Below are 109,000 nucleotides of genomic sequence, written 5' to 3'. Positions count from 1 at the left end.
AGACCTCGTGCATCTTTAGCGAGTGTGGCAACGTCATACTCCTGACCCTGGCAACATATAATGCCTGATATGCACGCATGTCGCGCAGGTCGCTTCGCTCACTAAACGATCATGACCTATCACCCTCGAGATAACGCGGCAGCTTACTTCGTGGTAGCTTGAAACAGAAGGCACCGGCGATTGTACTGCCTCGGCCATTGAATGGAAAAAAAAATGTTTTTCTGAGCTGATTTGAAACAGTATTGCTGATTGTCATGGTATGAGCGTTGCTAGCAGTAGGAGCTAGGTAGAAAATCGCGCTTATAGTTCCATAACTTCGGAGTGCAGTTCCGTGATGGTATGGAGCACGGCTGTGGCGCTGTCAGGTAGAAAGTCTGAATATTATGTACTGGTTCCAGCACTCAGGCTAGTGAGAGTCACCGCAAAAAAGTATGAACGCAGTTCATTGGTGGCTCATATGTTGGCAGAGTACTAGAACCGCAATGTAGGCCATGGGAATCATGAACGGTATTTCCAAAAGACAGGAGCCCGTGCGGCTCTCTGTCGTTAACAAATGGCATGGTGGTCATTATCTTGTGCCCTGGAACAGCAGGGGAGGCATGGGCGCCATCCACTGATAGTCTGACGGGCAGCTGAAGCAGCGTTTGGGTCGGTGACTGACGCGTCAAGGAAGCGTGGTTAGCCTTCCTGAATGAAGAGGCCCCCGCTGCAAATGACTCGCAAGGACACGTACAGGTGGTTTCAGCCGTAAGGCTAAAAATCATCGTACGGAACCTTTGTGAAGAATCGGACAAGAAACAACGCCCGTACTCTAGGTAAGCTGTACTTCATATGCCGTTCTTCTATTTCGCTCTAAGTGGCCGTGCTTCGTGCTCGGCCACCAGTCTCACTCTTCGTCATCATAACAAATAGGTTGGGTTTAAGTAAACGCTCCTTTATTATTTCTCCTTTGCGCGAAGGGCATGCGTTGGGCATGCTCTAAACTTTTTCGGCGAATCCATTGCAATGCGTTGCAGGACAAAATGCACCTCTATGCTTAGAATACAGATTGCGCTAATGTAGTGTTCTGTTTTGCAATGAGTTTTCGCGTGCTGCTGTCGTTGTGCTGTGTTTACAGGCTCCTGTCACAAAGCTACGAGCCGTTTCCTCGGTAATAATATAAACGTAGATGGGACAGAATAATAAACGTAGACGAGGACAGTAAGAAGAAGCGGCCTATCGATGATAGGTCAACCGTAGAAATGGCGGACTTCGCCATCGACCATTATGCTGGAACGTGGTGCTCGGATATTGGTGGCACACGATGTATGGTGGCGTACGGTGGATGCAGGGGTGCCGGAAATGCTGCAGAGCAAAACGGCTCTATATCGTCTGAATCATTCTAAAAAGCTGGCACAAAAATAACTGTATAGAAAGTGCTGCAGAAAGCATCCCTAAAAAAGATGCAATTATGATTCAAACGAGCCACCTTTGAATTTTAAGCCGAGCTTTTAACCACAACGTCATGCTTATTTTTTACTTTATTACCTGTATTTGATCTACAACTTATAGTACATTAAACCTTCTCATAAGACCATTCAGTGTAGCGAGTGCATTTGGTCACTAAGTAATCAACCAGCGTCATGCTAGTGTCATCATATTGTTACGGTTAAAGTCGAAGGGTGTTCATTAGCAGCGCGAAGTTGATGGTTCGGTAGTAATGACGTCGGTATCTGCACCAGTTCACGTCTTCCTCCTCTTCTCCTCTCTCGGCTCATACCCGTTGCATTTCCCGGCTCCCAGACGAAGCCCGCTGGGCAAGTACGAATCATTCAGAATGTTGAGGGTGAAACCGTTTTAGGCGGGCGACATGTACCAGCTGGGGCCAGTTTGACCGACGGCCAGCTAATGTCAGCCACGCTACTACGTATGTCAAATCGCTCAAGTGATCAACAATGACGAAAGGGCCACTTTACTGAGGTAAAAACTTCGCATAGGCCCCGTTTACGTTGTGGCATCCACAACCACTCAAAGTCTCCTTTGCAGTATGCTCCAGACTGATGGCGGCTGTCATAGCTTTCCTTTGATCGGCATTGCGATGCCATAGTATGAAGACGAGCAATACGCCGGGCTTCTTCGGCAAGGCAGAGTGTCTTGGAGACAGAGTAGTCGCTATGGAAGTCAAACGTTAGAATAGTATCGTTGCAGCTTAACTGTATACGTGCGTGAAGGCGGTAAAAAGGACTGTAATTAGTTGTCTCATGTTTGGCCTTGTTATACGCGTAAGCAATGAAGGGGAAGACGTCGTCCAGTCTTTGTGGTCAGACGATAAGTACATGGCCAACATGTTAGTCATACATTCACACAGCATGTTAGTCGTACGTTCTACCAGCCCATTCACCTGAAGGTGATACGGGGATGAATGGCGGAACTGCGAATTGCACAGACGAACTAGTTCTTCGACGGCGTCCACAACGAACTGACGACCACGATCACTAATGATGACTATGGGAGGGCCATGCCGAGGAATGATGAATCTAACCAAAAACATGAACACGCACGCCGCTGTCGAGGACGGTATCACTGCAGTTTCTGCGTAACGAGTCAGATGGTCGAAACACACTATCACCCATCAATTGATATTAGCCGAGCGTGGAAGTGGGCCCAAAAGGTCAATACTAACTCGATCAAACAGTAGATGAGAAGGTGGCAGCAGATGTAGAAGACCTGGCGGAGGAGTCGTAGGCCACTTGTAGCGTTAGCATTGTTCGCAACTTGCAACCTAATGCTTGACTGTGTCCCGCATTCTGAGCCAGTAAAAGCGCTCTTGTGTCCTATCAAAGTTCTGATGAACCCCAAATGACCAGCTGTTGCATTGTCGTGGATAACCTTCAGTATGTCAAATTGTAGGCTCTGTGGTACGACTAGAAGGAAGCGTGCGCCTTTAGCCAAATAATTTGTCTTGTACAGAAGGCCGTCACGGACACAAAAGCGGCCGTTGGCTTGGAGACGCAATGCCGCGGCTGTAATGGCTCCAAGCTAATATCAGCCTCTTGTTCTTTCTTGAAAGTACTAAAGTCAAAGAATGTGAAACAAATGGAGACAAAACAGTCGTCAAAACTATCTTCTTGACACTCATTCGTCTTCAGGGGAAGGCGGGAGAGACAACAAAAATTATGGTGAGGCCGTGATAAAAGAACATAAAATAAAGTGCCTCTGCCCGTGCCACCGTGGTATAACAGGTTTGAATCAATTAAAAATTAACGAATAGGGCTTCCGCCAAAAGAAAAAAATTATAAAAAAGAAACAAGAAAAAAATGTAAATCTACCATCTAGAGTCACCCCAGCCACGGAAGCGGACCCAGACAGCGAGTGTTTATTTGTATGCTTGGTACAATCTCGATACATGGTTACTTTGCTTTCTTGCTTCACATTGTTGATGCCTGATTTCTGCTCTCACGGCTCTTGCTCCGCCGCACCTCCTGCACGGCCTTTTCCTCCATCCGCTCTCTGGGTCTCTGCTATTTGCTCGCAGTCTTCGTGCCTGAATTCTCGTTCTCGTCGCTTGCTCCGCCGTATTCTGCGTGTCCTTCGCCCGGATTTTTTCTCAGGCTGCTCCCTGAGTATCTGTTGTCTCCTGCATTCTCAAGAAGGCTTTTATTACCACGAGCCGAGGCAGCGGGCGCTGCCTCCGCTTTATCCCCCTCTCCCCCTCCCTGTTTACCACTGGAGCTCACCCTGCCCTTCCCTATGTCCCCCTTGAAGCTGTAGCCCTCACCTATTATTCATCTGCTTACCCTCCCATCCCACCCTTTGCTCCTAATGTGGTGTCGTTGTTGACCGAATGTGTGTTGTCATGCTATCCTAGTTTAGGTGGTGATTTCTAGCTGTGTGTGAGTAAGGTGCTCTTACCTGTTAAGGTAGCTCTAGAGGGTGTTAAGTTTGGCCTGTAAATTCATCTGGGCAGACGCCATGGTGCGTGAGCCGGTCCACTGGAGAGGCTCTCAATCCCTTCGGCACGCAGTCTGCCAGACGCTGTCGAAGATTTGAGTAATTACCCGGACCATGTGACAAGCGAAGGCGAGTTCCTGACATTCAACTACGGACCCTTTTGTCGTCTCTTCGAGCAGAAGCGGTGACTGATGCCCTCGGTGACTCATCGGGCGACAGGTAAGCTGGCGTGACCGGCGCCAGAGCTGACGGGGGAGCAGCGCTCTTTCAATCCTCAATCAAGTAGCCGACCGGCCGACTGCCTATGCCCGCCAGGCATTTTCCCTGCTCGCCAGAGGATGAGACGTCATGTCGCCACGACATCGTAAACAGTTCCAGAGAGGACAACAAACAAAGCATCTTTCTGGAAGAGACCGTGGCGGCCGCCACAAATCGCCCCGCTAATTAAGCGAACAAATCGGCGGACCCTTTGATGTATGCTGTCAGGATCGTGGGAACTCTCGACTAGCGGCACACACACGACGAGGAAGAGCCCTGCTGGCGCCACCTTGCAGTGTTCACAACTCAATATTAGACGTTCACGTGGACCGTGCATGCTCGTCCCCCTCACCTGTTGTGTGTGTGTGATTGGTGTTCCACTCAGAGAGGAGGAGCCCGACAGGGCATAAAACGACGCCGCAGAGTGCTGGACGTCGCTCTGAACCATGTAACGGTTCAACCACCACGCTCGTGGTTTTGTGAAACCACTATTCTTTCTTCGCTGTAAATATGTGTAAATAGTGCCATAAACCTGTTTTGTTTTTCACATCCCCCAGCGACCTTCCTTCCGACCCTTAACAACTGGTGGCAGCGGTGGGATGCCATCAGTGACCTTCCTTCCGACCCTTAACAACTGGTTGGCAGCGGTGAGATGGACTTCGCGACCTGGTGCTGTGCTGTGGTGAGTGCTTGGTCTTTGCTATAACTTTCCAGGCTTCATTTCTTGAGTGCGAGTTGGTTGGAAGCTGTATTGTGTGTGAGTTAGAGAGATCACCTATTTGTGTGTTAGAGGGATCCCCTACATTTGTGTCAGATGCAGGACCAAAGTACAACGGCAATCATGAAAATGAGGACACTGCTCAAAGATGGTCTTTTGTACATTTGTAAAGACTTGGGTACTAGGGTAAGGAAGGAATGGGCAGGTCAGAAATTTTAGAGGTAATTTTGGAAAGTGCCAGTGAGGAGGATATTGGGTACGCGTTGAAAGCTTTAAAAAGGTTGGAGGAGCGAGAAAATGAAAGAAGAGATAGAAAAGAGCGTGATCGAGCACGCGCCTTGGGGCTCGAACAATTGTAAGAGAAAAACGAGGCAATGCGGTGGAATATTCAGCCACTCGCAAGTGTAGCGCACGAGAAGTGCGATGATCAAATAAGTGAGGTGCAGCCCAGAGCTTTAGAGAAGGCTAGCACGTTTAATGACAGCAGCAGGTTCGACGATGAACCAAATCTGAGTGCTGAGAAAGAAGCTGCGTTGCGTAGAGAGACCAACAAAGGCCAGAGCGAGTGTGACGAGGTGCTGTGGCACCTAAATGCTAGTGAAACAGCTAGGATAGCTGTAGAAAAACTGGTACAGACCTCAACTGTGTTTGTCGCGACGGTGGATCTTGTAACCAATGTGGAAGTGATCAAGAACACCGGAGAAAGCTCAGTAGCAGCGAATGCAGAGAGTGAAGAAAACAGTACGGTTGTCGACTACTCACATCAATGCGAGCTAGGGTGTTTGAAGGAAAACAGCCGCACTGTTCCTAAAAGCGTCGAGCTGTACTCCAGTCTTGAGTGTGAAATATGTGATTTTTTCGAAAATCATTTAGACGGCGCGGCGTCGACAGCTAACGAGTGCAGTGAGAGTGTTAGCGACCTTGAGCTGCGAGCGGTAGGCTCAGAGACGAGTTGCAAGAAGCGGACCAGACGAAAGAGACGTCGCAAAGCCGCGAGAAAGATGAACAGTACTACGCGTGTAAAAGAAGGTACAAAACCTGTCAGCGTAGGAAATAAGAGCTCTCAGCAGCGTCAAAACTGCGTTGCATGCGTCCGAGCCGCCGGACGAAACGTAAAAAGAAAGCGGATTCGCAAACGGTATCTCGTGTAAAGCGCCGGTCTTGCGATTCCGTCCACAACAAGTTTCATGGTGCGCCCTTCAGCTGTAATACCATCGATGACTCAACCCGCGACAAATTACAAAGCAGTGCGGGACAGGTCAGTAGCAAACGTCACTGTGAAAGAGGTAGCAAACAGCCAGGCGAAAGAAAAAAGGGTAGGTCAGCGGCCCGTACAACGAAAGGTCCTTTGTGGCGTACAGAAAGACGCCAGCGGCCAAGCGGTAGGCCACAACGAAAGTCCTCGCGACGGAATTAGCGGCAGAGGTTAAAATCTTTCCGCGGACAAGAGTGTCGAAGAAGTCCTAGGAAAAGGGCCACACTTACGAAGCACCACGCGGGTGCAAGCCCATAGAGGGCATCCTCACTCTTTTTTGCGGATCGCCGGTGTCCCCTCCGCGAACCTGATCAGGGCAGGCTGAAATCGTGTATGAGGCGTGACAACACTGTTCAGGTTGTAGGACGTGCTATGGCGTCGGGCGTTCTGAAAATCCACCAGGACCGCGACCGCCACGTGTACGACTGAAGAGGGAGAGACAGCTGTAGGCTGCAGAGTCGGACACAGGAGTTTTTTTTGAAACATATTTGTTTGTTTATATTTGGTTTAAAAGTAATATTCCTTTGTCATTTCCACGGCTACGTTTTTTCTCTTCTAGATTTTTTCAAAGCATTGTAAGTGTTTTTAGTTGAGTTACAGGGAAATGACCTATGATTATGTGTGTGCTGGTATACTATCGTTCTTTGGATGCGAGTAAGATGTCGTGCTAGAGCGCACAGCAAAGTCATGTGCGTTCTTTAAAAACATGGGCTGACATAAAACTACATCCAGGAAATGAGCATGTTAGTACACAAGGTTTACTTCATTCTGTTGTTTAGTGATTGTTCATAAGGATAATATGATCACTTGAGCTGAGAGCATTGCGCACACCAAAGTTTTGAGATTAGAAATGCGTTTTAAGGATTTACACAGTTCGATATATCGAGAGAATGAAGAATGCGCCCAGATACCTTGTGTATAGGGTCTGACAGAATTCGTGTGAAACCTTTGTATTTTGTTGTGTTTCATGAAATTATTCATGAAGTTAAATGTAAGTTACAACTTAGTAGTGAGGATGGTGGGAGAAAGCCAGTATTGTAAAAATGAGATTACGGATATATGGGGCCAAATAGTATTTGGTTCTGTGTGCTTTTCTCGCACGGCAATTTGTTCCATCTTTGGTAGGCATCTCCACGTCCAGGATTGTTGTAACGTGGGCGGCACAAAATTGTCTCAAAGTTTTAGCGTACAGGTTTTCCTTTTTGTGTTGAGAAGCCTGGAGGGTTTTAAGCGGGTTCAATGTGCTTGATTGCAGCATGGTATTGTGTTGTGTGGTTCGCCTTGCTGTTTTCAATCATTGTGAGCTGGTTTGGGAGTTGGTTTCGAGTACGCAGCTGGAGGGAGAAAGCCAGGCCATCGTCCTCGTCACCAACCATTCTCTTCGTGCCCAGCGGTTGGGAGGGCTGGCCAGCCGAGATTTTCCGGGCGGCGGAGGAGCTGTTAAGTTTCCCCTGAAAATTCATCTGGGCAGACGCCATGGTGCGTGAGCCGGTCCACTGGAGAGGCTCTCAATCCCTTCGGCACGCAGTCTGCCAGACGCTGTCGAAGTTTTGAGTAACTACCCAGACCATGTGACAAGCGAAGGCGAGTTCCTGACTTTCAACTACGGACCCTTTTGTCATCTCTTCGAGCAGAAGCGGTGACTGATGCCCTCGGCGACTCATCGGGCGACAGGGAAGCTGGCGTGACTGGCGCCAGAGCTGACGGGGGAGCGGCGCTCTTTTAATCCTCAATCAAGTAGCCAACCGGCTGACTGCCTATGCCCGCCAGGCATTGTCCCTGCTCGCCAGAGGATGAGACGTGTCGCCACGACATCGTAAACAGTTCCAGAGAGGACAACAAAGAAAGCATCTTTCTGGAAGAGACCATGGCGGCCGCCACAAATCGCCCCGCTAAATAAGCGAACAAATCGGCGGACCCTTTGATGTATGCTGTCAGGATCGTGGGAACTCTCGACTAGCGGCACACACACGACGAGGAAGAGCTCTGCTGGTGCCACCTTGCAGTGTTCACAACTCAATATTGGACGTTCACGTGGACCGTGCATGCTCGTCCCCCTCACCTGTTGTGTGTGTGTGATTGGTGTTCCACTCGGAGAGGAGGAGCCCGACAGGGCATAAAACGACGCCGCAGAGTGCTGGACGTCGCTATGAACCATGTAACGGTTCAACCACCACGCTCGTGGTTTTGTGAAACCACTATCCTTTCTTTGCTGTAAATATGTGTAAATAGTGCCATAAACCTGTTTAGTTTTTCGAATCCTGAAGCGACCTTCCTTCCGACCCTTAACAGGGGAGACAGTTATGATTAGAGGGCTGGCGGAACCTGTTTCGTTACCTCTTTTGTGTGAGTTTTGTTTGTTGTATTCCTGCTATGTATGTTGGTTTGCTTGCCAGCCAATCAGTTCTGTTACTCCAACTTGGTTGATGTTCTATAATCTTGCTTCAGTGTTCAGTGTTTATTTGTGCTCTTCCGTCTTTTTCTTTATTGTTTGTTCATGTTCCTGCTCTTTTCCTCTTTCCTTTCCTTATTTCTCTCTGGTTTCGTTCATCCTGCACTAGCGGCAAACTCTTATAATGTCGAATTTTGTGTGGCGTTCTGTTGCGCGGCTGCGCTATCTTTTAATGGTGTCGCCCTTTCGTATTCACATGGTTTTTCTCTTCGCCCTACTCTCTGTTGGCCTCAGAATTCCTGAAGTGGTTCTTTGTGTTTGACTGTGGTGCTCACTGGTAAAAAGAAATGTTTATGGTTGAATGAGGGTAATTTAAATAATTGGTATTTCAGTGCCTCTGTGGAAGACGAAGAAGTGTGTTTTGAATAGGAGCTACTTCTGCTAACAAAAGATGGTTTGACCGCTTGCTCAGCACACATTTTTGTTTTTCTGGTAGTATTATTTTACGCTACTTTTTCAGATTGGCTTCATTTTTAGTTTAGTTTCATTTAAGTATCCTGCCGCCCGGTTCTTGGCCCACCCCCCTTTGTGGGTACGCGCCATCCATCAGAGGTCATCAGCATCAGCATCAACTCCGGCGTATTTCAGTTGTAATTTAGGTCTGTTGATCAGTTTCCGCTGCTCCCTTGGAGGGGATGGAAGAAGACCACCCCGGGCGCCTGCCGGCACCAGCGGCGTCAGCGGCGACCGCCTCCAGGAAGCGGATGGGACAAGCGAGCGACAGCGACAGTGAAGATACTCATGCTTACTATCTCAGCAGTGAGGACTTCTCAGATGACGGTTTCCAACCTGTGCTGAGCCGCAAGGCGAAGAGAAGGAACATGAGGAGATCCTCATCCTCAACTATTCAAACTGTAAGTGAAACGCCAAAATTGAACACTTGTACCATCCTGTTTCTGCCTGCACTTCCTACCGTCAGCATGAAACGCCTTAACAGACAGTCTGTGTCAAGGTCTCTGGAAACGCTCGTGCCAAATGAGATCACGGACATAAGAGCGAACGCCAGAAAGAATATACTGGCTGTGGATGTTTTGCACGCAAGTGCGTTGGGCGTTCTGCGCAGTGTAACTGACTTGAACGGCAACCAGATGCGCTCTCATGTTCCCTTGGGATGTGATGTAGTAACTGGCGTGATCTACGACATTGATGTCGCTATTTCCAATAAGGACTTACAACTTCTTGTCAAGTCAACAACTGATACTCCAATTGTTGATGTCACCCGGCTAGGCAAGTCTCGCTGTGTGAAGATTGCGTTTAAGAGCACATCATTCCCCTCTCATGTGAAGGTGGGGTACTTCAAACATGTTGTGCGGCCCTTCATTCCGAAGCCTCTCCAGTGCCGTAAATGCATGAAACTTGGACATGTGAGCAGCGTCTGCGAGAATTCGGTGGTATGCCACCGCTGCGCCGAGCACCATGAAGCGGATAAGTGCGTAGCAACTGTCAAGAAATGCTCTAATTGCAATGGATCCCATGAAGCCACATCGAAGGACTGCCCGCGGATTCAGAAGGAAATTGCCATCTTGAAGGAGATGGTGCGCGATCACTCATCTCATCGAGAAGCCGCAGCTAAAGTCAGAAGGCGTCGTTCACGTCGACGTCGGTCTTCGAGGACGCCCACTACCTCCTCGACACGTTTGCGTGATCCCTCATCAGTACCACCTCCTTTGCCTCCCAGACCACATGCCGTGGGAAAGACTGTAAAAGACAAAGCCAGTGAGCATACCCTAACTGCGACAGAGTGGCCTGCACTTCAAAGGGAAGCAGCATCAAGCGAACCGAAGGAGCTTCATGACGGCCAGTCCGCGCTCCCGGTTCAAGACCTTTCCAACCAAGGCAGGCAAGTGGCTGCAATCGTGCAATCATTAATTGCCACGATTCGCACGCTACTGAGCAGCATACAATCTCCGTCTGCTAAGAGTGCACTGCAAATACTGGATGCACTGAATCCAGTTCTTGCTAACTTCGTATAAGCTCAATGGCTCAACAAAATCTCATCTTCCGCACTGAAGTTAAAAGTGCGTCGATTTTTCAGTGGAATGCCAGAGGCATGAAGTCCCGTATCTCGGACTTTCGCCAATTTGTTTGGGCCAATCAATTCCCTATACTTGTCATATGTGAACTAAACGTATCAACGCCTTATAGATTGTCCGATTATGAAGCTTTTTGTTCAGCCGCTTGCGAAGAACGAAGTAAAAGAATTGTTTACATTCGCACAGACTTGACTTATCTTTCGCACCCAATAAGTTCAAATGACGACAATCAGTACGTGTGTCTTCGCGTGAAGAAGAATGCAGTTTCGTTCACGCTTATTGGTGGATATATATCTCCGTCATCGCGATTTGACTGCGACAGATTAAAAGACATCCTAATGCGAACCGATGGGCCTTGGACCATCACCGGTGACTTCAACGCCCATCACATGCTCCGGGGGAGCACTAGGGTGAATGCCAGAGGCCGGAACATTGTTACATTCGCTTCCGATTACGACCTTTCCATCTTAAACGATGGTACTCCCACATATCTGCGGGGTCTCACGTATGGCAGTTGCCTTGACCTGACATTGGTGTCACGGTGCTTCTCTCTCAAAGTTGAGTGGTTTTGCGATATTGAGACTCATGGGAGTGATCACATACCCACCTACGTGACGATCGATGGTATCATAAAAAATTTCTCTTCCGGTGTTGCAATTGGCACTGACTGGTCGATGTTTGCATCGCGTGTTGAGAACGCTTGCCAAGAAGGCCTCGCCTGCAGCCTGGAAAATACCATGGTGGAAGCTATGCAAGCGTCCAAATGTAAATTACCATTTTCGTTCAAAGTAACACAGTTTGACATCGAACTGGAAAAATTACGAGCTATAAGAAGGCGTGCTGAACGACGATACAGACGCACAAGATCACTTTACGATCTGAGGGAAGCAAGGCGGCTCCAGAAAAAGATTCAGCGACGCATTTACAAACTGGAGAGCGAACGCTGGAAAGCATTCTGCGAATCTATAGACCCTCATAAATCGCTGTCATATATCTGGAGAACAGTTCGTGGTCTTCGCTCCTCTCCACAACAACGGCACCCTTTTAAAGCTTTGGCACTCCATCATGGAAAAACAGAACTCGAGGTGGCTGAAGAATTTTGCACGAGAGTTGCCGGGAATATTATGAACGAGAGCATCGACGCCGTGATCGTTCCTGAGACGCGATTACCAGAAATGGACACTCCGTTCACCATGGAAGAACTGGAAGGTGCGTTTGTTGCTTCTAAGCGCATGTGGTCGCCAGGTCCTTATGGTATTACTTATAGTGCGTTGGGACTCCTTGGACAAAAAGCTAGAAAAGAACTTTTAACATGCTTCAACAACTCCTGGCTCAGCGGCAGTGTTCCCCGAGAATGTAAAATAAGTCGAATAATACCACTTTTGAAATCGGGAAAATCACCATTGGACTTGACAGCGTATCGCCCTATTGCCCTCGCAAGCTGCCTCGGAAAAGTGATGGAAAGAATGGTTCTATTTCGTCTCGAGTGGTACTTGGAACAATACACCAAATACCCTTCTTGCATGGCAGGCTTTCGTCGGGGCCGCTCCTCCATTGACTGTGTCCTTGATTTATCGACATTTGTTCAACAAGAAAAAAGTCGCAAGCGCATATCAGTGGCACTCTTTCTTGACGTGAAGGGTGCATATGATAATGTAGCTCACGATGCCATCCTCACTTCTCTCGCCGCAATGGGCATTGGTGGACGAATGTTTCAATGGATAAAAGATTATATAACTGGCAGGGGTTTCTTTGTACAAACATATGAGGGTACAACTGCCCAACATTACACCTACTGCGGAGTGTTTTAAGGGAGGTGTTTTAAGCCCCACATTGTTCAATGTGGCCCTCATTGGTCTGGTGAAGGTTCTGCCAAAGTCGGTGTGCCTATCCATATACGCCGATGATATTTGCCTCTGGAGTGCTGCAGTTACTCGCCCTCAGGTGCGTGCACGAATACAGCGGGCAGCAACCCTCACAACAGCCTACCTTCAGAAACAAGGCCTAAATATATAAACTGTGAAGTGCGCGTTGATGGCGTTTACACGCAAACCAATGACGCCATACCCTGTTTACATCAATGGGCAGAGTGTCAAATATGCACGGACGCATCGTTTCCTGGGCATAATAATCGACAGAAGTCTTTCGTGGAGCCCACATTGTGCCTACTTGAAGAAGAGACTGCTATCTATTGTGCATATCATGAAATTCTTGTGCGGTAAAGCATGGGGAACGTCTGTGGCCTCCGTGCTACAGCTGTACAGGGCCCTATTTCTGGGTCTATTGCGCTACAGCTTGCCGGTACTGACTAACACTTGCAAATCGAATGCTCATTCATTGGAGAGTTTGCAGGGTCAGGCACTGCGTATCTGCCTAGGACTGCCCCGATGCGCTTCTACTTATGCCACAATCATGCTTGCCAAAGACCATCCGGTCAGGACATATATAGTTGTGGATTGCCTCAGAGCGCACATTCGACATGCTAGCCGTGTCCCCGACCACCACTTGGCCCTTCTACCTTCCGGAAGACCACGTGCTACGTTTTCAGACGTCATAGCCAAGCACCTAAACAGCATTCCATCAGGACATACGCCAGCTGCGAGAACGGCATGCCCTTTGTGGTGCCTCGACCAGCCGCAAGTACGTCTAGAAATTCCGGGAATCAAAAAGAAAAGCAGTCACTCCAGAGTAGCATTGAAGCAAGCAACACTGCTATTATTACATGAGTTGTACTTAGACCGAACGCAGATATACACTGATGGGTCCGTCTCATCCAGCAGCTCATCAGGTGCCGCTGTAATTCCGGCTGCAGGAATGACAATCAAGTTTAAGTTGTCGCATATGACTACATCTACGGCATCAGAGCTTGCTGCTATAAGGGCTGCTTTACAATATCTCGTTCAAGAACGTCCACGAAAATTGGTCATATTCTGTGATTCGAAGGCAGCGCTTCAGAGTTTGCAGTCTGCCATGCGTAGGAGGAGCCATGACCAACTGGTACAAGAAATAAGACATTGCCATCATGAAGCTCCAGCACGAGGGCATGATATTATATATCAATGGCTGCCTGGACATATCGGTATTACCGGAAATGAATTAGCCGATGATGCAGCCCGCTCAGCCCATGAAGAAACCCGTGTAGTCCCGATTCCTCTATCAAGGAATGATGCAGCAAGACAACTTTACCTGCTGGCTCGAGATCTCACACGCACGTTCTGGTCGTCTACCAGCTTCCAAAGGTGTCAATTTTATGAACTGAATCCTTCGCTCAAGCTAAAGCTACCATCACAACTTTCCCGCTCCGACGCGACACTGTTATGCCACCTTTGGTTGGGTGTTGCATTCACAAAGGCGTACTCCTTTCGCATTGGTATGGCAGACACTCCTACATGTGACTACTGCGGAGATGAAGAGACCATCGAACACGTCCTGTGCAGCTGCGCTTGCTACGACACACAGCGATGCCTGCTACGGATGGTTTTGAATCGACTTGACTCCGGACCATTTTGTGTGCAGAAGATACTAGGACCTTGGGCATCTGCCTCAGTTGCGCAGAAAGCAACTAAAGCACTGCTACTTTACCTTAAGTCAACAAACCTGAGCGACCGCCTGTAAACTTTGTGTGCTCCCCGAGTGTGCTCGTGATTGTGTGTACCTTCTCATCTTTCGGCAACCTCTTTTCTCCCCTTTATCCCCTCCCCAGTGCAGGGTAGCAAACCGGATGTGCGTCTGGTTAACCTCGCTGCCTTTCCTTGCATCTTTATCTCTCTCTCTCTCTCTCTCAGTGCCTCCGTGGCCCAAACATGCCAGCCGGGGTGAGTGCAGTCGCCATCTGCGTGGCGGTGTCCAGACTTGAACGAGATCACGAGGTCGTACTCCTGAAGTTGAATAGCCCAACGTGCGAATCGGCCATTCGGGTCACGGAGGTTCACCAGCCAGCATGAAGCGTGATGGTCGGTAACGATACTGAATGGACGTCCATATATATAAGGTTGAAATTTGTGTAATGCAAAAACATCTGCCAAGCATTCTTGTTCTGTTACGGTGCAGTTGCGTTCCGTTTTGTTGAAAGAGCGACTGGCATAGGCCACTACGTGCTCAGCTCCTTGATGACGCTGCACAAGTACAGCACCGATGCCAATGCCACTAGCATCAGCGTGCACTTCCGTAGGCAAGGACGCGTCGAAGTGACGCAGTATAGGCCCCGACGTTAGTAGAAACTTTAGCTGGCGGAACGCATCGTCGCAAGCTGAAGTCCAGTTGAAAGGGACGTCCTTTTGAAGAAGACGTGTTAGGAGATGCTCCACGTCAGTGACCCTCCGAACGAAACGACGAAAATATGACCATAGGCGCAAGAAGCTCCTCAATTCTCGCACCGATTTTGGTGGTTCGAAAGAGTTGACGGCCTCGATTTTTCGTGGGTCTGGCCTTACTCAATTTTTGTCAACAATATGTTCAAGTACTAGTGTTTCCGTTTCACTAAAACGACATTTATTAGAGTTTAGGATCAAGCCGGCCTTTTGTATGCAACTCAAAACAAGACTGACACGTCTGTTATGCTCGTTCAGTGTGCTGCCAAAAATCACCACATCATAAAGGTAGCACAAAAAATTTCCCATTTAAGTCCTCGAAGTATTGTGTCCATAAATCGTTCGAATGTTTCTGGTACATTACATAGACCTAACGGCATAATATTAAATTCATAAAGGCCGTCAGGTGTCACAAAGTTCGTTTTCTCTTTGTCGTTTTGGTGCATGGATATTTGCCAAAACCCTGATCGCAAATCCAGTGACGAAAAGTAGGCAGCAAAATGCAGGCAACCAATGACGTCAACAATTCTAGGAAGCGGATACACATCTTTTTTGGTGACCACATTTAGTTTTCTATAGTTAACGCAAAAGCGCCATGATCCACCCTTCTTCCTTACTAAAATTACAGGCGCTGCCCACGGACTAGATGACTCTTAGACAACACCTTTCCGCACCAAATCGGTTACCTGTTCAGCTATCACTGCCCTCTCTGTCGACGACACGCGGTAAGGTTTTTGACGAACGGCGTGTGCAGATCCAGTGTCAATTCTGTGGTGAGCACGAGAACGCGGTAGTAAAGTCTCCGTGTCACCTTGTGTGAAATCGAACACCGAAAGATGTGTCATAAGGACACGTGCAAGAGCGTGGCGTTCATGTGAAGGTAGTGACTTGCTGATCATTCTTAAGATCTCATTCTTCAGAACTGCTTCTCTGGGGTTCGCTTGTTTCAGAGTGCTGCTCTTCGCTTAAAACGGTGATAGTGTCGTACGTTATATCGTCGAACTCGGCAAGCTTCATATCACGTGGAAGAACAGCGGGCACCGAAGAACAATTGAAAGCCCACAAACTTGAGGCGCCGTTCACAACTGTCACGAGAGAACGAGGCACAAGTACAATTTTCTTCACGCAACCCATCGCAAGTGGTTGAATTTGCGCGTCAAACGATGAAAGGTTGGCCAAAGCAAGATTAACAGGAGCACGTGATAAAGACCACGGCGCTAAAAGAGAATCATTCGACACGACGAAACAGTGTTGCTCCGGTAAAGATGTCTGAGCAAGCGTAGAGAAAAGCACGTTATTCACCGTAATTTCGCCTGTGCCACAATTAACGGAAGCACCACAATTCTGAAGAAAGTCGATCCCAAGAATTACATCATGAGTGCACCGCGGTATTACCAATAATCATCGTTGATGCCTTCATAGTTAGGCCAAGGCGGTGGTGGGCCATACTTCGTCTGCTGGCGACGGCGACAAAAACGAGAGATGTGTCCTGTGGCACCGCAGCTGGAGCAAACAGGTGAAGGGTGACCGAAAATGTAGACTTCGGGATAAGCCGCCCTCGGACGCTGCGAGTAGTAGATACGATCTTCCAAGTGCCGATTCGTCGTCGTTCCCCGATAAGCGCGTTGGTCATGCGTCATGTCGTCAGGAAACGTATGGTGGTACTGTTCTAAGGAAACGGTTCGACTGTCTGCTACGCCTGGCATGGCTGACAGCGAAGAAACTACCGGTGCAGCTTCGAGAGGATAATTAAAAACGCAACCGAGCTGCTCGGCCTTCACGGAGTTCAATGATTTGCTGTGTCACTCGAGTTCCTCACGGACGACTTGCCTCACAATGGTAGCAAGGTCCCAATGAATACTGCAGCTGTTCTCAATGCTTACAACCGTCTCAACATTCGCCAACCTGCCGAACTTTGGCGTGATACGGTGTAGCTTCAAGGTCTCAAACATGCGGCAATGATGGATCACGTCAGCTACGAAATTGAGGCTCTTCTTGCCAATCAAAAGTGTATACACGTTTTCGGCAATACCTTTCAGAAGATGCTCGACTTTCTTTTCTTCAGACATACGAGGATTCGGCGTCTTACACAGCTTCAGGATCGTCTCAATTGACGTGGTACAAGTCTCACCTGGCACTTGAGCACGCTGAAGTAATGTCTGCTCGGCTCGCTTTCTTTTCGCAGTGGAATCCCCAAAGCACTCAGAGTTGTATAGCGAGGTGATCCCAAGTTTTTAGTGACTCTTCGTGGTTCTTGAACTACACAAGAGCAGTGTCTGTCAGGAAGAGAGCAACATACTCCAGCTGAGCCGCAGCATCCCAGTCATTGCACTTGCTCACGCGTTTGTAGTGTGTCAGCCATTCTTCCACGTCTTCACCAGGTTTCCCTGAGAGAGGGCGTGGCTCCAAGTGACGCATCCTGGCACCGGGTGTCCGCGCCGGAGGAGATGAAGATGACTGTAGATCACCGCTGTTCGACATCGCGAGTTCCAGTAGTGTTGGGGGCAGTTGCGCGAGGCGTCGGCTTCGGCGAGCACCTAGCGGCAGTGCCTTCGTCGTCTTGGGCGAGTACCCAGAACCTCCACCACAAAATTGTTACGGTTAAAGTCGAAGGGTGTTTATTAGCGGGGCGAAGTTGATGGTTCGGAAGTAATGGCGTCGATACCTGCACCAGTACACGTCTTCCTTCTCTTCTCCTCACTCGGCTCATACCCGTTGCAAAATTAGTATTCCCGTAATGTTACCAGCGGCTCTACTTTTGAGGGTCACACGAGTGGCTCTGGGGCTGCTTCATCAATTTCTACAAAACAATTTCTGCGAAAAATTGTATACTTTTTCTACAGTAGGTTAGTGCAGGCCGTGCAATTTTATCGAAGTGGTAGTATGCCATTCTCAATTGCCAAAAAGAGCGGAGGCCCATCAGCATGAGGGCGTCTAGAATAACCCCTACTTTATTATTGTCATTCAAGAAGCGAATGCCTTATGGGTCCACAGGTAGCTGTTTCTTCAGGGCTCTTTGTACGAGCTATCCATAAATTCAATCGTTTACCAACAGTGCAAGAAAAAACACGATCTATTGTTTCTTGCAACTTATAAATTAAACAGTGCGCACCTCAAGGCAAAAAGCTTACCTTCTTCCACAAAAATGTTTCTTAATGTGTTCCAGAATGGTTCTTAACAAAGAAATTTTTTGTTCCCAGGGTGATAAAGCACTCTTTTCACTCTCTTCAAAACATCGGCACCTACACTGATAATGCTCTATATAGTGGCCCAGACAGGGCCTCACAAAAAGCAAAATATAGTTCTTGCGCTTGAAGTAGTATAGTACTCTACACAACACCATGAGGCAAGAAATATAATGCTACACACCACTTATTAATGTAAGCAGTAATCTCTCAAAAAGAATCTCGGGTTTTGACATGCAGAAATATGGCCTTTCCTTTGTAGAATGACTACAGCCAACACGATAATTCACCGTCTAGCTTCAGTTTTGTATACCTCGTACTCGATAGAGACTCGATATGTATATCCTTCTAAATTTTCATAGTTAATAAACAGAAACTGCTGCCCGTAATAATTGGTACCGCAATTATGGCAAAAGCACTAACTTTTTGCTGGGATTCACAATTCGAAAATATAAATAAACAGAGCGGAATGGGGAGCCTGTACACTTTACCGGCGGCTACTGCCCAATTGGATACCTGTTTCTCACTCATTCCGAATGGAAACATGTGCAGAGGCTTCATGACGCCTCTAAGCGCATTCGATAAATGTGCACGTGTAATCAATACAGTATTGCATTTTTTGCGTGAAGTACAGCCCAGTCGTGCGAGCGAACTGTTCTGTAGCCCTACCGTTAGCGAAAACTACAAAGCGCTTTGGCCAAAAATGAATTCAGTGCTTCGGAAAAGAAATTAGAGGCCCCTAAAGCTTCCTCTATAAGAGTTCGAGGAGATTGCGAGCTTCTATTTCTAGTGTGTACTTCAGACATTTAGTGCATAAAATATTTTTGAATCGGCTATGCATCCACTACGCGGCCTCAAGAAAACAGGCGTTGTAGCTTGTGTGCATTTTCAAGTAGCCTACTTTCTTTAAGCCACGAAGTCCTTATGAAAACAAGTTCTCCCACCCAATGGCAATGGGCACTTGTACGACGTGTTACTACGGCAATATTTGATGATGTATTGTGAAGCATGCAAACAGTACGCGTGTTTCTAAAGCATATCTCACTTTCACTGCATTTGCAAGCAGGTCAAGGTATTTTGCATGTTTTCGCAGACATACGCATGGTCATGGGCTTTAAGATCCGCTTGCATGCTAAAGCTCCGGGTTCGATCCCCACTCTGACACAGGGTCAGTTATTATTTATTTATTTATTTTACATCGTACTCAGTATTTCTGTCACGCATCAGATGATTTTTCTGTCACAACCAATGACGACAACGCCAGCATTACGGCGAAATGAGCGATGCCTTAGAGCAGTTTATTAAAACATCAAACAAATTCAGGCTGTAGAACATATTTCTTCCAAATTACTATTATCGAAATTGCTTTATTTATTCATATATTTACTCTTGTTACTGAAATTATCGGCTTCATTTTCTGCATCCGCTGTTTCTTCGGGTCAATTTTTTATATTTACTTTTTCTCTTGATCTTTCTCATTAGTTTGAAAAACGTGAGCTATTAAATTAGCAGTATTTTGTCCGAACTATTTGGTTTTGTTCAATTCCCCATTGCGCGTGTGTGCCACAGATTTTAGACTCTTCCTTGTATTCCTCCTGCCTTACGCTATCACGTTAAAATATGCTATCATATTTATTCAGTAAGGCATACGAATCGCAAAGCCTGTGTTCTCGCATAAGAGTCATAGCAGTGTCGGCGAGTGTTACGGGTGACTTTCGGTGTCTGGAGGTGAATGTATTTGCCAAAAGCGCATCGCATTTCTTGTGCGGGCACTGTACGCAAGAATAAATGGTTCGTTTAGGGTAACTGATGCCAGTGACGTGCTGCATTTATACTCGTCAGCATTGTGTATTCTGGTACCCAGAAGCGCCAATAACCCATAGAAAAGCTTGGTCGCTAGGCCTGGGCTTTGGCGGAAGCCATGGTAGTAGAATAAAATAGTGGAAGTAATACTTCCTGGGGCTCCTCTTGACGCAAGTCGAAGGTGATTGTTGGTGCATTTTACCGTCGCATCCACATGCACTGTTTATTTATTTATTTATTTATTTATTAGAATACCCTCAGGGCCCGTAGGGCATTACAGAGGGGGTGGGTACAACATTTTACAACACACAAAGGAATAAAGACAAGAAAAAAAGACAACGAAAAGAAACAAGTGTCAGATGCGCAAATCACGAAGGCAACATAAATCAACTAAAAATGTATAAGTAAGAATTCAAGCACATACAAGACAAAGATAGATAATGAAAACTGCGTATAGTTACAAACATTGCTGAGAAATTGCAGTCTTCAATAACAAAGGATCTGTTATTGTTACAACGGAAGAGGGAAGGTGGTTCCAATCGGCGGCTGTTTTCGGTAAGAAGGCTGCTGAAAAGAGTTTGGTGCGGCAAAACGGAATGGCAACCTTATGCTGGTGATCAATGCGCGATGAGTGGTATGACGGTTGTGAAATGAGGTCTCGCTTCATTGATGGATTGTGAAAAAATATCTTATGAAAAAAATGCAGTCGCACCAGTTTCCTCCGGACAGTTAAATTGGGCAGGTCAAGGTTAGATTTCATTTCTGATATGCTAGCAGTACGGGAATAATTAGAACAAATGAACCGAGCTGAGTGGTTCTGAACAGATTCTAACGCGTTGTTACCTTAATGTACGCCTCCGGTAATCGAATGTGCGAGAATTTGCATAGTTGCGTGTCTAGCGTGCCCACGCTAGGTGCCAGCTGTATTCTGTTCTACCGTAAAAGGGGCAGGTGCGAAGCAGAGCTCATTCATTTCTCGACAACTGCGCTGCAACTTTACACGTTTATGTAAACATGAATGTGCTAATTTGAACATGAATGTAAACCTAAATGTACACATCATCGCGGCAGGATTCTGCGCTCCACAAAATTATAGGCGGTGTTCATGGCACACAAATAAAAAAAAACGTGCTACAAAACTTAGTGTAGGTCGTTGTTTTTTTTTTTTGACCGTAAACATACTTCCCTGCGCCTTCGAGATGGAAGAACGCTTGAAATAAGGGGTTTCACATGCTGCCAAGCACTTTATCATAATGTCATCTTCATCCTCCTAACTTAATTCCATAACGCCCCCGTCATGCACCTTGTTTACCAAGCCCACCATCAAACATATTTTGCATCGCCATCACCATCCAGTATAATCCTGTCACCTTCATTGCCCGTCCACCCCCAACACCCCCACTCAAATTATCTCCACCACCGTATGCCACAATTTTTTCCCAATCTTGCCATCAGCAAATTATGAGCACTGCAATTTCTAGCATTCCCTCTAATACTTCCACTACATCCGTTATTCTTTGCCCCAGCACAAGAAAGCAACACCAATCATTCCAGCATGATTTGAGCTTCCACCAACCCACGATAATAAATGAGGGCACAGTCTTGTCGAAAGATCAGGCCTAACAACGTCAACTTGTAAAATTCTCCGCAATGTGCACAGCTTCAAACTTTATGACCATGCAGGCGCAGCCGTAAATTTTCAAGAAACCATGGCCACTACCAACGCGATACCACCACGATAACCGCAAAAGACAGCGGAAGGCAAAATGTTCAAGCCATCTGTCAAGCCTAAGAGCTCTGTAGTCACTATCATAGCAATACTTTAGTGTAGTGCGGCAAAGCGTACCGAGGTTCATTCTTATTGTCATCGTTTTCGTCAGCATGACGACGCGCATTACAGCTCGAAGGTCTCTCCCATGTGCGGCCAATCAACCCGGTCCCGTGCAACTCGGTCCCGTGCAAGTATAATGTGCCACGTTATACCTGCGAACTACTTATTCTGATCTGCAGCCCCCCTTCCTAACTTTACATCTCCCTCTCATGTGTTAGCTCTCTCTTAAATTTCAGTCACCTACCATTGATGAAGAGCAGTTACCCTGCCTACGCACAGCCTGCCCGGCCCATGTTTATTTCTTTTTGTTAGTTATCCTTAACATGTATTCGCTCCCTGACCCCTTCTACTCTCTTTCCGTCTTTTAAGGTTACGCTTATCATTTTTCTTTCCATCGCTCGCTTCTTCCTCCTCAATCAAAGTACCATTACAAATATTTGCAACAGGCTAGTAGCTGTTGTAGGTGACAACCCATTTGGTTCATTATGTATACGCGCACGCACGGACCACATATTTACAAGTGAAACTATGATCCTTGACGCATCAAAACTTTACTGGCAGTCATACGGATATGTTTGTGGCATTTCTATGACACTGAGAAATGAATAATGAAAGCGTACGCGAGTTTTTTTTATTTTCCTGCATGCTGATTTGTTGTGACTTCTGTTGATATGAATTTCGCATTATACAAATCTTTTCAGAACACCCCGTAATTATCCTGTAACCAAGGTTTCAGAATGCTTCAATGTAAGTCTCTAAGAAGGGGTCTCTTAGGTCATATCATAAACTGATGCCCCAATTTTCGTATGCTGGTCCCACCTCCCTAACGTGGCATTCTCAGCTATCAGCCTCTCTTCATCTAGCGGTCTGGAGTCTTGATACTCAGTCCCGCAAGTACCCCCCCCCCAAGAAAGAAGGTTGAGGGGGAGAGGAAAAATAACTGCATGAGCTGTCACGTCAACGAGGACCATTCGAATACATCTTCGAAGAGCCGTTCCTTGCCAGCCGTGGCAGAATCTACACGTGGATAGGGCCTACCGCGCATCATCTTCGGGCACCTTGACGTCAGCCGAGAAAACCAGCATACCTGGTTGTTGGATTTAAAAGAAGCAGTGACAGTGACGGTCTTCGGTGGACACGGTGACTCGGCCGTGACAACGATGGCTTACGCCTCTTTGTATATGCAAGTTCAGACAGACAGACATGGAATTTATTGAGGCCCTGAGGAACACTACCTCAAGGCGGTCAAGCAGCGGGCCGCTCCCACGTCGGAACGGGTAGGCCGAGCCTCACCGCTGCGTCTTGGGCCCTCTGCACAGCTCAGAGTTGATGTGCAAGTTCTGAGTTCCTGAGTGCAAAGCTCCATTCCTCTTCGGTCATGTGCCGAGAATCGCGTGATGAGGGCCACTGCCAGAGCGTGTGTTCTAACGTGGATGCGGCGCCACACTCTGGGCATGTTGTATTATAGCTTTCAACAAACTGGCTGTGGGAACGAAGACTGGGGTACGACCTGGTTTGAAGCATGCGGAGGGTAGATGCCATGGCCCTAAAGAGTTGCATATGAGGAAGGGGGAAAATCCTACTGTCCAGCTGGTAATGTTCGGTCACCTCATTAAAAGTGAGGAGAACATCTCTAAAGAAGATTAGATTGGAGTCTGAAGGTCCCGCAGGCTGCCCAGCACGCTGAGTAAGTTGGCGTGCTCGGGCATGGGCGATCTCGTTTAGATTTGCCATGGAGGCCAGATCAGATTCGAGGTGAGTCGGAAACCAACTTTTGGCGTGTTCTGAAATATGCCTTTTACCTAAGATGCGAGCTACTTCAGCCGATACCAATCCAGATGCAATGGCTTGCACTGCCGCTCGTTAGTCCGCATAAATGTGTTGCTCAGAGTCGTCAAAGAGAGCGAGAGCTATGGCCCCTGTTCAGCTTTAGCGGGAGTGGTGTTGCTGATAGACGCGGAGTGAATAACACAACCTGCGTGGTCAACTACAACGACCGAGAAGTTGGCTGTTCGACCGAATTCGCGCCACGTCTACGAAGCATGCAGACTCCGAGTTTGCACGAACACTTGAGCAGTGCTTCCCCCCTGGCCTTCCGCCTGGTTGCGTTGCGCTGCGGATGTACGTTGTGGGGGAACGGAGCGACCATAATGTTGGCCCTTCGCTTCTTAGTGAGAGATTGACTACGTTCCTCTTCTACAGCACTATACACTAGGATTGTCAGGATGCTCTTTCTTGCAGCCGAGGAGGAGAGCCTGGCCATCTGAGCCGTATTGTGTGTCTCGATGATCTCTTCAAACGTGTTGTGTATACCCAACTGCAAGAGGCCTTCCGTACAGGTACCCGAAGGGACCCCTAGCACTCTTTTGATGCTCTTGCCGTTTATGAGATTATACTTGGCCTTTTTATGACTTTGCCAACAGGGCGTGGCAGCAACGTTAGTAATGTGGCTTATTAAGAAAGCGTGGAATAGCCTTAGTAAATTGTCCTCTCTCAAGCCACCTCTAGAGTTGGAGACCCTAAGGATAGACCAAATCATGCTTGCTGTTTCAGCTGTGAGCTTGTTTATGGTCTGTCCATTTGTGCCATTCGCCTGTATAAGCGTTCCAAGTACTCTGATTACCTCTACCTTAGACATAATTTTTCCAGAGCTGGTACGAAGTACTATATTGATATTTGGAAGGGGAACCCAGCCTCGAGGATTTACACCTCTTCTATTAGGTCTGTAAAGCAAAAGTTGCGACTTGGTTGGAGAGAGTTGTGGTCCAGTGCCACTAAGAAAAGGTTCGGTGTATTCTACAGTGTGTTGGGGTGCCTCTTTTACTGTGCCCTCACTGCCACATGTGCACCAGACAGTGATGTCATCGGCGTAAAAGGTTTGACATATGCCTTGTATTTGCGAGAGCCTCTTGGAAGGCTCACAGATAGCGATATTGAACAGAAGTGGCGAGAGCACTGAACTCTGTGGCATACCTTTGGAGCCAAGAACGAAGAGTTCTGATTTCAGATCTCCTATCTTAATCATGGCTTTTATGCTTTTGAGAAAACAGCAGATGAATTCGTGGAATCTATGCCCCAAGCCGAAAATAGAGATGGAGTTGAGAATATAAGTATGGGAGAGATTGTCCAAAGCTTTCTCTACATCTAGTCCCAAGATTACTCTGACATCTCTCGTTTGAATGTCGATAATCTGGTGTTTAATCAACTTCATGGCATCTTGGGTCGATAATCACGGTCGGAAGCCAATCGTGTTGTACGGAACTTAGCCATGGTCTTCAATGTGTCCAGTAATGTGGCTAATAATGACGTGTTCGGCCACCTTTCTTATGCAGGATGTAAGCGATATGGGCCTTGAAGAACAAAGGTTCAGTGGAGGTCCCGGTTTTAAGATAAAGATGACTGACGCCAGCTTCCACAATCCCGGGGCAGTCCGTGAGTATTTGTATGGAAGCATCGTCGAGGTTAGGCAGAATTCGATTTGAGATACCGTCAAGGCCTGGGGCTGATCGACTATTCAGTTTCATGAAAACCTCCCTCACATCAGTCGTGCTGAAAGGTTCGCCTAAAGACCCCACGTGCGGACCTTCGTAAGGTAGATAGTTGGCCTCTCACGAGAAATTAACTGGCAGATAACTATTTGATAGGCGTTCGAAAAGTTTTTTTTGGAGTGTTTTAGTTTGCCCTTATGGAGGATTTTGTCTATTGCACTCCTCTGGTTAGATTTCGAGTTTGATTCTTTTGACTGGTGCTTCAGCAAGTTCCACCTGCCCCCTGTGCGCATCTGGCCATTGACTGAGTTAAAGCTTCATCCCATTGTTGTCTAGAGAGCGTCTGACAATGTTCCTCAATCCGGTGATTCAGCTCAGCGATTTTTTTTCCACAACCTACAATTCAGTTTCTGTCCCTTTCATCTGCGAAGAAGGGCGTTTTTAGCTTCGAGCAAATGCGCTAGACCGCTCTGTATTCTGTCAATCCTGAGATCAGTAGCTATGAGCTTGGTAGCTGCAGCTACATCCTCCTTGAGCTGTGCCATTCAGTGGTCGAAATAATCTGGTGACTCCCGGTTCTCACTTTTCTGCGCCCTGATTTCACGGAAACGATCCCAATCCATGAACTGAAATTCCCTTGGGAAGTCTGCTCTGTATTTCCATCGAAGTGACGAGAAACTAATGATCACTGCTGAGACTTTTGTTGAGATTCTGCCAGGTTACCGACCCCGAGTTTGTCACGAAGGTTAGTTCCGGGGTAATGTCCCTGGAGCATGAATTTCAAATTTTAGTAGGGATTAAAGTATCCGTAAGTAGAATTATATTGTAGTCTGAAGCAGCCTGCCAGAGATCTCTATCCTTAGCGTTAGTGCGGTGATATCGCTACTTCTGCTGTGGGGCATTGAAGTCCCCGGCAATAATGAGTGGGGCCCCAGCTGCCTTTCCTACTGCCCTGGATATTAGCGTCGTGAAGCTCTGTCTGATGTCCCTTGGAGTACTGTAAATGTTCAGGATGAAGAGGCTGTTTTGAAGCTGCCCACTTGGTATAACCTCGACAAACAAGTGCTCAGTCTTACTATAGCTCATAAAACGATTGTGAACTACAGTGGTAAACTTCGTCGAGACACGAGTGCAGATACCCCTTGTATTTTGCCCGAAATAGTAGTGGGCCTATAGCGCGATAGCGTAAATGAGTCCGTAAATGTTTCTTGGAGAAAGACTATCTCCGGCTTGTTAGTGTCAGACCGAATGAATTGCTGAAGGACCGCCTTCTTACGCAGGGATTCGCAACAGTTCCACTGCCAAACTACGATGTTACTGTTACTAGTCGGACCCGCCATGATTACAACTTTAGTTTGATTTGCCTTGCGGCACATTACGTATAGGGGCCTGCTTTCCACTTTTTAGAGTGACCCAAGCTTTGAAGATTTCCAGTAAAAATGAAGGACTTGTCACTGTCGAACTTGATCACGCACTTTTACTCGTGGATTCGAGTGTTGCAAAACTCATGCTTAATGTTGAGAACGCTTTGCTAAGGGACTTGAGCGCGTTTCTCAATTTGGCCTGAAATTCTTTCATGTCGTTTTTAAACTCGTTAATCTAAGATTTAAGAACTTCTAGCCCCTCATCTCGCAAAGGCTGCGGGAGAGCTCTTTTGTTTGTGGGACGTTAATCTGCAGGTCAGTGAAAAAAATTACGGCATTCGTAGCGGTTACCTTTGTCTTGTCGTGCTGCTGAGTCCACATATCATTATGAAATGTATCAGCGAATGTTTTTTAGGGACGAAGCTTCTTAAAGCGGCACCCGTTCGTCCTTTGTAGTGTGTAACAAGTATAACATTTTGACCTCCAAGGTGGTTCCGGTGAGAGACTTCTTCTCTGCGTTGTTGAACAATAAAAAATAGTGCTCAATGTACATGTCAATGGCTGCTAATGGGGAATGAGAGACAGGAGCATTCGGCTTTTAGTTAACGCGTAGGCTGCGATTACCATTAGCAGCCATTGGCATGTACATTGAGCACTATCTGACAAGAAAGCGTTGCTACGTTATACTCGCTGGGTGTAAGCTCCATAGCTTTAGAAAGGTTTAGCGAGCGTTGAGCCGCAGTGCCATGAATACAATGTACTTGTATATACCATGAATGAACTCGAGGTGGTTAAAAATGGGAAGTAGATACGAAGCGCAAGCTGTAAGAAAGTAAAAGCCGAATTCTCCTCCTCTCATTTCCCATTAGCAGCCATTGGCATGTACATTGAGCACTATCTGACTGAAAAAGCTTGCTACGCCGTACTCGCTGGGCGTAACCTCCTTGGTTTTCGAAAGGTTTAGCGAGTGTTCGGTCGCAGTGTCATGAATACAGTGAACTAGTATATACCCTGAACTCGAGGTGGTTAAAGGTGGCAAGTGGACCCGAAGCGCAAGCCGTAAGAAAGTGTGCGTGTGCCACCTCCCGTTTAGTCCTTGGAATGTCCGCTGGACGCGGTGCTTCTATATGGGTAATATATGATGAAAAGATGCGAAATGGTGGTACTTGGAGTGTTGAATAGATGGACGAACAGACACATAGACAGATGCATGGATGGACACATGAATGGATGCAGGGGCGGCTGCATGGACGAACGCAGGGACGGACGCACGAACAGACGCACGCATGGACGGGCTGATGGACGCATGGACGGTCACACTGACGGACGCATGGACAGACGGAAGCAAGAACGAATGAACGGACGAATTCTTCGCCCCACTCTCCATCATTCACTCCGTGGATATGCTGCCATTTTTTTGGTAGAAATGTTGTTATCATTATCGGGAGACATTGAAAAAAATCCCGGGCCTTTTATTGCGGAAACTATTAAGGAACTTATTGAGACACGGAAGGTAATCTTGAGCAAACTTTCTGAAATTCAGGAGAAACAGGCTTTTTCTGAAGCAAGATTCGTTCAAATGAATATTAGAATATCAACCATAGAAAAAATATTAAGGAAATTGAAGCTGTAAAGAACAGACTAACCAACATTGAGGGCACTCTAAATGAAACAGACAGGAATATAAAATCGCTCAGCCGCAAGGTAAACGACCTAGAAAATATATCGAGGAAAAATAACCTAATAATAGAAGGCATTAGAGAGGAGGTTCGTGAAACTCATAAAATTTTGATGAAAAAGGTGAATGATGAGGTGTTTATTGGCATTCTTAAACTCAAAATAAAATCAATTGAAAAAAATACATCACCTTGGTAAAAGAACTGAAGGTATAGACCGTACCACAATCATCAGTTTAGCTTAATTCCGAGATAAAACTGGAAACTTGGATCAATGTTCCATCTTTAGAAGGTCAAACATAAGCGTCAGCGAGGATTTTTCCAAGAGGATTGTTGAAATGCGAAAAATTCTTTGGGCGTCTTCGCAGGATGAGCGGTCAAAGGGAGCAAAGTTTAAACTAATACGCGATAAAAATAAAATCAACAATCTCCTTTACGCACGGAATGAAGACACGAAAAAACGCTACGAGTGTCGTGCTCGTAAACAGAGTAATTGCGCCTGAAGTTTCGAAAAAGAATGTTTCAGACTATTGATTGTGAATGCTAGAAGCATTGTTGAGGATGTTGAAGCGCTAATTTTAGGGGCGAAGCTCTTTATAGCGGCACCCGTTCCTCCCTGATAGCCATTGTATTTTGTAACAAGCAAAACATTTTGACCTCCTAGGTGGTGCTGGTGAGAGATTTCTTCTGTGCGTTTTTGAACAACAAAAGATAGTTCTCAATGTACATGCCAATGGCTGCTGAGGGGAAACAAGAGACAGGAGAATTCGGCTTTTAGTTAACGCCCACGCTGCGAATTTTTTATTGTTCAAGAACGCACTGAAGACAAGAAATGGTTGCTACGTTATACTCGCTGTGCGTAAGCTCCTAGGTTTTAGAAAGGTTTAGCGACCATTGGGCCGCAGTGCCATGAATACAGTGAACTAGTATATACCATGAACTCGAGGTGGTTAAAGGTGGGAAGTAGACATGAAGCGCAAGCCGTAAGAAAGTGTGCGTGTGCCTCCTCTCGTTCAGTCCTTGGAATGTCCGCTGGATGGCGGTGCTTCTATATGAAGAATATACGATGAAAAGATGCGAGATGGTGGTACTTGGAGTGTTGAATAGGTGCACGAACGGACACACAGACAGATGCATGGACGCACGCATGGGTGGCTGCACGGACGGATGGAGGCATGGACGGACGCAGGAGCGGATGCATAAACGAAAGCAGGGACGGACGCACAGATGAACGCGCAGACGCACGAAGAGACGTACGCACCGACGGGTGGATGGACACACGGGCGGCCACACAGGCGCACGCATGGATAGACGGAAGCAAGAACGAATGGACGGACGGGTGCTTCGCCCCACTATCCATCATTCACTCCGTGGATATGCTGCCATTTTTTGAACATGAACCGGACATTATGATGATTACGGAGACATGGCTTCATAAAGACGTAATAGACAGTGAGATAACTCTCAAATTTTATAATATAGTTAGGAAAGACCGAAATAGTAGAGGTGGGAGGGTTGTATTTCTGATTCACGACAATATCGAGTTTACTGTTCTTCTTGATCTTTATGACGTAGAGGCAGTGTGGATTAAGGCGGTTTTTAAAAACCACGTAATCTACATAGGTGATTCATATAGGCCAGCAAATTCACCAGTCCAAGTTCTTTCGAGTCCCCGGTGCTTTATGGACAGCAATATGCAACCGAATGATAATATTATACTTTTGGGTTACTTCAACTTGCCAGGCATAAACTGGAAGGACTACTCTTCCGGAGCACCAGAAATTTAAAATAGTGAAGCACTCCTTCAACTGGCTTTCTGCTTTGGTTTAAGCCAGGTAGTGAACGACTATACAAGAGTCAGTGCGCGTAGCTCATCGATCGTTGACCTTGTTTTAGTGTTTATTCTTTTGTTAGTCACACTTCGGGACTGCAAAATTTGTGATGGTATCTCTGATCACGAACTGGTAGTGCTGTCTTTGGCTGTTTCTCCAACAGCTGTCAATCATTCTTCAAAATATGTTTTTAACTTCATTATAACAGAGGATGTTAGGTACTGGAATTGTTTGAAGGCTCCTATGAGGGTTTTTGTGAGTACTATAAGCATAATCAGAGCCCAGATTATCTCAGGAAATACTTTTCTAATTCTATAATGTCTTGTATTGAACGCTTTATACCGATGCGACTTGAGAAGACTAGTGAAAGAAGTCCGTGGATAACAAGAGAACTAATTCACTTAAAAAGGCAATTGAAATGAAAACGTATCAACAATAAAATCAATTTTAGTGTACTAAACCAATCAGCCCTTCTTATTCTTGACAAGGATCCTAAATTACTTTAAAAAACCTGAACAAAGCTTTTTTGGCAGCACACTTCCAAAATTCTTTGGGGAGGCACTTGATAAATTTTGGAGATATGTTAACTAATTTACGAAAGCTTGCTCAATGACTCAGGTTGCGCAGTTCCCCACTGCTGTGAATACTTTACTTCAGTGTTTACTGATGATAGTGGCATTCTGCTGAACATTGTTTCAGCATTTGACAGGCCCCCTATAACTGACTTAGTAATTACCGAACAGGTGTCTTCAACCTCTTGCTCAATTTGAACTTGAAGAAACCCCTGTGTTCTATGCTATCCCTAATGAATTTCTGTCCAGATACGCTGAATGGAATTCCAAATATCTCGCATTAGTTTTTAAGTCTTCACTTCTCCTGGTTTCTTTACGCAAAGAGAGGAAAATAGCTAAAGTGATCCCGAGTCCTAAAAGCGGTAGTTCTGACAATTTAGCAAAATATTGGCGTATTTTAATTATCAGTACTCGCTCAATACTGCTTGAACATATCATTTCAAAACATCTATTAAACTATATAAGTGGACATAATATTTTTTTCCAACTGCCAATATGGGTTTTGACAGGGTTTGTCTACAACATCTCAGTCATCGAATTAGTTCATGACCTTTAGAAGGATAATAACTCACATACACAGAAGGATATGATTTTCATAGACTTCGCGAAAGCTTTCGACAAAGTGTCTCACAGTAAATTACATAAAAAATAAATTTAAGTTCCATAATATTACCATCACAAAGTGGTTTTCAGCCTATTTTCAATCTCGTCAGCAATATCTGGAAATCAATGGCACCAAGTCTCCTGTTTCAGCTGTCAAGTCGGGAGTACCCCAAGGCAGTGTGCTGGGCCCACTTCTGTTCCTTTTATTTATAAATGACCTTCCGAATGAAATTCGCGTTTCTATTAGGCTGTTTGCAGACGATTGCATCATATACAATAAATTCGACACAATAAGTGACCAGATAAAATTACTCAAACATTCATAGAAAACAAAAATGATGTAATGTTAGGCAAATGGTTCTGAACCCCTAAAAGCAGTGGGTATGACAGTCACTAGGAAGAAAAAGTACTTAAATAATACTTATTACATTGGTAATCATGAAATAAAGAGTTCAACAACATACTAATCTTGTTTTGAATTTTGCAAGTGATATTCGCTGGAATAATCAGATAGATTATGTGTCCGCCAAAGCCACTAAGGCCTTATAGAGTCTTAGGTGTCATTTGCCTGTTTGCGACACAAGGAACTAAATTTTTAGCTTATAAAACACTTATTATACATATAATTGAATACGCTAAAATTTTCTGGGATCCATTCATCACTACAAACATATAAAAAATTGAAAAAAATCAGCGTTTAGCAGTCCCATTTATATTTATTAAATATTGATGGACAGATTCCCCATCTCAACTGCGTCCACTAGCGGAGCTACCCACCATTCAAGCTAGGTCAAAACACGAAAGGCTTAAGTGTCTTTACCTCATCAATAATAACCATGTTCATATAAGGTATGCTGAATATTTCGATATTTGACGTACTAAAACTTCTAGACATCGCTATTCAATGTTTATTCCTGCACCTGCTGTTTCAACCGATTGTTTTAAGTATAGCGTTTTCCCAAGAGCTATCAATGAATTGAATTCGGTGAACGATGAAGCCGTTTCAAGCTCATCTATAGATATGTTTTTCAAACACCTAACAGATATCCTCGTTTGTAATTTATAATGATCTAGTTGTTTCTGCATGCTCTAGAGCATTCAATGATTAAGTTCTTGGTTGCGTTATTGGTTGCGTTTTTTATGACTTCATTCTTATCCTTTAAATTGTTACTTCTGTATATATTTGGTAACTATGTTCTGTTCTCGGAAGGATCGCTATTTTTTCATGCATTTTTTCTACTCCTGTCATTGCTCTGTATAAGGGCTGGCAGTATCCATAGATAAAAATAAATAAAATGAATAGATTCTCAAATGGGTAACTTCTCAAGGTCATTTATTGTCAGAATTCGAGCAACGTAATAATAGTAATTTTCAGAACGAAGAGCTTCTAGACATACCGGTGCTGAAATTGTTTTCTTCGATGGATACGGTTCAGCACATAGTATCCGCTTGTGGTGCTTATGAAAAACAAAGTCACAGCCTTGCCGCGAAGGCGAAGCAATGAGTGCGATAGCAACAATTTGAATGGTCACGCGCAGAAATAAAAGCAAATCGGAGCGTACCCCACGTTTATCCCGCACAAATTACGCAGGAAACGTAGTCACAGGTACGGATGCACGTGAATAAGCATCTCATTTGTTACTTCGCTGAGTCTGAAAAGCACGCGTTTTTCGCGAACGGAGACTGGAATGATTGCAGTGACCTTTGTGCGCCAGTTAACTACAGCAGAGTCGTTCTTCGTAAAGTTCGAGTCCAGCCGAGACGTACGTTCTTCCCCTACTCGCCACCGCGAAATAAGGGCGCACGAGGAAGTGTCGCTCCCCTTCTCATAGCCGGGTGAAGTACGCGTAGGAGATTGCGGTGGGCACCACTGCGCAATGTGGCGACGTGCGCTCATTGCGTCATATTCTTGGTAAGGGTGGAAATACAACAGCGATAAGTGGTAGATATAAATAGCTTGCCGTTTGAACGGGGAAAACCATTCTCCGGTTTGGCTCAGTGGTTGACGCCTCGGTTTCACGACTCAGAGGTTCCACGATCGATTCCGCGCACCGGAGTGCTTTCTTTGTGGATTTTTTTTCCTTTCTTGCGTTTTCATATATATATAGATGCGTATACATATACGGTGCATGACATCGACGCTGACGCCAGCGGCAAAATCCAGTTGAGATTGTTCATATAATTGCTATCACAATACAAATACCTGAAGCCCGTGGGGCCTTACCATCTTACCAAAATAAATCGTGCATAGTCAATCGTAACAGGGCAGGGAATAGTGAGGCTAACATTTATCTAAGCCAAAAAATTAATTCCACGTGAAGTATTCAATAACGTATAAATTTCAAATTACGTTGTAGCATGCATCAACGTAAGCTACAAGGAAAGATGAAACGCCCACATTCAGTTTTGAGCGGAGGCTATCACTAAAGTCTTCCAAAGCTGTTTACTTTCGACCGAGCTTATCCAACATGGACATAGAGAACAGGTGCTCACACAAGTAGGTGCTTCGGAACGTGGCGGTGAACCTAATTGTGTGTCGACCCAGTGCTGAGTCATCGCGGGCCGCTAGAGGAAAGTCCGTTTGCCCTTGCGAACCACACACCAAATTTTCGAGACCATGCACTCGGGTATTCTTTATATCCCCCTCTTGAATAAATTGTTAGGACTGAGAAGCAAGCGAATTTCAAAACTGCGACGTTTAGGAACATGGTGATGAACCTAATTGTGCGTCCACCCAGTGCTGGGTCATCGCGGGCCGCTAGAGAAAGCTCCGCTTGCCCATGAGGACCACACACCAAATTTTCGAGACCATGCACTCAGGCATTCTTCATCTCTACCTCTTGAATAAAATGTTTGTACTGAGAAGCAAGCGCATATCAAAACTGCGACATTGTACCTGCCGGAATGGTGAACCAGTCATGAATCATCAAGTAATCGCTTTGATGTAACTCCCGATTGCATCGTTCAAAGGAGTGCCAACATCGCTAAGGTGCATAAAATGAACAAAAGGCCCAACTCGGTTCAACAATGTTTAGGACAGCGTAAAAACAGTACAACCACTCTCAACGTTCGCATATGGCCTATATAAGTATCTCAAGTGAATGTCGCCGCCTTTAAGGGCCACCTGCAGTGAACCACCAAATGACAACATGGTGCGTCCACAGTCGCAATACGCGCGTGTTTTGTTCAGCAGAAGCTGTGGATATAGCATCTTACCAATACGTTGACCAGACTAAGGAAATGATTACGGCTAACGCGAGTCATCACAGGAGCCACAGGTATAGTACAATAACGTACGTGGTGGTTCACTGTACAGTGTATGCAATCGAAACACACCACGAGGAAGTGGTCCTTTTCTTAAGGATGGTTTATATACTATGAGGCTATGATTCCCGCAGAAAAGTTTTCTCATTACATTTTGATGCTGTCTTTTAAACGGGCCAAGAAGGAAACATCACGAGAACGAAAATGCACTGTTCAAGATCCAACATTAAGAAATGTCGGGAAAAGTAAAATCACAGTGTAAATCGCCTTCCATGTTATTTTGTACTATAGAGATTGGGAAATCACATGATACAGTCGTACAGAATACTTTCTCCTAAAGTTAAGCTTATTGGAAAGAAAAAATTTGTTAGCTTCAATTTTAGCTCTATGCTGGTAATGCTAATAAACATTCAAGCATTTTGATACTTATAAATAACAGATGGAAGTTTTTTGTGGAGTATTTGTTCCTTTACTTGAATAAGCGTATAGACGTAGCTTACCTTTCAGTTCGAAGATGCGTCGAATGTTCTCCACTGCGGCACTTGAATTTCGCAAATGCAGCCTCTTCAAACTTATTTGGTTAGAAAGACTACTAAATACGTCAGTAATTAATTTTATTATCTTCAATACTTGAGATATTTTTGCAGTCATGTGAGACCTAAGAATTTTTTCGTGCAGTTTTTCATCCTGTCTTTTGATCCGGCCTTCTCCGTGTGCGAAGTGAATTTTTTGATACACTCCGAGTGCGTATTTGTCAAATTCTTGGCACGGAGTTCATAGTCATTCCCTAAAAAATAAAACACTTATTACAGCCAGGGTTGAGCTTCAACTTACAAGTTTCTGAAAGGTCAAGCTGCATAGAAGCCAGGCAACTATCTAAAGTGTTATATATAATTTTTTCGGGATAACGCGACTCCTCACATGACATTTTGCTTATTAGCACTCCTTGACATGTCTGTACCCTGAAAGTGCTAAAATAAATCAATACACACACGCGTCACTCAAAAAATGAATTGAAGCTTCCTCATGGCCAATGAGTCATCACCTAATGACAAATATGCTGTGTATTGCTGTCACTGAAAGGTTTGTGAATGATACCACGTTCTTCAACGGGTAAGTCGACATGATCCAATCCGGCACCTTTATCAAAACTTTTGTTTACTTTTTTTGCCCACAACGAGAAGAACCACAGAACAAGCTGCACACGTCTTCTCAACCTTCCCATATAAGAATGAAAGGTGGCTTACTAAGATGTCTTTAAATAATAAAGTTCGTGCCATTTACAATTGCAAACCGAAATTCTCAAAAAGAAGCACAATTATTCAAGCCAGTTTCTATGCAATCAAGCTTTAGCATACTAAACATATTGTTTGTGAAACAACAAGTGACACATATGCAGACATTCTACAATTATTCCCGCCAAGAGGCGAAAAATATTGCTCGAATGCAACTTTCTTCACCTAAACCAGATTTCTGATCGTCACCGTCAAATTAGATTCTATGCATTCAGACGTTAGCTCATGCAGTACGGCTTAACGTCGTTATTAACATGATAGCGTAAAGAGCTAGTTTTGCAGAAATTGTGATGCCGGCGGCGTTAGTGATGAGTTAAATATTGTCATACTGCCTATCACCAAAAAATCGAGAAGAATGTAAATAAAAGAAACGCTACAAATTTTGTCGTCCACGTGAGGATCAAACCCGGAAAGTCTGCGTGGCAAGCAGCTGCTCCACCACACAGCCGCGTATCTGCTTGAAGATGCAGTAAAAAAGAAGACCTTCTGTAAGAAATATGCCAAATCAAAATGTTATCATAAAATATTATGGGATTTTTCCCTTTAAGCCTAAATTTCAATCCCACAGGGTCCTAAATAGTCGTTTGCAAGATCACTTTGCACACGTTTATACAAATATAGTAATATCCACTGATGCTTCAGTAATAAATGAAAGGGCAGGAGCAGGTGTTTACTCTTCTTCACTTGACTGGTCACTTTCAGTAAGACTACCAGGCTTCACACATATCTTTGAAGCTAAACTTTTGGCAGTTGTTCTAGCACAACTAAAACTACCTTTGGACACCCCCACTGCTATAATAATTACAGACTCCCTGTCCGTATATACGTCACAGACATCTTCATCTTAATCAGATGCCTTAAGGGCACTGTTTACGCTAATGCCGCCACCAATGAAACTCTTGAAATAATTATGGGTACCTGGACATTGCTGCTTAGAGTTAAATGAAATGGCGGACTCTTTAGTTTGAATGGCAGTAATGGCCCAATACTCTTTGTGCTTCCGGTAATGTCCACAATAACGGCGATAAGATATAAAAAATTGTCACTCAGGGCTGATTCCATAGAATCTTTAACACCATGCATTGTATTTAGACATTTGCTATATCAATTGAACTCCGACTGGCGTCATACTAGACAACTGGAAGTCATTCTAATAAGACTCCAATGTCGTATGCCCCCTTTAAATCTATATTCACTCAAGGCTGGTCTGGGAATATCTCTTCTATGCAGGTTTTGTACAGATCTGGAATCAATAGACCATCCTTTTTCGTCATGTCGCCGTTACAGTCCATTAAACACATCTCCTTGTCATCCTGTCTGCTAACCTTGGGCTGCCCTTCTCCATTGAGAATATACTCTCCTTTGGTGCTTCGGTTCTGCGCTACAGCCACAGGAATGCCTTTGATGCCGTTTGCAGTTATCTTCATGAAAAAAAAAACGAACGCGCCTCAAAATTCCTATTTGTATATATGTAATTATAATATTATTAAGCAAATTGTAAACATCAATTTTCGACGTTTTCGAAATTACTGATTCATATGTGGGGTTTAACGTCCCAAAACCACTATATGATTATGAGAGACGCATTTTTCCGAAATTACTGCAATTCCAATTGAAGATAAATATAATTCTGTCCGGTCAAAATGGCAAAAAAGTATTGCACTTTTTCTGAAGAGACGTGTGCTTTATCCTCCTTTTGTTAGGATTAGTATCACTTGGAAAGGCCTTAAATTTCATATCCTCATTTCTTGGCGAATCCCCCTCCCCCTGAGTGAACAAGAGCCACAATTAAGGCATCATCATCATCAAATTCAGTGAAACTATCTTTGAAAACAAAGGCTTCCTGCGTAAAGTCTTCAGAATAAAGTATGTGATATCGCAGTAATATTGTGCAGTACAAGCGTACATAGCAATGGGGCGTTAAACATGTGATTAAGATAATCGTGGTTTAACGCCCGGCGCCCATTACAAACGGCACACACGTTACTGCGCTCATTCCCGTAAGACCACGTAGTGGGTGCCCAGCAAATTCATAAATATTTTACGCGTATAATTGTGGTTGATATGAAGCATGCTACCCAATAGATAGAACTCAGTCGTTTGTGAAAGCTCCGTGGAAATAGGCTCTTCTAGTTTAATGAACTAAATTGTAGTAATTCACTGATGGTTTTCTAAAGTAACATCGTACAATAAAAAGTATGCACTAAGTGGTTGAGTAAGCACTAGGAACAAAATATTACTACTGCGTTCAAGACCTAAAGGCGAAGCTTAGGGGTCCTCAATTTTTTCATAACTTCCTGCGTCGAATCTGTCTGTCTTAAACACCTTGTGTACATTGAGCCCACGAACATGTGTGTCACATGCATTAGACATCACTTTTTTAGGTACGTGATGCAGATGCGTTCACGCTTTATAGCCGATCTGTGCAGTAACTTGCGCCAAGTCTACACGGACCAACAAACTGGACAACCTGTACGTGGTTATTTCACGAGTGCCAATGACAAAAAAAAAGACTGATGCACCCTTAGCAAATATGTGCATCTGCTCTGGAAGATGCAAGCTTCTTCATAAGCAAAAGAAAGATTCAAAGCTTGCTTTTCCTAAATATAGCGCAGAAGTAGCTATGTTTCGGAAATTGGAAACTGACAAACGTCAGTGTCCAATTCACGCTGCTGCTGACATGTTCGGTCGATCAAGAAGCTGAAATACACCTCGTGGTGCTGTGCTTTTCAGGATATTAAGGCGGCTTCACACTCGAAGGGTCAACACGGAAGGAAGCGCAACGCTGGAAATGATTATGATGATGATGATGATGATGATGATGATGTTTCTGGGGTGATTGACACCTGCCTATATAGGGAGACTGGATAAACGTCAGATTAATCACACAGATTATATTTATAAGTGATGTTTTCAGTGCTAATAGAGGTTACAGATGCAATTGAAATAAAACGTTAATTATGATTTATCACGATGTTATTTTACACTTTTTTTCATAGACTCCCAACGACCCAAGATCTTTTAGCTCGCCTGACATAATGTTGAATTCTTAGAGATTGATTCCACAAGCAAATCTATTTAAGTTGCATACGAACTCTTTGATAGCATAGATTATATCTTAATTCCAGTTTCCAAGTGCAGATGCTCCAAAACCTAATGGAAAGGCCGACGTAACTGGTTGACCGTGGTCTCGCAATATAATTATGATACCAGGTTTACGACAGAGAAATTATGTCGGGAGCTCAGCAAGAAGTGCTGTATATTTTCGATCTCATTGCGAAACGAACATCAAGGAGAGCTCGTCAGGCCCACTCTGTGGATGTCAAATTAACATTTGTCACTTTACATTGCCATCTCGTTATTACAACAATGGTTCGTCTTGTTTCACCTCATTGTTTGCTCCAAGAGACTGAAGGTGCAGGAATCGCGTTGATGATAAAGCAGCAATAAGGTATACTTTGTGCGTCTTGCCGCAGTGACAAACACCCTATCTGAAAGCAGAGGAAGAACTACACCTTCCCGAGGTTTGTCAGTGTGTCTAAAAGTTCATTCAGTACTTCAAATGGGTTCTTCGAAGACCCGGAAGGTGGCAGAATGGTTAATAAAGAGGAAACAGACAACCATTCGTTTGTGGAACGAAGCCACAAGGACATTCGTACGGATTTCTTATACCCGGCGACAACTTTCTGTGGCAGCACGGCCAAGGCTACGTGGGCGGAGCCTATGCACATGTGCTACTGCGCCAAGTAGTCCGACCGCTTCGACGGGTGTTTCGGTTTTGATTTCACCAGCGCAGTCCGCGTCTCAGCGCAGTCCGCAGTCCGCGGCTCGCGTTTGCTCGCGTTTCGCTGCAGGAAACGCGAGTCGCATCTTTGGGAACTCGAGAGCAATTTTTAATGATATTGTGACGTGATTTACTGACGCGTGAACCCAGGTTGCTGGGTGAATGATACATTCAATTATTCATGTAATGGTTACACAACTCATCATGCACGTACCGTTTTTGAGCGCGAAGTTGTCGGATGGTACGCAGGTACCGCCGTCGCCACGTGATGATGTCGTCTCTTTCCAAAAGCTCACAGTTTCTCTTCCGTTTGCGAAAGGAAAAGCCGATATCGTTAAGCAGCCTTTGCATCGTTCGCACGCTCATTTTAGGCATGTTCATGTCACTGTCACTGGTTACATCTTGAGCCAGTTTTGCAGCTGTTGGGAGTTCATTCCTCAGAAAGTATTGATGCACTTTTCTTCGTCGAGCTGCGAGGGAGAAGCTGTCGTGAAGCTCCAGTCTTGTCTTCCCGGTTTTCACACGGTCATCCATGGCGGGGAGGCGCAGGCGCTTGCGCTTCGGTGACTTCAGGGTTCCACTGTTAACGTCGAGCTAAATCCGGAAGACACTGCGCTCGCTAACACCAGTGAGCTCGCTGATTTTCCGACATGCGGCTCTCACAGACAGCTGCGGGTCGCTTTTCCTTACTTGCGCGTTAACGTTGTACGCCACCTTCTTGGCCTGTACGGACAGCTTTTGATTTGACAACGCCTGGTACGGCTGCGCAGCTGGTGGACTCGCGGCACGCGGTGGTGTTTCCTCCGTAAGCGACGTTGACGAGCTGTAACCGGCGGACGCCATCTTTGACAGTGAAGAATGCGGTGAGGTAAAAAGGCGACGGAAGCCAAAAAACCCCAAAAAAACCTGAGAGAGCGTGAAACGAAATTTTTTCTACTGCGCATTGTTTTTATTCACCAATTAAAAAATAAATCCGCGAAAATTGTAAGTGACGAATGGCAAAATCTTGGTTACCCAGAACAGTATACAAACGTTTTCGTTGAGGGACTACATGCTGTGGCGCAGTAAGACAAGCGTGCTTCGGCTCCGTAGCCTTAGCTGTGCTGCCACAGAAAGTTGTCGCAGGGTATAGAAAGAAACGGCTCTTAGTGGCCGAGAAATTTGTCCTTGTCCGGGAATCACACATGGGACCAACACCTTTCTGCGGTGGTCATTCTGTCAAATGAGCAAACCAGGAAGCTGCCAACTGGCAGCGCCAGGGTGAATTTATCGACCACTTCGTCGATGTTCTTCAAGTTGTTGATGAAAGTGCCCTCCTGCTACCATTTCCAGCTTCTTGATTGGCTCAATTGGTAAAGCGACCGCTCCGGAATGGTGTTGCTCTCGGATTAAATTCCCGGATCAGGACAAATTTTTCAGAGACTCAGAGGCTTTTCTTACTGAGAATTTTGAATGAATGCTCTTGTGGCTTCGTGCCATAAATAGATGGTTGTCTATTTTCTTGTTCTTCATTAAGTGCTATTCCATCTGACCCGGCACCCAAATTAACCGCAGGTTTCGCAAATGATGAGGAAAGAGTAATCTGAGTGACCTTAAAATATATCATTCTGTAGGAGTAGTTAGAGCTCATCACAGTGATAAAGAATCTGTAACGATAGCCACAGAAGTTATGGATAAGAATAGCTTTTGTGGGGCTAAAATAACAGGTAAGAATTAAGGCAGAGATATTTGCATATAATCAAGAAGTCTAAAAGAAAGCGGCCAGTCTCGCATTTTAGATAAAGTCTCATCTTGGCTTCTTCTTCACACAATTAGGTACCAATTGTATTAACAACCATCGACGCAATCTGATTTAGGTGATCCTAAAGAAAGTCCATTCAATAGATAACATAACATATTATGACAGTATCAGTTAACTCAACCTGTCACTAATAAGCACTATATTGTTAAGCCTTATCTGTATTAGACCCAATAGCTCTTGGATGAAGATTACCTGAAGGGTAGAAAAGCGAGGCCACCAGATTATCAGTCAGCCAGACCTGCTTTTTTAATCTGGTGGCCTCGATTTCCTACCTTTAAGGTAATCTTTACCCAAGAATGATTCAGTCCAACAAAGATAAGGCTTAACAATAAAGTGCTTATAGGTTACAGGTTGAGTTAACTGATAATATCATATTATTGATTGATTGATGGATATGTGGGGTGTAACGTCCCAAAACCACTAAATCATTATGAGAGACGCCGTAGTGGAGCGCTTCGGAAATTTTGACCACCTGGGGTTCTTTAACGTGCATTCAAATCTGAGCACACGGAATATCATATTATGTTATGTTATGTAGTGAATTGAATTTTTTAGGATCACCTAAATCACCTTTCTTTAAATACATACTCGTCTTATTTACTTTTCATATTCTTAAAAATGTCTACACTGATAATAAACATAATCTAAGAGGCAAAAAAGAGATCGCTTTTTAGTTTGTTTGTTTGTTTGTTCATTTGAGCCTAACAAATTGTCATATACCTATCTGGGGAGATTTTGTAGTATTTCGTAGTTAAAAAGGCAGTACATAACTTGAACAATGTCGCACAATAAATATTTAAACATATCGAAAGAAAATACCAGGTAATACATCAAATTTAATTTATTTGCACTGCGTGACTCCGCTAATGAATGTGCTATTACTGCTGCTACTAGCTGTTCCCCAAGCTTTATTGTTTCTCTTCGACTTTCTTTTTTTATTGTTATTTATATCTTTCTCATTTCTCCGTTTTGCTTTTGTTGCTTCTATGTTATTAGTTTTATATAATAAACGTGAAGCATTTCATCGCTACCGCAAGCACATTTGGCATCTATCTATCTATCTATCTACCTATCTATCTATCTGTCTACCTATCTATCTATCTGTCTATCTATCTATCTACCTATCTATCTAGACGCCTACGTCATGATAACCAGCTGAACTTGGGGTAAACTAAAGTTAGTAGGTAACGCAAGAATTTTCGACGAATACAACTCCATGGCCATAACATCAATTAGGTCATGATCCCATCGCGTCCTTCGTCGCGCGATTCCCAATTAAAAGTTGCACATACGCATTGGCAGGTATGTACCACTCGTATGTGGGGATGTGCCACCAGCGATTGGACACTTCAAATCTACCCAGGAATGACGAGAACACATATCGGCGGTTTTCACGTGTATCATTGAAAAAGTACTGATATTAGCTTAGTTAACCAGCGGTATTTTAAGAAAATGTGCCATGGTTCTATCAAGAATTGAACCACAGCATTCTTCGTGGCAATCAATTGTTCTGTCCCAAAGCCACGCCAGGTCTCGCAACTGATTTTCAAATTGAGAGAAACGTTCGTGAAGCGTCAATTGGGGATGCAGCGATAGCTTTTAAAATTTGAGTTAGCTATATGTTAGCTTTACTGTCCCGAAATTGCCTTATAATTAGGAGAGACGCTGTTGTAAAGGGCTCCGAAAGCACGAAAGGACAACCAAAATCCCTAAAGTTGCGCATGGGCACAAGTGTCTATTTGTGTGCGTGTTCGTTTATTAACCTCGTGTGCGCTTCAGGCCGTATGTCCTAATCACTCACGAACTAGCTGCCAAGTATGTTTTTAGACAAGCTTGAATGGCTTCAATTTTTCTTCTTGCCTCAGATATTCCAGTGGGCAGTGGGTTTCATGATGTGGGTAACACGAGTGGAAGTATTGCGTCATTTTCCATGATTAGTGTTTATATCTGGCGATATTACTGTGTCGCTATATCAGTGACCCTCAGTTTTGTCGCTCATTGATTCTCTCCATCCTAATGCTCCCGCATGGAAATAATAACTAAGGCACCGTTTTCTTGCTTGGCCCCGATTTCCCGTAATCAAAAGGGCGCATGTGTCGAATATGTGCATACGGGTTTTCATAATAATGCGCAAGAACTCGCGTCAGACGCAATAACGAAAGCATGCTACTTTTTGAGCGCACACACAAACACACACACACACACACACACACACACACACATATATATATATATATATTCATATATATATATATATATATATATATATATATATATATATATATATATATATATATATATATATATATATATACGTCTTGAACGTGTTCCTGGATTCGGTCGGGTTTTAACTCATCAGATGAAGCGGAGGAGAGGAGCAAACGAAAAACGACAATGCTTCATTTCCAACCTTACGGCGCGGGACCGGCCTTCATCAGGGCATACGTGCACGTCAGGGCACACATGCACACATGCACACATGTCCTGACGAAGGCTGGTCTCCGGCCGTGAGGTTGGCAATAAAGCATCGGTTCACTTCATCTGATGACATATATATATATATATATATATATATATATATATATATATATATATATATATATATCGTTAACAAGGTGATTCTATGGGAAGCCGACGAAGACGAAGTGCGCGTGCATTAGCATAAACGCATGGCATGTGAACCACGACGTGTGTCTATTTTGTAGCGTCACACAAGTCAACAGGATCGACCTCATCAACATGCCATGGCTAGGCCAAAGTCTCCGCTCAATACACAGAAGTTTAAGGGAACACCAGAAGACGTCTCCATCGACAAGTGGCTTCTTCTTTTCGACATGAAGGCAGCCAAGGCGTCATAGACTCACCGCAATCAGGTCAGTCACTTCAGCGAATACATTGAAGGGGAAGCATTCAAGTGGTACCTGATAGAGATTTTCGGCAACGCCGAGACCACTTGGGACAATATCAAGCGTGACATGCAAGCCCGCTTTGCTACAACTGACGGAGATGCCTTCCGTCTCTTCATTCTCTACCGGCTGCAAGGAGGGCAGATCATCAAGGACTACTACGACGAGAAAAAGCGACTGGGTTCCTTGGCTGACCTGAAAGAATGCCACATAATTTCTGGACTAACTGATAGTGTTCCTCCTGATGTGGAACTGGTGCTCCCCGGACTGTCTTTCAACTCGTCATTAGAGTGGCTCACGGCTGCTGAACGGGTCGAGACATCTTTAAAACGGGTGAGAGGAGCTTCCTTTACTCGTAACGCTAGAATCACATCAATAACTCCACATCTCTTCAGCAGACCGCAGCAGCCAGCAATAACTCCTCAACCGCGTGCCCCGCAAAACGAATGTAGATACTGCTCCGCTGCTGGCTTCCCATGACAGTTTCACTGACACAACGAATGTCCGTGCCATGGCAATGTGTCCGCTATTGACATTGAACGGGGAAACGAGGAGGGTGACCCAGAGTTTTATTATTACACTTCAGTGCTCTCACCAACGGAAAGCCAGTAAATGCGATTCTTGATACAGGAGCAAATATTACTTGTATCAGCGAGGATGTGTACAAACAGATAAAACTTCAGTTGATGAGAGACTACAGCATCATGGTCCAGCAAGTTGCATCAAGCATTCAAGCTTTGGGTCGCGTAAACATTTATTTAAAAATTAGGAACTTCATAAAGAAACTTTATGCATATGTGCTGCGAGGCATGAGAACGCTAATAATTCTTGGCCTAGACAGCGCTTCGTACTTCAATCTTTCTGTAAACCTGGAAAGCAAGTCAGTGACACAAGCACGTGAGAATATGAACCTTCCACATCACAATGAAAAGAAAACCATTCAAGCCCCGCTGATACAAACCCTGACTTCAGAAAACTTATGAGAGCATGAGTCTGCAGTGTTCGACTCTCTTTTAAGCAAATATGACGAGATATTTTCAAAATCTCAGACAGATATTGGGTGCATCACTACTGAGAAACATAGGATCAAACTTACCAATGCTGTCCCTATTCGTCGAGCACCATACCAATGTTCACAAGCAGACAAAGTGGAGATCAACAAACAATTTGACGCTCTCCTCAAGCAAAGTGTTGTGAGGCCTTCATTATCGCCCTACGCCGCAACTGTCATTTTAGCAGAAAATAAAGGTTAGGGACGCACTCGTATATGTATTGACTACCGGAAACTCAATGCCATAATGGTACCCGACGTTCAAACAATTCCACGTATAGATGATATTCTTGACCACTTGGGAGAGGCGGAGTATTTCACTACGTTGGACGTAACGTCGGGATACTGGCATGCCCAAATGCATCCTGGCGATGTTCAGAAATCTACATTTGTCGCGCCTGATGGTCATTTTGAAAGGTTGGTAATGCCGTTTGAGTTGAAGAACGTTCCGGCTATATTTGACAGAGCCATGAAATCAATAATAGCAAAACATCAGCTCACCAATGTTAGTAATTACTTTGACGATGTGGTCGTATACTCAGAGACATTTATTGATCATATACGACACTTTGAGGCGCTATTCATAGCTCTCAAAATGGAGAGCGCAAAAGTCCATCGAAAAAAGTGCCAATTTGCACGCTGCAGCATTGAATACCTGAACCACAAAATTTCACAAGGAACAGTGACACCTAAGCAAATAAATGTGGTGCCATACTCAAATTTACGAGACCAAAACGAGAAAAAGATCTCCAGCGTTTTCTGGACACTGTAAACACCTCCCGTCAGTACATCCTCCACTTCAGCGATATCGCTCTTCCACTCACAAAACTACTTTACAAGGGCAGCAAGTTGGTGTGAACAGAAGCATGCGAGCAAGCCTTTCGTAAACTTAAGGAGCAGATAGCTGAAGAACCGGTGCTTCACATATACGACCCTTCGAGATCATGTACTGTGTACTGTGACGCATCTGGCGAAGGCATCGGTGCAGTGCTGAGACAACCTGATAACAAAAGCACAGAACATCCTGTTGCCTACTATTCCCGCAAACTACTTAAGCACGAGGTGAACTATGCTATTACAGAAAGAGAATGTCTTGCCATTGTAGATGTCATCGATAACTAGCATTACTACCTTCGTGGAAAGTCATTCACTGTTGTAACAGATCACTCAGCACTCCAGTGGCTGAAGAATGTGAAAAATTTTCAAGGTCGTTTCTTCCAGGGGCATTTGAAAGTGTCAATGTATGATGTGAACATCAAACATCAAAGGGGCGCAAGTAATGTCGAAGCAGATGCGCTCTCCAGAGCCTCAATAGTTAATCTTCGGTCACACGACGACCTTCAGCGAAGAACAATGAGCGTCCAAAAGGAACGCATTCATTAGAAAATGGCATCATCATCGTCAAAAGAAAAGGACTACGGAAAATATACGTGCCCAATGAACTACGCCCAACTATTAGGAAGAATGCACATCAACATTTTGGGCATGTCGGAGTGAAGAAGACGCCATCAATCCTGTCTCCGCAATATTATTGGCCGCATATGGTAACCGATTTTTCCACTTACAATCGGCATTGTGATACATGCCAAAGATGCAAGAAGACAAAAACAAAAAAAGTTTGGGACGCTTGAATCACTGCTTCCAGCTGAAGAGCCTTTGGACCTCTTTGCAATAGACACCGTTAGAGGATTTTCTGGATATGGCTCGTCAAAAAGGCTTACACACTTGGGTATTGATCATTCGACTAGCTACATATGGGCGTTTGCTCATAAATGTGAAAACAGTGACGCCTACAATTCATGCTTAAAAACAATTTTTTCTTCTGGAAAACCACAGGAGCGCGCTTCAGACCGTGGAACAGGATTTACTGAAGAAAAGTTCAAGCAGTTTTAAAACATAATCGTATACAACAACTATTCACCTCATCTCATCATCCACAATGCAACGGTATGAACGAGCAGACAAACCAGACTATCGTAACGAGACTTGAATGTAAGATCAATGACAAACCACAGAAGTCTTGAACTAAGCTACTTCCGGAGATAATTGACGAATACACAGAACACCCCACGAAGCTACCGGCTACGCACCTTCCTTCCTGATGTATGGAAGAAAGGAAGGTGCTTATCCTACTGTACTGAGACAACGAGAATAAACTGTCGAAGAAGCGCTAAAACAGCAGTTGCCTATTCTCTCGCCTACCACAATAGAAAATAATTCATTTATGATAGAAAATTTCTACCGATTGAGTTCCAAGTGGGTGACTTTGTCCTTTACGAGACACCATGGCATCCCAACAACGGCAAACTGAGTTCTGTCATGAAAAAACCTTACAATATTCTACGCAAGGTCTCAAGAGAGAACTGTGAGATCGACCGCTCCGTGCTATCCTTAGGTAGAAACTAGAAACGCATTAACAGGTGATGTATAAACGCATTAACAAGGTGCTTCTAGGAGAATCCGACGAAGAGGAAGCGCGCGTGCATTAGTATAAACGCGTGGCATTTGAACCACGACGCGTCTCCATTTTGTAGCGTCACACATACACACACACACACATATATATATACATATACATATATATATATATATATATATATATATATATTTATATATATATATATATATATATATATATATATATATATATATGTATATATATTGTGGGCGTTTATTATATATATTGTGGGCAATCTTCGAATAAAGAATAAAGTATACCAATCTTCTTCATCTTTACATTATCATCATTATCATGTGTTGCTCATGCATCCTCATCGTTGTCACGCATCATCATCATCTTGGTCCGTTCATCTCAGCTGTCGGCTGCCGGTTACACGGGCCTAATAAAGGTCTTCAAAACCAAGACTTCATACGTGGTGGAGCGTGCTGTTAGATCCCTCGTCATCCTCTCGACCACTCTACCCCCTAGAAGTTTCATCAGGGGCCCCTGAACCAGTTCTAAATGTGCCTGCGGACGTTGGATATGACCATGTAGCTGCGATGACACCGCAAGTGCCAAGGCCACGCAACTATTCTACATGGCGTCCTGAGCGCCGCATCTTCTTCTACTGTGGCATAAGGGCTCATAGATCTCGTATATATATATATATATATATATATATATATATATATATATATATATATATATATATATGGCACAACGGGAGCGTTGTCAACAAGGATAAATATATTTATTTCCCAACAGTTTCGGGAGCGGACCTCCCTTCATCAGGGGATGAGTTATACTAACATGAGTTTCCAAACTTCCTTGCTGCCGCGTCCCTCTCGCCTTGAAAGACGTTTGCGAGAGTGAGAGGGAACTGGAAGAAGGGAAAAAAAAGGAGAAAAAAGACGAAAAAAGAAAGAAAAGAAAGAAAGTAAAAAAGAGGAAGAACCACTGTCAACACTGAGAACGAAGCCAACTGTCCGTCTACATCCACCTACGGTTCATATCACGTGCTGTTCAGTTCTTGGCGTGTGTCGGGCCACCCAAGATTGTCGCCGCGGTGCCGGGAGGGTCCGGGACAGCGTGCCTAAAGAAAGGGGTTTCCCCGTAATTGGTCGTTCGGCGGGCGGCGGGCGGTGTGTGTAAATTCAAATTTTCTTTATTTCTGCCTTGTAGGGGTACAGACAGTGGAGGCGCAGAAAAAGCTGTCAGAGACAGCTTGACAAAGCCGCGACACCCTTTTGCTTAGCAGCAGCTTCACAGCAATGTTCATTAAACAACAGTATTAACATAGTGTAATGGCAAATAAACAATAATCGACAAATACAAAAGAGACTCTAAAAGATATTATAAAATAGAGTAAAAAAAAAAAAAAAACTAAGCTTACATATTAACGTACATGGCACGCAAAGTATTCTTTGACGAACTGAAGAGATCAAAACCACTATGTAAATATGAATTTAGAAGGGAAGGAAGAGTAAATTGCAGGCGTTGTCGACCTAAGTTTATTCTGGGTGTCGGCACAACCCAAGACTCTCCATGCCTTGTCATAAATGTCATTTTTCGTGCATGCAAATCGGCAAGGTATCGTAGATGGTTTATATTTTTTAGAGTTTCGAGTTGAAACCTGACACTCAAACGGAATTTGTACAAGTTCTCGATCTTTATTACATTACTTTGCAAAAAGAGATCTGCACTGGGCGAGTGCCAAGGTACATTATGAACATGACGAAGGAATCTCTTTTGCAGAATGTAGATACGCTGAAGACAGCCAGGAGTAGTCGTGCCCCAGACTAAGTGGCAATAGTTTAAATAAGAGTAAAAAAGGGAATTGTACAATAGTAGTTTTATTGGTTTTGGGAGAACGTATTTGAGCCTGCCTACGATCCCAGTTATTTGAGCCAGTTTCGTTGAAATGTGATCCACATGCTGTTCCCAAGACATGGAGGAGGAAAAAACCACTCCGAGGCACTTAAATTGTTCAACCACATCTATACATCGTGAGTTCAGTTTAATGCCGAAGGAAAAAGGAACTGGTTTATTTTTAGGGCGGAATACGACAGCTTGTGTTTTCTTCTCATTGATACGCATGCACTTGGATTCTGACCATTTTTGTAGCTCACTCATGGTATCATTGCAATCCCGAACAAGGATATCAAGATTATTTCCAGTAAAAAAGATGCTAGTATCATCAGCATAGATGATAAATTTAGCAGTGGTGTTGATATTGCAAATGTCGTTAAGATACATATTAAAAAGCAATGGTCCTAATATACTGCCCTGTGGAACGCCACAGGTAACAGACTTTAGTTCAGATTTTATGTTGTCAATGCAAACAGCCTGTTTTCTATGCGATAGATATGATTTCAGGAGCAACTGCGCCTGTCCACGAATACCATAACATTCTAAGTTTTGCAGGAGTATAGTGTGATTGACAAGATCAAACGCCTTCGAGAAATCTACGAAGATACCAATAACGAAGGCTTTCTTTTCAAACTGTGTTAATATATATTCCTTTTGTTCGAGTAGTGCTAGTTCAGCAGATTTATTTTTACAAAACCCAAATTGATTTGGTGATAGTAGGCTATGTTTATTAATAAAATTATACAACCTAGTATATAACACTTTCTCAAAAACTTTCGAAAATATTGGAAGTATGGATACTGGTCTATAATTACCTAAATCATTGCGATCTCCTTTCTTATATAGAACCGTTACTTTAGCAACTTGCATTTGTTTAGGAAATGTACCGGTATCTAAACATAGGTTAAATATGTCTGCAAGAGTAGGCGCAATGACGGCGGCAACATGTTTCACAGGTCTCACTTGAATGCCATCTATGTCACAGCTATGACTGTTTTTAAGGTTTTGTAACACTGCTATAACTTCTTCTGTTGTAACAGGGCTCAGGAATATTGTATCATTATTAAAAGAATTAATGTATTTATTAGAATCATCGGACGGACTGTTATGGGCGAGAGTTGTAAAAAAGTTGTTGAAAACTTCCGCCAGTTCTACTCCAGATATATCTTTATCATTTAGCTTTAACATACGTAGGGAAGCCTGTGGTTGCTCCCGTCTAAGTAAGAGATTTAATCTTGACCACAGCAAATCATGGCGACCGTTTTTAACTTCAAGTAAGGTAGAGTAGTATTCCGCTCGTGCCTTACGCAATTTTTTTGTTAGCCTATTCCTGTATTTCTTAAATACCTTGAGGTCATCAGCTGAACGCGTATTTAAGAATACTTTGAACAGCTTATCTTTCGTTTTAATTTCTTCGCGTAATTCAATAATTACCCAAGGTTTGCGCGTTTTGCGTTTTAATCCGCGCACTTTTAGTGGGAAGCAGGAATGATAAAGCTGCTTGAATACGTAGAGAAACTTATCGTAGGCCTCATTTGCATCATTTGAAAGGCCGGTGCCATCCCACTGAACTTGTGTTATTGAGTTGTAAAATAAACTCAGGGTTTGGTTTGTTATACGCTGATATGCAGCTTTTTCTTGCCAGTACTTTACCGCTGGAATCTTATTTATACTTAAGAACACCGGAAGGTGGTCGCTGATTGCGCATGTTATTACACCTGTTGCAGCTATTGGTTGAGATGAGTTCGTAATAAGCAGATCAAGAAGAGACGCACCCTCTGGTGTAACCCTTGTTGGAATTTTTATAAGGTTAACGAATCCGTTCGAAGCCAGAGTTGTGTTAAAATTCATAGCAAAATAATTATCCTTCAACAAATCAATATTAAAATCCCCACCAGCTATTAATGTGTATTTACTGTCCGTTATAAATGAAAGGAAATTATCGTAAAACTGGAAAAACTTGAGCGCATTTCCCTTAGGGGGACGATAGCACACCGAAAACACGAACTGACCAGTACAGACTGATATGATTTCAAAATCATCAGTAATCAGAGAGTACGAGTCCAGCTTATCGCATTCTATATTGTTAGACACCAGCAAAGCAACTCCACCTCCTCGCTGGCTGGAGCGGTTCAGAGAATAAGTTTTATAGTGAGTCATCGTAAAGGTGTCAGAATCATTGGTGCTCCAAGTTTCAGTGAGCATGACCAAAGAAAAAGTAAATGAAAATTCACCGAAAAATTCCTCCAAACACATGGTCTTGTTTTTTACAGAGCGTACATTTAAGTGAATGGCTTTAAACGATGTTGGCTTAGTAGTACATGAAGTAATTTTATTAAGATCACTCGGAAGAAAATAACTCATGTGCTCCATCGTGATTACATTTCAAAAGAAAACAAAGCATTCAACGTGAAGCACTATAGGTGCTCTAAGTCGCTCTTTCCCTTCACATGCACAGCATTCACTCCCTCGCTTTTCCGAACGAGAACTTTTCCGTTGAGATACCAAACAAACTTGTAGCCTTTATCTTTGGCGCATTCTTTCGTTGCTTGGAGCAGTTCTCTATTGCGGCGTGTCAGATTTTCTTGCATGAAAATTGGTGGGTGGCTATCCTTAAGGTTCTTTTTATTCCTGATCCACTGGTCCCTTATCGCTTGCTTTGTAAAGCGGACAATGATGCCTGGCACCTTGCCATGTTTTGCAGGAATTCGATGAACATTCGCAACATCCGATTCCATTAAGTGAGGCACTTGAAGTTTGTCAGCTACGTCATTTAATGTGACCATAAGATTCTCATTTGCTACTTCTCTAATACCATGCAGTTCCAAGTTTAGCTGCCTGCTTCTAAATTCAAGGTCATGCATCTCTTTTTCAAGTTGGGCACAGGTTACTTGATTTAGGTCATCTTTTTTTTCAAGCTCAGACACCTTTTTTTTTATGTCTTTTAAATCGGCTTCTTGATGGCAGAACTTTTGCTCAAATTCATCGAACTTTGTAGATATGAAGGTAAGAGACTCTTCAATGCTTTCAACTTTTTTTGTCAGGGGCATCAGCCGTTCTAACTTCTGGTTAATTGACATGAGGGCAAGCTTAATTTCTGTTTCAGAATCATTACTGTCTTTACTGCACATGTTGCCACCACTAGCACTTCTACACGACGGACACTGCCATGATTTCTTTGCGGCCTCGTTCTTTGCCTTGAACGACTTTTCTGTTAGGCCAGCGCATTTTCCAAAGTGATAACCGTTCTCGCACTTACAACATTCCACAAAGGGCTCGTCAGGAGAGATGAGCAGATTACATGTGTTACAAGAAAGAGACATTGTTTCAAGTGTAGCTATGCAACCACAATACGGTGCCCAGCGGTACACAAGCAAAACCAATAGCAGCAGCAGCGACAGCAGCAGCAGTAGAAATACTATTGCAACTGAATATTATTGAACACAGTAACACTAACCTGCAAAAAGAGCAGTTTTTGAGACGATGTTCACGGCTTGCTGCCGCTGCTGCTAAGTGGTGGGCGGGTCACCGTGCTCCGCTTTTCTTGTGCCGAGCTGGCTAGATGCGCATGTGCAGAGACGACTTGCGGGTGAATCCTCGTCCCAAGGGCAGATCCACGTGAAATTCGCAGAAGCGGTCCGGCGAAACACTTCTTGCACTCCGTTCACTGCGGGTCCGGACGTAGACGACACTGCAAAAAGAGCAGTTTTTGAGACGATGTTCACGGCTTGCTGCCGCTGCTGCTAAGTGGTGGGCGGGTCACCGTGCTCCGCTTTTCTTGTGCCGAGCTGGCTAGATGCGCATGTGCAGAGACGACTTGCGGGTGAATCCTCGTCCCAAGGGCAGATCCACGTGAAATTCGCAGAAGCGGTCCGGCGAAACACTTCTTGCACTCCGTTCACTGCGGGTCCGGACGTAGACGACACTGCAAAAAGAGCAGTTTTTGAGACGATGTTCACGGCTTGCTGCCGCTGCTGCTAAGTGGTGGGCGGGTCACCGTCAAAGGAAAGGTTTCTCGTTAATGGGTCGGTCGGCTGTTTACCTTTAATCTTCGTCCGTTTCCCTTCAACGGTCATGAAGTGGTAGACGAACGTAAACACTTTGTATGTGCATGTGGAAAAAAAAAGACAGTGTACACGTACGAGTCAGTCAGAAAAAAGCATGGTCTCCAGCTATCAATCTTTGTCACCAATTTTCTCCTGGCTTACTTCTCGGAGGCAGTTGAGTTTTCCGGGGTCCTCGTTAATACCGGCTACTAATGTACGAAATTTGAAAATAAAATATGCCTCACGCTGTTCGCGCTCGCGTCTGTTTGAAAAACCGGACTGCAAAAGAGTTACGCTAATATTTTCAAAACTGTGGTTTGGCAGGCGCAGACGTCTAGATAATGGTAGCTTCGGCAGTGAAGTGGCGTGGTACCGGTGATTATTGAACCGCAGCCGAAATGGCGTGTCTGTTTGGCCGATATATTGTTGTCCGCAGATGTTGCAATGTAGCATGTATATTACGTTACTGGAGTCACAATTAAGGCTTTCAGTTATGCAGAATTTGAAATCCGAGAAGTTCGCTTTGGATTCACGTGTTGTGAGCATCTGTGGGCATACCTTGCATCGAGATTTTCCGCAGGGATGGCACCCTGATTGAATTTTGGGGGTGTTTGTTTTTGCCCTGACAAGAATGTCCTTCAGATTTTTATCCCGGCGGTACACCACGTGAGGTGGCTTCGCGAAAATAGAAGTTAGTCGTTTGCTTTGCCTGATTATGTTGAAATGGCGGGAAAGTATGTTGTTGATTCGTGGCGCTGATGAGGAGTAAGTTAGTACAAGGTTCGTTTGGGAAGTCGTTTTAGGTACTTTGTTTGGTCCCTTAATTATATCATTCCTGTTCACGTTGCGAGCACGTAGTATGGCATCGTCAATAATGTCTTCCGGATAATTTTGTTTCAATAAGGAATGCTTTAGGTGTTCCGCGTGTCTGTCAAATTCCCGCATATCGGTGCATATTCTTCGGTACCGGTAGGCCTGAGAATATGGAAGACCCGTTTTGCAATGCTTTGGGTGGCTGCTGTTGAAATATAGGTACATTTGACGGTCTGTAGGCTTTTTGTAAAGGTTTGTTGACAAGCGGTCATTTTCGACCGTGACAGTAACGTCCAAAAAGTTAATGCTAGTTTTGGAAATTTTGTGCGTGAATTTTATTGACGGGTGGCATTTGTTAAAATCCTCTATGAAGCGGAAAAGACTTCCCACATCATGGTTCTATATCATAAAAATATCGTCTAAGTATCTTCTGTAGTAGAAAGGTTTCAAGGTGCGTCCCTCAATGAATGGGATTTCAAGTGAAGCCATAAAGGTGCTCGCGAAGTTTGGGGCCTATTTCGTGCCCATTGCAGTGCCACTGACCTGAAGGAAATGCTTGCCGTTGAACTCAAAATGGTTATAATTTAGTACAAGTTCAAGAAGTGTGAACAGTACCTCGCCACTTACACTAGTTGATGAGTCAGATTTTACATATTCAGAAACCATAGCCGCTATTCCGTCATGGTGGGGTGTGTTGGTGTACAGTGAGCAGACGTCCATGGTCACCAGAAAACTGCCGCCTGGGATGTCGAGACTTGAAGTTTCGCAGATGAAGTGGTTTGTGTCCTTTAGGTAATAGGGAAAATTTGGGGGGATGTTTTTTATTAAGGAATTGATGAATTCTGATATATTTTCTGTTGATGTGCTGTTACTGGATACTATCGGACGTCCCGGATTACCTGCCTTGTGTATTTTGGGGAGCAAATAGAATCGACCGGGAACAGAGTGGGCCGGTAACATTGCTTTTAACATTTTGCCGGTAATTTTCTCGTCCCGGCGGAGATTGTTTAGGGTTACTTTTATCTCCCTTTCAAATTCGGGAGTCGGGTCCGTTGGAAGTTCTTTGTAGAATTTTGTGTCTGATAGCTGTCGTTCCCCTTCCTTTAAGTAGTCCGACGTATTTAGAATTACTATGCAGCCTCCTTTATCAGCCGGTTTGATAGTAATTCCAGTGTTTTTTCGTAGTTCATCGAGTGCCCTTCGTTCTGACTTTGATATGTTGTTTCGAAATGGCCAATTTTTTCCATACGCTCTGATGATATCTTTTTGAACTGCTGATATATACATATCGAGGTGTTTGTCCCTCTGCTCACCCGGACACCATGATCTGTCTCCACCAATCACTCTATTCTCGTTCGTACAGTCCTTGCGATCATGAAAGTATTCACGGAGGCGGAGATTACGCGCAAAGTTATCGAGGTCTTGGTACAGTTCAAATTCATTGAATTTACCGGATGATGGACAAAAGGTCAAGCCTCTCGACAAAAGTTGAAGCTGAGCGGGTGTGAGTGTTGTGTTTGACAGATTGAGGACATTTTCCTCATAAGTTTTCGGCTGCTCTTGGCTATCACGTGGCACGGGAATTTCAGCGTCATATTCGAGAGTAAGGATGTTTTGATTAGGATTGCACTGTGGTTCTGAGTTCTCATTTTTCTCCTCAAAGTTAGGTTGAGGTACGGGTGGTCCCTGGTGTTCTTGTACGGCCTCATTCCTATTTTCCTGTTGCAGAGCAGTGGAGCTAGTGCAATCCCGCTTGAATTTTCTATCTTTTACTACTGAAATTTCGCCTCTCTTCTTTAGTTCATATCTTTCCAGTTCTCTTGCCTCATGCTCTCCGAGATTAGATACCAATTTCTGCGTGGCCTCCGTGACACTGTGTTCGGCGGCCTTACGCTCACAATGGTCCGCAATGACCCGAGTCAGTTGCAAGGACGCTTCTAGTAATATTTTTTCCCACTTCCCCCTTTATGCTTCACTTAGTGTAGACATTAAGGGGTTGCAGGCTAGGCGGAGACCCTTAGGTGCAATTTCGTGAGATAGATATTTGTTTAGTTGTTCTGCGTGTTTTTCGTATTGCACCCGCTTTTCAATGATTTTCCTGATCGATAGAAATGAGTGGGACCATGCGTGTTTAGGACTGCCCGTACCTTTTGTTTCCCCGTGTCATTTGGAAGCCGCCGCCTTGGTCTTCGCCGCATTCGTCCGCCTGGTGTTGTAAGGCCTCGCTGGTGGGAGTGGCGACGTCGTCACTGCTGGGACCCTGGATGGCTCTTTGTGTCCCTCGGCTCCTGGTGGGACCCGCTGGCTCGCTGGCTTCGCTGGTGGTAGTGGCGACATCGTCACTGCTGGTGCCCTGGATGGCTCTGTGTGTCGCTCGGCTTCTTGTTGTTGAGGGGGCTTGGCACTGGAGTTGTCCGTGCAAGCGATTGCCGCCGATCTCCATGCCGCCGACGTCCATCGCAGCTGCACCCTCGTGTGCTGTGCCAGCAGCGCGACCCCCTCGAAGCTTGCATGTAAGCCGTCAGCAGCCAGGAAGCGGCGCAGCGGGAGTGTTGAGAAACCATGTTCGACGTAATATACGCCTGCTCCCAACAACCCGTAGTGGCAGAGACGGCGGGCCTCTCTGCTGAATCGCTGTACCTCCATATTAAACTGATTCATTGATCGCCAGTTCGAGTCCCGCCGTCGGCGATTGGGTGCGCGAGGTAGTGGCAGACTAAGATGCAGTGTCTTGATGTTCGGGCGCATCTGCCTCATTCGCTTCAATGCCTCCCTCAACGAATCCAGTGATCTTGAAGAGCTCGTCTTCAGGATGTCCGTGGTGCCCACATGCAGAAACAACGTGTCCACCCGGTGAGGTAGGTACTCCAGTAGCGCCGGAATGTCCGAAAACATAGCACCACCATAGGAGATGAAGCACGGCGTCGACGAGTCGTTCGCGCTGAAGTGCGTGTGGACGTACCGCATGATTGAGTCCCCGATGACGGCACACTTCGTAGGGTAATTTGGATATCTCCGCGACAAACGCTCCGTTCATGATGTACTGGCAGCCATGGTTCAGGTCAGTGGGAGTAATAATTCAATGGGCCAGTTAGTCTTCGTGAAGGTATGGGATATGGCACAACGGGAGCGTTGTCAACAAGGATAAATATATTTATTTCCCAACAGTTTCGGGAGGGGACCTCCCTTCATCAGGGGATGAGTTATACTAACATGAGTTTCCAAACTTCCTTGCTGCCGCGTCCCTCTCGCCTTGAAAGACGTTTGCGAGAGTGAGAGGGAACTGGAAGAAGGGAAAAAAGGAGTAAAAAGACGAAAAAAGAAAGAAAAGAAAGAAAGTAAAAAAGAGGAAGAACCACTGTCAACACTGAGAACGAAGCCAACTGTCTGTCTACATCCACCTACGGTTCATATCACGTGCTGTTCAGTTCTTGGCGTGTGTCGGGCCACCCAAGATTGTCGCCGCGGTGCCGGGAGGGTCCGGGACAGCGTGCCTAAAGAAAGGGGTTTCCCCGTAATTGGTCGTTCGGCGGGCGGCGGGCGGTGTGTGTAAAGGAAAGGTTTCTTGTTAATGGGTCGGTCGGCTATTTACCTTTAATCTTCGTCCGTTTCCCTTCAACGGTCATGAAGTGGTAGACGAACGTAAACACTTTGTATGTGCATGTGGAAAAAAAAAGACAGTGTACACGTACGAGTCAGTCAGAAAAAAGCATGGTCTCCAGCTATCAATCTTTGTCACCAATTTTCTCCTGGCTTACTTCTCGGAGGCAGTTAAGTTTTCCGGGGTCCTCGTTAATACCGGCTACTAATGTACGAAATTTGAAAATAAAATATGCCTCACGCTGTTCGCGCTCGCGTCTGTTTGAAAAACCGGACTGCAAAAGAGTTACGCTAATATTTTCAATATTTTTTAATATTTTCCGCCCGAACGACTCGTCGACGCCGTGCTTCATCTCCTATGGTGGTGCTATGTTTTCGGACATTCCGGCGCTACTTGAGTACCTACCTCACCGGGTGGACACGTTGTTTCTGCATGTGGGCACCACGGACATCCTGAAGACGAGCTCTTCAAGATCACTGGATTCGTTGAGGGAGGCATTGAAGCGAATGAGGCAGATGCGCCCGAACATCAAGACACTGCATCTTAGTCTGCCACTACCTCGCGCACCCAATCGCCGACGGCGGGACTCGAACTGGCGATCAATGAATCAGTTTAATATGGAGGTACAGCGATTCAGCAGAGAGGCCCGCCGTCTCTGCCACTACGGGTTGTTGGGAGCAGGCGTATATTACGTCGAACATGGTTTCTCAACACTCCCGCTGCGCCGCTTCCTGGCTGCTGACGGCTTACATGCAAGCTTCGAGGGGGTCGCGCTACTGGCACAGCACACGAGGGTGCAGCTGCGATGGACGTCGGCGGCATGGAGATCGGCGGCAATCGCTTGCACGGACAACTCCAGTGCCAAGCCCCCTCAACAACAAGAAGCCGAGCGACACACAGAGCCATCCAGGGCACCAGCAGTGACGATGTCGCCACTACCACCAGCGAAGCCAGCGAGCCAGCGGGTCCCACCAGGAGCCGAGGGACACAAAGAGCCATCCAGGGTCCCAGCAGTGACGACGTCGCCACTCCCACCAGCGAGGCCTTACAACACCAGGCGGACGAATGCGGCGAAGACCAAGGCGCGGCTTCCAAATGACACGGGGAAACAAAAGGTACGGGCAGTCTTAAACACGCATGGTCCCAATCATTTCTATCGATCAGGAAAATCATTGAAAAGCGGGTGCAATACGAAAAACACGCAGAACAACTAAACAAATATTTATCTCACGAAATTGCACCTAAGGGTCTCCGCCTAGCCTGCAACCCCTCAATGTCTACACTAAGTGAAGCAGAAAGGGGGAAGTGGGAAAAAATATTACTAGAAGCGTCCTTGCAACTGACTCGGGTCATTGCGGACCATTGTGAGCGTAAGGCCGCCGAACACAGTGTCACGGAGGCCACGCAGAAATTGGTATCTAATCTCGGAGAGCATGAGGCAAGAGAACCTGAAAGATATGAACTAAAGAAGAGAGGCGAAATTTCAGTAGTAAAAGATAGAAAATTCAAGCGGGATTGCAGTAGCTCCACTGCTCTGCAACAGGAAAATAGGAATGAGGCCGTACAAGAACACCTGGGACCACCCGTACCTCAACCTAACTTTGAGGAGAAAAATGAGAACTCAGAACCACAGTGCAATCCTAATCAAAACATCCTTACTCTCGAATATGACGCTGAAATTCCCGTGCCACGTGATAGCCAAGAGCAGCCGAAAACTTATGAGGAAAATGTCCTCAATCTGTCAAACACAACACTCACACCCGCTCAGCTTCAACTTTTGTCGAGAGGCTTGACCTTTTGTCCATCATCCGGTAAATTCAATGAATTTGAACTGTACCAAGACCTCGATAACTTTGCGCGTAATCTCCGCCTCCGTGAATACTTTCATGATCGCAAGGACTGTACGAACGAGAATAGAGTGATTGGTGGAGACAGATCAAGGTGTCCGGGTGAGCAGAGGGACAAACACCTCGATATGTATATATCAGCAGTTCAAAAAGATATCATCAGAGCGTATGGAAAAAATCGGCCATTTCGAAACAACATATCAAAGTCAGAACGAAGGGCACTCGATGAACTACGAAAAAACACTGGAATTACTATCAAACCGGCTGATAAAGGAGGCTGCATAGTAATTCTAAATACGTCGGACTACTTAAAGGAAGGGGAACGACAGCTATCAGACACAAAATTCTACAAAAAACTTCCAACGGACCCGACTCCCGAATTTGAAAGGGAGATAAAAGTAACCCTAAACAATCTCCGCCGGGACGAGAAAATTACCGGCAAAATGTTAAAAGCAATGTTACCGGCCCACTCTGTTCCCGGTCGATTCTATTTGCTCCCCAAAATACACAAGGCAGGTAATCCGGGACGTCCGATAGTATCCAGTAACAGCACATCAACAGAAAATATATCAGAATTCATCAATTCCTTAATGAAAAACATCCCCCCAAATTTTCCCTATTACCTAAAGGACACAAACCACTTCATCTGCGAAACTTCAAGTCTCGACATCCCAGGCGGCAGTTTTCTGGTGACCATGGACGTCTGCTCACTGTACACCAACATACCCCGCCATGACGGAATAGCGGCTATGGTTTCTGAATATGTAAAATCTGACTCATCAACTAGTGTAAGTGGCGAGGTACTGTTCACACTTCTTGAACTTGTACTAAATTATAACCATTTTGAGTTCAACGGCAAGCATTTCCTTCAGGTCAGTGGCACTGCAATGGGCACGAAAATGGCCCCAAACTTCGCGAGCACCTTTATGGCTTCACTTGAAATCCCATTCATTGAGGGACGCACCTTGAAACCTTTCTACTACAGAAGATACTTAGACGATATTTTTATGACATGGAACCATGATGAGGGAAGTCTTTTCCGCTTCATAGAGGATTTTAACAAATGCCACCCGTCAATAAAATTCACGCACAAAATTTCCAAAACTAGCATTAACTTTTTGGACGTTACTGTCACGGTCAAAAATGACCGCTTGTCAACAAACTTTTACAAAAAGCCTACAGACCGTCAAATGTACCTACATTTCAACAGCAGCCACCCAAAGCATTGCAAAACGGGTATTCCATATTCTCAGGCCTACCGGTACCGAAGAATATGCACCGATATGCGGGAATTCGACAGACACGCGGAACACCTAAAGCAGTCCTTATTGAAACAAAATTATCCGGAAGACATTATTGACGATGCCATACTACGTGCTCGCAACGTGAACAGGAATGATATAATTAAGGGACCAAACAAAGTACCTAAAACGACTTCCCAAACGAACCTTGTACAAACTTACTCCTCATCAGCGCAACGAATCAACAACATACTTTCCCGCCATTTCAACATAATGAGGCAAAGCAAACGACTAACTTCTATTTTCGCGAAGCCACCTCACGTGGTGTACCGCCGGGATAAAAATCTGAAGGACATTCTTGTCAGGGCAAAAAACAAACACCCCCAAAATTCAATCAGGGTGCCATCCCTGCGGAAAATCTCGATGCAAGGTATGCCCACAGATGCTCACAACACGTGAATCCAAAGCGAACTTCTCGGATTTCAAATTCTGCATAACTGAAAGCCTTAATTGTGACTCCAGTAACGTAATATACATGCTACATTGCAACATCTGCGGACAAGAATATATCGGCCAAACAGACACGCCATTTCGGCTGCGGTTCAATAATCACCGGTACCACGCCACTTCACTGCCGAAGCTACCTTTATCTAGACATCTGCGCCTGCCAAACCACAGTTTTGAAAATATTAGCGTAACTCTTTTGCAGTCCGGTTTTTCAAACAGACGCGAGCGCGAACAGCGTGAGGCATATTTTATTTTCAAATTTCGTACATTAGTAGCCGGTATTAACGAGGACCCCGGAAAACTCAACTGCCTCCGAGAAGTAAGCCAGGAGAAAATTGGTGACAAAGATTGATAGCTGGAGACCATGCTTTTTTCTGACTGACTCGTACGTGTACACTGTCTTTTTTTTTCCACATGCACATACAAAGTTTTTACGTTCGTCTACCACTTCATGACCGTTGAAGGGAAACGGACGAAGATTAAAGGTAAATAGCCGACCGACCCATTAACAAGAAACCTTTCCTTTACACACACCGCCCGCCGCCCGCCGAACGACCAATTACGGGGAAACCCCTTTCTTTAGGCACGCTGTCCCGGACCCTCCCGGCACCGCGGCGACAATCTTGGGTGGCCCGATTCACGCCAAGAACTGAACAGCACGTGATATGAACCGTAGGTGGATGTAGACGGACAGTTGGCTTCGTTCTCAGTGTTGACAGTGGTTCTTCCTCTTTTTTACTTTCTTTCTTTTCTTTCTTTTTTCGTCTTTTTTCTCCTTTTTTTCCCTTCTTCCAGTTCCCTCTCACTCTCGCAAACGTCTTTCAAGGCGAGAGGGACGCGGCAGCAAGGAAGTTTGGAAACTCATGTTAGTATAACTCATCCCCTGATGAAGGGAGGTCCCCTCCCGAAACTGTTGGGAAATAAATATATTTATCCTTGTTGACAACGCTCCCGTTGTGCCATATCCCATACCTTCACGAAGACTAACTGGCCCATTGAATTATTACACCCACTATATATATATATATATATATATATATATATATATATATATATATATATATATATATATATATATATATATATATATAGTCCAGTAGATCAGTCCAGTATATATATATATATATATATATATATATATATATATAGGGGGGCATGTACTAGATCTCCTATCTCCATCGCATGTGAGGCAGTGCCATGCCTGCACAGCCTTACATGAGAACAGCACAAAAAAGCGTCTAAACCACAAAAGTACGACATAAATGGCTAATGACAACGCAAATGATGAGTCGATGACCAAAAAAAACCACCCCCCACTCTTTTAACGGGACTGTTAAGTGCAACAAAACAGTGCAGACGTGCCACTCACAGAAGTGTCCTTATTTCAGCACAACGTTATTGCGGAGGAGCCACAAGAAAGCACTTACAAGTTATTCTTTCATGCCATTGCACTATTCACACCACCGGAATAGCATTAAAATATATCAGCTTACCTCTTCTACCCCAACCAGCTACGAAGAAGATGCCGCAGTCTCCATCCCCATAAGTAAATAACAGGTCTTCAAATGAGTAGTAATTACCTACAGATGAAATAAAATGGCAACTGAATATGAGGAATAGTGAGTATTCTGTAAACTATCTTACAATGATCATTCAGGTAAATACAGCCAGTCAAACTGTCAGACGATGCTCAATATGCACGAAATCTTCTGAACTCAATAATTCATGTCATTACACCGAACGCTTCGTAAATTTTCGACTGCTTAATTGGCCTTATTCCCTTTATTCACTTGGTGTTCCAAGCAAAAATAGCAAAACACTAGCCACGACACAAGTGTATGTCATTTAACTTGAACGTGGTACTTTTTGGCTGCTCCTATTCGATTTATAATCACTGATGACTAAATAAAGAATGAAATAAATTGAAACCACAGCACACGTTTACACGCCACAAACGTCAAATTCAGGATGCTAGTAAGAAAGAATCCTAGTATGAAATAATGATACCTGTTCTCCAACCAAGAGCAAGATCAAATATAACTGACAAAGAATTTCCACGTTTGCGCATATCTAAGCAGCCACAGACAATGCTATAGAAACGACAAACATGAACTACACATTGTGGGATGAATTAAGAAAATGATTTACATTAAAAAAATATTTCATTCAGCAGTGAATGCTAACTGCCTTTTTAGACTTTTCGGAGCGTTACAACAATCACAATATCTGTTAAAAGTAAGTCTTTTCTTCCATTTTGTATTATCTTTGTCTCAAAATGCATTTCACACTCACTAAAAAAAAGAGCCGTAATCTTTTTTGAACGTAATCACAATAACACTAAAAAAGGAACATGTTGATATACACTAGGAGGAATTACAAAGATGGTTTTGGGTGCGAGAAACTACGCTATTGATATAAGTCAAGAAGATGCAGAGGCCTGCCTAAATTTCAAACCTGCGGTGCTCTTCCACCGACACTGATATCGGAAGGCACGGTGGCCTCTAGCATTTCGTCTTAATCAAAATGCGACCGCCACGCTCCAGGTCAAACCCTAGACTTTCTGGTCAGCCGCCGAGCACCACGAACATTGCGCCGGATAGGGTAATTCTGGGCGTTACTAAACGCCAGTAAATACTTTCGCAAGACGCTAACAGCACAGTGCGGTTACAACAAATGCACAATATGAGTTGTTGAGTGTTATCTTTGGAAACACAGGGCCTGATAAGGCAGACTCGAAAATGAGCCATAACTTTTCAACAATATTACCACCACTCCAATATTGTATACCGTGTGATTTCTATAGTAGCATTTATTCGCGACTAGCCAAAAACTTGTGTCAAAAAGCTATTCCGATGCCTTCACTAGTACTTGGAGTAGAAAGCGTGGTAGTTTCTTGCAATCGAAATACTCAAGTGTAAGAAAATTTTAGAGTTCAAGTTTAGTAAGAAGTGGAAGCCTTCCGAAGTTGACAAAGTATGATTTGACTGACCGTCATTTAAAATATTACTCAGAGTATACCCGCGAATTGAACGCCTCATTAGTGTTATGGATTCGGCAAATGCATGTTCTGCAGTTTTAGAATTGCAGCGACATTAGTGCCATTTTTTATTCTATAAAGTTGCAGAAGATGTAGCTAAATGTTCTCTCTTTCCATTGATTTTTTTTAATGTTAAGATCTACATTCCAATATTGATGCTTTCCCTATAAAAGGCATGTACTGCATCAAAATACTTGCGGACCAACTCAACTTTTTTTTATTTTACCAGAAAAGAAGTCACTAATTTTATACATTGTTCATATTGAACCCGACTAAAACGCAACTTTCACCAATGAAACAGCCAATTCATGCTTTCAGCGAAAGGCAATATGTAAATTTTGTCATCATGCAGATTCTTTCAACACATTTTTCGTTTTAGGGAGAACAAGGAAACATTTTGCTTATTCGGGCAAAATTATAGAAGCAGCAAAGCAAGCCATAATATTTGATGGAATTTAACGTCCCAAACCACGATATGAATATGACAGACGCCGCAGTGGAAGGCTCCGGAAATTTGGACCACTCGGAGTTCTTTAACGTGCACCTAAATCTTAGCACATTGGCCTCGACCATTTCTCTCTACGTCAAAAAAGCTTGCGACCGGCATTCATTCCCGCGACCTGCGGTACAGCAACTGAATTCCTTAGTCATTAGATAACTATGGCGGCTCTGTGAAGCCAGTCAATCCAAGCATATATAGAGCTATGTTTTGTTCCCAAAAACCTAGATAAATCTAACAGCAAGCAAGGAGAGGCGCAGAAAAGCCTGGCATAATGTGTTCCTTTTGTGTCTCCTCACATGGGTGTCATAATAGTAACCACACATTGTCCGTCTCCTCCGCACCACATATCTCTGTCTGTCTGGGAGAAGCGGTGAGCCAGCAGCGAGCCGGCAGGCGTGTCAGGATCGAGCACAGCACCTCTGTCACAAGACGCCAGCAGTTACAACGTGGGAAGCGTGTCACCTTTTGCCGCGTAGAGGATTCAATAAGCATGAGGCATCTGCAGCATGCCTTCCGTTAGTGGGCCTGTGCATATTCGTTGCGGTTTCTTTGGCGACAGTTCAACGGTGGCTACTTCTACACAAAGCTGCGTCATTGCTAACGGCCCTCTCGTCATCCGCTTTCGCTGTTAAAGCAAATTTTGTTGAAGGTCGTCATTGATGACTATTTTTCCGTTTGGTCCTACGGTGGCTTCTTCATTGATCTTGCCCTTCGCCGCGAATAGGAAACTTACAAATATAATTCCTTTGTTAATATTGTTGCGGATTTATTTACTTCTTTGGAGTACAAAAATAGTCCAGCAGTCAAGATGTCAACTGTTGTATTTTTTGAACACCAACACGTCGTCCTCCTCCTCTTCACACAACCCTGCATAAAGGTAGCCACAACCTCATAACATCGCGCTCCGATGGCTAAAGCGCAACCAGGCACTTGATAGCAGGTGTTGGACGAGAGAGACGGATTCAGGCGAGTGACGTGGATAATGTCGGAAGATGTGGAGAGCATCGAAGGGTTAGAGAGGCTCATAGGTAGCACCAGTTACCTGCCGTAGCACACTGTGAGGCCCGGAGTACCTCGGTAGCTTTTTGCCCAGGCCAACATGCCGCGAGGGAATCCACAGAAGAACAAAGTCACCCGGATTAAAAGTGGATGTTCCGGTGGTTGCTGTAATAGCTGTTTTTGGCGGAGCTGCGAGTTCTAGAGGCATCTATGGGCAATCTGACGAGCCTTCTTGGCTCTGCTAAAAGCGCAGCGAGCAAATTCTGTGGACAGGTGGGCAGTATAGGGTACAAGCGTGTCAAGTACCATTGTTGGGTCTCATCCATAGAAAACGTAAAAGAAGGAATATCCAGCACTGTTATGGCGCGAGCTATTATAAGCGAAAGTGACAAAGGGTAGTGCAATGTCCCACTCAGGAATATCAGTCGAGACGTGCAGGTCGAGCACGTCAGTGAGCGTACACTTTAAACGTTTTGCGCGGCCCTTCGTTTTGGCATGATAGGCCGTCGTAAGCTTGTGCTTGGTTGCGAAAGAACGAAGTAGGTCGTCGAATACATTAAATCAAAAATAGTGACCATGGTCGGTGACCAGTCGACGAGAAGCACCGTGATTTAAGATGATGTCTTGGATAAAAATGTCAGTGATGTCTGTAGCGCAGCTGCTTGGGAGAAATCTCGTAACGGCAAAACAGGCCTAATTATCTGTATCGACGGCGCCCTACCTGTTACCGTCAGTAGAAACAGGCAGAGGGCCCAACAGAGAGACGCCAACACAATATAAAATCTCGGGAGGTAGGTCGATCGCTTGAAGGAGCCCGGTGGGGTGTACAGCTGGCCTTTTGTGGCCAGCTCTACACCCCGGTACACGCTGTACCGGCCAATACATAACGCTGTAATGACCGGTAGATTCCAGGCCAGAAAAAGCGTCGCGGACATGGTCGTACGTGCCGGCTACACGAAGGTGGCCAGCCACTAGTACATCATGTAGTTGCTGGAGCGCGGTCGAGCGCATATGAGTGGGTACTACGAGTAGTCATCCCTGTCCTACGGGGTGCATGTTGCAGCGGTACAAGATGCCCTCCATCACGACGAACATTCGAACCAAACTGTCCGTCAAGCCAATATCCAGGTGGTTGACTAGATCTCGTTGAGATACGTCACGCCGTTGCTCACCGCCCTTGTTGCCGGAAATGGAGAGCGAGAAAATACTCATGAACGCATCCTCTGTTCCGAAATCTGGAGCGTCTACGGGGTACCGAGAGAGGCAGTCGGCGTCTTGGTGTAAACGGCTGGACTTGTAATTCACTGTGTACGTTGATTCCTGGAGGTACATAGTTCAACGAACAAGACGCCCTTCCGGGTCCTTGAGGGCTGAAAGCCTGCATAGAGTGTGATAATTTGTGCTAACAATGACAGGCCGATGAAATTTACTAACTGCTCATGCAAGCGCCAAGCACTCACACTCCATACAAGAGTAGTTGCCTTCGGCAGGAGAAAAAAGCCGGCTGGCATGCGCAAGAACTCGATCATGACCCAATTTGACGCTGGGCTAATACTACGCCAATACTGTAGCCACTATAGTGGCATTGGTGGTATACCATCAGTTCGTACCCTGGTTTGAGCGGACGGGTCGAAGTGGGCGAGAATCGGTGGCATGATCAAACGTGTTATGAGCCGGCAAAAAGCCGTAGCTTGATCAGAATTACACTCCAATGACACATGTTTTTTCAGAAGACCAATGAGGGTCGTACGACCTCTGCAATGTTTCCGATGAATTGTCAAAAATATGAGCATAACCCCACGAAAATTCGAACGTCCTTGGCACAAGTTGGTATGGCTAAATTGAGGACAGCGCAAACCTTGTCGGGATCGGGACAGATGCAGGATAAGTCAACGAGATGCCCTAGAATAGAAAATCGGCGATGCCCAACATGGCATTTTGAAGAATGAATTCGGAACCGAGCCACACGAAACACTCAATGACTGAAGGAAGGTTACTCGAGGTGAGAATAAAATGTAAGGGCAAACACTATCATGTCGTCCAGATAACCCAGGCACATTGACCACATAAAGTGGCGCAAAAGCGTGTTTGTCATCCGCTCAAACGTGGTCAGAACGCTGCACAAGCCGAATGGCTTTACTCTGACTTGTAGAGACCGTCAGGCGTTACAAAGGTGGTGTTATCCCAATCGAGGTCGTCCACGGCAATTTTTCAGTGATTGGAGCGTAGGTCTATCAAAGAGAAATAGGTTGCATCGTAAAGGCAGTCTAATCATCAAGACGAAGAAGCGGATATGCATCCTTTTTGGTGACCTTATTTAAAAGCTGATACTTCACACAAAAACGCCAGGTTTTTTTCTTTAAATAAGACTACAAGAGACGCCCACGGACTCGAAGAAGGCTATATGGTTCCTTTTTTGAGCATCTTATTGACCTCCTAATCAATAATATGCCGCTCTAGTGCTGACACTCAATATAAAAGCCTGTGGATTGAAGCTACATCACCGGTATCTATGCGGTGTTTGTTTTGTGAGGTTCCTCCTAAGGCCTTACCGTCTAAGTCAAATACGTGCTCGGAGGTCTTAAGGAGATCCATGAGGTCTTTGACCTGCAATGGCAGCAGGTCTGAGGCACTTATCTTGGTTACATTTTTGTGCAATGTAGAAGATGTGACTACGTCATACTATGCGGGTTCGGTGGGATCACTGCGGCCTGTTCAGGTGACATTGATGAGATCTGGCACTCACGCAATGGTGAGAGAGTGGCAACAACATTGCCTTGTGGTTGGAGTTGAGGGCTCAGTCTCAAGTTCACAAGAGGAAGGCACGTCTCATTCGCTGTAACAGTAAAACAGTGTACAGAGAGGAGACATTGCAGGCAGATAAAACAGCAGCAGAGGGAGAGACAACGTAATCTCCCTACGACACACTGAGATTCGCTTCAACAGTGACACATGTTAAGACTTGTGGTGGGAGGTGAACAAATTCAGCACACAAAAGCTTATTCTGGATCATCTTCGACGCGTCGGGGGTTGCAGGCAAGTGAAGTTTCACAACGCTGGCTGAGAAGTCAATTACAGCAGAGTGGTCACACAAGAAATGAAGTCTGAATTTGTAATGAAGAAAATGAGCGAGAACGTGAAATAGAACGGACGTTTGGCAGTCAGTGAACCTCACACGTGCGGTGCACATTTCGAGCACAGCCGGAGTCGCTGCACTAGCGACACATACGAATGGGAGCTCGGTTGGCGTAGGGACGTTATTAAACCGTGCACGGAGAGAAGAGTTGCGAGTTGAAATATGTGCGGCGGTGTCAAGGAGAGCAGTACTAGCAAGGCAATCTACTTCTAGAGTAACCAGTTCTGGCCCGTAGTAAGAGACAGCAGAGAGTTTTCAGGTCAGGAATCTAATGAAGCGTCACCTCCAGGAGCTGCATAGCTCAGTTTTACAAAAAAGGACGTTCAGTAGGTTGTGGCGACGAATAGTGGCGGTGCTGGGGTGACCTGGAGAACGGTCATGCTGGGACGACGAACGGGTAGAACGTCAGGCTGGTGTGGCAGGAGCGCAGTTGCACGGTCCACCACCACGAGCGCCAAACTGCAGTGACTTGTGGTTGTCGTCACTTCGATAGCCAGAAAACGACCAAGGTAGATAGGTGCGAGAACAACAGTAGCGAGAAATATGTTCTACACCATGGCAATGAAAACAGATCAGCTTGTCGTCCTGCGTTTCAACTGAGCAGAATCACGATAGCAGCGAACTTTTCCGGTGCAGGAGAACGTGTTATGGTACTGACAGAAGGTACCGTCAACGAACATACGGGATGCAGTCCCACGTTTTCCAGCCTCTCCCTCACAACCTGCTAGATCAATGGATCGTTTTCATTTATCAGATGGGCGCGTTAGAGAATATGGTGGAGACGCTGTCTCAATTTCTCGAGGCACGATGTGAACTACGCTCTCGTTGGTATAGGCGGTTGACTGCATAGCGGCTGATGTCCTCGAAATATGAAGTAACGGCTGTGTTTAGAAGCCGCAAGAATATCTTGGTGACGCAGCGACTCTTTCACTCTTCGAATCAGCGGCACTCTTTGATTAGGTCATTGGTTGAACTATCCTTAGACACGGGTAAGTTGAAAGCAATATTCGCGATCCCTTTGAGCAAAAGATTTACTTTGTCTTCTTTTTTCACGTTGGGGTCGACATGAGGGCAAAGGTTGAGGACGTCAAGAATGTAGCTGACATTCGATTCGGTCGCAGTTTGTGTCCGACAAGAGGGTTCTTAAAAACAAGGCGCTGGTGTCTGATGGAATTACCGAATAGGTATCGAAGCTTCTGTTTGCAGGAATCTCCTCCGGTTACGTTCGCTTCTTGAGCCTCAAGCCACGTGCCTGTTGATTTGAAGAAATTGAAGCTAGTAGACTGTTGCAAACCACTGAAAATTTGGAATCCGTCTTCGACATCAACGTGGTCGGTTCGCAGAAGTTGCCAGGATCGCGTGGTTGCGTCAATACGACTGGCTGTACAGGATGTACCGTAGTCGTAGCTGAAGCAGGAGCAGCAGAATTAATTTCAGTTGACATGGTGGGGCTGTCCAAAACGCGTCCGCTGGGAAGATTGATCTTTCCTCTTCTCCATCGCCAATATATTGTATCGTGTGGCGAACGCGCCGCCCAGAGCACACAGGGCACGACGCTGAAGCGCCGGCCGACACAAGGTACGCCACAGCCGGTAGCTAAGCAGGAACTCTATATACACAAGCACCGCTATGTATACATATGTAAAACGCCTGCTTGGGAGAAATCTCGTAAGGGCAAAACAGGCCTAATTATCTGTATCGACGGCGCCCTACCTGTTACCGTCAGTAGAAACAGGCAGAGGGCCCAGCAGAGAGATGCCAACACAATATGAAATCTCGGGAGGTAGGTCGATCGCTTGAAGGAGCCCGGTGGGGTGTACAGCTTGACTTTTGTGGCCAACTGTACACCACGGTAGACGCTGTACCGGTCATTACATAACGCTGTAACGACCGGTAGAGTCCAGGCCAGAAAAAGCGTCGCGGACATGGTCGTACGTGCCGGCTACACGAAGGTGGCCAGCGTATAGTACATCATGTTGTTGCTGGAGCATGGTCGAGCGCATATGAGTGGGTACTACGAGTAGTCATCCCTGACCCACGGGGTGCATGTTGCAGCGGTACAAGGTGCCCTCCATCACGACGATCATTCGAACCAAACTGTCCGTCAAGCCAATATCCAGGTGGTTGACTAGATCTCGTTGAGATGCGTCACGCCGTTGCTCACCGCCCTTGTTGCCGGAAATGAAGAGCGAGAGAATACACATGAACGCATCGTCTGTTCCGAAATCTGGAGCGTCGACGGGGTACCGAGAGAGGCAGTCGGCGTCTTGGTGTAAACGGCCGGACTTGTAATTCACTGTGTACGTTGATTCCTGGAGGTACATAGTTCAACGAAGAACACGCCCTTCTGGGTCCTTGGGGGCTGAAAGCCTGCATAGAGTGTGATAATTTGTGCTAACAATGACAGCCGATGAAATTTACTAACTGCTCATGCAAGCGCCAAGCACTCGCACTCCATACAAGAGTAGTTGCCTTCGGCCGGAGAAAAAAGCCGGCTGGCACGCGCAAGAACTCGATCATGACCCAATTTGACGCTGGGCTAATACTACGCCAATACTGTAGCCACTATAGTGGCATTGGTGGTATACCATCAGTTCGTACCCTGGTTTGGGCAGACGGGTCGAAGTGGGCGAAAATTGGTGGCATGATCAAACGTGTTATGAGCCGGCAAAAAGCCGTAGCTTGATCAGGATTACACTCCAATGACACATGTTTCTTCAGAAGACCAATGAGGGCCGTGCGACCTCTGCAATGTTTCTGATAAATTGTCAAAAATATGAGCACAACCCCACAAAAATTCGAACGTCCTTGGCACAAGTAGGTATGGCTAAATTGAGGACAGCGCAAACCTTTTTGGGATCGGGACGGGTGCAGGATAAGTCAACGAGATGACCTAGAATAGTAAATCGGCGATGCCCAACATGGCATTTCGCAGAATGAATTCGGAACCCAGCCACACGAAACACTTAATGACTGAAGGAAGGTTACTCGAGGTGAGAATAAAATGTAAAGGCAAACACGATCATGTAGTCCAGATAACCCAGGCATATTGACCACATAAAGTGGCGCAAAAGCGTGTTTGTCATCCGCTCAAACGTGGCCAGAACGCTGCACAAGCCGAATGGCTTTACCCTGATTTGTGGAGACCGTCAGGCGTTACAAAAATGGTCTTCTCCCAATCGAGGTCATCCACGGCAATTTTCGCGTCCAAAACGCGTCCGCTGGGAATATTGATCTTTCGTCTTCTCCATCGCCAATGTGTTGTATCGTGCGGCGGACGCGCCGCCCAGAGCACACAGGGCACGACGCTGAAGCGCCGGCCGACACAAGGTACGCCACAGCCGGTAGCTAAGCAGGAACTCTATATACACAAGCACCGCTATGTATACTTATGTAAAACGCCTCCTAGAGGCCAGCCAACCTGTTCCAAAACCGGAACCGTAACCACGACACCACATCACCCCCCCCCCTTTGAAATGAAGATGTGGGGTCCTCAACGCAACCAATGCACAATAATACAATAAACAGTATACGCCAAACAGTGAGAAAATGGACGACATAACAGCTTGAAGAATTACACAGCAAACACACGAAAATACAAAGGTAATCCACACTTGAGCACGAATAACAAGCACGTAGCACAACGAATGAAGAAATAAAAAATGTAAAGCATGCAGACCAACAATACAACAGCAAGGCACAATGCTAAATAACTACCACATCATCCGCTTTCCCGAGAGAGGATGTCTGCATAGTCATTGTCGTGTTTCAGTCTATGGCGTCGACGCCTGTAGTGGTGCCATTTCCACGACAGATATTGTCGCCGCCCTCGGCAGTCCGGTGCATACGTAGGAATCTGCCCACGTACTCTCCTTCCAGTGCACTTTGGCACAGTAGGGGCCGCAACAATCATGTGATGACGCTCCAATGGGGCTTGGCTCGGCGGCATCGATGCAGGGGCCGTGCAGAGAACAAGACCGGGCCTGACTGGCGTAGACGTGACCGGTCGAAGCACATCCACCGCACGCAGAACAGGGACCGCCCCAGGAATTTTGGTCGGCACGCTCGGCGGATGAATCTTCGGTGGACCGGGAACAGAACCAGCATCCCGGAGACCACCACCAGCTGAAAGAAGCACCACCAGGGTGGCAGCAGCAGCAGACAGAACGGGAGTAGCAGGAGCATGGATGGCTGAGACGCGAACTGGTAAAGCATGGTCAGCAGCGGCACACCTGACCGTAACAGTCATCCTAGCAGTAGAAGTAATCCCACTTGAAGCAGGTAGAGCCTGGGTTTGCCCAACCGCAGGAAACACGACAGGAACAGGCGCATCAAGAGCACGGCCAGCTGAGAAACCGACAGATGCAGTACAAGCAAGCACGCTCTCAGTCTGGGCTGGAATCGTCATAGTTGGTGAAGCCGAAGTAGGGCCCGGTAGGATTGGCGAATTCTCCGCAGAACTCATAGAAGCCCATGACACAGCAGGGTTGGAAGCATCAGGTTGTAGCAGTATAGGTTCAAGAGGACGACCGCAATGACGCTGATGCTGGCGTCGCGTAACCGAATCGACCTGCAGAGCCGCCAGCTATTGCAACGCGCGGTCGACGCGCTCCTCTTCCTTGGCTTGTTCCAACGCCGAATGAACAGAGAAAGCGTCCCTCATCTAGATGAATGACCGAAGCAGATCGGGATAACACAGGCCGTGTAGAATTTTGTCTTGTATCTTGGTATCTGCAGCGGTTTCGAAATTGCAGTTGGTGGCCAACCGCCGCAGCGCTAGAATCAATTGGACGGCAGTCTCGTCGGGCTCCTGAACTCACCGCCGGAATCAGGCACGTACGCAGAAAGCGTCTTTAGGCGGCAGGAAGTATGCGTCGAGAACGGCTAAGGCCTGCTGGTATACGTCGGAAGTTGTGCCATCTCCTGAAGCCTGGGTGCCTTCACGCAGCATCTGCTCGTCAGCATCGTTGTAGTACGCTTGCAATTCCTCCACTACAAGCACCTTGATCAGCAACGCCCTTTTGGCGTCTGGCGTAGCGTCCGGGGCCGCCGCGTAGATGTACACTTGCACGACGCGACGCCATGTCTTCCAGAGAATCGGAGGCACGACAGGGCATTGCAGAAGCGCAGGTGGTGTAATTGCGTGGAACATGCTGCGGCCGAGACAGACCGTACGCGGAGGAAACAACGATGGAGCCGCCGCACGTGTGAAGGTCTGCAGTCCGGTCAATTTGCCGAAATATTCTTAGGTAGCGTCTCGAATGTGAGCCGCACAGCCGAAGAAAGTAGAATGAAGAATGGCTCACCTTTCGGCAGAATAGACGCGGGGAAACGCAAGTGTAGTCTTGATGTCACGAACTGGCGATCCGCAAAATTCAGAATCGGTGGGCTGTATCCGGGGTGCTGAACATAGTAGCACAAGTAGCAATTGGTTGTATGCCCACTTTCGGCCACATGCCCATGAGTCACATCCTCGTCGCTAATATGTTGTATCGTGCGGTGGATGCGCCGCACAGAGCATACAGGGCACGACGCTGAAGCACTGGCCGACACGAGGTACGCAGCAGCCGGTAGCCAAGCAAGAACTCTCTTTACATACACAAGCATCGCTATCTATACATATGTAAAACGCCCCCTAAGGGCCAGCCAGCCTGGTTCAAAAGCAGAACCGAAACCATGACACCACACAGCACGCCCTTCAAAATGTTGCGTATGTATTGATATCTTAAAGTTGAAAGTATTCAATCGGTCAAAATGGCAGCCGTTGTATTTTTCCAACACCAACACGTCATCGTCCTCTTCCTGGCACAACCCCGCATAGAGATAGCCGAAACTCCGCAACAATATCATAATTGTGATAATAAGAGTTGCCCTATAAAAACGCTTTATAAAGCTGGTACATAGATGTCAAGATAATGTGTACAGCGAGCGTTACATGGCATCAATCTCATTTAAATGTGACCCTTTTTCACAAATTCATCGCTTTTTCTCGTAAAACACCGCTGTGGTCGGTGTAGACACCGAAGGCAGCTGTGGCTGCTCGATTGTAGCGCCGGCTTCCTATGCGGGAGGTACCGGGTACTCTTCCTGCTACCGACTGGGAATTCATCCGGTTTTTGCGAATGGCTAGAGGGGTACACCGACCTAGCGTTCGGTTGTCTATAGGTACTTATCCCGAAAGATGGCCCCGGAAGGCCCTGCAAAAGCCCTTGACCACACCTTAACCCACCACTGTCTTGAAGGAATGGTTGAGCCTCCTTCCCCTGATGTGGAAGGCACATAATAGGCGCCTCTAGGCAGCTTCTGGTTATATAGGTACAAGCGCACTCCTGAGCTTGTGCTCTGCAGAACGTTCGTAGGCGCCTGAGAGGGCACCCACCTTATGGGAAATGTTTGCATGGAACTACCAGACATAAACTTAAGGTGATACCTATTTCACTATATTAGTGGTTTCCAAATATTATAATTGTGAATCATACCCTCCGTATAGTAAAGGCATGTTACAAGGATATTCATAAATAGCGCAGTAATACAGAGAAATAAATGCAGAAAAATGTCTGGTTAAATTTTTAGACTGATTTATCTGCGCAAAAAAGATGGAACTTTTAGAAAGACACGCACAAACTGCACTGTATCAATACTTGAAACACCCGCTTCGTTCTGAAAGGCTATGGCACCGTAGCTGTCAATGCTGCTTTCAATACAACTTAGCAGTTGTTCGTTAGGTAATGAATATTATAGGTCTTTAACATAAAAGAAAAAGGCCAGGAATTTTCTATCACCATATATTTTTAAATGAGCGATTACTTGTTCAGAACTCCTAATTACGAAGGCGTCATCTACTTCCGAAGATTTAACTTGCTTTGCAAGAACCTAGCTACTTCTCTCTGCCAGGTGCCATTTTCGGATGCAATTACGCATAATGGGCTATCTACCTTGTGCGTCTTTCACTGAAAAATATGTCAAAGTTGAGGCCTTTCTCGGAATTGACCGGCTTTATTAACTGCTCTAGATTTAACTTCATGCACAGTCTGGTGCAGTTATTAAAAGCGGTAGACTCCAAGAAGGCTCTTGGCTTACATGTATATTTCAGTGCAAAGACACACAAGGTAGATTGCCCATTACGCGTAATTGTGTCCGAAAATGACACGCGACAGAAACGAGTAGCTAGGTTCTTGCAAAGCAAGTTAGAACTTTCGGAAGTAGATGACTTTTTCATAATTAGGAATTCCGGACAAGTGATGGGTTATTTGAAAAAAAATAGTGATAAACGATTCCGGGCCGATTCCTTTGATGTTAAAGACCTATATTATTCAATGTCTCACGAACAACTGCTAGGTTGTATCGAAAGCAGCATTGACAGCTACGGCGCCACAGCCTTTCGAATGAAGCGGGTGTTTCCAGTGTTGGTACAGCACTGTGTGTGTGTGTATTTCTAAAGGTTCTGTCTTTTTTGCGCTGATAAATCATTCTGAATAACCATGAACCAACTCGCCCAAAGCAAGAGTTTTAGTAAAGTTTTACAGACATATACCACAAAAAAAAAGATGTTGCATTATATCTGATCTTTAAAAACCTTAAAGATTGTTTTGCCCAAAAAATAGGTCTATTTAAACACTGATATAAAAAAAGTTTGTTACCTGAATAAGTAGACTCACGAAAGTTCCTGAGATGGCATTATGTGCAATTTTCAAGGGTTCCATGCTGTAAACTTTCTTTCACAATAAAATAACCAAGCAAACCACTGTTTTCAATACAATAAATGTGCAGAATTTTTGCGAATGCACTTTCTCGCCATATATAATGGAAAGTTTGACGTGGAATGACCCTATAGCGTGTGAGTTGACCTACAATGCGGCAGGCGCTTCTGCTAATTCGGCGTGCGAAATATAACATACTATAAAAAACTTCTATAGCCCGCATGGTGAAACCAGGCAATATTCGAGACATATAACGGGACCTTCACTGAAACAACTTGGTCAACACTCAAGTTCTGGAAACTAAACTTTTGTTTTTGTAGAACAACACATTCGCGTGTTTAATTTGGTTACGGGATATAGGTGTCTTGCTAACATTCGGATTAAGAACTACATCAGGGCTGCGGAATTTTCAGAGCACTACCCAAGCATTTTAAATACCCTGCCACACCTACATACCTCAAAACTTTCAAATATTCATGCTATTCTAATGTTGTCCACCTCTGCGAGATCTCTAGGTGCATTACCCCTATTTCGGGAAGCCTCCTTAAGCAGAAAACGTGATAAAAGTGAAAATATCAAATATACATGGGTGCTGAGGTTCAGGGAAATCGCTATGAAATTATTTGCAAATGTCGAGCACACGTACTGTTCCATATTCAGCAACTTGTTACTAATGTGGCTTATCTCACCATATATATTTAAGCGATGAATCATTAGGCAATGATCAAATCCTTGCCTCCAATTTAGGTTAACTGTAGAAGATTACCATTTTCACTTCTTTAAAGCTCTTTTAGACCTTTTCCTGTCGCTCAGCGCGACGCCTTCCCGACATGACACACATATAACAGTCGAAATGCGCACGTAATTCTATTCAATGTTTTTTTTCACCTCTTCTTGTCCACACCACGCCCCATTTCTGACATCGTCCACACTGATGATATTTCCAACCTTTCGCGGATACTGGCATAAAGCAGCGATTAAATGTCCATGTTGTATTTTCCCAGAGGCATACTCACAATAAACTAATTTCCGCTTGATAAGGCGCCACACTACTGAGCCCATCACGCTAAACTACAACACTGGCAGATTTCTGTTATCTGATAAAGTGACTGCCCTAAACGTTCGAACGTTGGCGAGATTTTAAGAATATTTATATTCCACCTTGCGGACGAATATGACCAAAAGTCAATAGAAATGAGGCAACACTCTTCACACTGGATAGATCTAAGTACAGCCTTCTAACTACCAGACGTATAGACGGTTTCAGTGTTTGTAAACAAAGTGGCTCTCACCGAACGGCCTACCCCAGCAGACTTCCAGTGCGGCACTTCCAGCAATGCTTTTTCAAGGCCCCGGTGGTGTTTAGGTGGTGTGTTTGAGTTTGTTGCTCTATTATGTCTCGCGCATTTATTAGGATGTCTTTGGAGCAACGTCTAGCGGCTACATGAAGGGGCTCGACGTAACGCACGGATCGCGTGGCTGACGAGCGCCTTGCAAAGTACACGTCGTAGCATTCCGGTGAGCGCGGCCCCCTGCTCTGTGTGGCCTGCTTCGAGAGTGGTCGTGGCTATACAAACAGAAAATGCATAAATTGCAGAAGACGTTTTTAAGCGAACCTAATTGAGCCAGTTGGTTCTGCATGCCGACGATGTGGATGCGCTTTTTAGACGCAGACCGGGAGTTGACAGCGCACACCTGTCTTTTTCCTGTCCACGTCTTTAAAGCGCACCCGCACTGTCAACATGCCGGAGAAGAGTTGCTTTATTCATAGTGAAGTTGTTCAATTCAACTTTTCTACTAGAACTTTAAGCCTTCCTTCTGTTAAGTCCCGAACATATATTTGTGTTTTCATCTGAGCTTGCAACCTTTGGATAAAACGCTTATTCCTGCGTTTTTAAAGAGATAAGCGTAGATCAGAACCCCTCACAATCTGACGTGTTCGTGTGACTGAGAAATTATAAAATGCACTGATGTGATACGTCGATTGCGGCTGCAGGCTCACACGAACTAATCAGTTTACTCGTGAGTGGGCGATTTATGAATCAAACTTTCAAGTCGAACCTACGTAAATATACAGTCTCTGTTCATACCTAAAATATAAATTAGCTTGAATGTGGCGATGTTCATTAGTGACAGAAATACAAGCGATGAGTCATATTTGCTCACAGATGAGAGCGCACTCGACGGCATCACTTTAAAAAAATAATCAAATGCAACGAGAACGAAACGTGAACACCATGACGTACATGTGCGGCGATTCATGTTAAGTGCGGCTACATTGTGTCCCGTGTTGCGTAGAACAGTACACATCATTCATATCGCTCAAACTATAAAATTAACAGCTTTTCGATGACTTCTCAGTGTTAGCTCTAACGTTTTGCTACCCATTACAGGCGTCACTACACTTGTTTGCCACAGGTAGAGGAGGACATCGAGTGGTGTGTCCCCGGTAACTGGGGGCCTTCAACTAGTCTAACGTCTGAGTATCACTTATGTTCCATTATTCTGCGCTCAGCATTACTTTGCCTTTGATGAAGTGGGCAGAACAAATGTACGTGCTCTTAGCACGAATCCAGTTTTTTCGCGTGCTCGCTGCAATGCCGGCGCTCTTTTATCTTCATCGGTCTGAAAACAATGTTTTCACTAGCCGGCAAAATAATTCAGGCATGTAGACTCCATCATGACTTGACACAGCTGTGCTCGATTTGCCAGCGCTTCACTGGAATATTTTATGTGCATTAAACATCTCAACACAAGCAGCCGCGGCCAGCAACAAGCGCTAAAACCATGCAAGAAGAAACTATACCGGAAGTTTTCTGGGGTGACCTTCCAGTGAATGCACAATGTTGCTAGAGACCAGCAGGCTCTGGCAAAACCGTCTATAGAAACATCAATGTTGGCAAGTGTGGAAAGTGTCTATTCACAAACACGTCTCCAGCAATGTCGAAGCCACTGGCTCGAAGAGCTGTGACCGGGACTCTATATCCCTTAAGTGAGTTCATAATGGTTTCTAAACAGCAATAGGTCATAATCACTTGCACACACGACACTTACCAAGCACCTAAATAAAATAGGCATTCTATAAGTATGCCAAACGTCTCACGTGGCCCAGTGATAGCTGCGTGAACACTAACACAGAAAAAATGGCAGATCCCTAAAAGCTTTGTAGTTGATGTTAATTCGAAGAAGTCGGATGGAAGTTAACAGCGTTTGAACTTCTTTTATTGAACAAAACGTAGCGAATTCCCAAGAAAGATATGTACCACTCTACACACAAGCATACCAGTATCTTGAACAGTCGCATATATGGTTTATATGGCCAATTGTTTACAGTTGCGTAGCAGTGCTAACAGCAACATAGCTATTAGTAGCATCACGATATAAAGGCACTAAAAATTGGGTTTTAGGCGAGAAAAATAGGCAGACAAAACACTGTCTTAGGCCCACAAAACTGCAATCATAGGCATGAATTCTGTTCAGAAAAATTCAAATTCTCTAAGAAACACCAGCGGAATTCGTATCTACAACAGGAAAGTAAAAAAAAAATCACAGATGCCACGTACTGTGGGAATCGATGACATGCGAAGTACGAATCAGAAAGGTTGACAGGTCTATTAAAATGAACCAAACATTACGAGGTGGACGTAAATTATGCCATACAGGACTTCTATGAAAGTACTATTATGTTTGGAAATGTCATTTATCATCGTCCTCTGTTCACGTCACGTAAGCCAAATTTGTTATATGTGGAGGTAGCGAAACGACCAAGAGCACGCTATGAGCGTAAGATGTAGTCATGTTTTACATAACCCACGTATCACGATTATTAAGTTTGGACGTGTCATTCATCTTCGTTGTCTATTCGAATCAGCTGTTACCAAATGTGTTATGTATGGAGCTAGTGAAACGGCCACGAGCATGCTATGTTTCACATGGCAAGAATATAATCATTATCATGTTTAGACGGGTCATTTACCTTCGTTGTATATTCTCGTCACGTGATACCGACTTTCGCATATTTTAAGCTAGAGAAACGGCCGCGAACACGCTGTGAGCGTAGCATGTAGTCATGTTTCACAGGAGACGCGAATCGTGATTATCATGTTTAGGCGTGTCATTTACCTTCGTCGTCTATTGACGTCCCGTAATACCACATTTCATGTCATGAATATCAATTTGGACGTGTCATTCACGTTCGTCATCGATTCACTTCACATAATACCGAATTTGGTGTATCTGATGTGAGCGGTAGCCCCACCGCGGTGATCTAGAGGCTAAGGTACTCGGCTGCTGACCCGCCGGTCACAGGATCGAATCCCGGCTGCATCAGCTGCATTCCCGGAGGAAGCGGTAATGTTGTCGGCCCGTTTGCTCAGATTAGGGACCACGTCAAAGAACCCCAGGTGGTCTAAATTTCTGGAGTCTTCGACTAAGGCCTCACTCATATTCATATCGTGGTTTTGGGACGTTAGCTCTCACAAATCAATCAATCTGATAGCAAGTGGTAGGGCCGCAAGCGCATCATCTGTGTGGTGTTTTGTCATGTTCTCATATCAAATTCATGCAATGATTATCATGTTTTTACCAGTCACATACATTCGACGTTCATCGGCGTAACGTAACACCAAATTTGGTATATTTGAAGCTAGCGAAATCAATTCAAGCGTATCATGAGCGTGGCATGTATGGAATGGAATGAAAAAACTTTATTTCAGTCCTGCAGGACGCGCTTAGTGTGTAGCGGGCGTCTCCCACGTAGGGACTGACAGGGAGTACTTGGCGGCCGCTTCGTGGGCCTGCTGGACGGCCTATTGCTGGTCGGCGAGAAGTGAGCTCCTGAGGGACCTCTCTCACTTGCTTGAGGTAGAGTCGGGAGGAGTTGTTCCACACTCCCAGAGCATGTGTGCGAGTGTCGTTGTGTGTCCACATGATGGGCATGTGTCGCTGGTGTATGCATCGGGATAATATACGTGAAGCGTGGCAAGGTTTGGGTACGTGTGTGTCTGTAATAGGCGTGTGGTTAATGCCTGCGGTCGGTTAAGCTTCGGTTCGGGGGGTGGAAAAATGCGGTGTTCCAGGTAAAAGTGCTTTGTTATTTCATTGTACATAATTGGTGCATCCCGATTGGTATCTAACCCAGCAAGATTGGGTTGACTGTGGCAGTGCGGTCGGTAAGTGCGCGCGCTGCATCATGGGCGATCTCGTTGAGGTTGGATAGGGCACCCGGCACCTGGCCGAGATGGGCGGGCAACCAGATGACTGTGTGGGGCTTCAGAGCACTCGGGTCCGCTTTGCGCAGGATACGTAACGCCTGGTTGGAGATGACTCCGCGTTCGAAGGCTTTGATGGCCAGCCTGGAGTCACTGTAGATGAATTCCCGTTTGCTGTCGAGCATAGCTATAGCTATAGCTACTTGCTCCGCTACTTCGGGGTTTCGAGTGAGGATTGTGGCAGAGTTAAGAGTCTGCTGCGCGGATGATACCGCGATCACGGTGAAAGCTCGGTTGTTGTGATAGGCAGTGGCGTCTACGAACGAGACGTTGTCCGCTTCCATGCCTATGCGCTTGAGAAAGGCGGTTGCCCACGCAAGGCGCCTGTCTTTGTTGTATTCGGGTAATGGGAGCGATCGCGATAAGGTCGCGCATTTCACGGGGAATGAGAGTCAACTCTGGGGGGTCCCTGGCCCTCGAGGAGAAGAAGCCGAGCTCACGCAGAATGTAGCGGCCCACCTTGCTGGTAGTGAGTCGGGTGAAATGCACTCGTTCTTGAGCTTCGGCGATCTCTTCTAGCGTGTTATGTACGCCAAGCGCGAGGCGTTTGTACGTTTCAGTGGTTATAGGGAGGCGAAGGGCTCGTTTGACCACCTTGCGAATAAGCGCATTGAGTTGATCGCGCTCAGCACGTAGCCATTTGTGTATAGGGGCAACGTAGGTAAATAGGCACAAAACAAACGCGCGTACGAGACGCAGCAGGTTGTCTTCTTTGAGGCCATGGTGCCTGTTGGCTACTCTACATACGAGTCGTATGGCATTCTCAGCCTTAGCCCTGAGCTTGTGTACTGTTTGGGTGTTGGTTCCACGGGACTCGATGATCATGCCAAGGACCTTTATGGTGTCTACCCTGGGTACAGTACGACCATCCCTGGTGTGGAGGCTGATATTGCGTTCCGCCAGAGGTTTCCACCGTTTGGGCTTGGCACCCCGGCGTTTGGGCAAATATATACAGCTCCGACTTCGCGGGTGCACACCTGAGACCGGTGTGGTCGAGGTAGGACTCGGTGGTGTCGATAGCCTCTTGCAGGGCGGACTCAATAAAGCCAGCCGACCCTGTGGAGCACCATACGGTTACATCATCCGCTTATATAGTGTGATTTAGGCCGTCGATTTTGGAAAGTCGTTCGGAAAGCCCGGTCATCACGAGGTTGAAGAGCGTGGGCAAGAGGACGGATCCCTGAAGAGTGCCCCGCTGTCCGAGCTCCACTTCTTCCGACACTAGGTCTCCTACGCGGAGGACGGCTATGCGTCTAGTGAGAAAAGAGCGGATAAAGTAGTAAAATCAATGACCTACGCCGAGGGCTGTGATCGCTTTCTAAGACTGACGAGTGCGTTATTGTATCGAAGGCCCTCTCTAAATCGAGACCGAGTATTGCACGAGTGTCCCGAGTGTTTTCGCCATCTAGAATTTGATGCTTTAGGAGTAACATGACGTCTTGAGTGGATAACCCTGGTCGGAAGCCAATCATGTGGTGCGGGATGCAGTCGTTCTCTTCGAGTTATCGACCAACGCTGTTGAGGACGACGTGCTCAGCCACTTTGCCCACGCACGTCGTGAGAGATATGGGGCGTAGGTTATCTAGGCTCGGCGCCTTTCCCGGTTTGGGTAAGAGAACCGTGTGAGCTAGTTTTCAGGCATCGTGTATCTTACCATTTTTCCATATTTCATTTTTAGTGTCAGTGAGGTAAGGGACGGATGAGTCGTCCAGGTTGCGTAAAAGCTTGTAGGTGGATGCCGTCGGGGCCAGGGGCTGAGCGGCCATTGAGCTTATGGAGAGCTCAACGCACATATTCAATAGAAATGTTGGCGTCTAAGTTGGTGTTGTCGCTGCCAGAGTAATCAGGGTGAGGGATCACAGGGCCCGTGGGAAGCGGGAGATATTTTTCCACGATGTTCTTGACAACATCTTCCGGCGACACTGTCCGTTTAGCTTGATGAAGTATCTTTACGATCGAATGACGTTGATTTGTGCGGGTGTTCGTTTCATTGAGGAGTTGTGTGAGTAAGTTCCACGCTTTGCCATTTCAAACTTGACCATCAATCGAGTCGCAAATTTCGTCTCACAGCTATTTTGAAAGGGTGCGGCAGTGGCAGTGATCCATCATGGTCTTATTCAGCTGAGATATGCGTTTGCGTAACCTCCGATTAAGGCGCTGGCCCTTCCATCGGGCCAACAGAGACTGTTTGGCTTCAAGTAGCTGGGCGTGGCGACTGTCCATCTTTTCGGTTGGAAGGTCTGTGCTGATAGTTTTGGTTGCCTTGTTTACACCAGCTTTGAGCTGGGCCGTCCACGTCTCGAGGCTCGGTGGGGTATCAGGAGGAGGTCGTTCTGCGCGGGTCTTACGAAGGAGGTCCCAGTCAACCCACCTGTGCGACTTGGTCTTTCTGCTTACTGTGGGGAGTTGTACGGCCAATGTGAAGGAATCGCTACCGAGATCTACCGCGAGGTTGGACCAGCAGGCGTCGGCGATATTCTTGACGAAGCATAGATCCGGCGTAGTGTCTCTTTGCGTGGACGTACCAGTGCGAGTGGGGAAGGCCTTGTTCATAATGAGAATAAGGCCTTGTCATTCGCATTTTTCTAAAGCTCGTTACCTTTGGGTGTGTCGTACGTGTAGCCCCAGGCGCTGTGCACGACGTTAAAATCGCCCGCAATCACTAGCGGGTTAGGTCCCGCGAGATGAACAGCTTTCTGGAACAAGCGTGTGAATCTTTGTCTATGGTGACTGGGACTACTGTATACATTGAGCATGTACACGCTTTGTTGTGATGTGTTGCCAGGAAGAATTTCGACCGTAACGTGTTCAGTTGCGGGCACAAGGAGACTGTGCGCTCTGCTGGTAATCTTGTTAGCGAACAGGGTGGCGATACCGCGTTCTCCCGAGGGGCCGGGCAACCACTGGTATCCGGAAAACGTGGCGGTTGGTACTACAGTTTCTTGTAATAGCATGATGTGAGGTTTGGCTACGTGGCTACGGAGGTATTGCTGCAGGAAGGGTTTCTTGTGGGTGAAGCTCTTGCAGTTCCATTGCCAGATTAGCAACTCGTCAATTGGCCTGGCCATTTTGAAGAAATTAAAATTCGGCCTGAGCACACGGCAGGTGCATAAGGGCCGCGTGATGTGGCGGACTGGGCACGGCTGTACGTTGCGACAACGGCTTACCCGCGGCAACGGCAGGGACGACGACGTGATCGGTATATTGCTCCACTTAGCCCAACCGATTACAGTGTGCCACGAGTGTAGACTGCACGAGAGCCATGCTTTCGCTAAGAAAGTGAAGGCTTTCCTTAATTGCCGATAACGTGCTCCTAATGTCATCTAACTCAGAACGGCGCCAGAACGGCACCTGGAGTAGCATTGCGATATAGATCTGGTTGGGGTCCTACTTCGCGCGCTGCGGGAATGGGTCTGAGGGTGGCTCCGGGACCTCGATACACGCATGGTGCGGTTCCTGGGACGACTCCGGGATCGGGACCGGGATCAGCTGCCATCAGATCGACCGTCTGTAGAAAGCTTCGAGGCCTGGTCATCGCAAGCGGTTGCGTTGAACTCGTTCATTGCTTCGTAACTGTTGTGTCGCGTCGAGTGTGCTCACTCCCATCGTCGTCGGCGCACCACGTATGGAATGTGGTAGCGTTCTTTGCATTCCCTGTCGGCAGTGAGGTGGGCTCCTCCGCAAAGCTTTCATGTTGGTGTGCAGCGGTGTTCTTTTTCGAGATTTGGCATGCTGCAGCCTCTCCAGATAACGTCTCCAGGGTTCGGGCACACGTCCGCTCGATGGCCGAACTGACCGCAGGCGTAGCAAATATCCATCTGTCTACGGTATAGTGTACATTAAAGTAGCACCGATCCGTATCGCTCAAAATTGGGCCCACGATGTCCATCGAAGGCCACGATCACTGCGGTGGTACTTCCGATGCGCTTGGCAGCCAAAGCTAGTGGATTGCAGTCGTTGACAATCTTCGCATCAATGTCCACCGAACGGTCTTGCATGGTGATTCCTCGAACGACGCCTTTGCATGTAGAATGTGGTGCCGCTTCGTAGGCACTAACTTTATAGGTCTTGTCAGCAATGCGGATTTCTTTAACACACACGTAGCGATTAGCGTTTTCTCTCTTCGGCGTGCTTGCTACTAAGATATTCTGTTTGAAGTAGGGGTAGAGCGTGTCTGCTTGCTGTTCCAACGGGCTGATACCTGCCGAAATCGAAATGGCTTCAGCGATTGTCGTTGGGCCAACCCTAGCGATGTTAAGACCCCCTCTCAGCCGAATGATATGCGGATGTCGTTCTTTGGTAGATGAGGCATTCGGATTGCTCGAAATAAATTTGTTCTTCACATTTTTTCTGTTGCGGGGCTTGTGCTCGTTGCGTTTCAAAGCGCTATATGACGGCACACGTTTGGAGCCCTTATTTTGGGCTCGAGGCGGTCTGCCAGCCTTGGTCTGGCGTGATTTCCTCAGGGTCAAATGTCTTTCCCTGTCACTTGGTACTCCATCGCTCAGTGAGACAGTGCGGCTACAGGACGTGCGAGCAAGCACGTACCACGTTACAGCAAAGAAGACACTCGTCAGGGCTAGCTGTCGGCGGGGAAGCGACGGTGGCGGAGGCAAAATAAAATGCAAGAAGCAAGCACTCACTGCGCCCACATTGTGTCGGCAGAATCCTTGTGTCTTCTGGAAGTCGTTTCACTAATATAACGTTGAAATCACAAAGTGGCGTCGCAAAAACCTTGAATAAAGCAGGAGCCGTAGTGGAAGCGTTCGCACACTTCAGCTTCTTCTTATTCTTCCCGGAAGGCAACGAAAGGAGAAATTACAGCACGAACGATGACTGCTCTTCACGTGGCATGTATTCATGTTATTATATCACACGCATCTCATGATTATCATGTTTCCACCAGTAATGTACCTTCGTCATTCATTCACGTCCTGTAATACTGAATTAGGTATTTGTGAAGCTAGCAAAACTACAGCGAGCACACCATCAACGTGGCGTGCTGTGATGACTTACATAGTGTGCATGTCAAGGTGTTCACGTTATGGCCTGTCACTTATGTGCGCCATGCAGTCATGTTACCCCATACCAGCCTTGCGTTATGTCATGCAAATGAAACCACCGCAAGAGAAAGACAATGAAATGTGAATCATGATGTTCATGACATAAATGTCATGATTTTCATGTTATTACTAGACAGTTATGCTCACCAAGCACTCATGTTATTGCATACTAATTTTGGTATAAATACAATTATCGATATGGCCAGGTAAGCTAATCGTTGTAGGCAGCTTGACAGACAGACAGACAGACAGACAGACAGACAGACAGACAGACAGACAGACAGACAGACAGACAGACAGATAGATAGATAGATAGATAGATAGATAGATAGATAGATAGACAGATAGATAGATAGATAGATAGATAGATAGATAGATAGATAGATAGATAGATAGATAGATAGATAGATAGATAGATAGATAGATAGATAGATAGATAGATAGATAGATAGATAGATAGATACGCTCAAAGTGGCCGAAGTTTGTTAAGAAATGCTCCGCAATAAAGAAATGGTTTATGATGGCAGAAAAACGCCAATGTTTATGTACGTGTACACCGTCGATTAAACACCCTCCTGGCTATCTTTGTTTTCGGCATGGCAGCGAAGCGCAGAACAGGAAGAAATATAGCCAGACTGCTAAAAGGCCAGAAGGGTTTTTTTAGCTTTGTATCAACCTGACGTGATCACCAAGGGTTAATTTCTCCTTCATCTGTGTGTACACTTTCAGGGCCCCTCACTAGGTTTGAGCATTCCTAGGAAGCAAACTAAGTGCGTGCACAGGGTGCCAACGACCTCCTCTGCAAATATTCGCAACGCTACGCGCCCTGGAAAAAAGTGAAACGTCACAGTGAACTCTGCTTGCTCTTCAGCTTGCGGGCACTCGCGGAAACATGGTGGAGGTGACGCGCACAGCAATGAATTATCCAGCGTACGTCAAAATAGTATGTGAGACCGCAAAAATTATTCGGGACATTGCATGTAATTTGTGCACTCTGTTGTTTTATTATAAGTATGAAGGTTGATACAAGTATTAAAAGATGCAAATGAAACGTGTGCACGTTATTCACTTTTTCTTAACCTAGCATCGAGCAAGATCCCAAACTAAGCTTCCTCCACAGTGTTTGCGTTGATGTCCGTGCCATTCTCGCTACATATCGCTGCCAGCTTTGACAACACTTGGCGTGTTTTGGGGGCATCATTCCTCAGAGCCACTCCAGTGGTGTGCAATGTTGTGTGTTGAGGTAAGGAAGCATGATTCAGGGCAGCCTTTCCAAATTCCAAATGGGCGCGCGTAGAGGAAACCATCCTACATGAACCAGCAGTTAAGCACAGACAACGGTGAAGCCACACAACGTCGCTTGCGTGCATGGCCTAGCTTGGGCGTGTCGTAGGAATGTAATCTTGCCTGCGCATGGTACGTTGATACGTCCGCACCGTGTGACCGAAAAGGTCAGGGAAGGAGTTTGACGCGCCAAGTCAGCACTAGGCGAGTAGCAGTAATATCAAGCTCACCTTCCCGTATCATTTTTTTTGCGGCTAGGGAAGAACGAATTACGAAATTCTTCGGCTTTAGAGCTTTGCTTTTTATAGGTACACAATCACTTCCAGTGCCTAACTGCACTTTCTCATGTGAGCTTGTAAAGCGCTCTTTAAGAACTAAGCTACCAGCGAAACAAAACTACGTGCTGTTCTGATTTTTTAATCTACAGTCCACGTTCCTTTGATAATACTCTACCGCCTAATTTGTTCCGCATTGTCCCGCGGATGTACAAAAGCACCTTCTGATCCTTTGGCGTCTGAGCAGACGCCGGAGAGATGGATGGTGGACGATGCGATGCAGATAAATACTTTTGTAGAGGTGAATCGGACTTCCTATTTGCCAGGAGGCCACGTGGCCTTGGCAGTGCTGCAAATAACTTCTGAGATGAATTCGATGTTGTGTCCCGTAGACGTTTGAAAGCTCAATTTCATCCGGTAACATGAATAGTGATGTCCAAGTGTACTCGACAGCAAAATTTGAGGCTAATTAGAGCTCGTGTAGGCACCAATTTTGAATATGGGCATTCATAGGTTCGTCTAGATGTTTAAGAACCAACGTCAAAATCAAGCTATTATATGCACTATAAAATAGAATAAATGTCCTCGTTAACTTCTATTTATGCTGATATATCAAAGTAGCACAAAAGCAACGCAAGAAACCACATAGGCATTTGCCTATAATCTGGTCTCTAGTTATTAGCAGCACAAGAAGGGGTAAGCCGATATGTAGCGCTTGTGATCTCTATCTAGTACAGCAACTATATATAGTGCTTCGTGTATCAACTTCTATGCACAGGTTTTAAGTACAATAGACTTTAACTCGACGTCATGGCTGTACCATAGCAGTGAATATGTAATGTTTATCAAATTGAATCACAGTGCAACCATGATTGATGTTTCACGAGCATTCAATTCTGTCTGAAAAGCAGTTTTGAGACCTGGCGTGACTTTTTGCTGGAAGCATTTATTGCCACACGAAATGCTGGGGTGTAATTCCTGCTCGGACCCCTACACCGATCATTCGCGTTCATCGGGTCAAAGTTGCTAATGTCAGCTTTGTCCTAATGATGCCGCGTTAAAATTACCAACGTCTCAGCCCATCACTCCCGAGTAGACATAACTGCCAATCACCTGAGGCACATACACACATACATATGGTACGTACCTGGCCATGGTACAGAGGTATGTGCCCCACGTGTCTGGGCGAAAATGTTAGACAACGCACGCAACGTAATTGTCACAATATTTCATGTCATAATCAGCGAGTCAAATGCGTCGAACCATACTGATGCATTTATATTTTTACACAAATTTTGGTTTACCGCAAACTGGAGCGGTGATCACGGGAGCATTTTGACGGAGGCGGCTAGGCAGATAAACAAATACGTACACTGCTACCCTATACAATCGTAGCATATATACGGATTAAATAATCATGAGTGGGGCAAGGCTTCGGGGTGTTTTGTTGGCAAACCACGAATTGTCCGTCCACTGGCCACGTCCAACTGTCCGTCCTTGCATTCTTCAGTCTGTCTGTCTGTTTCTCAAACAGACTGATAGACAGATAGGCGCTGCAAAAGGGGCGGGCGAGCCAAGCAGTTTGCGTAGCCGGCCGCTCGTTTAAAACGCAACTTCGAAGACCACAGCTTGGGACACAGCTGTATCGTGTGCGACCGACTGTTGTTCGACAGCAACCTAATGCTGGTCAGGATCATCAAGAACAAAGCGAAGCGACCTAATGCTGGTCGGGATCATCAAGAACAAAGCGAAGGAGACCAACGCGCTACGGGTTCGGGGAGCACGTTTGGCAACGTCGACTTGAAGGGTGGTGCCGTCAACGACACCGTTAACAGCGACAACGATGACGACGAGAGGCTTTTGGAGCCATTGAAGTTGTACTTTGTGTGCGCATCGTGTTAGGACTCGTTGATACGTGGGCACGTACCGTCACAAACACGCGTACAGCGTGTACGTGCGTTTGCCAAATGTGACTCCTTCAGGCTCGTCAGTCTTACATTTGCAAGGATGATTGGTTAGTCGACTACATGTGCACTCGACACGGGCTGCACTGCGTGTTCAACAACGTCGACAATGGCAACCGGCCCACCACCATCCACGGCAGTTGCATTGACCTACTCTTCACCAGTTACGCAATCGCATGACCGCTCCTCTAAGATTCCGTGACAGTGCACTTCAGCGACCACAGAGCAATCATCCTCTCCGTCCAGTGCAACGACGGCACCAAAAAATAAAAAGACACTCGCTTCTCCATCAAATAATAACTACGAATAATAAATCTGAAATAACAATTAAGCATTCCCAAACCAAACCCGATTACGCAAAATTCACGAGATACCCCCACCACTCTGCGACGAATTTACGCGATTTCGCCCCGTGAAAAGATGCGGGCGGCTTTGTTAATATATATTTATTATTACAAGTACGTTCATCTAGTGGAAATCTTAAGAACTAAACGAGCGATTGCTACGTATTACATACATGAAGGACGCATGACCCACAGCTTGAGGAGCTTCGCCCATAAAAGCATTCAGTAGGCAAAAAAAGCTTCGCATTTGAAAATGAGCCAGTTAGCGCTGTTCACAATGCGGCGTGTGCAATGCTGATGCACGTTTAGCTGTACACGGTCTTTCGTATAACCTCTGAGTTGGCGAAATGACATTTGATGCAAAATTCATCGGGGTGGTCAGCTCCTATATGTACATGCAACATGCCTATTGTGCGTCACAGGTTGCAATAAAGACGCCGACGCACAATAACATTAGCAGGCGCTCAGCTTGAGTCAGTACTCTAGTTCGCTCTTCAGAGGGAAACCACCTGCACTGTAGGAAGAGCCGGCAAACTCAACTGAGATTCATAGTGGGTGGAGCTTTGCAAATGACCTCGGAAATTCAATCAAAAGTAATGTTCTCGTCATTTTCGTCTTTCTTGTGTATTAACAGTACTGTTATAATGTTCATTTGTTGCTTTCATAAGTGAAATGGCAAAATTACTACTATAAGGTAAGTCACACTTTGTTGATTTGCTTCGCAGCTTAAGTTCACCCGACCTTTTCGAAATTTGATGAAGCCATTGAAACTGCTTACGCCCATGCCTTCTTGCAGGGAGAATGCCTTTCCGAGAGAATGAATGTCATCCAGCTCCCAAACCCGCTTTGCTGGCAATATATGTCCTCATTCTCATGCAAGTCTTTGCATAGGACGCAGATATGCTTGCTTTTATATTGGCTATTTTGTCCCTTAATAAGTTATTGGTCTTGAAGAACCCGTCCCACTTGTCTGTTTATAGCTATTACAGCTCTATTATCAGGGTTACAATCTATTTCACAAGCCCCGCCGCAGTGGTCTAGTGGCTAAGGTACTCGGCTGCTGACCCGCACGTCGCGCGTTCAAAGCCCGGCTGCGGCGGCTGCATTTCCGGTGGAGGCGGAAATGTCGTAGGCCCGTGTGCTCAGATTTGGGTGCACGTTAAAGAACCCCAGGTGGTCAAAATTTCCGGAGTCCTCCACTACGGCGTCTCTCATAATCATGTGGTGGTTTTGGGACGTTAAACCCCATAAATCAATCATCAATCTATTTCACAAGGATAGGGCGTAACTTTCTACAAATGATCGGATCGATCAATGAGCCAAAATCCGTTTCACAGGTGACACTAGGAACGTCAACTGCATTGGCCAGTGTTTTGCCATCTGCAACAATGACTTCGCTTTTTTTGGAACTGTATGCTATCGCAGGCTAAAGCAAAAACAACAGCTTCTATCTGTACTGCAGCGTGGTTGTGCCGGCTCGGAAACTCATTGGTGATAATCTTCAAGCAATAAACTGAAATCACCCTTGACCGAACCCGCTATGGAAAAACCATCTCTTCAAATGGATGAAGTTCACTTGAGCTTCCTAGAAAGGCCATCTCGATGTAAAGTTATTTGTCTGCTGTTTTTTTAAATACCTCATATTCAACAACAATGTGACTGCGTCAACACACATGCATTGACGACATGCCCAAGGGGGAGACAGACTGTGCAACTTTGCATGCAATGTGGCGTGTGGCGCGACAATGCGGCAGTTTTAGTGGTGACGTTTCGTGACGTTTCGAGACGTTCCATCGCGTCACACCGCCACATGACACGTCCAGCATGTATCAAAGCAAGCGCCTCGTCGGACCATCGCATTCCCGCAGCCAATTATAGCATGGGAGACGTAGTTCATCATGCCGCTGATGGTGCCATCATCCTGTCGCCACTCCTATCACCGTGGGCAAGGTGAGTTGATGCTGTGGATCGAGCCTAGAGTGGCAGACATCGCCGCTTGCGACAAAGTAATAAACATTGAGCACATTTCTTCTTTGACTAGAGATTATTCCGCATTGAAAAAAGTTTGAAGTGTGCCATTTCATTAGTACAACGCCCGTTTCGCACCATTTTGTGAGATCGTCCACAGCGATACAAGGGCATTTAGCAGATGAACAGAGTGACACCGGCATCTCTGCGAGCTGGCTAGCTTCGCTTCCACCTTTTCTCTTCATATCGACAACATCTAGAAAGGTAATAGTCTAAGTTAACGCATTACATACGAGTGCTAAGCTGAATAGTGGTTTCAAAAAAAGAAGAGCTCAATCTCAAAATCGCGTAAGAATGGCGTCGGTGAAGGCCAGTGCCTGTCATTGTATAGGCCTACCGGTTGGACTCGTGAATATTGAGCTGTTGCCACTGCTGAAACGTGCGTGTAGTTCGCGAAAGCGTTTTGTTCACTTTTACAAACTGCCTTCCAAATATGGATGCCGAGAAACCGTATAGGAGTTGAGTCTGCCGCTAATTTCTCATTCACCTCATGTGTCTTAAAACGTCGTACGCCCCATGCAGGGACACTTCTTTATGCCGTAACGCATGAAAAATTGTACCCTCTGTCTCGCACTTAAAAGAGAACGCCCGTGGCGCGTCCAGCAATCAGGCCATTTGTAGTGACATGCCCGGTAATCTAGTGTTGTTGGCCATTGAAGTGTACTTTGGCGATGCATATCAGCGTTCACATTATTCGTAATACTCTACAATGGTGATCTTGCGCTGTGGTTCTTTAGCAGTGATTGATTGATATGTGGGGTTTAACGTCCCAAAACGACCATATGATTATGAGAGACGCCGTAGTGAAGGGCTCCGGAAATCTCGACTATCTGGGGTTCTTTAACGTGCGCCCAAATCTGAGCACACGGGCCTACAACATTTCCGCCTTCATCGGAAATGCAGCCGCCGCAGCCGGGATTCAATCCCGCGACCTGCGGGTCGGCAGCCGAGTACCTTAACCACTAGACCACCGCAGCGGGGCCTTTAGCAGTGTCTCTGATGCGGCAAACACCCTCGGCCGGCGAATTCCAGTTGCTTCGTATGGTCAGGTTTCTTCTGTTCATTACAAATGAGAAAAAGTAGGCAATGAGTTGTCTGATTCTCTGTCATAAAAAGTCGTGACTGAAAAATGTGACATGATGTTGGACGAAGACTAGCTATTATGGGTAAGAGTGTTAATAACGAAGGAGGCGCTCTCTGTGCACTTCTGCCGCTGCTTTATTTCTTCCATGCAAAGAAAGCTGAGCGAATTCCCCTCTTATTCCGGACACACTGAACTGTAGGCAGCAGTGGAAACTGAACCTGACTCCATTCTCTTCCATTTGTATCAGTCAACTAATATATCTTTGGCCAGATATTTCGGCAGGGTTTCACTCTTCATATTGGTGCATGACATCTCACTCACACCAGACCTCACGAGCAATCTCTGGTCTATTCGAACTTCGTTCTTGAACGCCTACATTGCTGATATGTCACTGTGTGACCTTAATAGTTTTAGTAAGTACAGTTGCCACATGTTTCTGTTCAAATAACGTTTCCAAGTCGTTGTCTTAGATTGTTAGGCTGGGCGCGGTTTGAAGAATCAGGGTTTTTCATGCCAGCCACTCCTTGAGAAGCGGCTCTCTAAAAAAAAGAAATGGGGTACCAATGTGCTTTAGACAAGCTCGCCTTCTTGTGTAAGGATTTCTCGAGTAAGTCTGAAAGTGTTTTGATCGAGTAAAACTTCCATGAAAGCATAAAAGTTATTTCTTGGGCAATCGTGCACCCAACTCTCAATCACTGGTGGCAGGTGGTTGCGCCATTAAAGTCCGTGAGAGCTCTTGAGCCTGAGTACGTAGCACTGGGGTGGAGGAAGAGAAAAGGGGTGGGTGAAAGGTGGTGTAGCAGCGGCTTTATTCTCCATTAAGGAAACTTCGCCCTTCTTTGCAGGCTAGTATGTCATAAACTTTTGCACCTCGGCGTTCAGCACAGCGAACACCCATTTCGATGCTAATAGTCGTCTGCGAAAGACATGAAGTGCCTGTAATACAAATAGTTCCGATAGGATACAGTAAGCTGGTTCATCCTAATCACAACCTTTATGCTGTGCGATTGACGATATACCTTCTTGTTCTAGGCAGTGTCTATGATGATGTGCTAGCCAAACCCGTCCTACATCTGAAACAACGGCTCGTGGCTATGAAAAATTGTTCCCGGTCTCCGGCCCGAAAACAGCACTGCAAAATTGCATTCTGCAGTCTTTACTGGAGCTCCCCAATCTACCTTCCAACAAGACGCACATCCAACAGTCCAAACACACCCACCTTTTCTTCCATCACTCTTCGTAGTCTTTGTATTTCAATGTTGTATGAAGTGAGGCTATTCTCTACTCTTTTTGTATACGCCTCTGCGCAAATCAACATATCACTGCCATAAAGGATTGAGGCTGCAGCCGCGAGAGATACACCCTTTATACTATCCACTGCACCAACGCAGACTAAACGATGAAAAGACAGCGCGTGCAAAGGCACGACTGCGAAAATATGACGTGAGCGACCGCGCCCAGCCACTCAAACTACGCTGCTGTTGTCGTAGCCACGCAGCTCTGCCTGCACGACCAGCCACGAACATTTCGCCTGATGATCTGAGTATTTTTTTTCTGGTTGGGACGCGATGGTCGGCTGTGGGAGCGCGTTCTCACTCGCACATGCGACTCACGACACGCTGGACGATGGTATCGTCTTTGGAACGTAAATGCAAATTTGTGATGGGTACGATAGATTAAACGCACTCACAGTGATCTTAACGCTGCTTTTGTCACTAAATAGATACCCGCAGACAAAAATAAAACATGACTTCATTTCGCAGTCTAGAACTAAGAAAACGCTCGAGGAATGTCCACTTGAATATTACAAAGCTCGTCAAAAAGTGTTCAAAATACCAACTTTTCAAAACATTTTCATGCTCTATCAAAAATAGGAAAATCGCAATATATTACGTCACTACGTTACCATTCGTCTCACGAACATCCATGGCATCGTATGTTTCAGGGTGAAGAGTTTTTCGTCCATTTGTGAATGTTCCCGTTAAATTGAGCGGTTCCCTGTGTGTAAGTCTTACAATCAATAAGGAGATCCTAAAACACTTTGTGATTGAAACTCACCTTCGAGTTGTCGGCACAAAGCGTCTTTCAAAGTTGGCTGACTTATTGTCTGAGTTGGTCACATTGTCAACTTTGCAATCACTCTCTCCCTTGGTTGTTAATAACGTCCATATTTTGGTCCCTTTTGCGTAAAACTGAAAAGAAATGGCGCATTGTACAAACTTGGCAGTTTGCAGAAAGGCATCGAAAAGTTAGACAACCTACGAATAAAAATAAGCTCCTTGTTTATAGCAGCACTTGCTAGCACATTTTGATTGTGATAGGAAGCTGTGTATTCAGAGTAGCCTCGTGCAACGCGTGTTCAAAAAATGTACGACCATAGGGTCACGCTAATTATCAGCTACGTTACTGGACCAGTGATCAATATAGCCCAGGCACACCTGGATGTTCACATAGGCAAATATAAAATTTGTTTTTCGGAATACACCTACCTAAACATATCTGCTTCGCGTAATGCTTTGTATTGCTTCTGCTGAACAGTGACTCAGTGATTCTGGCATTTCGAGTCGCCTTACAGAGAAATTCCTCCGCGCAACCGTTTGGTGAGTAGCGTCACCACACACCGATGACAACGGGGGAGGGTGGGTCAGCCCTCTCTGATGCCCCGTCCTGCATGGCATCACTGCTTCCAGCAAAAAAGAGATACGAGGTTTCAGCAAAGGCTGCGCAATCACAGCTTTAAAGTATCCCTGTTTAGAACAAACGCGAAACACCCATTCTACACCAGCGTCACGCAGACCGCACCCCTGAGCTGACCCACCTATGTGAGAAAGCGGCAATTGCTTTTTGCTCTCACTGTGTCCCCTCCACTTGCACTCTTTTTCCGGCGTATTATATTTCCTTTCACTTCTTCTCTTCTGTTTGTTTAGTTATTCACTGGTGGCAACGTTGAACTTGGTCTATCACTTCAGGCTAGCGTAAACGCATTGCGTTTCAGCATTGATGCATGGCTGCCTACTCTATGTGTTGTTACACCTTGGTGAGTACCATTTTGGGGCTTGGTGGTGCGTGGATGCCACACCTGTCGAACCATACAAAACGAGACCTCTTCAAAATGAAATGTTATCCACAGCCAGAACGAAAGCAATACAATGAGAGTAATTTAATTTTTTTCTCGTATCGGAAACCCTCACAGAGCATGTTGGTGCAGGATACAGAATAACAAAGATTAGAATCCGCGGAACCTTTTGGGAAGTTCGCGAGAAGCTTCACTATAACAAGTTATTAAAACTCATGGAGTTTAAGAACATTCCTGTTACAGTGGGCCGACAGGCCTTTATATACAGTGCGTGACGCAATATCTGACAATGACCTTCTCGAGCTTAGCGCAAGCGAACTACTTGAAGGATAGTAAAATAAAAACTTTGTGAAGATACAAAAAACAGTGATTAGGCGTGATTAAAATAATGTTACTACAACACAAACAGTAATTACCTCTGGAGCGAGAGGTCTACCCGATTCTATATAAACCGAGTATTGTATGCGCCGTGTCTGATCCTACATACCTGATCACCATATTTGTCTAAAGTAGATCTCAGGTAGCGCTTAGAACGTACATCGCTAAGTCGCAAAGCGCACACTGCTTGGGCGAAATGTTCATTCATTGAACACTTCTCCGACGCTTGCGCCTCAGCAGCCTGTTTCGCCAACTGTGACAGAAGTCATTCTGCCTATTTGCGGTCATTCTCCTCGTAGATGAAGTAGAAATAAGTAATCTAACTGGAATTTAGGATCAACTACTCTTTTCAAGAGGTGCACAAGCGTTTTCTTCTGCGTAACCAGTGCTTCTCTTCTTTTCCTGATGGCATACGCTAGGGCGCCGCGCAACACCTTAACGCATCCGCTGGTGTCGCATAGAGTGTGAGCACAGTCTTGCTATTAGCGTCCGTGGCTGTAGTACCCTGGGCTGCTCCATCCCTTGCCAAACAAAACAAAATGATTTCGGAATATGCAACAAACCAGGCCACTGAAATTTCAGTTAGGTCCGGAAGCACCCTGAACGCACCTGCGCCGCAGGTACCATCCTTCACCTCGAAAGAGCTGCATGATAGATAGAAGCCACACTCTTGTAGTGCTTCAGATGCCAAAGTATAGGCGCACCTCTTTCGAGACCGCCGAAACAAAAAAAACTTCGGATGACACGGCCCCTAAAGGCCTTGTTGATTGAATAATATGTGGGCTATAACGTCCCGAAACTATCATATGACTGTGAAAGACAGACAAATAGCTAATTCGTCAAGTTGGTACTGATCTGTAGGTGTACTATGCAAAAGCAGCCGAAAATACAAATAATAAAAAAAACAGACTGTCCATCTGTCCTTTTCCGTCTGCTTCCGCCTGTTTTTTTTTTTTTTGCGCCGTACACTTATGGACTATGAGAGACACCGTAGTGGAGGGCTCTGGAAATTTCGACCTCCTAGAGTTCTTCAACGTACACCCAAATTGGAGTACACGGGCCTACAGCATTCTCTCCTCCTTCGAAAATGCAGGTGCCGCAGCCACGATTCGATCCCGTGACCTGTGGGCCAGCAGCCGAGTACCTTAGTCACTAGACCACCACGGCGCGGCACCAGAAGGCCCTATAGCCTAATGTAACACTTTGTCTGCACACAGTACTTAACGACTTTAAGCTGGAGGGGCAAGTCCTGCAGCGGAACGTCTGAGGACTGCTAAAAAATCTCGACGATGTTAAAGAACTTTCACACGAACATTCATCAGAAGTGTTGCTTGTACTGTGTGCAAAAACGAGCCTAAAACAAGCGCCATAACTTTGTACACCAATAAGTCGCTTTTGAAAAAACTTTTACTATACTGCCGCATTATTCAGTGGTGTTCCTGTCGCATTTTATCAATGAACAAGCTGTACAGAATTGCTGCTTCTCAAATCATATGATACCGCATCTATCTGAGCCGTCCTGTTCATCAATATTGTTACAGTCTTCTCTTTTTAGACACTTCCAGACTACAAGCGGCCGAAACATGAATTACAGTCCTTCATAGATCGACCTCCTGAGCCTTACTTCGTCCTTGGAGACTTGAATACAAACAGCAGTTTATAGCGTGACTACCACTGCGATGCCTGAGCTCATGTAATTGTACCATTCTTTTTCTGTTTTGGGGCGTGTTTTCAGCAAGAAAAGCGTACATACTACAGCATTGTATCTCCGTCAGTTCTGTCTCTATTCAAATCGAAAATCAATATTGATTCATGTGGAAGTTAAATTTTTCTGAGTGCTCACCCCACCAAAGCAAATGAGTGTCCATCACTTCTTCTCAAATGGCACAAAATGTATTCTGCAAGCAAGCGAACTGCTTGGAAATCCCATGGACGTATATTGAGAATCGATGTGCGCGCAAAAAACGAAATTAAGGCACATAGGTTGCTCTGGGACTCACCAGCAGCTGGTAATCTTACGAATTCTAAAAACATAGTCTCAAGGCAGGTCAGCGCAGCGACAGGCTAGAAGCGGAAGTTCGCAAAAGTTCTTATTAGACGTCAACTCATATGCACATCGGGCTGAAGTCAGAAACATTGTTAGCAAGGTAGCCGGATGCCCAACATATTCACTCCCTTTAGTCAACACACACGGGGAAACTTTCAAAAGCACAAGTTTTTCGCCCCACAATTCAAACAGTGGTTCTACTTGCTCAAGTTTTTTGATACTTGCCAACGATACAAAACCAAAATCGAAAAAGAATAATTGGATGGATAATACAGAACACAAGAGCAATACAACAAACATTCTAGCTCCACTGAGTTGTGTGCATCGCTAAGCGGCTGTAATGAATTTGCCACATGCTTCTACCGAATGGTGTACGCAACCTAATTCCATACACTGCATCAATAAAAACAGATTGTCCTGCAGCCTTTTCTCTTTACGGAACCTATTTTGTACTTCTTCCAGCACTCCCTCATTCTCCACCCATGTCTGTAGTCTTTACTATCTGCATCCTTAGCCTGTAAACGAATGATGTCACTGCTATAAAAGGGTAGTTGTTTATATCAGCTTCCTCCCCCTTTCCTTTCGAGATCATGGTCATCCTGCTTTGTTGACACCCATTAAGGGCTTCATCATCCATTATTGCTTTGCTTGCTGCCTCTTCTAATGCTTTCTTATAGTTCAGTGTAAGTTTTTTTTATTAGCATAACTGGGATTTTGTCAGGTCCTGTTGCCGCAGGTCGCGGGATTGAATCTTGGCTGCAGTGGCTGCGTTTCCGATGGAGGCGGAAATGTTGTAGACACGTGTGCTCAAATTTAGGTGCACGTTAAGCAAACCCAGGTGGTAGAAATTTCGGGAGCCCTCCATTACGGCGTCTCACGTAATCATATGGTGGTTTGGGGACGTTCAACTCCACATTTCAATCAATTAGGGCCCGTTGATGTGCTATTAGGAACCCCCTGTAAAGCACTCCGGGCATGTGTATTTCTGTTCCAGTTGGAGGAAGTACGTATGGCGGCAGATGTACAGCATCAGCCATAAACCAGTGTTCTGGGAGAGAAACGCCTATTTTCTTGGCAAAGCTCTCGAGGTAATGTCAGTAGGGGTGCCGTAACAAAGGACCGTTGTGGAGGAATGCAGAATCAGGCAAATCATTCATGTGAAATAAAAGAGATGTTTCTGGTCTGTCTTCGCCTCGAGCATCTATGTAAGCGAAGCGAACGCTCACTGATTCGATTCCTCGTACAGGGTTTGTACGGGATGGTGGGGTATCCAAGCACTTCTCCCTGTGCTCTCCGATTTTTTTGGTAAAAAGTTCAGATTGTTCTGGTGCCTCGGCTCCGCGTCTTGCGGGCATAGACGCGGGGCTTTCCGGAAGACAATCTGGCGAGCAGTCATCTCTGCCGACCACTGCCAGGAAGAGAGGAACCTCACTCTGTGTCAGCGAGCACACAGAGCTGTACTCAGCTGCCTCGGAAGACGACTCAACCGACAATGATTTCATTCCTGCCGGGAGCAAGAGGTCGAAGAGGAAGATCGTAAACGCAGCCTCGCCCACTTCTGTGAGTACAGTGACTCTGAAGCCGAGGCATGAACGTTGGCCACACGTCATCATCTTTGTGCCAGGAGAGTCCCTAGGAAGCCTGCGACTGCTAAACTGGCAAGCACTCTCCCCGTTTTGAAACGTATGGTTCCTAATGAAATCAAAGACATCAGAGTAAATACGCGAAAAAATATACTCACCATAGACATATTCCACGTGAATGCGCTTGGACAACCACTCAAACAATATACTAGCTAGGCGGCATAAAAGTTCGCTATGTTATACCGATTGACAACGCATCCATAGCCGGCGTGGTATACGACGTAGACATTGCTATTTCCTACGATGACTTGCCTACCCTCAATAACCGGGAAATTAGGGTAATGTCAACACTAAGGTACACCACTTTGGAAAGTCACGCAGTGGGAAACTGGTCTTCAAAAGCGACTGCACACCACCCCTTCCTAAAGTCGTACATTTTCGACATCCTTTTAGGCTTTTTGTGAAAAAGCCACTTCAGTGTTACCAGAGCTTTAAACTAGGTCACGTCTAGGAAGTGTGCTCAAACTCGCTACGGTGCCCTGGTGCACCGAACCACACTCGGAAGATGCGTGCCAATTCACATTTCTTTAATTCGATAACTGTAATGGCTCACATACTGCCTTGACGAAAGACTGCGCTCGAAATAAGAAGAAGCGCGCGGTGTTTTAGCAAATCGTCAGAGACAATTCGACCCACAGAAATACTGCGAAGAGAGTCGGGTGTCGGCACCAGCATCGGTGCCATCGTTCAACTTCGAAAACTGCGCAAGATCTAAATAACAGGGCCACCTCTACTGCTGCACTAATAAGTGAAGCCTCAACAAGGCCGACAAATTCAAAGAAGACGGCGGAGATGAATACGGCCACAGAGGAATGATCTATTCCAAGTCGTCCGCGATCCACAGAACGACAGAAGACCACGCCCCCTCATGGGTCTTCACCAACCCCTGACGAGACACATAAGAAAGATGGAAAAATTATAACTATGCTTCATTTTCTCATAGATGCTGTCCGAGAGATCTTGTTGAACATGCGGACAACATCTGCTCGAAGCGCTTTCAAAGCACATAGCGCCTTAAGCCCAGTACTTGAATCGCTCGAGTAAAAATACGGCTAACGATCACCATCATTTCTGAGAAGTCAAGGAAGCAACTATCATTCAGTAAAACACCAGTGGACTAGAGCCACGTCTTCTTGGACTTTCGTAAGTTAGTGCGCATGAACATGTTCTAAGTCATTAGCCTTTGTGAGCCCAACCTGTGTGCGTGCTCTCCTCACTCTCTCTCTTTTCCATCTTTCAAACTCCCTCAACCCTATCCCCAGTGTAGGGTAGCATACAAGTCCTTCCAGACTGGTTAACATTCTTGCCTTACTCTTTGCTCCTCTTCCCACAGAATTGTGTGAAAAGCGCTGGTAGAAAGGCGAATGCGCGAATGGTGGGCAGGTTTCAGTATCTGCAAGGCATCTTTACAGAAAGACGCTAACCATGCGGGTTAATGTTACGATAAGCGTAAAAGCCCTCGCGTTTTTTTTTTGAAAATAGAGCACTAGTGCTCTTTTGCGCGTTAAATTCAAACCAATTTTCTTCTGTCTATTGAAAAGCCATGTTCCAACCTCATTGTACAGGGCGCTCACACCTATACAGGTTAAAAAAATTTATTATGACCTTTACAGCCATGACCATGACTATGTAGGGAACGTGGGCAGCCGCTTTTTGCTCTGCGGGTTGAAGCCTCGAAGCAGTCTCGGGCGCCGAAGTGGTTTATCAGAAGCATGCGCAGCCAAGTTGTCAGGGTAACCTCATCAGAGCCCAATACTGCCTCATAGTTTTCTCCCGCAAAGAAAAACCGTCAGCTTTCGGGCTCTACACAGACGTGGCCGTGTGTCTACATTATCAATATATGGGCAGTAAAACATATTGCGTAGAATAGCCTGGCTCAGGGAGATCATTTTGACTATAAAAAGTGTAAACCTCGATACACTTGTTTCCGGCACTCCCGTTTCTTGCACAAACACACGAAACAAAAGAGTGCCTTCTCGAACAAGGAATGTCCGATTAGACAGGTGTGTATTGAATATTGGGAATATTCTACCCCCACACCTAAAAGTGACAGGTCCCGGAGTATGCGAAAGCACCACGTAGTGTCATAGGCCTTCTCTATATTGAGGAACAAAGTAAGAAGAAAAAAGTTTATTAATGAAAGCATCACAAATTCATGCCTTAATACGGATTAAGGTGGTCAGTAGTAGATTTAGCCTTTCCGAATTTGCACTGTATTGGGTAAAATAGGTTGTCTGAAAGAAGTGCTTCAGTCGTCTGAGAAGAGGGAAGGACATTGCGCAGGACAAGCGCTAAACCTGTACGCTGAGCTCTTTGGACTGACTTCTCTTGTTTTCCGCCGTTTTTTTTTGTTTTTCTTCCAGTTGGCGCCTAAAAACAGCAGTCGTCTATTTTTTTTTCAAAAGCCTTGCAGTGGCAACTCGTTAACGCTATGGGCATGTAGCTTGAAGGTGATGACAGGCCCTTACCTTTTCAAAAAATCGAAACAGTGATGAATTTTTTTCCAGGCGAAAGGGATCTCACCGAAAACCTAAACGTCAGTGTACAGCAAAAATGGCGTTTCGGGTTTCAGGAGGCAGACGTTTTGTCATTTCGTGTGCTGTACGGTCGGAACCTAGGGTAGTTTTCATACACAAGTTTAGCGAATCTGACAGCTCAGATAAGATGAAAGGTTCATTGCATGCCTCATCGTTCGAAGTTTTGCGTCATATATTTTGTTTTTGTATTCTTGCTTTGTACCGTCGAAACGCTGCAATGTACGGGTTGATCAGGCGACCTGTTCGAAGTGTGTGCTGAGGAAGTTCGCTTGGTTTTCCAAACTGCTTCTTTGTGTGGTTACTAGAGGAGGTTGATGCGCCTGTCATCCTGCTGCCCTCCTAACCATGGACAAGACTCTCTCTTCATGTGTATATGAATGGATGCCAGGTAAAAGCTTATGCCAGCTCCTTCTCCTGGCCAGTCGGAGCGTTCTTCTGCCTTGGGACTTTATATTTCTGGAAGCTGTCGCGATTCTCAGAAGTCGGTGAGTCTCGAAGCAGCCTTCATGCTTTGTTTTGCTGTTTGTGCGCATTTTGAAATTCACGGTTTCACCACGAGACGCATCCTTTTTCTTGTCAAAATGTTTGCGGGATGCACTTAGTTGCATTATCAGTCAAAAAGGCAGTAAAGTATTCTCCAGCGGCTCCTATGCTAGGTCTGCATATGGCAGCCCAACCTAAACTAGTAATCTCATAAAATTGGTCACAATCAGGTTTTTTTTCGTGTCAATCGAGATCTCGTCGTTTACATTCGTTTTGTAGTAATACACTCACAACTAACGGAAATTAATTCCTTTAGTTGGGATCATTGATGACTTTTCATCGAAGTACGGGTACAAGTGATGAAGAGCCAATTCTCAGTCCTTTCGATAAGTAGATAAATTTACCAAGTCTATAATAAGTTGGCTCTTCTCAATTGAAGAGACCTGTGCAAAAACACAAAAGGAACTACTCAATTAAGCGACCTCGCCCATCGCAGCGGGAGTCACCCCATAGACAACTACAGATGCGCGTTGAAGTCTCCAGGGGAAGATACGGTTCTGGAAATTCATAAATTAATGCCTCGAATTCGGGGTAACTGAGCTCGTTGTGTGAAGGTATGTATATAGAGTAGATTGTGACCAGTTTGTTGACAATAACAGCCCGGATGGCTGAACAGGCAAAAAGGAGGTCTGAAGAGGTAAATGTGTGCAGGCTGTTCCTGGGTTAACTCTAAAGACAACACCACCGGATGAAGCGACCGCATCATTCGGGTCCTTTTCAAAATAGCAACGCCAAAAGAAGTTGGTGTGTTTGCTTTAAAGTGTGTTTCATGTAGACACAGAACTTTTGGCGTATGTTTGTGCAACAGTTTTTCAATATCGTCGAGTTTTTTCAGCAGTACTCTGATGTTCCACTGAAATATTTGTTTCTTCATTTTAAAGTTGTTATGCGCTCTTCGGTCAAAGATGTTGCCTTAAGATACAGAGTCTCTAGGCGCCCCTGCAATTCGAAGTTTTTTTTCTGCGTCCCGAATAGCTGCACGTGTCCTTTGGCAGCTGGGGTACCAGAGGACCACGGCTTGTATCCATCATCTCGTCTGAGGTGACAGATAGTACCTGCTGCGCAAGCACGTTCGCGGCAGCTTCGGGCATAACTGCGCTTGAAGGGGCCGAGAGTTCGCAGACTCGTGAGTCTGCTGGCTCTCTTTGGCAAGGAGCGGAGCAGCAGAGGCTGCTGCAGCCAGAAGCGCACTTGATGCGGCAACGGCCACATTCACAGTGACATTCTCGGGCACGAATAGATGTGGAACGGTGCTCAGGCACACCACGTCAGCGACAGATGGATCCGAGTGGTTATGTATAGAGAATTGTTTGAGTGCCTCTTGAAAGGACAGGTCGAGTTTGACTTTGTGTTCTCGGATCTGTTTCTCTTCTTTCGAAGGTATAAGTGACCGTAAGAAAGCGGTATGATCTCCTTCGTGGTTAGCGCAGTGTGTTTCTGAAGTGCGAGTGTCAAACGTGTGCTCATTGAATGCACATTTTGCACAAGTTTCACCAGGACGTTTGTGATCAATTTCAAACGCTCACACTCAAAACATCGCGGAACATTTGGTAAATGAAGGCTAACACGAAGATTATAGTAGCTGGTTTCGATTGAATCGGGTAGGTTGCTTGTTCAGAAGGTGATGATGATGTGCGTGGTAGGAATTTGATTATCGTCTAGCCTTATTGTTATTCTTCGCACTTTGACAACAGTATGGTCCAGCCAGCCTTCTAGCAGTTCACATTGAGGTAGTTCGAGCAGATCATCGTTAGAAATTGGCCCTCGCACTCCGCTCATTGGACTATGTGAGCCCACCGATACTAAAATATTGCCAAATGCCAGTTTTGATAGCCTGACATACTGGCTCTTGTCCCGCACCTCGAGAAAAAGATAACTGCTTCCCATCCTTCTTATTCTATAGCCTGCACCAAAAGCTACTGTGAGGGAATAAAGTATGAGCAATGGCTAAATTGTTCGAACAGTTTTGCTTTTATGTTGACTGTGGTTGTGATACTTGGGAAATGTCTGTTTAGGTTAGACAAAAGAGTACAGCTCATTGGTGCGCCGCCTTTTATGGTTGCGATCTTATAGGGCGAAGACGAGGGTGAGTTCACCATAAAACATTTTAGGTTAGGAGGTGGCGCTGGCCACTCACCACCGAGGCTAACGAGGAGACGCTACAAGATAGATCACTTGATGTCGCCAGCCATACATCACCGCTATAACCAAATACAGGTACCCAAGACTGGCCAACTACACAAGGTTAACCCACGTTGTCAGGAAGACTAGAAGTAAGCGAAAAAAGTAGGAGGCAGGACAGACTGAAAGTGAGAGAGAAAGACAAACGTGTCGAGAGAGAAATAAATTAAATAAAAAGAAAAGGTGACTGCCAGTTTCCCCTGGGTTGGTCAGCTCAGGGTTGCCGTCTGCGTGAAGCCGGAGCCAAAAGGGTATGTAGCCTTGGCCGGGAGACCTTGAATGCCCTTTCAAGCGACGGCGGCTCAACACCCCCACACCCAAATTTTTATTTCATTGGCCACGGCTCACCCACACACGGCTAGGCGGCATTGGAGTTCTAAGTTCGGCTGGGCGAGCAACAGGCTACGCGGAAGCGTTCATCATCCACAATGAGGTCCTTGGATGGTTCGAACAACACACTATGAAACCAAATTTTTTGTAATAGCATTGGTGTTGTGGAGCTCGACAAGTCCGGTGCAGGGTCCAACCAGACGCCAGAAAAGCATACGAGAACAAGCACTGCTGTTCGACCAGGGATCGACACATGTTAAACAACGTAAGCACGTTGGCTGTGTGAGAAAGGCCACTTCGAGATTAAATGCTTGTTTAGAATGGATGTCAATTATGCATACCAAACAGGATTGCCAGCGTGAATTAATCATCTAATCACGATTGCGTGACACACATAGAAATTTTGTCAACAAAATTACATGACTAACTGAAACATGTCACGAAACTAGTTTTATAGGCACCTTTCAAATAATGTTTTAAGCTTATCATCAGTCTTCTATAACCCGTGATGAGCAACTCATCAAAATCATTCCCGTCATTTCTCTTCTACCATGCAGCTCAACAATTTGCGGGGAGCGTTGTCTGTGGTCTATATGCAAGATTGCTGCTCCACTATGAAGCATATTGTTGCATTTATCTGTGCGTCATTGCTACTACAAATACAAACAGGTCTTGAGAAAATACGCGGTTGGCATTTATACGCACTTGTTTACTAAGAGGCTTCGATATAATGTACATGCGAATGTCACGTGTTATCACAGCTCATATTGGCCACCTCACTCTGCTGTGCACATTCCAGTGCTCCAAGAGTCAGTGGTGAGCGTTGCATCAGTACACCAATGTGTGGAAGGTAATTGATAAACGCAGCTTTGCCTATAAATTTCAAAAGGATAACGGTCCTGTTTAGGTAAGTGCCTCTATTTTGCACAAAATTTGATTCGACGCTATTTCATCCATTTGAACCCTTAATGTTTTATTCTATGCAGACACTCTTGGAACAACTTGAAAAACTTGCCTTTGTGATGTCCTCGTCGTCACGCTTTGGGCTTGAGCTCCCTGAGTGTCCTAAATGCATCACTGACATAAAAACGGCAAACATAAACATATCAAAATTACGCCTAATGGTCGTGATTTCGGTTTCAATGTGCGCAGGAACCATTAACTCTTGGCAAGTAACAAATACTCAAAATCGAGTCTTTATATAGCACGAGAATATGAAAATGACATTTTGATCCGGAATAGAGGGCGTAGGTGTGCACTTCTAAAATGCTTACTAACACGACAGAGTTTATAGCTCTAGCCTGAGCAAAGAAATGCCAAAAACCACTTTACTTGCTTTGCCATATAAAGAGGGCCCTCAGGAATTCGTGGATGGGCAAGTGTTTTTTGTACAATGATCAAGTGGGTCAAACCAGGATATGGACAAACATCCTTATTCGTCAGGGCTTAAAAGGAAGAAAAGAGCGGAATCTTAATTACTCTTTTTTTTGAAAGCGACTTCTTAGGATTTTGTTTAGTGCAGCGTGCTAAGAAGTTCAGTGCTAAAAAAACATTTTTGTATGTTACAAATAAAATCAAACTTGGAAAGATTATTTATAGTTTATGAAAACAAATAAATGCTACTACTACCCGTTAGATAAAAGGAAGTACCACGCATCAAAACAGGCGATCTACGAGCGTTCTTTTGTCACAGAGCACCAGGTGCTCGAAAAGAGTTAACATCCTGGAATATACATGGGCTAAATGATGATGGAGTAGTTGCAAAACTGCGTTTGTCACGAGAAATTTAACTGCTGTCCGATTG

The 109,000-nt window shown here is 45.5% G+C and overlaps 1 protein-coding gene and 1 long non-coding RNA gene across 4 annotated transcripts; both read right to left on the bottom strand.

Annotated features, from left to right (window-relative positions):
* Window positions 1-35,171: 35,171 nt before the first annotated feature.
* Window positions 35,172-108,393, bottom strand: LOC142794151 (uncharacterized). Of its 3 annotated transcripts, none has more exons than XM_075885865.1 (5): window positions 108,212-108,393; window positions 96,520-96,653; window positions 96,368-96,459; window positions 63,269-63,355; window positions 35,172-35,361 (listed from the first exon to the last, which is right to left on the bottom strand). In XM_075885865.1, exons 1-5 carry the CDS (start codon window positions 108,353-108,355, stop codon window positions 35,222-35,224), a joined length of 597 nt encoding a protein of 198 aa, XP_075741980.1. In that variant the 5' UTR covers window positions 108,356-108,393; the 3' UTR covers window positions 35,172-35,221. The 3 variants fall into 3 exon arrangements, with proteins under 3 accessions (XP_075741980.1, XP_075741981.1, XP_075741982.1); XM_075885867.1 differs by lacking the exon at window positions 35,172-35,361 and adding an exon at window positions 44,907-45,229; XM_075885866.1 differs by lacking the exon at window positions 63,269-63,355.
* Window positions 51,287-53,713, bottom strand: LOC119167578 (uncharacterized). Its single transcript, XR_012892109.1, has 2 exons — window positions 53,484-53,713; window positions 51,287-53,411 (listed from the first exon to the last, which is right to left on the bottom strand). It is a non-coding gene; the product is annotated as an uncharacterized LOC119167578 (long non-coding RNA).
* Window positions 108,394-109,000: the final 607 nt, after the last annotated feature.

This window comes from Rhipicephalus microplus, unplaced genomic scaffold (assembly GCF_043290135.1).
Source record: "Rhipicephalus microplus isolate Deutch F79 unplaced genomic scaffold, USDA_Rmic scaffold_379, whole genome shotgun sequence".
NCBI lineage: Eukaryota > Metazoa > Arthropoda > Arachnida > Ixodida > Ixodidae > Rhipicephalus > Rhipicephalus microplus.
Note: the sequence above shows the minus strand (reverse complement) of the source record. Positions and strands in the feature narration are given on the sequence as shown.

What these genes read in the sequence shown, in the direction of transcription:
- LOC142794151 (XM_075885865.1), bottom strand. Translation starts at nt 108,355, where the DNA reads ATGGTTCCTGCGCACATTGAAACCGAAATCACGACCATTAGGCGTAAT. An exon ending in GGATGTTCGTGAGACGAATG is followed by an intron (nt 63,356 to 96,367) that starts GTAACGTAGTGA and finishes TTTCATCTGTAG; the next exon opens with GTAATTACTACTCATTTGAA. An exon ending in AGCTGGTTGGGGTAGAAGAG is followed by an intron (nt 35,362 to 63,268) that starts GTAAGCTGATAT and finishes TTTATTTTTTAG; the next exon opens with GGAATGACTATGAACTCCGT.